The 125,645-nt window shown below is 43.9% G+C and overlaps 1 protein-coding gene across 1 annotated transcript; it reads left to right on the top strand.

Annotated features, from left to right (window-relative positions):
• The first annotated feature begins 38,637 nt into the window (after window positions 1-38,637).
• On the top strand, window positions 38,638-103,117 carry NCMAP (non-compact myelin associated protein). Its single transcript, XM_083173620.1, has 4 exons — window positions 38,638-38,993; window positions 92,422-92,511; window positions 98,544-98,628; window positions 100,553-103,117. The coding sequence occupies exons 2-4, from the start codon at window positions 92,427-92,429 to the stop codon at window positions 100,692-100,694; spliced, it is 312 nt and encodes a 103-aa protein (XP_083029746.1). The 5' UTR covers window positions 38,638-38,993; window positions 92,422-92,426; the 3' UTR covers window positions 100,695-103,117.
• Window positions 103,118-125,645: the final 22,528 nt, after the last annotated feature.

The raw sequence follows: 125,645 nt of genomic DNA, 5'->3' as shown, positions 1-125,645 counted from the left end.
TATTTCGGTGGAATGAATGGTGGGTGCTATGTTGCATTAGCAAGACTCCCAAAGCACCAATACAGTGGAACCCCCCCACAAGTCACCCCATTTTGCAAAGTACACCCCTCAGGGAATTCATCTAGGGGTATAGTGTACATTTCAAACCCCCAGGGGTTTCACCAATTTTGGTACAACTGGGATGTGAAAATGGAAAATTACATTTTTTTACACAAACATGCAGTTCTGGCTCAAAATTTTTCATTTTCACAAGGAATGAAGGAGACAATGCACCCCAAAATCTGTGCCCCAATTTCTCCAGAGTACGGCAATGCCTCACATGTGACCAAAAAATACCAGTTGGGTGCATGGCAGGACTCAGAAGGGAAGGAGTGATTTTTGGATTTTGCAGCACAGATTTTGGTGGAATGAATGGTGGGTGCTATGTTGCACCAATACAGTGGAACCCCCCCACAAGTCACCCCATTTTGCAAAGTACACCCCTCAGGGAATTCATCTAGGGGTATAGTGTACATTTCAAACCCCCAGGGGTTTCACCAATTTTGGTACAACTGGGATGTGAAAATGGAAAATTACATTTTTTTACACAAACATGCAGTTCTGGCTCAAAATTTTTCATTTTCACAAGGAATGAAGGAGACAAAGCACCCCAAAATCTGTGCCCCAATTTCTCCCGAGTACGGCAATGCCTCACATGTGACCAAAAAATACCAGTTGGGTGCATGGCAGGACTCAGAAGGGAAGGAGTGATTTTTGGATTTTGCAGCAAAGATTTTGGTGGAATGAATGGTGGGTGCTATGTTGCATTAGCAAGACTCCCAAAGCACCAATACAGTGGAACCCCCCCACAAGTCACCCCATTTTGCAAAGTACACCCCTCAGGGAATTCATCTAGGGGTATAGTGTACATTTCAAACCCCCAGGGGTTTCACCAATTTTGGTACAACTGGGATGTGAAAATGGAAAATTACATTTTTTTACACAAACATGCAGTTCTGGCTCAAAATTTTTCATTTTCACAAGGAATGAAGGAGACAATGCACCCCAAAATCTGTGCCCCAATTTCTCCAGAGTACGGCAATGCCTCACATGTGACCAAAAAATACCAGTTGGGTGCATGGCAGGACTTAGAAGGGAAGGAGTGATTTTTAGATTTTGCAGCTCAGATTCTGGTGGTTTTTTGGTGGGTGCTATGTCGCATTAGCAAGACCCCCCAAGCACCAATACAGTGGAACCCCCCCACAAGTCACCCCATTTTGCAAAGTACACCCCTCAGGGAATTCATCTAGGGGTATAGTGTACATTTCAAACCCCCAGGGGTTTCACCAATTTTGGTACAACTGGGATGTGAAAATGGAAAATTACATTTTTTTACACAAACATGCAGTTCTGGCTCAAAATTTTTCATTTTCACAAGGAATGAAGGAGACAATGCACCCCAAAATCTGTGCCCCAATTTCTCCCGAGTACGGCAATGCCTCACATGTGACCAAAAAATACCAGTTGGGTGCATGGCAGGACTTAGAAGGGAAGGAGTGATTTTTAGATTTTGCAGCTCAGATTCTGGTGTTTTTTTGGTGGGTGCTATGTCGCATTAGCAAGACCCCCCAAGCACCAATACAGTGGAACCCCCCCACAAGTGACCCCATTTTGCAAACTACACCCCTCAGGGAATTCATCTAGGGGTATAGTGTACATTTCAAACCCCCAGGGGTTTCACCAATTTTGGTACAACTGGGATGTGAAAATGGAAAATTACATTTTTTTACACAAACATGCAGTTCTGGCTCAAAATTTTTCATTTTCACAAGGAATGAAGGAGACAAAGCACCCCAAAATCTGTGCCCCAATTTCTCCCGAGTACGGCAATGCCTCACATGTGACCAAAAAATACCAGTTGGGTGCATGGCAGGACTTAGAAGGGAAGGAGTGATTTTTGGATTTTGCAGCTCAGATTCTGGTGGAATTTTGGTGGGTGCTATGTCGCATTAGCAAGACCCCCCAAGCACCAATACAGTGGAACCCCCCCACAAGTGACCCCATTTTGCAAACTACACCCCTCAGGGAATTCATCTAGGGGTATAGTGTACATTTCAAACCCCCAGGGGTTTCACCAATTTTGGTATAACTGGGATGTGAAAATGGAAAATTACATTTTTTTACACAAACATGCAGTTCTGGCTCAAAATTTATCATTTTCACAAGGAATGAAGGAGACAAAGCACCCCAAAATCTGTGCCCCAATTTCTCCCGAGTACGGCAATGCCTCACATGTGACCAAAAAATACCAGTTGGGTGCATGGCAGGACTCAGAAGGGAAGGAGTGATTTTTGGATTTTGGAGCACAGATTTTGGTGGAATGAATGGTGGGTGCTATGTTGCATTACCAATACAGTGGAACCCCCCCACAAGTCACCCCATTTTGCAAACTACACCCCTCAGGGAATTCATCTAGGGGTATAGTGTACATTTCAAACCCCCAGGGGTTTCATCAATTTTGGTACAACTGGGCAGTGAAAATGAAAAAAATACATTTTTTTACACAAAAATGTACTTCTGGCTCAAAATTTTTCATTTTCACAAGGAATGAAGGAGACAAAGCACCCCAAAATCTGTGCCCCCATTTCTCCAGAGTACGGCAATGCCTCACATGTGACCAAAAAATTCCAGTTGGGTGCATGGCAGGACTCAGAAGGGAAGGAGTGATTTTTGGATTTTGCAGCAAAGATTTTGGTGGAATGAATGGTGGGTGCTATGTTGCATTACCAATACAGTGGAACCCCCCCACAAGTCACCCCATTTTGCAAACTACACCCCTCAGGGAATTCATCTAGGGGTATAGTGTACATTTCAAACCCCCAGGGGTTTCATCAATTTTGGTACAACTGGGCAGTGAAAATGAAAAAAATACATTTTTTTACACAAAAATGTACTTCTGGCTCAAAATTTTTCATTTTCACAAGGAATGAAGGAGACAAAGCACCCCAAAATCTGTGCCCCCATTTCTCCAGAGTACGGCAATGCCTCACATGTGACCAAAAAATACCAGTTGGGTGCATGGCAGGACTCAGAAGGGAAGGAGTGATTTTTGGATTTTGCAGCTCAGATTCTGGTGGAATGAATGGTGGGTGCTATGTGGCATTAGCAAGACCCCCGAAGCACGGTGAAATGATGAACCTAATAATCCATAGATGTGTGGTATATTTTAAAGCACTCCTTTATACATAGGCCGGGTTTGTCGGGGCAAGTTTCACAGTGGAAAATAGTTTCCTTTCTTATTCCCTTTTTATAACAAACTTTGCACCTTTTTTGTGTCCTGCCCTTTCTTGCAGTGGAGGGGATTTCGTTGGGAAAATGCTGCCCTGGTACAATACGGGGGCCAGTACTAGAAGTACTGGGGCCCTCTGCCTGCTGATTCCCAAATGTTAGGCTCTTTATGACTTCCTCTTGAAAGTGCATAAATGTCCCCCTCTGGCCGGTAGAACGGAATAGCACGTAAGCGTTATACAGTGCCATCTGGATGATATACACGGCCAGCTTCTTGTACCAGATATTTGTTTTCCGCAGGGCACTGTACGGCTTTAGTACCTGATCTGAAAGATCCACTCCGCCCATGTACTTATTGTAATCTAGGATACAATTTGGTTTGGAGGTGTGGGTACTGGTACCTCGTACAGGGATGGAGGTGGTACTGTCTCCATGAATTGTTGTCAGTATAAGGACATCCCTCTTGTCCTTATATTTGACCAACAACATATTTTCGGTGCATATTCCCCTGCTTTCACCCCTTCTCATTACTTGGGCAATGTGCGTTTTGGGGAGGCCTCTTTGGTTCTTGCGCACAGTACCGCAAGCTGCTGTACCTCTTGAACCAAGGGCCTTAAACAGGGGGATGCTGGTGTAAAAGTTATCCACATAGAGGTGATAACCCTTATCCAGGAAGGGGTGCATTAAATCCCAGACAATTTTTCCACTAACACCTACGAGGGAGGGGGGGCATTCTGGTGGTTCAATTCTTGAATCCTTCCCTTCATATACCCTAAACTTGTGGGTGTACCCTGTGGTGCTTTCACACAGCTTATACATTTTTATGCCATACCTTGCCCTCTTACTGGGAAGGTACTGGCGGAATTTAACCCTTCCTTTAAAATGTATAAGGGACTCGTCGATACTAATACATTTATCAGGGATGTATAGCTCTGCAAATTTGGCACTGAAATGATCAATGACCGGCCTGACTTTGAATAGCCTGTCAAAGGTGGGATCATCTCTGGGTGGGCACTGTGCATTATCGGTGTAATGTATAAATTTATGGATTGCCTCAAAACGAGCCCGGGGCATGGCCATACGGTGAAATGGGGTGCTGTACAGAACATCTGTACTCCAATATTGCCTAATTTGTGGCTTTTTTACTATGCCCATATGTAACACCAGACCCCAAAACGTCATCATCTCTACTGCATCTACAGGGGTCCACCTAGCAAATGATGACGTGGGGTTTTGAGCAATAAACTGCTGGGCATATAAATTAGTTTGGTCCACCATTAAATTTATAAAATCATCAGAGAAAAATAATTTGAAAAAGTCAATTTCTCTGAGACCTGTTGAATCAAATTGGATTCCTGGGATGGCCAAAAACTCAGGAACCTGGGGCTCAAAATTGTCTGGTGGTGGGGTCCATACGAGATCAATTATTGGGGGGGGGGTCTCAGCTGCTCTACGGGGGCGTCTTTGAGGGGGTCCCTCATCATCAGAGGAGGAAGAGGAGCTTAAGACAAATCCTTCAAATTCCCCGCTTGCCTCACTGGCTGTGTCAGAGTCAGATGCAAGCATGGCATATGCCTCCTCCACCGAATACATTCTCCTGGATGACTGGGACGACATTTGGGATGACATTTGGGATGCCATTTATATTTTTGTGTTACTGGTAGTGAAATGTTTCAACACGTGTATAGTGTAGGGGGGGGTACAAACTTTATTTCAACCCAGGGGGTATGTAGTGTGTATTGTGTATGTAGTGCAGAAAAAAAAAATACAAAAAAAAAAAAATTGAAGGGTTCAAAAAAAAAAAAATGGAAGGGGTTAAAAAAAAAAAAAATGGAAGGGGTTAAAAAAAAAAAAAAAATGGAAGGGGTTAAAAAAAAAAAAAAAGGTCCTGCGCCAAAAATTGAGCACAGATGTTGGTCAGTAACGTCCGTCACTGAACAGCGCTCAAAGGCAACAGGAATTTGATCAAAAAAAAAAAAAAAATAGATCAACCCTGTGCCGAAAAAGCTGATCAGTGATGTACGTCACTGATCAGTGCACAGTGGCCACAGGACACACACAAAATCACAGTGTGTGTAAAAAAAAAATGTAAAAAAGACCCCACAGCACTCACAAAAAATAAAAAAAGGTGATCAGTGATGCGACACTGATTACCAGTGAGGGGCAGCAGGTGCACAACCTTTGGTGGTACTGACAGGTATATATAAAAAAAAAAAACCTCTGTACCCCCAAAAAGTTGCTGATCACCTCAGATATAGTGATCAGCACAAAAAGGCGGGGGCAGCCGACACAAAATTTAGCACTCTATCACTATCTCTCTCTATCTCTCACTATCTATCACTCTATGACACTGCAGCAGTTATATAAAAAATATATAGCACAATCTGTCACTATCTCTCTATCTCTCTCTCTCTATCTCTCTCTATCTATCTATAGCTCTATCACACTGCAGCAGCACAAAATATAGCACTAGGCCTCTCTATCTCTCTCTATCTCTCTCTATCTCTTTCAGTTATATAAAAAATATATAGCACAATCTGTCACTATCTCTCTCTCTATCTCTCTCTCTCTATCTCTCTCTATCACACTGCAGCAGCACAAAATATAGCACTAGGCCTCTCTATCTCTCTCTATCTCTCTCTATCTCTTTCAGTTATATAAAAAATATATAGCACAATCTGTCACTATCTCTCTCTCTATCTCTCTCTCTCTATCTCTCTCTATCTATAGCTCTATCACACTGCAGCAGCACAAAATATAGCACTAGGCCTCTCTATCTCTCTCTATCTCTCTCTATCTCTCTCTATCTCTCTCTCTCTAACTCTCTCTAACTCTCTATCTATCTAATAAATCGCAGCAGCACAAGATGCAGCACAAGATGCAGCACAGGATGTCACAAAATGTCACAATATCAATGATCAATGATCAGGTAAGGGTTCTGGTCAGTATAGGCGGCAGGTGGGGCACGGTGACCGCACTGCACGCTTTCCAGACCGGAATGGCGTCTGCAGTGCAGTCACCGTTAGTTTAAACCCCCCTCCACGGCTGTGATTGGTCCGTCGGTCCGACGGACCAATCACGGCCTTTGGGGGCGGGCGGGGTGAGGTGGGGTGACACCAGTGTCACCCTTACACCCCGCGGTGATTGGTGCTGTACTTTACAGCACCAATCACCTCCGATCCCGTGTCACCGGCGAACGTTATTCGCCGGTGACACAGGAAAACGCTGTGAATGGCTGTTCACACTGAACAGCCAATCACAGCGATCGGCGACGGGGGGGCGGCATCGCAGCCCCCCCTGGGCATGCAGGGACATGTCTGCTGTCAGGGACAGCAGACATCGTCCCTCTGTCACTGCGTCTCTAGACGCAGTGACAGTTTTAAGCCATGACGTATATATACGTCAACGGTCGGGAAGTACTTCCCGGCCATGACGTATATATACGTCAATTGTCGTGAAGGGGTTAATGGTGGACCAAACTAATTTATATGCCCAGCAGTTTATTGCTCAAAACCCCACGTCATCATTTGCTAGGTGGACCCCTGTAGATGCAGTAGAGATGATGACGTTTTGGGGTCTGGTGTTACATATGGGCATAGTAAAAAAGCCACAAATTAGGCAATATTGGAGTACAGATGTTCTGTACAGCACCCCATTTCACCGTATGGCCATGCCCCGGGCTCGTTTTGAGGCAATCCATAAATTTATACATTACACCGATAATGCACAGTGCCCACCCAGAGATGATCCCACCTTTGACAGGCTATTCAAAGTCAGGCCGGTCATTGATCATTTCAGTGCCAAATTTGCAGAGCTATACATCCCTGATAAATGTATTAGTATCGACGAGTCCCTTATACATTTTAAAGGAAGGGTTAAATTCCGCCAGTACCTTCCCAGTAAGAGGGCAAGGTATGGCATAAAAATGTATAAGCTGTGTGAAAGCACCACAGGGTACACCCACAAGTTTAGGGTATATGAAGGGAAGGATTCAAGAATTGAACCGCCAGAATGCCCCCCCTCCCTCGTAGGTGTTAGTGGAAAAATTGTCTGGGATTTAGTGCACCCCTTCCTGGATAAAGGTTATCACCTCTATGTGGATAACTTTTACACCAGCATCCCCCTGTTAAAGGCTCTTGGTTCAAGAGGTACAGCAGCTTGCGGTACTGTGCGCAAGAACCAAAGAGGCCTCCCCAAAACGCACATTGCCCAAGTACTAAGAAGGGGTGAAAGCAGGGGAATATGCACCGAAAATATGTTGTTGGTCAAATATAAGGACAAGAGGGATGTCCTTATACTGACAACAATTCATGGAGACAGTACCACCTCCATCCCTGTACGAGGTACCAGTACCCACACCTCAAAACCAAATTGTATCCTAGATTACAATAAGTACATGGGCGGAGTGGATCTTTCAGATCAGGTACTGAAGCCGTACAGTGCCCTGCGGAAAACAAATATCTGGTACAAGAAGCTGGCCGTGTATATCATCCAGATGGCACTGTATAACGCTTACGTGCTATTCCGTTCTACCGGCCAGAGGGGGACATTTATGCACTTTCAAGAGGAAGTCATAAAGGGCCTAGTATTTGGGAACCAGCAGGCAGAGGGCCCCAGTACTTCTAGTACTGGCCCCCGTATTGTACCAGGGCAGCATTTTCCCAACGAAATCCCCTCCACTGCAAGAAAGGGCAGGACACAAAAAAGGTGCAAAGTTTGCTATAAAAAGGGAATAAGAAAGGAAACTATTTTCCACTGTGAAACTTGCCCCGACAAACCCGGCCTATGTATGAAGGAGTGTTTCAAAATATACCACACATCTATGGATTATTAGGTTCATCATTTCACCGTGCTTCGGGGGTCTTGCTAATGCCATATAGCACCCACCATTCATTCCACCAGAATCTGAGCTGCAAAATCCAAAAATCACTCCTTCCCTTCTGAGTCCTGCCATGCACCCAACTGGTATTTTTTGGTCACATGTGAGGCATTGCCGTACTCGGGAGAAATTGGGGCACAGACTTTGGGGTGCTTTGTCTCCTTCATTCCTTGTGAAAATGAAAAATTTTGAGCCAGAACTGCATTTTTGTGTAAAAAAAATGTAATTTTTCATTTTCACAGCCCAGTTGTACCACAATTGGTGAAACCCCTGGGGGTTTGAAATGTACACTATACCCCTAGATAAATTCCCTGAGGGGTGTACTTTGCAAAATGGGGTGACTTGTGGGGGGGTTCCACTGTATTGGTAATGCAACATAGCACCCACCATTCATTCCACCAAAATCTGTGCTCCAAAATCCAAAAATCACTCCTTCCCTTCTGAGTCCTGCCATGCGCCCAACTGGTATTTTTTGGTCACATGTGAGGCATTGCCGTACTCGGGAGAAATTGGGGCACAGACTTTGGGGTGCTTTGTCTCCTTCATTCCTTGTGAAAATGAAAAATTTTGAGCCAGAACTGCATTTTTGTGTAAAAAAAATGTAATTTTTCATTTTCACAGCCCAGTTGTACCACAATTGGTGAAACCCCTGGGGGTTTGAAATGTACACTATACCCCTAGATGAATTCCCTGAGGGTTGTACTTTGCAAAATGGGGTGACTTGTGGGGGGGTTCCACTGTATTGGTAATGCAACATAGCACCCACCATTCATTCCACCAAAATCTGTGCTGCAAAATCCAAAAATCACTCCTTCCCTTCTGAGTCCTGCCATGCGCCCAACTGGTATTTTTTGGTCACATGTGAGGCATTGCCGTACTCGGGAGAAATTGGGGCACAGATTTTGGGGTGCTTTTTCTCCTTCATACCTTCTGAAAATGAAAAATTTTGAGCCAGAACTGCATTTTTGTGTAAAAAAATGTAATTTTTCATTTTCACTGCCCACTTGTATCAAAATTGGTGAAACCCCTGGGGGTTTGAAATGTACACTATACCCCTAGATGAATTCCTTGAGGGGTGTACTTTGCTAAATGGGGTGACTTGTGGGGGGGTTCCACTGTATTGGTGCTTGGGGGGTCTTGCTAATGCGACATAGCACCCACCAAAATTCCACCAGAATCTGAGCTGCAAAATCCAAAAATCACTCCTTCCCTTCTGAGTCCTGCCATGCGCCCAACTGGTATTTTTTGGTCACATGTGAGGCATTGCCATACTCGGGAGAAATTGGGGCACAGACTTTGGGGTGCTTTGTCTCCTTCATTCCTTGTGAAAATGAAAAATCTTGAGCCAGAAGTGCATGTTTGTGTAAAAAAATGTAATTTTTCATTTTCACAGCCCAGTTGTACCAAAATTGGTGAAACCCCTGGGGGTTTGAAATGTACACTATACCCCTAGATGAATTCCTTGAGGGGTGTACTTTGCTAAATGGGGTGACTTGTGGGGGGGTTCCACTGTATTGGTGCAACATAGCACCCACCATTCATTCCACCAAAATCTGTGCTGCAAAATCCAAAAAACACTCCTTCCCTTCTGAGTCCTGCCATGCACCCAACTGGTATTTTTTGGTCACATGTGAGGCATTGCCGTACTCGGGAGAAATTGGGGCACAGATTTTGGGGTGCTTTTTCTCCTTCATACCTTCTGAAAATGAAAAATTTTGAGCCAGAACTGCATTTTTGTGTAAAAAAATGTAATTTTCCATTTTCACATCCCAGTTGTACCAAAATTGGTGAAACCCCTGGGGGTTTGAAATGTACACTATACCCCTAGATGAATTCCCTGAGGGGTGTACTTTGCAAAATGGGGTGACTTGTGGGGGGGTTCCACTGTATTGGTGCTTGGGGGGTCTTGCTAATGCGACATAGCACCCACCAAAATTCCACCAGAATCTGAGCTGCAAAATCCAAAAATCACTCCTTCCCTTCTGAGTCCTGCCATGCACCCAACTGGTATTTTTTGGTCACATGTGAGGCATTGCCGTACTCGGGAGAAATTGGGGCACAGATTTTGGGGTGCTTTTTCTCCTTCATACCTTCTGAAAATGAAAAATTTTGAGCCAGAACTGCATTTTTGTGTAAAAAAATGTAATTTTTCATTTTCACATCCCAGTTGTACCAAAATTGGTGAAACCCCTGGGGGTTTGAAATGTACACTATACCCCTAGATGAATTCCCTGAGGGGTGTACTTTGCAAAATGGGGTGACTTGTGGGGGGGTTCCACTGTATTGGTGCTTGGGGGGTCTTGCTAATGCGACATAGCACCCACCAAAATTCCACCAGAATCTGAGCTGCAAAATCCAAAAATCACTCCTTCCCTTCTGAGTCCTGCCATGCACCCAACTGGTATTTTTTGGTCACATGTGAGGCATTGCCGTACTCCGGGAGAAATTGGGGCACAGATTTTGGGGTGCTTTTTCTCCTTCATACCTTCTGAAAATGAAAAATTTTGAGCCAGAACTGCATTTTTGTGTAAAAAAATGTAATTTTTCATTTTCACTGCCCACTTGTATCAAAATTGGTGAAACCCCTGGGGGTTTGAAATGTACACTATACCCCTAGATGAATTCCCTGAGGGGTGTACTTTGCAAAATGGGGTGACTTGTGGGGGGGTTCCACTGTATTGGTGCTTGGGGGGTCTTGCTAATGCGACATAGCACCCACCAAAATTCCACCAGAATCTGAGCTGCAAAATCCAAAAATCACTCCTTCCCTTCTGAGTCCTGCCATGCGCCCAACTGGTATTTTTTGGTCACATGTGAGGCATTGCTGTACTCGGGAGAAATTGGGGCACAGATTTTGGGGTGCTTTTTCTCCTTCATACCTTCTGAAAATGAAAAATTTTGAGCCAGAACTGCATTTTTGTGTAAAAAAATGTAATTTTTCATTTTCACTGCCCACTTGTATCAAAATTGGTGAAACCCCTGGGGGTTTGAAATGTACACTATACCCCTAGATGAATTCCCTGAGGGGTGTACTTTGCAAAATGGGGTGACTTGTGGGGGGGTTCCACTGTATTGGTGCTTGGGGGGTCTTGCTAATGCGACATAGCACCCACCAAAATTCCACCAGAATCTGAGCTGCAAAATCCAAAAATCACTCCTTCCCTTCTGAGTCCTGCCATGCGCCCAACTGGTATTTTTTGGTCACATGTGAGGCATTGCCATACTCGGGAGAAATTGGGGCACAGACTTTGGGGTGCTTTGTCTCCTTCATTCCTTGTGAAAATGAAAAATCTTGAGCCAGAAGTGCATGTTTGTGTAAAAAAATGTAATTTTTCATTTTCACAGCCCAGTTGTACCAAAATTGGTGAAACCCCTGGGGGTTTGAAATGTACACTATACCCCTAGATGAATTCCCTGAGGGGTGTACTTTGCTAAATGGGGTGACTTGTGGGGGGGTTCCACTGTATTGGTGCAACATAGCACCCACCATTCATTCCACCAAAATCTGTGCTGCAAAATCCAAAAAACACTCCTTCCCTTCTGAGTCCTGCCATGCACCCAACTGGTATTTTTTGGTCACATGTGAGGCATTGCCGTACTCGGGAGAAATTGGGGCACAGATTTTGGGGTGCTTTTTCTCCTTCATACCTTGTGAAAATGAAAAATTTTGAGCCAGAACTGCATGTTTGTGTAAAAAAATGTAATTTTCCATTTTCACATCCCAGTTGTACCAAAATTGGTGAAACCCCTGGGGGTTTGAAATGTACACTATACCCCTAGATGAATTCCCTGAGGGGTGTAGATTGCAAAATGGGGTGACTTGTGGGGGAGGTTCCTAACTTTTAGCACTTATGGTGCCTAGAAACCTACATGGTGCCTAAAAAAAAATCTCATAAAAAGGAGGCTCCAAAATCAAGTAGGTGCTCCTTCTATTATGAAGCCTGTGGTTTGGTCAACGTGCACACTAGGGCCACATATAGGATATTTTTGAAAACAAAAGAATTGGGGGAATCAATTTTTAGTCACATTTCTCTAGTAAAATCTACTGTATTCGTTAGAAAAATGTATTAAAATTGAAACTCTGCAAAAAAAAAGAAATTTTGAAATTTCACCTACACTTTGTTTTAATTCCTGTGAAACACCTAAAGGGTTAACAAACTTCCAAAATGCTGTTTTGAATACTGTGAGGGGTGCAGTTTTTGAAATGGCATCATTTATGGGGGTGTCTCACATACAAGTCCCTCAAAGTCACATCAGAACTGAACTGATCCCTAAAAAAATCAGTGTTTGAAATTTTCTTGAAAATTTGAGAATTTGCTATTCATATTGTAAGCCTCCTAGTGTCCAAAAAAATTAAAAGGAAGTTGAAATAATGATGGCAACATAAAGTAGACATATGGTCTATGTTAGTTATTAACTATTTTGAGTGGTATGATTATTTGTCTCACAAGCAGAAAATTTAACATTTTGCAAATTGCTAAATTTTCCATTTTTTCACGATATTTTGGTATTTTTCACAAAAAAACACAGACTGTATCGACCCAAATTTACCACTAACTTGAAGTACAATGTGTCACGAGAAAACAATCTCAAAATCACTGGGATAAGTAAAAGCAAAAAAAAGTTATCCCCACTTAAGTGAGACATGTCAGATTTGAAAAAAAGGGCTCTGTCATGAAGGCACAAACTGGCTCTGTCATGAAGGGGTTAAGATCGGAGTTCTATTGAAGATGGGATGTTGCTATGGGCAACCAATCAGATTCTACTTCTTATTTATTTAGCGCCTTCTAGATCAGACATGTCCAAACTAAGGCCCTCCAGCTGTTGTGAAACTACAAGTCCCATCATGCCTTGCCACCAGTGGCATAACTATAGAGGGTGCAGGGGATGCAGCTGATATGGGGCCCAACAGCTTGGGTGGTCCAAAAAGCATTCCCCTGCACCCTCTAAAAATATGTTTTTCTTAATTTTTTATTATAAATTAGTGATCTGTTACTGGTGCTACCCGCTCGGCAACTTCTGCAAAGAAGGGGACGCTCTCTCTGCTTTGCATAACATGCTGCCATGTGCCACTGCCAGCTACCGCTGATTGCACCTGCCACACTAAACGGCAGTGTCACACAGGCAGAAGCGGCGCCGGCAGCATGAAGAGCAGGACTGTCCCTCTAAGTAGGTGCCACCCCCCTCCCACAGCAGAGTGAGACCGACAGACCACCTGCCCCCCCCTGAATCCCATTCCTTTGTTGCGGCAGCCTCACCGCCAGCAGCTGTATAAATGTATGTATGGAGGTGGGATAAAATGGTACTTGTGTAGTTTCACGGTGGCAGTCTAAGCTACGTTTGAATCAGGGCCGGTGCTAGGGGGTTCGGCCCCCTTCTTCAAACTATAAATGTGCGCCCACCCAAGCTTTACAAAGGGACAGTTCACACGGAACAATAGTACTCCTACTCCAAATTACACCACACAGTAGCACAATGGCCCTTATTCTGCTTGGTGCGGCCAGATCCGAATATGCGGCCAGGACCATGCGTGCGAAACCCCGCCTTCCATACGGATCGCCCACTCCGTCCGTACGCGGTAAGAAGCTGGCCGAACGGACCGCACGTGTATTTTTCACGGAATACGCCTCCTCCATCTCAGGGAACCTCCCCCATCATTCGATGGTCGCAGACCATCGAATGCTGGACCGAGTGTTCCACCAGCTCCCGCAACCTCAGACCACACGGACATTTTTCCGTGCAAAAGCAGGGATCTGGGCGGGCAGCTGACATCCGGCGATGTCATATGTCCGCCCCCTACACGTGCGTCACGACTGCATTACCATACGTACGCCCAGCGTTTGCATGGGAACGCCCATGAAACGCGGGGCGTATGCATATGGTAATGAGCCCAAATAGCCCTTCACGCCCCTCTCCACCCCCTGTTCGTAGTGTCCACATTTCATGCGGGATTTGGCCGTATGCCCTGCTCGCACATGCGCAGAGACGCCTCTGCACATGCGCAGACACAAAACATCGGCGTCACGAACGCACGCGGATATTACCGCACCAAGCAGAATAAGGGCCAATATTATTCACCTTACACAGCTGTAACTAGCCATTTTGGTGCCTTGAGTTAAAAAACTGGGGGGGGGGGGTTCGCGCCGTAGGCGTGCGCAAAAATGTAGGAGTGTGGCTTCATGGGGGAAGGGGCATGGTCACATTACACCGTAATCCCCATAACACATTATGCTTCACACCTCAATGTCCATTACACATTATACCACACACAGTAATGCAAATGATACATTATGCCACACATCATGATGCCCCTTACACAATATGCAGCACACCATAATGCCCATTATACATTATGCCACACATTATAATTCCGCTTACAAAATATGCCATGCACCATATGCCATTGACACACATTAGGCTACACATAATGCCCCGAGTACTCCTGCATATGCCCACATTTGTAGCATTGCTTATTCATAATGCCCACACCAGTTGCCAAAAGTAGTTGGTCTTCTTATACGTAGTGCTCACACCAGTTGCTGACATTAGTAGCACTGTGTAACCATATGCCCACACCAGTTGCCGACAGCAGTAGCGATGCCTATACACTGCCCACACCAATTACAGATAGCAGTAGTGCTGCCTATACTCGTGCCTACATCAGTAGCCGTAAGCAGCAGCGCTGCCTATACACGTGCCCACACCAGTTGCCGACATTAGTAGTGCTGTCTATACACATACTCACACCGGTTGCCGACATTAGTAGCGCCTGCGTAACCATATGCCAACACCAGTTGCCGACATTAGTAGCACTGCCTATACAAATATGCCCACACCAGTTGCTAATATTAGTAGCGCTGCCTATACACATGCTCACACCAGTTGCCGACATTTGTAGCGCTGCCTACACACGTGCCCACACCCGTTCCTGACAGTAGTAGTATACAAGTGCCAACACTAGTTGCCGACATTAGTAGCACTGCCTATACAAATATGTCCACACCAGTTGCCAACAGAAGAAGCACTGCCTATACACATACCCACACCAGTTGCCAACATTAGTAGTGCTGCCTATACATGTGCCCACAGCAGTTGCTGACATTAGTAGTGCTGCCTATACACATGCCCACACCAGTTGCTGACAGTAGTATCTCTGTTTATACACATGCCCACATCATTTGCCGACATAGTACACTCACACTTTAGTCTTCTGGCAGCTCACCCTCTCCTGTGTCTTCAGTCTTGCTCCCTCATAGCTCCGCCCCTTCTGTTCAATGTAGCCCCGCCCCCTCTTCCTCCGTACTGCTGACCTGATGTTAAGGAGCCTGGAGGGAGCTCTTTGCCTCCGGCGCTGCTGCCTGTCATGCAGTGTGACAGACGCAGCAGCAGCCGGCAGCCACAGTGGACAGCAGGGGATGCAGAGCAGGGACAGCGCCTCTCCTGCCCAGCGCCTACCTGCTTAGCATCCTCTGCTGAGCAGGTAGTGCCGGCCCTGGTTTGAATCTACGTTGTCAGCGTAGAACAGCATAGCCTAACGTCTGCCTTACTTGTGTAGTTTCATGGCAGCATCCTAGTGTCAGTGTAGCCCAAAGGCTGCCTAGCGTAGTAAGCGTACTGTCTCCATGGCAACCCTGCGTAGTTAGTGTAGTCACCGTACCATCCCCGGGAGCTGCAGCTCTTTCCCTAGCGTCCCTGGCTAGCATAGTGAGCACCTCTCACACAGCGCTGGTAACCGCCAGATCCCCTGCGCTGGCAGACGCCGGCGGAGAGGGGATCGTGCGGGTACCTGCGGAGCGGCGCTCCACCTGTTTGAGACGCTTGTGTGTCTCAGATGCTTGTGCGTCTCAGTTCTTGTGCATCTCAGCTAGTATTGCGGCAGGGTACGGCAACCCTGCCGACAGGGTTAGGGGTTCGGTAGCACATGCATCTCCTGCACAAAGGGGGGGTGCGGTGTGCAAATGCATCTCATGCACAATAAAGGACACATTTCCCAGTGCTCCATGTTACATACTGGCAAATGCCTCCTTTTCAAAATCCCACTATCCACGCCAGCCCGAAGCATGGCGAGCGCAGCGAGCCCCACGAGGGGACGCATTATGTGTTCTACCGACCTTTTCATACCCCCATTATGCACTTCGGCGTGGAGTTGATTTTATAAAGTGTGGCGAGCGCAGCGAGCCCCGCGAGGGGATGCGGATTACTCTACTTGTAATCCACGTCCCCTAGCGGGGCTCGCTGCGTTCGCCACACTTTATAAATTCAACTCGATGCCGATGTGGATAGTGGGTGTATGAAAAGGTCGGGAGGACACGTAACGCCTCCCCTCGCGGTGCTCGCTATGTGCGCCACGCTTCGGGCTGGCGTGGATAGTGGGGGTGTTTCAGGAACACATTCCCACCTGCCATATCATACATCTGAGACAATAATGACAACATGTGTTAACTGATAACTGGATATTAGTTAATAATAAAGAAGAAGAAAGCAACCTAACAAAGTACAGGTGCAATAATATCGAAATTATCAAGAAGAAAGAAAAGATTAAAACAGTTATTTTTCTGATTCTGCATTGACAGAAACTGCAGCAGTAGTGGATGCTTCTGTGTCTGCATCTGTGTCGTCTGCTTTGTCAGCCCGTGGGAGCAGAGTTAAGGCATAACGAATACGCTGGAAAGTATTTTCTGCTCCAACAGTCTTTCGCCAAATTAACTCCTGTAGGTAGGAGTCCAGATTCTGGCGCGCAGTGCCCCTTTGCCTTTTGTTGTGCCATATACAGGATCCCCAAAGGCGTTCAATATTTTGGGTGTGAACCCCAGTGTCCAGATCAACAAATTTGTACCGGTGGTTCACCCGTGCATGGTGGTACCCTGCCTGCTCCAGGTGCTCCGTGTTATATGCACACCAGCAATCCGAGTATATAGTCGTCTCCGGTTCGATGTGTTTGTTGATGGCGGCCATCAGGGAGCTGGCATCACGTATTTCAACAGGTGTCTCAATGCACTCACTGGTGTCTCTGGAAATGCCTCCGAACAGCCACTGTTGAGGCAGCATGCGTCCCATCCACCTCAACTATTTTCCCGGGACTGCCAATCTGGCACTGGCGCTGCGACATTAGGTCCACAGTGCAGGCCTCCCGCGTAAGGTTGTTATACTGCACAGTGTTTTTTTTAGATATGGAGAGATGACGCTCACAAAACGTGATGCTGGTTAGCTCCTCCGCCCAACAACACACGAACAGTATAAGCGTCATGAACGTGATATGGCATCCACAAAACCACTGTGCGGCCCGGACGTTAACCTTTTTGGCGCAGCTTCTTATATGGCAGCGCCACATCCGCTCCTTCACATTGAGTCACATTGGATGGCCATTAGGACACGTCTTGGTCTCAGGGAGAAAGTGGTGAAGCTGCAAGAAATTCACTGACTCCTACTCCGTCTGTGGCAAGTTAAATATTGTTAACTTTTCGGCAGCCATAACTGACAGTGGGTATTAAGGTGGCGATACCCTGCCCGGCGATATCGGTGTGGCAGGGTAATAGTACATAGGAAAATGCAGTAAAACAGGGGTTGGTAGTACCAATGTGACTCCGCTAACTGCGTACCGCTGATTGACTGCGCTGACCGCAGAAATAGTACACTGGCTCTGACAGAGATGCTGGCTATGCTAAGTGGCCGCTTGAACACTACGCTGATTCTGACAGGGACACTCGCGGGAACACTACGCTACTGCTGACTGACTACGGTAACTACGCTGGCCATGGAAACACTACGCTGATTATGATAGGGACGCTACAATGACGACGTAACTGCCGCCGTGAAACTGCATAAGTACTGGTTAAATATACGGTATGTATATATGTAGGAAAGCAATGTATATATGTGTTAATTGGTAGTGATGGTCTATGTAGTATGTATAACAGCGGCAGTCTATGTATGAATAACTGAATGAGAACATCAGTGCATGTATGTATTTATGTATGTATGTATGTATGAATGGGAGCTGCTGTGTATGTATGTATGGTAGCGGAAGTGTAGGTATACTTTATATGTGTACAGTATGTTAGGGATAGTGTATGTATGTATCTATGTATGTATAGTGAGAGGCAGAATGTACAGATGTGTCCTCATATGGTGTTGCTGGAGCCCCGTGCCCATGCACCCACCTCCTAAAATGTTATTGCTATGGGGCCACAAAGTTGTAGTTACACCCTTGCCACAGTTTTGCTATTAGGGAATGCTTAAACGATGGCAAGGCATGCTGGGATGTGTAGTTTCACAACAGCTGGAAGGCCACCATTTGGACATACCTGTTCTAGAAGATAATAGATAGAATCTGATTGGTTGCCCATAGCAATATCCCATCTTCAATAGAACTCCCATCTTAGTAAATAAACCCCACACACAGCAAACTTTATAGACAAATCTACCACTACCGTGCATGTGCAGCAGCTCCATTCCACCGGGTATATTCTGCCTATAGTGGCTGCTGGCCATGGTGTAAGGAAGGTTTTTTGGGGGGGCAACTGGAACCCCTGTCCTTCCTGCTTTTGCCTGTGCTGGTATTACAGTCCTGTAGTGGTATCATAACATTTCCTGTGTCTATGTTAACGGAATAGTCATGACGTATCAGAAAAGAGGCATCACATCAGCCGGTGACTCGTGTGTGTGCATATATATACACTATATAGACAAAAGTATTGGCCATACCTGTTAATTATTCAAATCAGACCCGTTGCCACAGATGTATAAAATCAAGCACCTGGCCATGCAGTCTCCATTTACAAACAACAACAATGGATTGTTCTGAAGTGCTCAGTGACTTTGAGCGTGGTACTGGGATAGGATGCCACCTTTGCAATAAGATGGTTTGTGAAATATTATCCCTGCTGGATATTCCACGATCAACTAAAAGTGATATTATTAGAAAGCGGAAGCCATTAGGAACAGCAGCAACTCAGCCACAAAGCGGAATCCCATCAATTCAACGACTGCTAAGGTGCATGGTGCATAAAAGCTGATTCCACAGCTGAAGTTACAAAATTCCACTGATATTAATGTAAGCACAAAAACTGTGTGGCGGGAGCTTTTTTTTTTTTTTTTTTTTAATAACATTTTATTTAGTATTTTCACATATAAACATAGAATGAACATTTGCAGGTACTTGTTTCCTATCTGGGCGCCCGTCGCGGGCATCGCGGGTACATTTATGTATGGCCGCGACGCGACCGACGCGATGCCCGCGATTTCCCATTGAAACCAATGTTAAACTTGGAAATCGTGTCGGTCGCGTCGCGGCCGGCCATAAATGTACCCGCGATGCCCGCGACGCGATGCTCACGATTTCCCATAGGAATCAATGTTAAAAGCCGCGATGGACCCGATTTTACTGTTAAATGCCTCAATCCACCCGATTTGGCCATAGGAATCAATGTTAAATGGGCCACAGAGCCCATTAACCCTTAAATGTCCCCCCAAATTTTTGACGCCACCCCACGATCGACGCCAACCCGAAGCGTAGCGAGCGCAGCGAGCCCGCGAGGGGCGGCGGTACGCGTCCTCCGACCTTTTCATGCCCTACTATCCACTAGGGCGTGGTGTGAGAATATAATAGTGTGGCGAGCGCAGCGAGCCACCGAGCCCGAAGCGTGGCGAGCGCAGCGAGCCCCGCGAGGGGACGCGGATACCTGCACAATTATGCGCGTCCCCTCGCGGCCTTCACAGTGAAGGTATCCGCGTCCCCTCGCGGGGCTCGCTGCGCTCGCCACGCTTCGGGCTCGGTGGCTCGCTGCGCTCGCCACACTATTATATTCTCACACCACGCCCTAGTGGATAGTAGGGCATGAAAAGGTCGGAGGACGCGTACCGCCGCCCCTCGCGGGCTCGCTGCGCTCGCCACGCTTCGGGTTGGCGTCGATCGTGGGGTGGCGTCAAAAATTGGTGGGGACATTTAAGGGTTAATTGGGCCTAATTCAGGGTTAATATGGCCAAATCGGGTCAATTGAGCCATTTAACAGTGAAATCGCGGTCAATCAGCCTTTTTAACATTGTTCCCTATGGGAAAATCGCGGTGATCGCGGTCATCGCGGGCATCGCGACCATCCAATTTTGCCCGCGATGACCGCGATCACCGCGATTTTTACCCCCGATGACCGCGATTTTGATCGTGGGCGCCCAGATAGGAAACAAGTACCCATTTGCATTTTGTAATTTCATCTTAGTTCGTCATATTCAAATTTTCACTCATAATAACGCGTTATTCACATGCTTTGTTATTCCCATTTTCTCTAACTAAAAATTTCTATCTTTATGTTTTCTAAACAAACTCATACATATACATGTTTCAGTACCTAGCATTACTTCTGGGAACTACTTTTCTCATATTACATTAATCTCTTCATGAGGGGTATTTTGCCGATATTATTATCATATCGGCTAATAGATTTTACTCTTTCTTTTCCCTCTCACTTTTCCTATATACAGGTTTTCATAAGTTATAGTTTTCACTTAAAGAGTACTTTTTATTTCTTAATGCATTCTTTACATGGTTATTTTAAAAATAAATCTTTCTGTAAAAGGGGTGTGGGGTGGGGTAGAATGTACCTATATAAGTAATCTGTGTGTTTTCTGTGTTATTACCCTACTGTGTAGTGTCTGATATCTATATTGTGAAATGGTGGTGCTAACTAATAAAAATTTCCTACCTATCTAAAATATTGTGTGTGAATACCTTTTATTTTATTGTACCTCCTTCCTCTTTCCCTTTCCTTTCCTCCCCCTTCTTCCTTCCCTTCCCTCCTCTGTGATTTGCTGTGAAGGTAAAAAAAACAAAAACAAAAAAAACTTCCCAATTCCCATTTATATGTGTGCTTTCTAGGGAGGTACTTTTTATAATACCTCGTAATACATTGTGAACCCTTCTGTGTACTCTAATAAGGCAAAGCAATATTATAAAAATTACTTATATATCTCCTCCCTCCCCCCCCCTCCCCCTTACACCTGACTTATTTTCATATTATTTCATATTTCTACTTGGCTGCATTATATTTTTATCCCCCTTATTAGGAATGTTAGAAAGTAAATCTTCCCAGTTTATATTTGCCTTTGTTATCATCATGTTACCCTTTACATGCACTGTTTTGTTTGCATTATATCCCTTTATACTTCCTTCCTCTCACTCAAACTTTTGCAAATGTCCTTCCCCACAAAAACAAATTTACGTAAGGGTAAGGGGCAACTCACACACACAAAACAAAAAATAAAAAAACTCACTGTCAAAGAGACTTCCTACTTCTAAATTTACCTATAGATACTTCCATCTTATTTGCATGCTAGTTGCCTCGGATTGTTAGATTCCGCCTCATTACTGACCAAGTGGTGTTATCATAGAGCCTCATCACATTCTCTCTTACGTTTAGGGGTAGAGATTCGATGTATAATCCCCATTTTTTATAAAATTTAAAGATGCCTGTTTCTATGTCCGGAAGAGTGGCTTTCCTTTCCATGTAGATAATTTTTAGAATCATAGCTTCTAATTCCATTATGGTCGGTGCCGATCGTTTAATCCAATGGTATAGTATTAACTTATTCGCTACACCGAGTATCACTATTATCATTGGTATGATGTTCCTATTTCTTGGGCCTAGGTCCCATCCTTGCACATAAAATAGAATACATGCCTGGGGGTTCTTAACAAGTTTTAACGAGAACACCCTATTTATGAGATTGATCACTTTGTTCCAAAACAATGCTACTTTCCCACAACTCCAAAAATTATGGAAAAATGTAGCTTTAACTTTACTACATTTGATGCATCTATCTGATTCACCCAGTATCATATGTGCTCTCTGGTCCGGCGAGATGTAGGCCCTATTTATAATCTTAAAATATACTTCCTGTAGCAATGCCGAATGAAGATATTTATAAGTGTGTATACAATTTTTTAGCACCAATTCCCACTCAGGGACCTCTGGTATATCGCTCTGCCATCTATGGATCACACTCTTCCATTTCTTAATAAAATTTGTATTTTGTAATACCTCATAGTACAACGATAAATGATATTTGCTTGAACCTGTTATGGTCATAAATTTTTTCATGGGGTCAATAGTATCCGCCTCTCTCATTGGTGGTTTCTGTGTCTGTATATAATGCCTAACTTGCAGGTACATATAGAAGTGATTTTTCTCTAGTTTAAATTTCTCTTTAATCTCCGCGAATGTCAATATCCCCCCCCCTGGATCAAAAACGTCCCTGATTGAGGCTATGCCTTTATCCCTCCATCTCAAGAAATTACTGTCTTCTAACCCAGGCTTAAATTGTGGGTTACCCCAAATCGTATTGAATTGTGATACTGTGAACTCTCTTTTCATTTGTTTATTTGTTTTCACCCATGTTTCATATGTATCTTTAAATAGTATTGAAGTAGCCGTATCTCTCGGTATCATATTTTTAGGAGAATGGATTAATGCTGTGGCTGTGAACGGGTAAAAAAATTCTGCTTCCAACTCAAAATTGGTGAAAACTGATCTCTTCCAAAACCAATCTATAATGTATCTAAAACATATTGCCTTACTGTATGCCTCCACATTAGGTATATTTAATCCTCCTTCTCTTCTAGGCAGCTGCAACTTATTATAAGCCACTCTAGCTTTACCTCCCGCCCATAAAAAAGAGGAAAACATTTTATTGACCGCTTTATTGTCTGCTTTACTCAGTCTTATGGGTAACATTTGTAAAATATACGCTATTTTTGGGAAGGCTATGCTCTTTAATACTGCCGCTCTTCCCATCAGGGAGAGTGGGAGTGTCGTCCAATTTCCCAATAGTTTTTTTATAGCTCTTATCGCTGGTGTGACATTCTGCGTGTAGATATTGACCACTTTTGGGGGCACACATATTCCTAAATATTTTAAGTAATTATTTACTATCGGGAATTGGTTGGTGAGCGGATTTGCCTTTAACTCTGCGGCGTCTCCTGATAAAATCATTACTTCAGATTTTTTATAATTTACTCTATAGCCTGCAAAGGACCCAAATAGTTCAATCAACTCCACTATGCATGGGATTGATTCAGAGGGGCTGGAGGCGAAGAGCAACATGTCGTCCGCAAACAGTGCCAACTTCGCCTCCAGCCTCCCCACCTCCACCCCCCTATATCTTTCTGTGGTCCTCAATGCGATTGCCAATGGCTCGAGTGCCAGGGCAAACAAGAGGGGCGACAATGGGCACCCCTGTCTTGTGCCCCTTTCGATATTAAAAGACTGAGACATGTACCCATTGATCATGACCTGTGTACTAGGGGTCTCATATAATCTTATTATTAGAGCCACAAAGCTTTCTGGTATCCCAAATCTCCTTAGTGTATCTGCCAAATGTTCCCATGTCACCATATCGAAAGCTTTCTCTGCATCCAGAGAAAGCACTACCTTTGTATCGGTTCCCATATGTGTTCGTACCCATTCCATCACTGTTAACAGTTTCCTTATGTTTACCACCGATTGTCGCCCCCAAATAAATCCCGATTGATCTTGATGTATTATAGTCGGCACTATTATCTTCAATCTATCTGACAAGATTTTTGTTAGGATTTTATAATCTGAGTTTAACAGAGATATGGGTCTATATGAATTCGTTTGTTCTAGGTCTCTGCCCATTTTGGGCAGGACTTTGATTGTAGCTGCATTAAAATATAAGGGTAACTTTTTACCTGTTAAAATAAGATTATAGATTTTTGTTAATTGATTAGTAATTTTGGGCCCCAACATTTTATAGTACTCATTCGAGTACCCATCTGGGCCTGGTGATTTTCCTACTTTCAATAGGCCTTTATTTTTCTTTACTTCTTCTTCTGAGATTGGGAGCATTAATGCTGTAGCTTGGGCTTCTGTAATCTGCGGCGTCCGTATTTGTGCCCAAAATTCATCTCTAGCTTTGCTATTTACTTCTGACTTAGAATACAGTTGGGAATAATATTCTCTAAATACCTGTGCTAAGGCTGCATTATTTTTAATCAAGGTTTTCTCCTTGGTTCTGATGGCCGTAATACAGGTCCTCGGTTGCCTGCCTTTTAATAAATTGGACAATAATTTGCTCGCCTTATTGCCATATCTGTATATCCCGCACTCCCTTTGGAATGTATATTTTGATTCCAAGGATGTTAATATATTGTCAAATGCTGTTTTCCTTACTAAGTATGTTGTCCTATTCTCTCTATTTGGGTTTTGTTTGTACTCTTGATAGGAATGAGTCAGTGCTGTCTGAGCCTCTAGATACGTTGATTCAGTGGTTCTCTCCCTCACTTTGCAGTATGATAATATTTGGCCTCTTATTACCGATTTAGATGCCTGCCAAAATATCATTGGGTCATCTTTTGCCATTTCTCCATTTTCTTGCATGTATTCTTCCCACATTTTTTCCAATTCTTGTCTGAATTGTACTGAATTTGCCAAATATGAAGGAAAGAACCACTGGCGTATCGGTCCCTTATCGACTCTCTGAGCTATTTTCATCCAGCATAATGCATGGTCTGATATGGATATTGATTCAATGTTAGAGTCAGTTATTCTGGAAAACAGCTGTTTTGAGACTAGCAGATAGTCCAATCTGGACAATGTTCCGTGGGCTGCTGAGAGGCATGTATACTCTCGCCCTATAGGATAACACGCCCTCCATACGTCTATCATTTGTAATTTTTGCTCTATCAGTCCTATAGTACTTTTCCCCTCTTTATTTTTCTTTTTTGACTTTAGGTTCCTATCCAGCGTAGGAGAGGCCACTAGATTAAAATCCCCGCCCATTATTACTGAGTCCATGGGGTATGAATATATTTTGTTCATCAGTATGGTAAAAAATTCTTTCGATTTTGAATTTGGGGCATAGATATTACACCAAGTGTATCGTGTGCCTCCTACCGTAGCTTCTACGATAACATACCGACCTTGTGGGTCTGTGGTTACTGAGTGTACTGTAATTCCTAGGGATTGTCTTACCAGGATAACCACTCCCCTGGCTTTGGAAGTATAATGTGCTGACGCTATAACTTTCCACCTAAGCATGTTAAGCTTAAGGATCTCTGGTGGTAAAAGGTGTGTTTCCTGCATAAACACCACATCCAATCGGAGTTTATTCAAGTATATCAGTATCTTTTTCCGCTTAGATGGGGTGTTTACGCCTCCCACATTTAGAGTTCCTATTTTTACACTAATCTCCATGTCTTAGGTGGCTCTTTTTTTTTTTTTTTCCCCCTTGCTGCTTCCCGCTACATCTCTCCATAAACCAGTCACCCTCGGGAATCCCATATTGAAGTGATCTTTTTTGGTTCCATAGCAGCAATTGGAGGTATATATTTTATACCAAATAAGGAAAAATTGTTTACACTAGCATCTTCATCCATCTGATATTAGTTTTCTCTGGAATTGTTTTATCCCTCTGATAATGAGATTTACATAAAACATCGAACAGGACACAATAGGAATACACATTACTATACAATACAATGAAAAACAAACACCCATATTTCCCAGATATGGGTACAAAAAAGACATTCGTCTGCTGGGGATCCACCTTTCCCCAGTAAGACATTGTTAACAACCTTAGGCTTCCTTGTAATTTTTGCTCAATATTACTATTAAGCTATGTCTATTATCTAATATGTCTGTATCGCCCCTAACATGCACCAGCTCCTCCCTTGCTTTTAAACACAGATGTCTTCTTTCCAAACCAACCCTTCTCTTCAAACAGAGAAGAAAAAAGGAAAGGAAAAGGAAGAAAGGAAATACAAAAAAAAAAAAAAAAAAAAGGAAACCACGTACACATATATATTTCTCTGCTATTTTATCTTATATATGCTTTCATTTCCCCTCTTAAAGGGGCTACTCCTCTAATTACTTATATTGACTGGTTGATGAATATACTCCTGCATACCTACTGCAGTTATGTATTCTTTCCCCTTTCTTTTATATTTACATATATATATATCCTTTTTTTACTTTTTTTCCCTTCTTCCCCTCCCCCCCCCCTCTCTCCCTCCCTCTTCTCCCTGTTGCAATTTTTCTTTCTTTTTCTCCCCTCCTCCTTTTCTCCCCCTTTCCTTTCCCCCCTTTCCCCACCCCCGAGAAACTATTTCCTTCACCTACTTAGAGGCAATGTCTCATATCTTATCATTATTTCAATGTTCAAATTTGTCCTCTCTTTCTTATCCCCTTTTCAGGGGTCCCTTGGGCCAAGGCATCTGGAACTCTGTCCCTCTATTACTAATTGTATTTCTTATTTAGGCCTGGGATTTCATCCTAGTAGCATTTTAGGTGTCTTCCTTTTCAGGACTGGGAGGTTGTTTTTCGAGTAAGGTCGGGTTCTCCTTTATAAACTTCTCTACCTCTCCAACCGTAGCAAATTCCTTAATCGACTCTCCCAAAAACAACCTCAGTCTTGATGGGTATATGAGGGCGAACCTCACATTGGCCTTGAAAAACTTAGTGCAGAAAGGGGCGAACTCCTTACGTGCCCTTGTAACTTCCGCCGAAAAGTCTTGAAAAATAACAATTTTTATTCCATTCCAGGTTAGTTCTCTCGTTTTTCTTATGGCTGACCATATAGCCTCCTTATGCACGTAGCTTAAACATCTGAAGATAACCGCTCTTGGTCTCCCATTTGCTGCCTTATGTGGGGGTCCTAATCGATGGGCCCTCTCAATTGTCATGTCTTTGCATTGAGCCGTTATCTGTAACATTTCTGGTAATGTCTGTTGAATAAAATGCATTAATTCGGGGCCTTTTATACTCTCATCCAGGCCTACTATACGAAGATTTTTTCTTCTTGCCCTATTTTCCATATTGTCGATTTTAGACTGTAGCTGACTTATAGTATCTTGCATTGTAGATGTAGTTTGTTTCATACTGGATACATCTGAGAATAGCTCTCCCATTCTCCCATCAGTTTCTCTTTGTCCAATTGCTATTTGTTGTATCTGTTCCTTTAGTTCTTGTATGGCTGTAGAGAATTTGGTGGCCTGCATTTCCATTAGTGGCCCCATCGTCTCCTGGATGGCTTTAACTACTTCCCCATATGTTACTGGGGGATCCTCTAGTACCCGAACCCCTGGAGCCGGGGACATTATTTGCGCCTGGTGCTGTGAGCCTGCTGTCTCTCTTGCATCCCCTGTTTTGGAGCCCACACCTTTTTTTTCTCTGCTATTTCTCGGCATCTGTGGGGACAAGTATCTGTCCATATGATACTGCCGATTTAAAGATATATTCACTTAGGATTATCGATGTCTCTTATAGTTTTCTTGTAGGGAGACCAATCAATTGCTAGTTCCTTCAGAGGGATTTTACCTCAGGTGAACATGTCCCCCTTAAAAAGCTCTTTTAAATTGAACTCTGCTTCTTAGAAATACTCCTCTGGGTTTCTCTTTTTTTTTTTTTTTTTTCAGGGATGTAACCCCAAAGATACACTGATTCCCAGTCCTAAATCAGTAGTCCCCTTAATGATATATCTTTAGTAAACAGTTCCCTTTTAGTTTGTCACACACTCACATGTGCTTTAGGCAGTTCAGCTTAATCTAACATATAGAATGGAAATCAGGCTTACTGGTATGTGTGCTGTTTCCAGGTCTTGGGCTTTTCCTCCCAAAGCAGCGGCTTATAGGTTTGCACTGATAGCTGGGAGCCAGCAGCGGGCCAGGGTCTCCCTCCAGCAGCCTCCAGTCCTGTCACTTCCGTTCCAAGATACGGCGTCTTCCTCCTCTCTGCCCGGTGTCCTTCAGCCGGATCTTCCCCCAGTCCGTTACCACGGAAGCAAACGGCTATGGGGAGCCCAGCTGACCCCACCGAGATATCGCGAGGTGTTCACGCCTCCCGCCCGGCACCACCAGACTCCTGTCCTCCGCTCCGGGAGATACCCCAGCCTCAACCCGCAGAGCTGCAGAAGGCAGCCCCCGGCTCCGAGGTCTCGGGTTCCCTGACAAGTGGGCGCCGCATGTAGCTGGCTAAAGTCCCAGGCGAGTCCTTGCTATTTTCGGCGTTGTGTAGTAGCCGTTGGGAATTTTATTTGTTCCTCCCCTCCAGGGGTGTCCGCATGTTGGGGGTTATTTTTTCGTTTTTCTGGCTGGCTTAGAGCATGTTGGAGCTGGTGCTGTAACGGAGCTCTGCTTCACCTGCCCCCTCACATGGGAGGCGGGACCGGAACCAACCGTGTGGCGGGAGCTTAATGGAATGGCTTTCCATGGTCGAGTAGCTGCATGCAAGCCTCACATCACGAAGTCCAATGCCAAGTGTTGGATGGAGTGGTGTACAGCATGCCGACACTGGACTGTGGAGCAGTGAAGGGCAATCTTAATGCTCTGGCATATACCAAGACATTTTGGCCAATGCTATGCTTGATACTTTGTGGCAATGGCAATAGTTTGAGGAAGGCCCTTTTATATTCCAGCATGACTGTGGCCATTATTCTGGTTCACTCGCAAAGGCAATTTCCTTCTCAAATGGACAAAACCATGTGCACTGCAGGTGGGGCAGATGTACCATGTGCAGAAAGAGTTAGATTTAGGTGAGTTATTCTGTTTCTGTGCAGGGAACATAGTGGCTGCTTTTTTTTACACTGCAATATACTCACTTTGAAGTAAAACCCCACCCAAATCTAATTCTCTCTGCACAAGTTACATCTGCACCCCCCCCCCCCCCCCCCCACTAAAGTGCACATGGTTTTGTCCATTTGAGAAGGAATTTGCCTTTGCGAGTAGACCAGACTAAGGGCCCAAGTGCCAGTGCACAAAGCAACGAACATGAAGATATGGTTTGATGAGTTTGGTGTGAAAAGACTTGTCTGACTGAGCACCTGTAGGATTAACTGTGTAATGTGGGGGATCTTTGGATTGAAGGAAATATTTAATGAAGAGCAACCAAGTGACTGATTATTTATGACAAACCGTTTATTATACAATCAACAATCATATAACAGTAATACTCAACTTTTTTCTATATAATCACAAAACACAGATGCATCATCTGTTCCAAGTCCGAGGAGACCCATAATTCTTCATCAAATGCTTGGGTAATACTTACACAACAGGCACCATGCTGATTGCAGTTCTATGGTCCTGATAGAAGCGTCAGTTTTTGTCTCAGACTTCCAATATATACCCTAAACTGGGTGTTGGCTGACAGATGTTGACCTATAATCCTTTGTCTTGTTTGACCCTATTTTCTGGTGTTTGGACCTGTGCTCATTTTCCTCACTCTGTGTTACAGCATTACACTGTAGCTCACTGCTTATCTCACAAGTGTATATACAAACTGCTTCTCAGGGTCTCATTCTGGGCCACAGTAAACAGCCAGGCATATAGAAGGTCTATTTGTCATTGTTTTAAACATGGGCTGTGTACACAGATGTAATAACTATACAATGGGCCTAACACAATAAACTGCCAGCCATAGATGTGATCCTAAAACCTCCAAATCAAATAATAAACCCCGCTGAAATGGAAATTGTGAGTCAGGCCTTCTCGTACAACATCAGTGCTTGACCTCAGAAATGCTTTACAGAATGAATTGGCACAAATTCTCACTGTGGGGTAGATTTATTTAGCTCGGTGAAGTGATAAAGGGGGAGATTTACTAAGAAAAATTAGTGTAAAAAAACGTATTTTCATGGTGTATATGTATTTTTGGCAATTGCTATGCCAAAAATATGAATTTTCGTATTGATGGGATTCATATTTACAAATACGAATGAATACACCATCGATACAATACGACTGAAATCACCATTCAAAAGAATGGTGGTTCCTAATTTCAATACGGCCGCTAATTAGCGTAAAACGGCCGTGAATGGCCGGCCAAATACGGCAGGAAAATACACTTTTTTTGGCAGAAGCTTCAGTGTTTAAAAAATAGAAAAATAAATTAATTAATTAAATAAAACAGCGTGGGGTCCCCCCCACAGCCGTAACAAGCACCAGGCTGAAAGAGCCGGGGCTGGTAAAAAAAAGAATCTGGGAACCCGGCAAATATGGGTTCCCCGATTTTTTAAAACCAAACCCAGGCTCCAGGTCCGGGACTGGTTCCCAAAATACGGGGACAAAATGAATAGGGTTCCTCGTATTTTAAGAACCAGCCCCAGGCCAAACCAGCCAGCAGGGTAATGCCACAGCCGGGGGACACTTATTATATAAGGTCCCGCAGCCAAAGAATTAACCCTACCAACCAGTCAGCCTGGCCAGGGGCCCTGGGGGAGTGGGGATCCCCCCAATAAAGCCCCCCCCCCCCTCCAGGACTTACCTGACCAGGCTGAGGCCTGGTGCTGTCCTTGATGCCCCTGGGCAGTGGGCATCAAACTGATTCAGTGTAAAAGAAAGATTTAACTATTGTTTAATACTGTGGAACTATGAGTCCCAGCAAGCCTCCCCGCAAGCTGGGACTTAGAGAACCACAAGTTCAGCATGCGGGGCATTAAAGGGCCCGCTGGCACTTGTAGTTCCACAGTATGAAAAATTGTAAAATATACACACACAACATCCAAAGCCCACACATACTGATACTTACCTATCTTGAGCCCGTCGGTAGGTTCCGGGGTCCGGCGCTCCTGGGTCCGGGCCTCCATGGTCCAAGTCCGGGGGTCCAGTGCTCCAGGGTCCGGGGTCCTTGGCTCCAGGGTCTGGGGTCCAGGGCTCTGGGGTCCAGGGTCCGTGCCTTGGTTCCTGGGCTGGTCCGGGATCCGGGGCTCCAGGGCTGAAGAGTCCAGGGTCCTGGATCCGAAGAAATCCATAGGGGGACCTGTGGAAGGAAATCCAACTTACCAAGGTCCTCCAGCAAAGATCACGTCCTCTTCTGTCCGCCGTAGTCCAGGTCTTCTGAAAATAAGAAACACCGGCGATTCCTGCAGTACCCGACACGGACTGAGGAGAGGCGCAGAGATGTTTCATCTTCCGCGCCTCTCCTCCGAACGATTCTATTGGCCACCTAGCGGCCAATCAGAAGCCGAGATTTCTTTGGATCCAGGACCCCGGACTCTTCAGCCCCGGACCCAGGAACCAAGGCACCAGACCCTGGACCCTGGAGCCCTGGACCCCAGAACCTGGAGCACCGGACCCCCAGACCTGGACCATGGAGGCCCAGACCCAGGAGCACCGGACCCCGGACCCAGGGATCTACCGACGGGCTCAAGATAGGTAAGTATCAGTATGTTTGGGTTTTGGATGTACTAAAGTTTTATTTTTCATGTGTCAGTGTGTGTGTTTATTTTACTATTTTTCATACTGTGTAACTACAAGTGCCAGCGGGCCCTTTAATGCCCCGCATGCTGGGACTTGTGGTTCTCCAAGTCCCAGCTTGCGGGGGAGGCTTGCTGGGACTCATAGTTCCACAGTATTAAACAATAGTTAAATCTTTCTTTTACACGGAATCAGCTCAATGTCCACCGCCCAGGGGCATCGAGGACAGCACCAGGCTTCAGCATGGTCAGGTAAGTCCTGGAGGGGGGGACCCCTTTATTGGGGGGGGGTTTCCCACTCCCCCAGGGCCCCTGTCCAGGCTGACTGGTCGGTAGGGTTAATGCTTTGGCCGCGGGACCTTATACAATAAGTGTCCTCCGGCTGTGGCATTACCCTGCTGGCTGGTTTGGCCTGGGGCTGGTTCATAAAATACGGGGGACCCCTACTCATTTTGTCCCCCATATTTTTGGGAACCAGCCCCAGACCTGGAGCCTGGGGCTGGTTTAAAAAAATCGGGGAACCCCTATTTGCCGGGTTCCTTGATTTTTTATTACCAGCCCCGGCTCTTTCAGCCTGGTGCTGGTTACGGCTGTGTGTGGGGGGGGACCCCACGCCGTTTTTCTTTTTCTTTTTTCTATTTTTTTTTTACACTCTGCAGCCTGCACGGATCTGACTGATCCGTGCAGACTGCCTGCATATATACGGCCGCTAATACCAATCATTACACCATCTGAGGGTTACAAAGCAGTCGTATTTGACTGCTTTGTTAATTCCCCTCCGGAACACGACTTTGCATACGGCTGAAACAGCCGTATGCAGTCATATTGATTCGTATTAAGAATACGAATATAATTTTTTGTATCACCGGCCAATCAGCTCCTACCTGTCATTTTTCAAACCAAGCCTGTAACTTCACAGTTGGAGCTGATTCGCTGGTGATAAAAACCAGACACTTTATCACTTCACTGAGCTTAATAAATCTGCCCCAGAAACACTACTCCAAAAGCTTATGGAAGCTGTTTAAAGGCCCATACACACTGGGCGATTTTGAGCTGAAAGCCGCTCAAACGTGTTTTGAGTGGCTTTCAGCTCAAAGCCGCCCACTAGTAGTAGTAGTAGTGTCCACAGCGCCGTACATAGCAAACAAAAAACAAATTACAAGGTAACGTACAGGGTGTGTTGAAAAATACAGTATGAATAGGGGTATAGCTGGTAGAACTAAAATCAGCATCAGTTCAGAAGTAGGTGTCAAAATTGTCGAGGAGACTGAAGATGAAGTAGAGGAAGGGAAGAACAGGACAGGAGCACAGGTGAGGTAAAGAGGTAGGGTGAGTACGTGAGGAAGGAGGACCCTACTCATAAGAGTTAACATACTAAAAATAGGTGGGTGGACGAACGAAAAACAATAGGATAAGTAGGAACGGAGGGGAACGGAGGCAGGATAGGAGGATCAAAAGAGGTTAGGAGGAGGGATAGGCTAGTCGAAAAAAAAGGGGTTTTGAGGGAGCGCTTGAAGGAGGTAAGGGAATCAGAAAGCCTGATGGGTGGTGGGAGGTTGTTCCAGTGCAGGGGGGCAGCGCGAGAGAAGTCTTGGACACGGGAGTGGGAGGAGGTGATTAGGTGAGAGGTCAGTCGGCGGTCAGCAATGGAGCGAAGAGGACGGGAGGGAGTGTGGATAGAGATCAGTGAAGAGAGGTAAGGAGCGGTGGAGGAGGAGAGAGCCTTGTAGGTGGTGGTGAGGAGTTTAAAGAGAACTCGGAAAGGAATGGGGAGCTAGTGAAGAGATAGACAGAGGGGGAGGCGGAGGTAGAGCGGCGGGAGAGAAAGATGAGCCTAGCAGCAGCGTTAAGAATGGATTGGAGAGGTGCGAGGCGGGTGAGAGGTAGCCCAGAGAGAAGGATGTTGCAGTAGTCAAGGTGGGAGATGACAAGAGAATGAATGAGAATTTTGGTCGCGTCAGTGGAGAGGAATGGTCTGATGTGTGAGATGTTGCGTAGGTGAAAGCGGCAAGACTGTGAGAGAGCACGAATGTGGGGGTGAAAGAGAGGGAGGAGTCAATGATGACACCGAGGCAGCGTGTTTGGTCGGTGGAGGTGATCTCGGTTTCACCAATGCTGATGGAGATAGTGGGAGAAGAGGGGATGTTCGGGGGATGGAAGATTAGAAGTTCAGTTTTAGCCATGTTTAGTGTCAGGAAGCGTTGGGTCAGTGTGTACAGCCTGGCGATGAGCGGTGATGCACGCTCCAGCATCATCGCTGAGAAAGCCGTTTATCTGCTTGTATTACCAGCAGAAGAGTGGCTTTATGGACGGCTTTCCATAGCGCTGCGCTATGCAAAGTCGTTGCCCCCCTCTTGTGCATAGGCACAAGGGGTGATCCAGGGGTTTTAGACCCGGCTGCTAACATTGGGGCACTCGATGGCAGCAGCGGCTATGCTCATATTTTTGAGCGCTGAGCCACCTGCACCCACTGCGCTGGCCGGACAGGGACATTTTTAAAGGGGGATGAGCCGTGCAACTGCACAGGCCACGGCGGCCACACGGCTCGTCCTGCTGTTACTACAGAATACTGCTGCTGGAAGACTGTCCTTCTCCTCCAGTGAGTCATCTGCTGGCTGCCTTCCGCGCCTGTGCTGCTGTGCCTTCCGCGCCTGTGCTGCTGCCTGCTGCTGTGCAGCTGACTGAAATAAGCTGGGTCGCGGCGCCGCAGCAGAGCCAGCGTAAGCCGATTGGCAGGCGGATGGGGGTAAAGCTGACGTCACAATCTCTCATGACACCTGATGCAATCTCTACCACACAGGTAAATTGCTGTAGTTAAGCAGGTTTGTTTTATCAGCCGTTATTGATTTTAAATGTACACAATGGAAAATATGCACACAATATTGATAAAAATATCGATATCATCCATATCCAAAGAGCACAAAATACAAAGATGTGCAAGATGAAATTGTCCTTGGGCCATCCTACCCACCATTTTGTTGTATACAGGGCATGCACAGTTTAACAAACCAATCGTTTCAGCGGCAGGGTCTTTAGCGACAGGGACTGTCACATGTGGTTGAAATGGTTGGTTTGTTTGGGGCCCCGAAAACAAGCTGGCAATGGGCAGTGCACAAACTGGCTTTACAAGATGTCATCCTCAGCATCCAATTCCTCACCCATATCCTCTTCTTCACACACAATTAATTTCTCTTCGCTGGAATCAACCAATACAGGACTGGGTGTATTAGGAGGACGTAACTTCAACCCCCTTGCAAAGGCTTGTTTTACAGTCAGCTGCTTGGTTAACTGATCAGGACTACCCTTCCTGGTACCCTTTCTGGCAGCAGCAGCAGCAGCAGCAGCAACAGGCGTAGCGCTTAAGGATGCTTCTGAGGAATCCAGGATAGGAGAGGATACAGTCAGGCTCATGTCATTGGGTGCAGGACTACTTACCAATCCGATCATCGCTGAGGATGTGGCTTAAGCAGGTGTTTGAGGAGAGTGAGGACCCTTGGATCTAACAGAGACAGGTGGGCAGGACGGTGATGCTGAGCAGGCTGTTACATTTTTGCACACAGTTTCTTTTGACAAAAACTTCTGATGGATGCGCTGCAAGTGACATAACAGTGAGGAGGTCCCAAGGTTCTGCACGTCCCTACCTCTACTAACGATAGCTTTCCAAACGCTACACACAGCTTGACAGTTGTTGTCCAGATTCGGATAGAAATATTTCCATAAATACGAGGTGGATTTTTTGGCCATTTGACCTGGCATGAGAATGGGCTTTTTCATTCCCCGGACAACAACTGTCTCCGTCGGTGCCTTTACACAAACAACATCATCCTCAATATCGTCATCATCCACATCCTTCTGTGTGCCAGCTACACCAACAGAACTCACATCCTCATCCAATTCCTCATAAGCATCCTCAATAACCAGGTCAGCATCTGCTCTTCCACACACTTGCAGAGGGCACGCAAATGGTGGAATGAACCTCCTCTTCATATACAGTATTTGAAAGGTCCGGCTCACATATGGCATCCGCGGACACACTTTGACTCTCCTCTGGGATTTGTGACATTTGTGAACTTGTCTTTGTCTTCTTAACATGTTTCCTTTTTTGATTGTACTACCAGAAGGGCTACAATCATTCTGAGATGCTGTACCATCAGTCATAAAAAAAGGCCAAGGCCTTAGCCTTTCCTTGCCACTGTGTGTGGTGAATGGCATTTTGCCAATTTTATGTTTCTCCGCAGGTATATTTACTTGTTTGTTTGTTTTTAATGGACCATTGTAAAAATAAATTTCTGCTTTGATTTTACATGGCCTCTAGGCCTTTGACCATCGGCCTTGTCATGACTGGTGGTAGCAGCTTCAGCACTTCTATCTGGTTGCTGATCTCCCTTTTTCCTCCTCCATCATCCTCCAAAAATTTGGTTTTATTTTATTTATTACTTTTATTTTGTTTTTTAGACAGTCACTTAACACTGTAATACAGATTGGACACTTGATACAGCAGCCCCTATTACACTGGCCACTGCACACTGTACACAGGACACAGCCCCTGTACACTGGACACAGCCAGGGCCGGCGCTACCCACTCAGCAGCTCCTGCAAAGCAGGGAGGCGCCATGCTGAAAAGGCGCTGTCTCCCTCCCTGCTCTGCTAAAGCTGCCTCAGCCCTCACTGTCACTGCCTCCTGCACGCCACCCGCAGCGCCTGTCTGACAGCGGGTGGCAGTATGGAGAGGCTGAGCAGCTCCCTGCACCACGCACACACTGTCCTCATCCTGTGACCTGCCCCCTCTTCCTCAAGGACACTTGCGCTGAGGCATGTAGCGCTGTCTGTGAATGCCTGGATGACATGTCATGTCCGGATCCGCCCCCTACCCAATGCTCACTGCGCCTGTCAGCTGTCAATCAAATGACAAACAGGCAGCAGCGCCGCCTCCCCTTCCTTCCCTCTTCTCAGTGTGCTGTGCCAGTGATGCTGCCAGTCCTCAACACTCCGCCCCCTCTATCTCCTCCTTCTCTCCCCTCCTTTCCCCCTCAGTCATCAGGACTGCACATACTTTTTGTACTGCTTTCGGATCGCATCGCACACACATTGCATACATGCCGTGCGATGCGATCTAGCCCATAACTTTTGCGATTCTCGCAGTGTGTATGGGCACCTTTAGTGCCTGCAACATTTTGCGGACACAGCACTGAGATGGTGTATGCATACATGTACATGCACCCGAGATCTTTCATAGGATCGCATGTTGCATACACTCCCACAATCGGGCTGCATCTTGTTGCAATGGCAATGTGAAAGGGCGCAAAATGTATGGTTTGCAGGAGGGAGCTGGACACCCTAGCACCGGCCCTGGACACAGCCCCTGTTACACTGGCTAATGCACCCTGTACACTGGACACAGCCTCTCTACACTGGACACAGCATGTTACACTGCCCAATGCACAGTGTTACACTGGCCACTGCACCCTGTAATACCACTTTTACACGTAAACTGCTGGGTCGCACCCAGGTTTTTGGACCCGGGTGCGAACTGGCAGTTGTTCCCTTTTACACCGGTGTCCCCCGGCTTTATGCCGGGTGGGCGATGCCAGTGAAGTCGGGCCCTGAGCCATCACTTGGAGATTACATCATCTCCAAGTAGCAGGAAACCCGCCAGCTGGTACCCCCACAACGCTGCTGGGCTGCCCCAGCCTTCATGCGCCCATGGCCACCATCCATGAGGTGAATGGATGCTGCACACAGGCATCCATTCACCTCCTCCCAGTCTCCGCTGCTGTCTGCATAGTACCGCAGACAGCAGCGGAGGCTGTACGCGGCCCCCGCTCAACCTCTGGACTGACCGCAGGATGCTGCGGTCCGGAGGTTGGGGCTCCCCTATTGGTGGTCACAACCCCTGTACACTGGACACAGCCCCTATCACACTGGACACAGGCCCTGTCACACTGGTAACAGCCCCTATCACACTGGACACAGGCCATGGTACACAGCCCCCTGTACACTGGCCACTGCAGCACCTGTAAACTGGACTTGTGCAGGGCCGGTGCAAGGCACCGGAGCGCCCCAGGTGAGTCGGAGGGGGGGGTCCCGTGCCCGGGGGAGGTGGTACCTGTATTATTACACTGGCTGCGTCTGCGTCTCTGCAGTGCTGGAGCGGGCAGGGGTGTCCGTGCCGCGGGGGTACCTGCGGCGCTGTCACTGTGTATAAAGCTGCTGTCTGCGGGGTCCCTGTAGTGAATAGAGAATAACTAGCGCTATGCGGCGGCGCGAGAAGCGCTTCTGATTTTGAAAACACTTGCCGCACGCTAATTGGCTGAATCTCAGCCAATCAGCATGCGGCAAGTGTTTTCAAAACCAGAAGCGCTTCCCGCGCCGCCGCATAGTGCTAGTTATTCTCTATTCACTGCAGGGACCCCGCCGCCAGCAGCAGCTTTATACACAGTGACAGTGGCGGCACGGACACCCCTGCCCGCTCCAGCACTGCAGGGACGCCGATGCCGCCAGCTATATGCAGATGCTCGGGGTGAGGGGCAAACTGCCGCCCTCCAGGTGCCGGCGCCCTAGGCAAATGCCTAGAGCTGCCTAGTGGTGGCGCCGGCCCTGGACTTGTGTAGTGCAGCAGCTACAGCCCTAATCGACACAGCAGTACCAAACAAATAACAAAATAAATATATTAGTAATAGCAGCACAACCACCCTCTTCCCTCTCCTATGCTGGAGTGAAGATGGCAGTGCGCTCGTGTGTTTTATATAGAATCCAAATCCCACAAGAATCCGACAGCGCAATAATGATGTTTGGCCTCGTTTTGGATCAAGTATTAGGTGGGAACTCTCGAGTCAGCTCGGATCCCGCCTCAGTTCACGATGTTCAGGCGGGTTCGGATCTCAGAGGGACGGACCCTCTCATCCCTATTTTTTTTTAAATCTCATCTTAACCAAGCTGCCTTATAAATGTGATTCCAATAAGCACAGTCCTATTTTTAATTCAGAAACAGTAGAAGCACTTGTTCAACCACAAGCCTGGAATTCTGAAAAAAAAAATGCCACAAAAATCACAGTTTTATAAAGAAGCATATTTATCATCTCACCTATTATAGGAACTAAGATCGTTCGTGGTGAAATATGTAAACTCCTGTCTGCACAGAGGAGCAAGTAAACAGAACACATTTTAGTGGCATTCATGTCAGTTTAGCAATGATAGATTTCTGCATATGGGGTGGGTCTGTGTGGTTGATGGCAATTACCCAGAGGGAGGTGGGAGTAGAATCAGCAGTCTGTCTGCAGCTACTGATTTACAGAGTACACACTGGACAGGAGAGGAGAAGGAGGAGGAGAGAGAGAGATTATTAAAGAACAAAAAAAGTCATAGTACACCTGAACAAGGAGTGGCTGAGCCTGAAAAACAGGATCAACTTATAGTTTCAATATGGCGTTCTAATATACTGTGGTAGTAAAACTATGATCCATGGTCTTGTACAGATATTCAGGGACGACTGCTATCAGAGCCTCCACTTAAGGGCTGAGCACTGGGGATCATCATGTTGAAAAGGAAGAAGTGTTGAGTGGAAGCGAAAATAATCTTTCCTTATATACAGTGAGTATATAGAGAGAGTTGGGGAAATCAATACGTCTACCAGCTGTAAGTGGAGGTAAGTTATATTCTATATTTTCTTCTGTGCTATTTGTATAGTTACAGTATGCTGGATGTAGCCTGCAGTAATTCTAATACTGTAGCTACAGTATAGAGAAACTCATTTTCCTGAGATCACGGTGCCTTCCTTTTAAAATGTCTTTACATCAAAGCTTTCTACTTATAGAAATTCATTTTCTTGAGACACGTCCAAACTTTAATCACTGTCTCATTACTATAAAGTTATTTATAGGACGACAGAAAACTGATATAGCATCATCTTTCTTGTGTTATGGCCAAAGTCTACACAGTGGTCATTGATAAATGCAAATATTAGATTTTAGTAAATCACAGCATGTATTGTAAACAAAAAGATGATATTTGTATAATTACCATATTATTTAATTTTCCGTATTTAAAAATCAAAAACTTAAAAATGATTTGCTATGGCTGCATGATACTGTATACAGTATGTTTTAAATAACAGCAATCTGTCAGGCGTGAGACAACAGTGCTGAATAATTGTGATATCTGCACCTGTTCCATCCTCAAAATTGTTGGCTAAGCTAATATAAAGCTCATTGTGAAAAGAGGTGGAGGGGAGAGGGAGGTTCCATAGAGGAACAGAAGCTACATTTATGGCTTTGTGTGATATAATATCTATTATTATTTTTAATATACGGTAACGAATTCACATCTACTCTTGACTCCTAACTGGGCATATTATTATTATTGTTATTAATTATTATTATTATTAATAATAATAATAATAAGTAAATAATTGATTTTTTTATATAATTGTAAAAGTGTAGTAACTCATAGCAATCAATTCAATACAGTATTTGATTTTTAGACTAACTTGAGGCTAATGGGGCATACACACTGGGCGACTTCAGCCCCGCGGTAAGCGATGTAGGTTAGCACAGATCGCTCAGCACACTTCACTGGCACACATGCGATGCACCAGCGATTTATACTGCATGTCGTATAAACCTAATCAGGCGATTCACCGTCGCTAGGGGGTATTCAAACAGAGCGATTGGTGCTAAATTTATATGCAATGTATCAGATTGCTTACAAATAGGGAAAAATTTACCCATGTGTGTGTATGCCCCATAACTTGCCCTTGAAATAAAATACTCAGGTAAAAATGTTGATTGGCTGCTAAGAGGTAATCTATACTGGCACTGTTACAAATAACTCACTTTATAAAGAGTAAATATCACTAGCAGCCACTATAAATAATGTGATTATAAATGGCTGAATAGCGTTGTGCATTGTTTTATGTTGCTGCCAATGTCTATTAGCTATTAGGCATATTGCACCAGATGTATTAAGCCTGGTGAAGAGATATACTGGAAATAAAGTGGAAGAAGATAACGCACCAGCCAATCAGTTGGGAGTTGATTGGCTGGTGCGTTATCTCCTTCCACTTTATCTCTGGATTATCTCTTCGCCAGGCTTAATACATCTGCCCCAGTGTACCTTTTGTGTGAAAGGTGCTGACTTTTATGCATGTACAATTGAATTCTCTGCATGATGGACAGATCACATCCATAAGGATTTAGGTGGCTAATTATTAATAATAATTTTTTACAGAAATGTTCCTCTTATTTACCAACAATACCTTACAGGGATATTGATTGCGCTTAGTGCTTGCACGCACAGTGACAGATTCGGGAGGACAGATTCCAGGCGGAACCCTCTCCTACAACTATTCCTACATAGGCATAAAGCAGATTATGCCATTTCAGGATGGTGTAAACAAAAGGGACCAAACTCAAAAAAACTTTACTTTTAGGTGTGTGGTACATAGGGTCAGACTGCATAAAGCATACAGAAGCATAAACCTGACTGCTCTGCCTGCTTCGCACACATAGGATTTTCCATTGCAGTGAAGTAAACACAATCGCATACCTCCCAACTGTCCCGCTTAACGTCCCGATATTTTGAGACATTCCCGCGTCCCTCCCGCCACCGCGCGCGGGGGGGCAGTTGGGAGTCCCCCCCTGTAGTCCGTGAATAGATGCTGGGTATTCTTGCAGGCAGAGGGGCTGGCCAGCAACTCACAGAGCGTTCAGGATCAGACTGGCCCAGCAGTGAACCGAGGGAATCACTGGTAGGCCCCAGCATAGGTGCCGATTCTGTGGGTTCTCAAGGGCCCGAGCATCCACGGAAATTAATGAGCACCCACAGGCCTGAGTCCGGCTGCTGGGCCGCCATATTAACTTGCTAATTTGCAGCTGCAGCACCCACATCGCCGGACCCGCCACCTGGGAAACAGTATGCCGGGAAGAGTGTATTCTGTCCGCGGAGTACCTGCTCTGTGGGGGCATTTGTGTACCTGCACTGTGGGGGCATTTCTGTATGTGGAACTCTGTTGCCGTAATTTGAATATTGGAGACAACTGTGCTCATAAAATAAATTTGTATTATTTTGTGGCCACACCCCTTCCCCATGAAGCCACTCCTCTATATTTATATGGCTTGAGCACCCGCCAGAAAAAACATAAATCGGCACCTATGGGCCCCAGTGATATCTGACCCTGCCCACTTCTTCAAGGGGCCGGGGCCTGATGAATCCCTAGTATTAATGCTGCCGGCCCTGGCAGTCAGTAACAAATGACTGACCAGGCGGCTGCAAGGTTATTTTCTTTACTGTGGCAGGGCAGTCACCAGCTATTGACTGACCTGGTAGTGGCTACAGGCTGCAGGCTGGGAGGCTTTCTTCATCAGAAGTAGCTCTGGGTTCACAGAGAATTTGTGCTGGCGTGCGTCTCGTCAAGTAATGTTTTCCACTGAAGCATGACATTGGACGCTGGACCTGCCCACACTGAATGGTGTATGCAGTTAAGGAGGTGCAGGCCAGGGGGTGGAGTGTCCCAGACAATATCCAGCCCCAGCAACCCAGGAGCAGAGCTGCAGGCAGACCCACGTTTAAGTAAAAATGTATATTATTTTGGTTATATTACTACTGTTAGTGACTGTATGTGCTAATTTGGCAATTCTGTCATGCCCATTTACCTATCCTACCCCTTGTCTGTACCACCATCCAGGGCCGGATTAAGCCTTTGGGGGGTCCGGGTACTTTAGACAGGGGGACCCCTCCCACTTGTCATGAACTGGCCGCAAACTGCATGGGAGATTATTACACTGTCAAAACACAGAGTAATGGCAGTATAAACTTTGTCAATGGGTAACTGCAGGGGGGGGGCTCTGCACTGGCTCTGATTAAAACCCTCTCATGACGAGGCCGCTGCTGCTGTTCTTCATGGACCTCAGAAGCATATGATGAGCTCCACCAAGCAGAGCTCAGCACAAGCCTCTCAGACTCCTTGTGCAGTCTCATGGGTCTCATGGTCAACTCCCAGTAATGCACTGCACACTTGTGCAGTCAGTGTGCCTTGGCTCCCAATGCTCAGCACCATTAACATTGTCAAATTGGCAGATAGGTGAAGCTGCAGCACTACCCCATTCCCATGCAAAAAACCTTTAGTTAAAAAAACATACATGCCAACCACAGGGGCCCCTATATAGAGGGGGGCCCAGGAGTACTGACCCCCCGTGCCGCCCCCCCTCCCCATTATTCCGGCCCTGCCACCAGCATTACACCACCATAAATACACTGTATATATGGTGAGGTGGGTGTAATTCTGGTTGTACAGATGCATCCACTGGGAGGTAGTTGGACAAGGGGCAGGCTGGGTGTATACATATTATATAAACAATGGAATACACCTATTGGTGGATAACCACACATGTGCCAAGCTAGTAGGGTGAGGTGAGAGGTGCAGCATGCTGAAATATTGTGTTTGCATGGGCTGCAAGTACACATCCGTTCCCATGCTGCCACCTAAAGGAAAAATCATTTGATTTTTCACTCTCCATTGAACGACTTTTCCTCTGGTCCCTGGTCTTCACAGCCACAACGTAGCCAAGGACTCACTCGGTGGCTGCAAGTAAAATGGCGTCTTCCGGGCGGATGACATCGGTACCTGCCCCATCAGGCATAAACACGCCTGCGTTTTCCCAGACACTCCCAGCAAGAAGTGTTCTAGAAGTTCCTAAAGCAGGTGTCTCCAAACTTAACGATTGACATTATCGTTAGCAATATCATTCATATCACGTAGTGGGTATGCACTATATCATTAACGATGCACGCTCCTGTGGGTCGATAATAATGCTCTCCGATGTCTAAACATGCAGTCACATTTTGACTATATTCTCAACAACTGTATGTACTACTGAGGGGGGGGGGGGGGGCGATGTCATTCTGTGTGTATGCCCTATATCGTTCTCCAGGAAGTTCCTTGAAAATGACTAACAATATCACTCATGGAGCATATCGTATAGTGTGCACAGGGATTTTCAGTTTTCACAAAATATATATTTTTTTGCCCTGGAGCTCAAGGGAAGTCATTAGCTATGTCATTCATGGAGCATATTGTTTAATGTGTACCCAGCTTTAGGGCCAGTTATGTGCTGGAAACAGTTGATCTTCTGATTGGCAACATGTTTTATGATTGGCAGCCAATAGCGCTGGTTTTTGCATATGTAGACACAATAGCACTAAAAGATGCAAACATTTTCATTGTGACATCTGTTTTTAAATAACCTTGTATATTTTAGCTATTGTGATATTGAGGTATTGATTCCTTATACTCCTTGTAGTTGATAAAGGAGGTTAGCCTCTCTCTTCGTTTATGAGTTCCATAGATTTGTGGAGGTTTTTCTTTGTGTAGAGAAAATTGGTTTCCAGGAACAATTTTGTCTTCAAAAGTCAATAAATAATCTTTTAGAACATAGCTTCACATTTCACAAAGAGTTTTTATATGCGGGATGTGGTTTTCAAGAGTATCACACAGTTCACTTTATATCCCTTGCCATACAAGCTGTTTACCCACATTTGACTCTTGCTCCCCCCATCCCCCTCAATCGGTGCTACTTAATGAAAAACATGTTGTCTTCTAAAGATCTTCAGATTCATTGAGAGGCTTCTATAGGTTAAGGAGAAATGGTTTGGACATAATCAAAATCATTGCCAGCTGACTGAATTCTGGTCCATAAATGCCATTTTTAAAAGATTTTTTTATTTTAATAGAAAATGAACGCATTCTAACTCTAGAACCCAGTAGTATAGAGATTTTGACAACTAATGTAAATTATATTACTTTCATAAATGTAGGTGTTAGTGCGTTTGTGTAAACGGAAGTTTTATTCCCTGGTTTATGAGCCCAAGATGAAACAAAAGTTTGGAGACAAAATGGAGGCGTATTGTAGGTCAGGAATTACACATTTTATAGAATCTGTGATTGTGTTAGTGATGTGTATGGATTTTAACTTGATTCAAAAGAAAGATGAAGAAAATGCAACAAAGTGTGATGTACTGTAGTTGTGTAGAATACTTTGGACTCAAATCTCCCTGTTCCATGTTATTCTGAAATGTTTCCAGATCAGTGGATTATTGCTTTTATAAAGTCCCCTCTAATTCCCAAATTGATCTGTTTAACTTCCTCATTTATAGTGGCAATGATCACGTATAATACTAGGTTGATTTGTACTCTTACAGTAATATATTACACTTTCTAACATTTCAGTATGGACATGTAACCTTGCACAAAACGCAACCATGATTTGTTTTGATGTAGCAATTTAGCTTAATATATACCCCTACATAAAGTACCATCAAAACTGCTAAGTGCATACAAGTATGCAGTCACTTTTGGGATACACAGCTTAAAATAATGTAGCCCATACACTTGTGAGATATAGCGTACAATCATGTGATTTTGATAAATCATAGCGACAAATAGCATGGATCGCATTTGTCACCCGACGTGGTGTGCGGGCACGCTGGTCGAATCTGTGTTGCACATAATATTTATCACATCCGCATGTGGTTTTTAAATACAGTACATGCGATTTATCACAATTTGATGTGCAATCTGTCAGTTTATATACCCCAGATAGCCCAGCCCTCATTACATCGCCTGATTTCAGGTCGCAAGGGGCATGCAATTTATCGCATGATTGTATGCAAATCAAATGCAAAAAACAAAAGCATTTGAGATGCGATTTATCGCACAGACAGCTTAAATGGAAATCGCAGTGCGATAACGCATCTAATACCATCACACAAGTATATGGGCACCATTACAGTTAAATAAAGAATAAAGTGTTTGGGAATTACTAGAAATTTATTTATAGTGCACATATTTCTCAGCATTTTGCAGAGAATACTTAAGGAGAAATGCATCAAACATTTGACAGATAAAAGTAGTTGCTATAGTCCGCTTGTTCACTATCTCTTAAAGGTTTGATAGGTCTCTCCCTTAATTATTCCCTTCAGTCCCTGCTCCAGTGAAGCTTGCAATCTAAATTCTCTTCCACAGACACACAAGCACATGCAAACTCCACACAGATGGGAGAAGAAATTGCGCTCTTGCCTCAGGGTTGTAAAGCCGTAATGATAACCATTATGCCACTGTACTGTCTTCATCTTGTTTAAAGATTACATCCATCCCAGCATTGGAGAACTGATCGGAAATGTCTACAATGACAGAATTTCGACATTCAACGTATTGACAATGACAGGATGTTGACTTTGACAATGTAAACAGTCAAGTTGATGGTTAGAGTTAGGGTTGGGCTGTAAATTAAAATGAATAGAGAAAACTGTAGGTTCAAAATGCCAAGTGCCGACATTAGGATTGTCAACAGTTGCATGTCACCCTCCCATTCATGTCAACCTTCTGAATGTAAACATTTTGTACCACACCCAACAGCATGACACAGCCCTTAAGCAAGCAGTCACTGTCCTTTTGGACATAGCAATATTTTTTTGTAAACAGTTGAGTTGTACTGATCTATGATCGACTAGGGGTAGATCCAATTAGCCACGGGACGTACTGTAATGCACAACTAAATCTCTGCCTTGAGCTATTCAAATAATGCTGCTACCCCACACAGTATGCATTTAATACAAATGTTTCCTGCAGCCTCAGGAGCTGCAAAAAAAATTCCACAGTAACAACACCCCATTGGGGTTAATGCGTGGGGTAACTCCATTTCTCCAGGTACTAAACCCAGAATCTATGGGGAAACATGTGTCAGCTACTGTAGCTAGGAATTGACTATCTCTGGGCATTAAATACAGAACTACAGTCTACTATGCGCTGTATGTCCCACAGCTAATTAAATCTGCCCCCTGGTCATGAATTAGGTGCCATATTGTTCTTTCATTTAACTGTCTGCTGATCAGGTAATCATCCATGCGTGCGATCTACTTAGACATTGAGCCACTTGCTTAAGTTGATCCCATATATGTATCTGTGTATTTAAGAGGAATTATAATGTTAAACTTTTAAACGTTTGCATGAAATGTACATACAAGCATTTGTGTATTCTTACAACCAAAGAGCAAACTAATTACAGTGCATGTTGATCTTATCCAAATGATCTCTTTCTCTAATCAATCATGCTATATATTCACAAATCATTTGGTCAAAATCTAATTATATATATATTGTGCTTTTTATATTTTTGTTTAATGGAATTAAGCATATGCTATTTAATGTATCATTTGACACCATCACTTGCTGTTATTTACTGTATATACTCTGGGCGTTGCAAAGTTTCTAAAACTTTGTACCCTGATGCTAGATCTAAGGAGGTTATTCTGATCGGAGCGGCCAAACGTGCGTACGTTCACTATTAGCGTACGCTCTCTGTACGCGGCCGTTGGGGTTAAGTCCACCCACAACTCAGCCGCATACGTACGGCCAGAAACAACGTCGAAGGGGAGTGGCGTACAATTGAGCGTACGCCAACGTACACGGACGGACCAGCCCTTACACTCCGACAACTGGCGTACAACAGAGCGTACGCCACCGTTTACGGACGTCTCTCGTCCGTCTTCCCACCGACTTCTTGCGGCTATCTGAGCGTACGCCAGCTTGCACGGACGGGTCCCTATTGTTTTCAATAGAAAACTCAGCTTATGTCACCGCTCGTGAGAGTGAGCGTACGTCCGTGTACGCTGGCATACCCTTCACATATATGGACCTGCAAATCTTGCCTTTCAACTATAATTATGAAAATTAATTAATTGATTGAATTAATTAATGTGCATAATAGTGGGCATGGGCTTAAAACATTGCTGAAACATCCTTTGTAGATGTTAGATGTGGTTTATGTTATTGTATCATAAATACAAAACCTATGTTTGTATTAGAGTGAACACGTTGACACATGTCGACTTGTGTAGATTGAGTGTGCTACTGTGTAAAGTCTATGAAAGCACGTAGTGAATGTGTATAACTGTTTAACAAATACCTACCTTAGCATATATAAGCAGGTCTTAAAAAGATTCTTACCTTAAATTAAACAAACCTTTAAATGTCGAGAAGTATAGAAAGATAAGCTTCCAATGTGTTTAAGTGCTGTGTGTGGCTTGCAGGTAGTGAAATCATGGTTTGGACTTAATAGACTGCAGCATTGCTTATTACATTCAGGTGTATGTGTTTGAGTAGTAATCAGCGTAAATTAGCAAACCCAGGCGCACGCTGGCATGCGGTATCTGTAGGGGTGGTCTGAGGTGGCGGTTGGCGGCCGCCTGTTTTGTGTCCGAAATGAACGGTGCTTTAGGCGATCGTGCGGTAGTAGCACCGTTCATTTTTGGTGCACACCCCCGTGTACGCCCATATTTACGCCCATTTTCCCTCATTATTTCGGCCGCTCCCCTCAACACGCCCCTATGCCGCCCCCAATGCCCGTACTCTCGCGTACAGGTTTTTTCGCACGGAGAGACCCGTCCGTAAGCGTTGTGGAGTGTTCGCGCCTGCGCATTGGCGATTGTACGCATGCGCAGATCATGAAAAACCCCGGAACGTACGCGTACGGCCCGGCCGCACCAACCAGTATAAGGCCCTAAGTGTCTATATAGAAAGTCAGTAGGTTGACACCGGTATGGGTCAAACCTGGTCAAAAGATTGACACAAGAAAAAGTCGACGTTGATAGGGCCGACATGAAAAAGGTTGACATGATATTTGAACATTTTTGTTGTCTATATCGACATGGACACCATTTAAGTGTACCGTGCCCACTCGCCATGCTTCGTGCACGGTTCCTCATTGCACTTCGCACACTATTATATTCCCCCTCCGTGTCCACTGTACGTTTCCCCCTGTTGATGGTGACCTATTACCAAACATACATGATTTGATTAAACAAAAAAAAAAAATTAAAAGGGCTGACACAAGTTATTCTTTTTATTTGTAGACCTTTGGTAACTGTCAGCCATTTAGTGTTGACCTATTCACTGTCTATCTAGACACTGCAAATCTTGTATACCCCAGCTATGTACACTATGGGGACTACTCTGAATGATCTGTGTAAGATTATCACAGTGTGCTGAACTATTTACACCAGTAAACCAGTCTAAAAAGTTAGATATAAATGCCTGTGAATACACCCTGGTATATGATATTATGAGGAGATGATAGTAAAGTTTAACAACAGTAAGGACAAAGATTGCTCGCCGTTAAGCTGGCCATACACTATGGGGGTTATTCTAGTTCATTCTTTCTGACAAGTTCCTTCTTATACCCCTTTCACATTGCAGCTGTAACACGGTATATTGCCGTTTTTTTAGTGCTTTAAAACGGTTCCAGCTGCAATGTGAAAGCTACATTGTCAATTTACCGGTTACAGAAAACCGGTATTTTGACACGTGTTAAAAGCAGGATCCTACACGTTTCTGAGCCGTTTTCCCTGCAGTCTGAACAGCTCAGAAACGGTATTTGCTACAAATGATAACCACACTTGATCCCCGCCCACAAGCAGGAAAAAAACATTTAAAATGACATTGTATGGCTTTCTATGGGTGAAACGGGTTGAATCTGAAAGGTACAAAACGGTATTTAAACTGCAATATACCTTTACATCATGCAATATGAAAGGGGTTTAACTGGCTTTTGACCAGTTTTAAGACACGTTTAGAAAATCGGGTTGAAAGCAGGTTTTTGCAATGTGAAAGCAGTATTAGATGGACAAAACAATATGCACTGCAGATGGGGCAGATGTTACTTGTGCAGAGATAATTAGATTTGGGTGGGGTTTTTCTTCAAAGTGAGATCTATATTGCAGTGTAAAAATAAAGCAGCCATTATTTACCCTGCACAGAAAAATAATAACTCACCCAAATCTAATTCTCTCTGCACATGTTACATCTGCCCCACCTGCAGTGCACATGGTTTTGTCCATCTAAGAAGGATTTTGTCAGAAAGAATGAACTAGAATAAGGCCCATGTGACTTCCCGGAGGAGGAAGCTACATACGAATTCCTTTGAGGATCACATGCCATATATCGCATGCGATCCCAGCCAAGGCTCTGGCCCGATATATCGATAGTGCAGAACTATCGATCTAGGGTCTCCAATCCAATGCGCACGGACCGCACATCGGATCGGAGTTTAAACACATCCGATTTGCTATTTTTAATTAAATCGGACAAGAGGATGGCCAGCTTTAGTGTGCCTTGTTTGTAGGACATAATTGTGCTATTATCAGCAAATCCTTGTTGGAGCTCTCCTGTGTTTGTTTTTTGGAGATAGTCACTAGATATCACTCTTACCAGTGGTGTAAACTAAAAACACCTGGCCCGTAGAAAAATGGTTGAAAGGTCCAGCGCTGTATGTTCATTTCCTGAACACATGCAAGACTGAACACAGTAGGGTGACCAACTTTCCAAAGGGTCAACCCGGGACAGGGGGTCGCGGGCTCGACAACCCCCCCCCCCCATACTGTATAATGGGATTTCCATTCCCAATCCCAGCCAGGCCTAGCCAGCAGCCCTATTCTAAGGGCCTTAGTGACTAAGGCCCTTAGTATAGGGCTACTGGCTAGGCCTGGCTGGGATTGGGAATCCCATTATATAGTATATAATGGGATTTCCATTCCCAATCCCAGGCCTTGCCCTATACTAATGGTCAGACTCCAGACGGTCCAGTGCAAAAACTTTCAGCATAGCCTATTAGCCCTTAGTCAGTATAATAGGGGGAAGGCCTGGCCGGGAATGGGAGGGATAGATGACAAAAAATATAGAACAGAACTTTTAATGATTTATCTCGACTCTCACAGAGTCAGAGTGACTCACCCGGCCGCACACAGGCAGGGGCAGGGTGGCACACTCAGCAGCTCGCACACCGTCCGTCGCAGACGCAGAGCAGAGACTGACTGACAGTCTCAGCAGAGCCTCGCAGGCTCCAGCCTCCAGCAGCCGTCGGGTCACCGCCTTCAGTCACGCCAGGCCAGGGGCTCACCAGCAAAGGCAGCAGCAGGTCAGTAACTCGGCGCCGTGCTCCCAGTAATGCTGCCTGATGGTGACCGGCCGCACTCGCCCTGGCTGGCAGTCAGTGGCTGCACAGCATTACTGGGAGAGTGGGATGGGAAGCGGTCACGCGGCGGCCGAACTAACCAATAATGGGGAGGCAGGGGCGCACACCGCGTAACAGCTTCCCCTCCCACACTCCTCCAAGTCTAATGCTGTGCGGCCAGATAGAGCAGTGAGCTGCCCGGCACGTCACTAAGTAACAACACCAGCCATTTTATTTTGTTAAAACTGGACTTTCCGCGTCCCGGGATGGGTGTGCCCGGGACGCGGGATTTATGAGGTTAAAATCAAGACTGTCCCGGGCAAACCGGGACGGTTGGTCACTCTAGAACACAGACAAGTTGTGTTTATAGTGTCTTTATTATTGAAATTGTAATTGTATCAGATGGTGACATTGAGGGGTTTATTTACTAAAGATTTCCACACACGATTATCGCCTGCAATTTAAACTTTTTAGTTCAAATAGCATCACCTCTAGTTCAAATCGCACCATGTTTATTATGCCATGCCATGCCATGCATGCCCCCGTGTAATCCATATTGCAAGGCAAGGAAGTATGTGCAGGCAGGTATTTGTGAACTAGATTGCAGGAACCCTGTAATTGACTATTGTAGTGTAGTCCAAAATCTTATGTAGTTCAAATTGCACCGTGTCCAGTTCAAATGGGTGCCGGACGGGTTCCCGACAGTCGTCATCCCGACAGTCGTCATCCCGACAGTCGTCATCCCGACAGTCGTTTACCTGACGTCGGGATCCCGACTGTCAAAACGCAGACAGCCGGGTGCCCGACGGCCATCCGCTATTTTCCCTCGTGGGTGTCCACGACCCCCATAGAGGGAAAATAGAATAGCAGCGTGGCGAGCGCACCGAGCCCGCAAGGGGCTTTTTTGCGCTCGCCATGCTGTCTGACTCCGGCCAGTCAGGATCCCGACGTCGGGATAATGACTGTCGGGATCCCGACTGTCGGAGTCCCGTACCACACCCGTTCAAATGGTATAGTACAAATTGTATGGCTTATTTTGCGTCTAGCAGACATCTCACAGTGTGTGGGCACCATAAGTGTAGGCAGTACTATTTTTCTGGAAATATAGGTCCAGGAACTCCAGGTCTGGGGTCGGATCAATTAAATTAAAAAAATATATATATAATAGAGAGAGGGAGAGAGAGATAGATGTACTGTATATATTGCACATAGAAACAAAGGCACTTTAAAATAAAACTTATTTTATGGAAAGTTAATTTTTCAGTTCATGATGATGTCATATTTAATTAGAGGTTCAGGAACTGAGTTCCTGCTGGTTCCTGCTGAAAAATAGCACTGAGTGTAGGGTTCTAATACCCAATCATCTAAATTCTGCTTATACCTGAAATTGAAATACTTTATAGTAGCTTTTTTTTTTGTGTCCTTTTACCATTTTAAATTGCATCCTCCGTCCCACTGGTGAGATGCTTCTGCTGGTGTAGGATTCCAATTGGTTTCCTCTCCCTATATCTGCAGTACAGATGCGGGTGGTAGGAGAGTGAGGAGATGGTGTTAGTTCTGGAGCCAGTGTAAGGCTTCCTGAGAATGCCACTGCTCTTTTACTCACCCCTTTCACACAAGCATCAGGGCACTGGGTAATCTGGTGTGTCTGGACAGAGCTGTAGAGAATCGAGGAGATTAGTGTAACTTCCCATGGCAGTGTAGACACTGTGGTGAAATGGGAGAGTAGGTATGTATACTAGAAACACCAAAACTTAAGGTGTGTACACAAGGGCCGATCCGATGGCTGGAAGGGAGTGAGGGACGGCACAGTCTTAGTAAGTTTAACCCACAGAAGGAGATGTCAATGTGAGATACGGTTAAGCAATAGGCTTGCACAGTACCAAATCAGTACTCTGGACGATAATCCAAAACCAAGGTCAGGGAAGACCAACAAGCCAATGTTACCACATCAAAGTATAGACTTTCCACCATAAGCACATCATGCAGTCCCTCATAGTCTGTGATGCAGGTGCTCCAGACAGGCTAGATTCTCTAAGCTTCAAAAGTGATAAAATGGAGAGTGATAAACAGTCAGCCAATCAGTTCCTACCTGCCATGTCACGGACTGTGTTTGAAAAATGTCAGGCAGGGGATGATTGGCCGGTTGTTTCTCAGTCTCCATTTTATCACTTTTGAAGCTAAGAGAATCTGGCCCATAATTCCTAATACATTGAGCACCTCCAGTGAGGTGACCTGACAAGTCCATAGCCACACATCTGAATGTAATTTACACTTTTTGTTTAACATGTAGCATTTTGGGAGAAATATAGCACTGAATGTTGTACTGTATGAACCTTGTGCTATATTTTGGCTTGCACAATGCTTCATTTTCATACACATTTTTCCCACTTCCTTCTGTAAGTGAGAATTTATGTAGTTACCCAAGATTTGTTGTAACAAATGAGTCAGTGATTGTTGGCAGAGGTTCTGTGTGATAACAATCACAGTGGCTTAAGGTCTTATGAAATAAAATAATCAGAACTTGTTAGAGTTCCATTGTTTACTTCGGTTAGCTCATTTCTGGTGGGTCCCTAATACTAAGAATCTGGGGCGCGGAACCCCAAAAAGGCCAGCATAAGCCAGTCACCCCAGGGCAGCACACAAGTGAAAAACTAAGCTATAAATGTGTGTTAATAAGAAAGAAGCAGGAGCTAGAGGTTAAAAAGTGTAGTGCTAGGAAGTATAATATTAGTGAAAATAAATAGTGCTAAATAAATGTTAGGGTGTGCCACCCTGAAAGCAACTCGGTTACACCAACCCAAGGGGAGCCGCGCCCCAAATCCATCTCCAAGACTAGCAATTAGTGTAAATTTTTAGGTCTTACCTTCATTGTGCCCTCATACCACTTTCACATCGCCGACACGTTTTAAAAACCGGTATTTTAAAACGGTAATTAAAACGGGTCAGAGCCTTAACATTGCCGCAGATTACCGTTTTAAATACCGGTTCAGTCTCATTCAACATAGCAGTGAAACCGTTTCAACCCGAACACGTTTCAAGCCAGAGTGTCAACATTGCCTGTCATTTTAAAAGGGAGCTTGTGTTGTTTGCCTGAAATACCGTTTCAGACACATTGTACACATTCACATTGCACAAAAACGGCAAGGAACCGTGTAGGACTCTGCTTTTTACACGGTTCGAAATGCCAGTTAACTTTAAACGGTAAATCGGCTGTGGTGCATTCACAGTGCAGGCTTAAACGTTTTAAAAAGGGAAAAAAACGGCAATTTACCGTTTTAAAAGTGCGATGTGAAAGGGGTATCAGTTTGCAGTCTGTGGCTACCAGGGACCAAACTGGTGAACTAATGTTCAGATCAGGTGGGCGGGGTGCTACTCTAAGTTGAAGGAGTCCCAACCTTCAGGTGTACAGGTGTACACAATGTTAGCTTATGGGGGGGGGGGATCTTAGAATGCACACCCTATTTACATGAGGTGCTATCATGCTGGGACTTGTAGTACTGCAAAGAAAGACATGTGGTGCAGATGCACACTCCATATTATTAATCAAAATCAATCTGACTATATAGTGTAGATTGAATGTAGATAGTATGAATTGTATGTAAATAGCATGAGTTAGCAAAGATTGCATAGCAATCAAATCTAGTAGAATAGCAAGGGAATCTCAACATGTGTACACACCACAAGTGAATCGCCCTCATAGATTATTAGCTGTTGTATGTCTTCATCTAAAGACACTCATATCTAAGGTGCAGTGTAAACATGCTCTGGATCAGGTTGGTACTTGGCTTGAAATCCTGGGTTGGACCCAAATTTAACAGAAAAGGGGTATAAGTGAAAGGTCTACCAGGTCCAAATTGCTGGGGCCTCGACCCAGATCATTCATTGGTGGGACCGACCTGTTAACTTGCAGTATAAATGGTGTAACCCGAGTTTTTCAACCTGCTGATTGGCTGTGTATCTGGTGGCCCGCATCAAGGGAGTGTCTACAGCAGGTATGTCCAACGTTGGCCCTCCAGATGTTTTGAAACTACACATCCCAGCATGCTTTGCCACAGTTTTGCTATTACAGAATGCTAAAACTATTGCAAAGCATGCTGGGATGTGTCGCTTCAAGACATCTGGAGGGCCAACGTTGGACATGCCTGGTCTACAATGACATGAAAGGCAGATACGGGTTCAGTGTGAAAGTGGTAGACCCATGAATAACCCAGAAACAAGGTGCAGCATGAAAGGTTTATAGCAGGTCCAACCATTCTCAATAACCTGGAAAAGCAGGGTCACAGCCCTGGCTTTGGTGCGAAGGTTGCATAAGTCTGGCATTGGCTTTAGTAGTTGCTTATAAATTGAATTAAACATTGCTTATCATAGATTTTATTGAATTTGCAATCTAGATACATTTTCAGAAAACATTGTGGGAAGTTAATCTACAAGCTGCATATCTGTGCATATCTCATAGGAGCCATTACCACGGTGTACAGCAAATTAGAGCTGATTGTTGTGACTCATTAACCTGGATGGATTTTGTACAAAGTCTAAACAGCAAACAGAAATGATGGTATCACAAATGCATAGTGTATGATTTTAAGGTGGATTATGCACCACAGAAGGTTTAGAAAGTTCACTACATGTAATTATATATTTATATCAAACATAGGAGGTTATTCTGGTTGGTGCGTAAATTTCCGAATTCTTTCGGAGCGGCCCACACGCCACGCTGTGCGGACATCATCCGAAGAAACACCCACCGGACCTCCGCATACGGACAGACTCCCACTAGAACACCAGGGCGTGTTTACGGACGACATCCAAACCTTGCGTGTGCGGTGGACACACACATATTCTGCACGGTCTTACAGCGTTTGCACGGTCTTACCGCATCAGAACGGATGGTAACCTGCCCGTACGCACCGATGCGGTGTATTTTCGCAAAACTCACCACTATTATCTGTACTCCGAAATCTGTAACATGACCCACTTATGCAATTAGGCAACCTCATTAAAAAGTGTTTGTTTGGAATTGGAATCAATTAAATCCTAATAGATACTTAAACACATTACTACCACATTCATTACAGACATTAACCCTTACATCATGTGAAGTGCTATATATTCATTGTCACCCCTTTATCTAGGTTTTATGTATGCATATTATATCATAAGCTGCAGTGGTTCCAATTGAAGCAATGACAAGAGTGTAATTAATGAGTAATGAGTAAAGGAGTGGATTGTATTGTGTTCAGCTGACATTGGTTCAGGTGCGCCCGTACTGATTGGGTGTTCCGAATGCCTAGCGCATGACCGAGTGGTGTCCGCAAAGCAATACTTGCTTATGAAGACCGCATATTTCCTGCCTTTTTGTTCGTGTGCAGTCGGTGTGCTGTCCGAATGCACGCCTACCAGAATTAGTGCACTCCCTCGTGTACGCCCATGTTTACGCCCAGTTTAGCCCACTTTGAAACTACGCCCCTGTGTAGTTCCGAATGACGCCCATATTACGCCCATATTTCCCGAGTGAATGCGGTGCACATTTCTGTACGGTATTAGTGAGAACGAGTACGGAGACCTTGCGTGGCACATGCGCATAGCGTTGCACACGCATGCGCAGACGGCTAAAAAACGCCATCCGTAAGAATTACGCATCGACCAGAATAAGGCCCATACTATCAGAGCTTGTGCAAAGAGCAGCCAATACAGCTCAAACTGGCATAACCCCATAAAAGCCTATGTTTCTTTGGATGACCCCCTCCACCCCCTCACTTTATATAAATTTATTTCAGAATGTGGTACAAATTATAAGCAAAATGCAAATATATTTACTAACAAAAGTGGAAGTTATTAGCTTACGTTTCCACACAGATATCTTTGTATTTCAAGTGTTAGATCACTTTAGGGGAAAAATCAATAATCCTCGCTGAACTGAGGCTTTAATTACCATCAGAAAGTATCGATTGAACGGGGGTGATTTTTTTTTCTTTTTGATGCATATATTGCTAGATTGCCAACATTACTTTTTAACTAGCTTCAGTGGCTATAGTTCTGATATGCACAGAAAACAAAATGATCACCATAGGAATATGTTTCGTATAATTTGGCTATTGATGAATTTTAAAGGTCTAAAAATTACAGTACTGTACATATCATATATTCAAGAGATACAGTGCTGTACATATCATATATTCAAGAGATACAGTACTGTACATATCATATATTCAAGATATATAGTGCTGTACATATCATATATTCAAGAGATACAGTACTGTACATATCATATATTCAAGAGGTACAGTCCTGCACCATAGTTGCCTACCCTCCTGCATTCTGCAGTAGACTCCTTGAAATAACAGCAATCTCCCTCTCTCCCTCATTAGTCTAGCAATCTCCCACATTTCACCTAGCCCACACTACTCTGTTACATTTTTTTGGGAAAAAAGCAATGTGAGACAGATACAGTTACATTGAACCATCAGCACCATTTCCCAGCACTTTACCAAGTATAGTAGCTCTTACTAACTGCTTTGGGGCTCATCTACATTTGGAAATAAATCATTTTAAAAGATTCCTCTCAGATGTAGCAGTACACACCCACGCTTCTAGGTGCCACGTTCACAATCTCTCCATATATGGAACTAGACACGCCCTTTGGTTGGAGCATGACACGCCCCCTCAATGGGGTGCTGTACAAAATTATATTACCAACTATAATCTCCCTGAAACTAGTTTTCAAAAGTAAACAAGTATGTCCTGCACATATCATATGCTGCTAATGAATTCCTAGAGACCCCCACGTCTGATCTCTGGCTAGCACACACTTTAACCCCTGATTTGTTCCCAACATATATATAAATATAAAATATATTAATGCTGCATTGCAATTTTAGTCTATGGCATACTTTCAGGACAATAGATTGTATGGGTAAAATAAGCAGTCTTAAATAGAACATGAATAATATGGTAAAAATAGATGTATTGTTTTTCATGTGCTTCACTCATCTTCCTAATGCATACATGTGAACTTGCCCTGTAAGAGATGACAGCAAGCATAAGCTGCAAGGAGTAGTTTCCTACACTTCACTCCTACTGTTAACTTCCATATATACTTCCTTATACAGAATAATTCCCATTTTGTATTATATATGGCTTTTCTGCTGCATTCGGCAAGCAATTTACCTCCTAACCACCTAACAACGGAGTGAGCTTTTGAACTATGGACTGCAACCTGGCTAATGTTTATATATTGTCTTTTGTCATAAGGGTGAATCTGCAGGCCAAGATAAAGTGCTCATTCATTTCCACACACTGCTACTCAAGATTTATACTCTCAAAATGATAACACATAAAACATAAAGGTGCAACACTGCATACACACTGGCACTGGGCATTTATGCACAGTGATGATGGGGAAACTAGCTGGGCTGAAAACCCTGTCTAAATGATTTTCCTAGGGGTCGACGGCTTTCCATAGAAGGACGCTATGGAAAGCCGCCCACACCGTTGCTCATCTGCTGGCAATACCAGCAGAATGAGTAGCTGCGGCCAGACATGATGCTGGAGCGGACATTAGACATCACTATGGCTGGCCACATACACTGGGTGGCTTTTGAGCTGAAGGCAGGAAAGAGATAAAATGATGATATAGAAAGTACTGACCAACCAGCCCCAACTGTCATTTTTCAAACACAGCCAGTAAAGGCAAAAACTGATTCGTTTGTATTCTATCTCTCACAATTTTATCTCTCTCCAAGCTTTGATAAATACCCTTCCTAATGTGAATTTCTCATTTTATTGTATCAATTTGTTTTATTTTTGCATTGACATTAAGCAGGTGATGTAGATCACAATTCCATGATTTTATGTATAAATATAGAACAAATCTGGTACCTTTCTAAAGAGAAGCCTCTATTTTCTGTCAAAATATTACAGGGAGGCGATTCTTTGCCAAATCAGAGAGAGTATTCATTATTTAAACAGTACTCCACAGCTAAATTCAATTGCTGGGTGTCTTTCACAACCCACTTGTAAAAAAATTCAGGAAATTTGATACAAACATAATACAAAAATGTTTTCCTGCCCTGCAAACAAACTTGTGCGTTCTTGATTCAGTAGCAAATCTTTTACTTCCTCGGTTAAGCATAACAGTGCCCTATTCACAAGCTTAAGTTATTTTATATATAAAAGAAGTATTCTAACCTTGTATACTGATGTGAGATAAGAGCAACACTTGGGATTTTCAGTTATATAAGCGCATTTTTCTGTATTGAATGCTGATTTAGTTCCATATCTATTAGCACTCTTGGAAGGTGGTTTCTTTATACTAATTTTTTTTTCATTTAATTTAATTAAAATATTTTAACATATTACTAAAGTCACAAATGCTATTTTGCACTAAGGCAAAGTACCAACCAGGTAAAATTAAATAATGCTGGGTTACTTGCATTGAAATGTGCACCTGGATGTAATACTGTATGTAATAGTTATACCACTCTTGGATGTGGGCCATGCTCAGAAATGTGTATACCTGTCAGTGAAGTAGGGGTGTGCTGTGGTCAGTGTGGCAGGAATGTGCTACGGGTACTGAAGCTGCTTTCAGTAAGGCGGGGATGTGGCCGCTGTCAGTGAGGTGGGTATGGGGCCGCTGTCAGTGAGGTGGGTATGGGGCCGCTGTCAGTGAGGTGGGGATGTGGCCGCTGTCAGTGAGGTAGGGATGTGGCCGCTGTCAGTGAGGTGGGGATGTGGCGCTGTCAGTGAGGTGGGGATGTGGCCGCTGTCAGCGAGGCGGGTATGTGGCCGCTGTCAGCGAGGCGGGTATGTGGCCGCTGTCAGCGAGGCGGGTATGTGGCCGCTGTCAGCGAGGTGGGGATGTGGCCGCTGTCAGTGAGGTGGGGATGTGGCCACTGTCAGTGAGGTGGGGATGTGGCCGCTGTCAGTGAGGCGGGTATGTGGCCGCTGTCAGCGAGGTGGGGATGTGGCCGCTGTCAGTGAGGTGGGGATGTGGCCGCTGTCAGTGAGGCGGGTATGTGGCCGCTGTCAGCGAGGTGGGGATGTGGCCGCTGTCAGTGAGGTGGGGATGTGGCCGCAGTCAGCGAGGCGGGTATGTGGCCGCTGTCAGCGAGGTGGGGATGTGGCCGCTGTCAGCGAGGTGGGGATGTAGCTGCGGTCAGCGAGGTGGGGATGTGGCCGCTGTCAGTGAGGTGGGGATGTGGCCGCTGTCAGTGAGGCGGGTATGTGGCCGCTGTCAGCGAGGTGGGGATGTGGCCACTGTCAGTGAGGTGGGGATGTGGCCGCAGTCAGCGAGGCGGGTATGTGGCCGCTGTCAGCGAGGTGGGGATGTAGCTGCGGTCAGCGAGGTGGGGATGTGGCCGCTGTCAGTGAGGCGGAGATGTGGCCGCTGTCAGTGAGGTAGGGATGTGGCCGCTGTCAGTGAGGTGGGGATGTGGCTGCTGTCAGTGAGGTGGAGATTTGGCTGCTGTCAGTGAGCCAGAGATATTTTGAGGTCAGTGAGGCACGGATGCGCCGATGTCAGTGAGGCGGGGATATGCTGCTATTTTGTGAACATTGGGCCTAATTCAGATCTGTTAGCAAGGCTGCAATTTTTGCAGATGGACAAAACTATTTTGAAATGCATGTGGGGTATATGTAACATGTGCAGAGAGAGTTCGTTTTGGGTGAGGTGTGTTCAAACTGAAATCTAAATTGCAGTATAAGAATAAAGCAGACAATATTTACCATGCACAGAAACAAAATGTAACTCCCGCAAATCTGTCTCTCTGCATGTTACATTTGCCCCACCTGCAGTGCAGCATGGTTTTGTCCATTTTCAACAATTAAAGCCTTGCTAAACAGGTGTGAATCAGACCCATTATCTCTGTGAGTGATGCTATTGTTTACACTTGTGAAGTGTTAGTGGTTTTTGGTGACAGTTGGAAGTAGTTCAAGTGTGTGGTTACTGAGTGGTCATTGGGAAATAATGCATGTCATGTGATGTAGTGTGTCTAATCATGTTGGTGGGATTTCTTCTAACAAGCCATTTGTATTGTAACAATATTTTCATATATAGGGGGAAATTTACTAAAGGAAATTCGTAAACAAATAGATGTATTTGTATCCAGAAATACACTTAGACATTTACTATCCCGAAAATACGACAATTCGTATTCGTATTGATGTGCTATCAATACGAATACAAATTGCCGTATTTTTGGGATAGTAAATGTCAAAAATAAGTGTATTTCTGGATACAAATACACCTATTTTGTACAAATTTCCTTTAGTAAATTTCCCCCATAATGGCAAAGATTTAAGAACTTGCAGGAGGGTTACTATGCATTCAAGGTTTATTTTTTATTTAAGCATTTTATAGGGGATACAGTCACTAGGTCTAAAAGCATTAGGTCAACACCACTAGGTCAACATGGTGTTAGGGCGACATGGTCATTAGGGCGACACAAGCAATAGGTGGACACTGGGAAGGTCGACAGTCAAAAGGTTGACATGGGGTCTTTCACTTCTTTTGAGCCGACATGTGCCGACAGGCGGTATTTCATGCCCTACCATTCAATAGTCCATGGTGGGAGAATAAAATAGTGTGCCGAGCATAGCGAGCCACTGTGCCCGAAGCATGACGAATGCAGCGAGCCATGCAAGGGAATGCGGTGCACTTTTTTAGTGTCCATGTCAACTGTGTCAACATTTGGGTGAAAATCCTCATGTCAACCTTTTGACTTTCGACCTAATGCTTGTGTCGACATAATGATCCTGTCAACCTAACCCCATGTTGACCTTCAGTCATGTTGACCTTCATGCATGTCGACCTAGTGGTGTCAACCTAATGCTTGTCGACCTAGTTGTTGTCTACCCAATGATCCATACCCTTTTATAGCTCTAGTTACAGATTGTACATATTCAGAGATCAGTTTTAATGATAATGAGGACACCTTTCATGGATCCTGGTCTCTGGGATCACGGATATCTATCGAAATGCATATGCACACAGTTGTGAGTTCTGTAGCTTGGCATTTCAGTCCTATGGTAAAAGTTGCTAGAGCAAATTAATTAGGCTAGAGCAGCGGTTCTCAAACTGTGGGTCCTGACCTCAAAGTGGGTCCCCACCTGCTTAGCATGGGGTCATGACTCCATGTTACTGATCATCAGACTGATGACTTTTCTAATCTTAGTCAGTGATTCAAGGAGTCTGAACAATCTGTTGCATTGTCTGTAATATTAGACTTCCATACCGCCCAACTGTCCCGCTAAACGCGGGAACGTCCCGATTTTTGGGGACGTTCCCGCGGCCGACAGTGTCCCGCTGCGGGGGGGGGGGGGGGGAGGCACAATATGTGTACTGATATACATAAATACACATATTGATATTTTTGCCTCACTTATTCCCTCTTCTGTTTTCTTTTTTTCCCCCTCTCTCTTTCTTTTTTCTTCTCTTACTTTTTCTTCTTCTTTCTTCTTCTGTCTCTTTCTTTTTCTTTTTCTTATCCAGTTTCTTTTTTTAAATTATTATTTTGCTTGGTTAGTGCACTGCATTTTAATGCATTATCAATAAAAATATATTTTAAACTAGTAAAAAGTAGTGACCCAACAAAGAGAGTAATCTATTTTCTCTTTTTTTTTCCACTTATGACCATTCATAACTCTAGGGAGCTCCACCAACCATTACATTGCTGATATTAAATCTGTATGCAACCATATGTTGGTCACATATACGAAATCCACAATTTCTAGTCTGTGCAAGTCGTTTCTTCTTCTCTTTGAACTACTTCTAAGCATAACATTCCCATCCCACGTTGTTATCACTGCCTGGGTGTCATTGTGAAGAAGCATATTTCTAATATGTTCCTGATTCTATGAGCTCTCTAAGCCAGGGGTGTCTAAACTTTTTGTGACGAGGGCCAGATTTGGTGAGGTGAAAATGTGTGGGGGCCGACCATTCAGCCTGACATTCTTTATATTCTTAATCACATCAAAATGGTCCCCCACGCTGCCCCCATTCACTTTATGTCCCCCAGCATGCCCCTTCACTGTATATTCCCCTGCCTGCCCCCATTCGCTGTATGTCCTCCACTCTGCCCCTTTCACATTTTATTCCCCTGCCTGACCATCCTTCTCTGTATGGCCCCCAGCCTGCCCCTCCTTCACTGTATGCCCCCATTCACTGTATGTTCCCCACTTTGCACCCATTCACTCTGTCCCGTAGTTTGCCCCCCCCCCCCTTCTCTGAATGCCTGGGGTTGGACGCACAATCAACCGGAAGCCGCCAAACACATCTCACTGTGGTGGCCGGCACCTCCTCACTGCTGCAGACAGCAAGGTAAAGGCACGCTCACCGGGACCCCACCTTTAGTGTCCTGTTCTGTGCATCCTGCATCTGATGCTCCACCCGCTTCTGGCTGGAGGCTGTGGGCCACTTGAAATGATGGCACGGGCTGCAATTGGCCCCCGGGCCTGACTTTGGACATGCCTGCTCTAAGCAGTAACCATTCTAGTTCACATTGATCATAGTCATATAACAGATCCCGATTGGCTGCTGGCCCATGAGCTCCGATAGGCTAATAGCCGTCCCTGAATGAGTTTAAATTACTGCTACCACTGTCTCTGTCTCTCTGTCCACAGCTGTCTACTGGTGGTCCCAATTAATGCTTAATGCTGCCATTAAGGTCCTGTCCATCCGTGTTGTCTTTCTACCCCCCCCCCCCCCATGATGGATGGTCTGGGTGGCACGTAGGGGACCTTACAAACTTTTGCCATGGTGCCAAGAATATATATAATAACGGTATAGGGGCCACTTCAAAATGTTGTTATTGGGCCCACAAAGTAATGGGTAAGCCGCTGCATGTGAGTTCTGTAGTAACTAAAAGAAGCAGTACTAATAATCACGCTAGGAAATTGCATTATCATGCAGGACACATGATTGCCCATAGCGTAAAAAAGTATGAGAAGCTGTCTGCCTACTCAATCCAATACTGCTTTGTTCTCATTGTGAACTATGTTTGCTTAAAAAAAAAAAAGAAAGAATGCAGCAGTAAGACGTCAGCGGAAAAAATACCTGGCCACCTACTGTATGTGCATTCCAGCTTAAGGAAACAAAATATCGAGTGAGACCACAAATAATACTTATGTTTTCATTGTGTGTCAAGTAAATTACTGTTCAGAAGCTTTAGGCCTGTGTGTACAAAATGCTGCAAAATAATTTATAATAGTTTTATTTCATAAATTAATCCGCAAAGTGAATCCAAGAGAAATTCAAATCAAATCAATATTTGGTGTGACCACCCTTTACCTTCAAAACAGCATGAATTCTTCTACATACATTTGCATATACTGCTACAGACTAAATGTTGAGTTAAGCTGTGTACACACTGGGGCGATAGGGTCTATAATCGCTGGGAATATGGTCGCAGGCGACCATATTGCCAGTGATGGAAGTTTGCCCCAGCGATAAATCGCCGGGTGCGTGTTCCCGTTTTCCGCCCCATTGGCACCGCCGGCAGAGGTTCCCTTTCATCAGCGACCATCTCTGGTCGCTGATGAAAAGGAGACACTGGGCAATATATTGCTGAGCAATATATCTACCCCGTGTTTACGGGGCTTTAATCAGTTAATCAGACCCCTCCCTGATGGTATTGCATGAAGGATAAGCACCATATCTCTCATCATTGAGGACACTATTAATCCTGACCAAATCGCCAACTTAATTTGCTGAAAAGCAGCCCCAAACTTGCAAGGAACCTTCACCATGCCTTACTGTTGCCTGCAGACACTCATTATTACACCACTTTCCAGCTCTTCAGTGAACAAACTGTCTTCTGTTACAGCCAAATATCTAACATTTTGACTCCTCAGTCCAGAGCACTTACAGCCATTTTTCTGAACCCCATTTCCTATGTTTTCATGCATAGTTGAGTCGTTTGGCCTTGTTTCCACATTGTAGGTATGACTTTTTGGTTCCAATTTTTTCCTTGAAGACCACTACCAGCTAGAGTTCTCCAAAAAGTAGATGATGTACCCGGGTCCCACTGGTTTTTGCCAGATCTGAGCTGATGGCACTGCTGGACATCTTCCGATTTCAAAGGGAAGTAAGCACGATCTATTATCTGTTTCCTTGGCCAACCATTGCATCTAAGCTCTTTCATTTTGCATTTTTTTGTACTTCTTTAAAAGAGCTTGAACAGTACATCTTGAAACCTCATTCTGCATTGAAATCTTTGCCTGAGACCGTGCTGACATTGCATAACAACCTTGTGTCATATTGCTGTGCTCAGTCTTGCCATTTATCTATTTATTTATTTATTTACAGTTTCTTATATAGCGCAGCATATTTTGTTGCACTTTACAATTGGAAACAACGGTGATAAAACAAACTGGGTAAAAACAAACCAACATAGAGGGAGGAGGACCCTGCTCGCAAGCTTTCAATTTCCATGGTGTATGACCTGTGACATGAAGCTGTGTTCCACGGGTTGGGATCATTGGGTCAGCCACAGGAAGATCGACATTTATTAGGTCGACCACTGAAGGTTGATAGCCCTTAGTAGGTCAACATTTCTTTAGGTAGACAGGGTCAAAAGGTCAACACAAGCATTAGGTCAACATGGGGAAGGTCGACAGTGTCCGACTGCCAATTTTATTTTAATAGCACAATTAGTGTCCCTTTTTGTGACTCCGAAACACTATGTCATCTCTTTCTCTCTCAAACATACACAAACACAGAGGCAATCACAAGGTAACAGACTACCTTTCAAAGTATTTGCTTCGAGCGGGCTTACTAGTATATACTGTATATAGATGTTTAAAAAGGCAAATTTGCTGTAACAGCCTTACAAAACTGGGACTCTCAAACCCAATTCACTGTCTTGACTTTTTATTTTTTTTCAGTGTTCTGAACAGACATTGCTGATTAGGCTGTGAGTTCACAAATCTCCCAGAAACATCAGATACATTTGCCAAAGAATAGGGGTATCTCTGCATGGCGCATTTGCTCAGACTGCATACAGCATGGGCTATCTGTCTGACCAGAATGTAATAAAGTAGTAGTAGTAGTAGTAGTAGTAGTAGTACGTTTATTTATAAGCGTACTAATAAAGAGGCACATTAAACATTTATTCACTTTTCACTAGTTAATATTTATTTAAGGGGCCAAAACCATTAAGAAATATCTTTATGGGGCATAGTTATTTAATTTATAAATGAGGGAAATTAATCATAATCATCTGAATTACGTAGCCATATTAATAATGAAGGTATATGTATGCTGCCACTTGTAGTGCCACATGTGTACAATACACTTGGTAATTCCATAATTATTTTACACCCCCCCTGTTAACATAAAAATATTATTGGCGCAGATATTTAATGCATAATTAGTTTTGGCTCTGGGCTGGTGCTCGGAGTACACACGACTTGGCTGGGACACAAACACACCATTTACAGCTCTCCGTTGACCCTTTCACAGGTCACTGTAACAGCCCAAATAAAATAATAATAGGGATGGTATTACAAGCTGGACTTTGGTATTACACGCTGGACGCAAAGGATAATTCTGGAAAGGAATTTAATATCCCTGGGTATGGGATTAGAGAGGGATCTGTAAATGGGAATGATAAAAGCTCTTTTATGTGCTTGGCAGGAGCACACAGGACTTTTTGCCAGAGTTCCACTGTAATGCTGGCATCATTTTACATATAAATGGTTTCAGTAGCAACGGAGTTCCTAAAAACAAAGGTATCAGACGAGAGATAAATTCATTTAACCTCAGTATGTACGCAATCCTAGCACTAGAGAGTTCGGACTCTGATGTCCTTTTCATCTCGGCAAAGACCTGGTACCTAGCCATGAATAGGGATAAGTGACCGTTTCAGAACTGCTCTGCAGAATATTCCAATTTGTATGTGTGTTGTTTTTATTATTATTAACTCTTTGAGTGCCAACATTACTGTGAGCCATCCTCAAAATATCCGCTAAAAATGCCAGCATCGCTCAGAGCGACTGTTCTTTTAGTATAAATACAAATACAGCCAAGTTAATTAATTGGAATTTAATTAAATATTGCACCCAAAAAAAGAACAGTCGCTTTCACAGCAACATTGGCAATAAATGGATTAATAAAAAGGGTTTGCTTGGCAGGTTTCACACCTATTTTGACAAATTATCTTGGCATTCAAAGAGTTAATCACCTTACAGAGCTCTTGTATAGATATGATTCTTACAGTACATATATGTGCAAATTCTTAAGTCTATGGCCGATATTCAATTCCAGTCAAAATCGGGAGTATTTTCCCAATGTTTCACTGTTTTGTTTTGTTTTTTCAACTGGGCAATCCAATTTGGATGGATGAAAAAAATATTTAACCCAAAAACACACGGTTCCGATGAAACATTTTGTGTTTTCACTCAACACCCCCCCCCCCCAAATTTGTCTTCAGCTGTTTCTGGGGACATTGCTATGCCTGCCAAAGGCAGATGGAAGAAATCCCTAGGGTCGACTTATCGTGGCTAAAAGAAATGTCCACTGATCTGGGGTAATTGAATTTCAGCGCAGCACGGATGGTGTAATGGTTTAGTGCATTTTAAATAAGGCTTTCTTCAAAGACCGAGGAGACAGAAAAGCTGCTGCTACCATTTAGCGGTCCTTGGTGGTCATATTGCGAGCCTCTAGTTCGAGTTTGACTGGAATACCGTATAAATGTTTTGCATGCAAACACTGTATTTATGCAGTTGATCAACTATAAGATGACTATACATGTGTCACGGCCATACTACCTTTGCAACAAGATACTTTTGCAATGCTTTGAGGCTTTATTCTTGGAGGCATGGTCAGTTATTTGGGGGAGGTAACAATCAGTGGCGGCAAAAACACAGGAGTGCCCTGACCTTTTCTGTGCACGCAGAAAATATGGTACCAGAACTCACAGCAATAGGCTCACCTGGGGACGATGTTCCTCACATTTACACTGATGCTACCAATAAGCTGGTGTGATTTTACGATGACACAGGTTGCCTTTTCTAGTCACATTTGGGCGACTGTTTCACTTGTGTTGTTTCTCAAATCTGTAGAATAAAAAATTACAGCTGCTTAGGCTTTTGCGTAACAAATCAGAATCAGTTCCTTTATGTGCATTAGTGAGCTGGAGCATTGGACTGGAATATCTACGAAACAGAAGATACCACCTGTACATTCCAACTGCTACGGTAGAATGAAGCTGAGATGATATTGCCACCCCCGGGGAGAAGGGGCTCATTCTAGGGCTTGCCCAGCGCTTTCACTGGTGCTGGAATAAAGTAAAACATTGTGTCATTCTAGTATCCAGTAAATAATACAATTCAGTGGGACCTCAAGGTAGAACATTAACATTTTGCTCAGTTATATAGTGTTCATTCTAGCCTGGGGTGTCGCTGTCTGCTGTGGTGTTTCTAGCACTGGTCTGATTTGCATATCAGTGCTGATATACAGTCCACACTGTGCTAGAAGCACTATAGCAGAAGGCGACACCCCGGGCAGGGAAGAGGAACTGCATGGGTTTTCAAAGATGGCGAGTGCTAGAATGAACACTAGTTATATTCATGGGTTCGCATCCACCTAGTGGAGTCAGTACACCAAATCTTAAACGCCATTTCTGTTTTTTTTTTTTTTTTTTTTTCCACTGTGTACAGCCAGAAAGCAAATCCCCCCCTCAGCATCATCAGCAGCACACCTATAGCATGTGCTGTGCTGACAGCAGGCTCAGCATGGGCTCTCACGCTGTCAGCATAGCACATGCTGTAGGTGTGTGCTGCTGCTGCCCAGGAGGGATGGAGGGGGAAGGGAGGGTGGGTGGTCGGACCAGGGCCCCTTCCAGGCACCTCCAGCAAGCTCGGGCCCAGGTAATTATTAACCGCCCCCCTCCACCCCCTCTCAGCGGCCCTGACTATAACTATAGCAACCAATAAGCAGTTTGCTTTTATTTCATGTAAATTAGACAATGAAAAAAATCCCCAATGGGTTGCCCTAGTTATTCTAAAATCCTTCACAAAGAGCATGGACTGAATTCAGGGCTTTCTGACAAGGTCCACAAAGAGCATGGACTGAATTCAGGGCTTTCTGACAAGGTCCTCATTAACACATGTCCAGTTACTCTTATCTTAAGGCTTACAACAGCTAAAAGACAGGAGCCAGGTCACTGAAAAGGGGAATAACACTGGTAAGTTGTAGGGTCACAGGACCCAGAAATATCAAACTGGGTAGACTCTTTCAGACATAAGCTGGCCAGGCTCAGGCCGAAGTGCGTTCTGAGCAGTATTATGTTAATAGTTAACAACTATGTCTTGATGACTTTGTATGTCTAATGTATATATGCTGTTCTCCCATAAAGTATTGCATTATACTTTAGCATGAGTCCCTACTAAAAAAATATTGCTGCTTTGGTTATTGAATGGAAAAAATGTACATGTAGACATGGTCAATAATACGTAAATCAGTTACTGGGAGCCTAGAGCAGACTTTAGTTGATATCAATATTGTGTTTCCATTGTGCTGCAGCTGAAACCAACTTGCGTGAAATGACAAACAGATATATGGTATTAGCAGAACTGCAGAGTGAAACGGCCGGATGTTTAATCAAATGTTTGCATCCTCAGAGTAATTGAGCAAGGCAGAAAGAAAATGAACCCTTTTCTTGACTTGCATGCCGTGGACTGGTAGGAATAGCGAGGAATGTAAAACAACTAAATACAAAATTCTAAAAATTATTTCTAGAGCATCATAATTAAAAATGCGTCCAAACCCGCGAAAATGCAGTTGTCACAGGTTTGGTTGCTTTCTGCATACACAAAAAATGCTGGAATGCTTTTTCTCTAATTAGCAATCAATGCTAAAAAATAAGGCCCTTATTCAGATCTGATCGCAGTACAAATTTGTTCTCAAAATGGGCAAAACCATGTGCACTGCAGGTGGGGCAGATGTAACATGTGCATAGAGAGTTTGGTTTGTGCGAGTTAATTTGTTTCTGTGCAGGGGAAAAACTAGCTGCATTATTTTTACACTGCAATTTAGATTTCAGTTTCAACACACCCATCCCAAATTTAACTCACTCTGCACATGTTAAATCTGCCCCACCTGCAGTGCACATGGTTTTGACCATTTATTATGAGAACAAACCTATTCTAGTAGTTGTGTGGCTTATTTTTTTATTTATTTATTTACAGTTTCTTATATAACGCACCAGATTCCGTTGCGCTTTACAATAGTAGACAGTGGGTAACACAAACTGGCAGTGGCGGATTCAGGGGGGGGGCACCCGGGCACGTGCCCCCCCTGTCATTCATTTTGTAGATGAGGACCAGAGCTTTCCAAGGAGCCCAGCCCCATGTCTCTAGCCCCCCGGGAACCGGAGATATCGCCTGGCAAAGCTGTAACATTTTTTCCCCATAGGATAATATGGGACCCGTCAATTCCGACCCCCACCTGGTTCCGACGGCTGCCAGTTCCCCCCCTGGCATCACAGGAGCTTGTGGTTGATGTCATTCAATTCCAAATCGCTGGGCCTTCAATATGATCCCAAGATAGTCCATATCGGTCAATCGGTTCCAGAGATATAGCGTGTAAATCAATTGTTTATTTTTGAAATGTAATTTCATGGCTGTTCATGTTCTTTGAGGGCAGATTACTCTGGAACCAAACGTTCCAGTTTCACATGTAAATGAGTCAGTTAGTTCCGAAGATATAGCCGGTTAAATGAGATAACTGGTTAAAGGGGGAGGGGTGGTTTTCTCTCCCCCTCACACCAGAAAATGCAGGGACTAGGCTGGTGTAAAAGGGGCCAACCTGGGAATGCATTTTCTGGTGTGAAATGGGTATTATTTCAAATAGCTGGGACCTGCAGTGCTCGGAATACAGCGAGGCTCTGCCACTGTCAGTTGGTTATCACTTCTGCCTGGCGGCGGCTGTCCCCCATTTACCACGAGCATGTAATCCCACATGGCAACGAGCATGGAACCTCTGGCAATGAGCATGGAACCCTTGGCAATGAGCATGTAGATAAGCAGCACTTACTGTATGTAGCATAATTTTTAATAGGCATTATGGTGTTTGGCATAATACATAATGGACATCATGCTGTGTAACTTAACGTGTAATGGACATTATGGTGTAAATGTTTAATGCGCTCCTTTGGTGGACAATGTCCCTGTTTATGAAGCGTATTGTGAATTTTGTCTTAATCTGTGTGGCATTATGTGAATTTTATCTCAATCCGTGTGGCATTATGTGAATTTTGGCTCAATCCGTGTGGCATTATGTGAATTTTGGCTCAATCCATGTGGCATTATGTGAATTTTGGCTCAATCCATATGGCATCTTATGAATTTGGCTCAATCCGTGTGGCATTATGTGAATTTTGGCTCAATCCATGTGGCATTATGTGCATTTTGGCTCAATCCGTGTGTTATTATGTGAATTTTGTCTTAATCCTTGTGGCATCTTATGAATTTGGCTCAATCCGTATGGCATTATGTGAATTTTGGCTCAATCCATTTGGCATTATGTGAATTTTAGCTCAATCCGTGTGTCATTATGTGAATTTTGGCTCAATCCGTGTGGCATTATGTGAATTTTGACACAATCCATGTGGCATTGTTTCAATTTTGGCTCATTCCATTTGGCATCATGTGTAAGGGGCAAGTATAATGGGGTCTAGTATTTTGTTGCATAATGTGTAGAAGTTGTATATGGTGTTGTACACTAAAAACAAACAATTAATATACACTTCAGCGCTACTTCATAGGTGTTAACCATGTATGTAGGTTCACTTTCGAATTTTCTTGGTGTTCTCTGTATTTTTGTGTAACATCTAGAGGGCACCTACTGACCTTAAAATAGGTCCCTATGTGCCCGTAGAGGTTTCTTTATCTTTGCCAGGTAAATGGTACTCCCAACTCGCAACAAACAAATTGATTACTGACCTTATAAAAAGGCCCTATGTTCACATAAAGGTATCTCTGTCCTATTGGTCCCACAAAAGGTCTGTATCAGCTTCCCGACAAATATAATCACTGGGCAACACACTCACCTCAGGATGAGGCCCTATATTCATGGAAAGGTATCTTTTGTACGTCCACATCCGATCATCCCCGTGTAATAACGCTCAGATGCCACCGTAGCAGTGAAAGAAATTTATTCCAGGACGTATACAATAAAACATACAATAAAAGATCCAATTAAAAATACACACAGTCTCAGGTGAGCCCAAAAATACTCTCTCCCTGTATCCGGATACCAGGAGGAGCAAAACCAGATGGAAAAATGGTAAAGGGTCTCACCTATGCTGTGGGTTCAGTCCTCTCACCAACGCATTTCAGGCTTAAGATCAGCCCTTTTTCAAGGTGTTGTACACTACACTGAAGGACATGCCCCCTGTTGAGTGGCCACACCCCCTTTTCCAGAGCGCGCCTTCGGCGCGCGCACAACTACATCCTTCACTTTTGTCACCATGATGGGCCTGCGTACTTTAAATGCCAGGGCCTATTTTTAATCCCATTGCCACCCTCTCTCTGCCGCTCTCTTAGCATGTACATTGGCACCACTAACACTGGCCCTCCCCCACCTAAACCCTCTTTTATCATGGTGCCCCCCCTGTCATTTTATCCTGGATCCGCCCCTGCAAACTGGGTAACAGTGGTCGCTGATGAAAAAGAAACTGCCGGGGCAGCCCGGCAGTGGAAATCAGCTGGTCGCAGGAGCATGTTCCTGCGACCAGCGATCACTACTGTGATTTATCGCCGGTGCACACTCCCATCGCTGGCAATATGGTCGCTCAGCGACCATATTGCCTGCGATATTTGCTATAATCGCCCCCGTGTGTACGCACCATTAGCCTTCGCAGCCTGAACCCAACCTCCCCTTTTAGTGCCTAACCCCACACCTTTTAGTGCCTAACCCTATATCCACCAGTCAACAACCCTAGAAATGTCAGGATTCTGGTGTTGGCATTGTGGCTGCCGGTTGGGGATTCCAAAAGTTAGGATTTGATCTGCCGGCATCCCGACCGCCGACATGCTGCATACCGTTCTAAACATATTCTTTATACACCCAAAATCCAAGCTGGTAGCTCATCTACAATTGGAGCTTGTAATAATCAGCCTGTAATCGGAGCTCAAGGTTGATTCAAAGCTAATTGGCAAATAAATTGGCAAATAAATTTATAAACTTAAATAGTTCCATTTTGCAGAATTGTTCCAAAAAATTACCTTTTGTATAGGTGGGGGACAAATGCACATTAAATGCAAACCTAACATGCGAGCAGTTGGACAAATCGGCTATCCATGACCTAAATAGACAAAGAAGTAATAATTATTTTGTGATCAGCAGTGAAATATAGGCTCACAAGCATGTAAAACCTTTGTGCAGTATATAAAGAATAGCATCCCATTTCTTCTCAGGGTTTGGGTGGAGGCTACAAAAAAAAACAATCCTAGCATGGGTTATTCTGGGAGGTATGCCATGACCGTATATTTGAAGCACTGCTTTTGTCCACTGTATGCTCTATTGCATGGGTCTTCAAACTGCGGCCCTCCAGATGTTGTGAAACTACAAATCCCAGCATGCCTTGCCATAGTTTTGCTATAAGGGAGTGTTAAAACTGTGGCAAGGCATGCTGGGATTTGTAGTTTCACAACATCTGGAGGGCCACAGTTTGAAGACCCATGCTAGTCTATTGGGATCATAGGTTTCAGAGACTTTCCCTCCCCTCCCAAAACACTCCTCTGCAAGGTTTTGTTATCAATGCATATCATCATATATGATCATAGTTGGCATGCTGTGTCACTAAGATGTTTAATGTGATGCCAGTTGGTAACCTGCCCTTGGCTAGTCTCATACAGACACCTTTTGAGTACAGCATTTCCTCAAGCCACGAAATATGCTGTGTTCTGAAGAGTTCAGTCTCTCCTATTTTTATAGAAAACATTCAGTGATAAATATTGGTTTCAGGAGAAAATATGGATGAACAAAATGTTTGTTTGTAATAGTATATAAAACTACAGGTTTTGTACACAATTTTATCTGGATTAAGATACAAGAAATTCACATTAACTTTAGTGGTAACAGTTTTGATCATAAAAAAACATGTGGCTTTCGGATTTATGGTGTACTGTACTATTACCGTGTGTAGATTGTAGAAAAAAAAAAATTAGACTTCAGAAATATAATGCACATTACAAGAGGGTATCAAATTAGTTGAAATGAAAAACTAGATTTTTTTCTGCAATATATATTTGTTTGCTCTGATGTTTCACTGATATTTTTTTACCGGGTATCCAATGCTGATTTTTTTTTTACAGGGTATCCAATTAGATCTGTACAAAAAGAAAAAAAAAGTAATGTGAAAACGCATATTCAGTGAAACCTGTGTGTTTTTGCCACCGCAGACCAAAAAAGCTGATGCTTATTGGAGATTTTGTTTTGCATGTGTCAAATAAACTGCAGAGATCACCCTAGCAGTGTCCCACGCCCGCCGCAGCTAGGGACAGTAGCAAGGGTGACCTGGAGCCAGCATTCCACTATGTGACCCATATTTACCCCTCTTCCCTACTGCACGTGACCCAACCATGTGATAGCACGGGGAGGCCAGAGCTGTGGGGGAAGCCTAGTGGATAAAGGATAGTCCTGGGTGATACCACGGTAATTGAATATCCCCCTACAGTATATATGTAAAAACAAATGCATAAAATGACATATAAGTAACAGAATGTTCAGCAGAAGAATGTTAAGCATTTGTATATTACAGTACATAACTACATCAAAACATTGGCCCGTCAGTTTCTGCCTTAGGGCAATTTATTTTCTTGTTGGATGTACAGTGTATATATTATAAGTCAACCAATGCATGTTCATTGACATTTAGAAGTAGTGCCGATAGGGATGGACTGGGCTTTGAAGCAGCCCTGGCACAACACTATGCATGCACTAGCGAGTCAGGGGCCATAGCTCATGGGTACATGCTACGAATCAGGGGACTGTGGACGAGCATAGGCACAGAATGCGTCACTGATAGGCCAGCCATACTCTATGTCTGTCCAGATCAGCCAGTCCGGCCACTGGCCCTTCTGGCATGTACCAGATGGCCAGTCTGGTAGTCACCTCCAGTTAGTCTCCTGGTCTACAAATTTGCAGCTTGAATGGAGGAGTCTAGGGATACATGTTCCAGGCAAGAGTGCCAAGATATACCAGTGATGCTGGTAAAAATCTTCTTGTCCCTGGAACAAAAAGGTGGTGGTAGTAGTTACCATTAGCACAAAACATATAGATCATAAACAGGGAAAGTGATAGTGCCTGATATAGCAACAAATTGCATTTCTTCTAAGGACTTCATCAGGGGCATGGCAAAAACGGATCTTAAAATTAGATCAGGACACCAGAGAATAATCTTTATCGTACAAATAGTGACACATTTCATAAAATCATCTTTAATCTGTTTAGGCCTTTCTGTTTCAAGGGGTATGTTGCACCTTTAGCCTTCAACAAATTGCCCCTTGGATAGAAAATCAGGTGACACCCTGTGCTGACTTGGTGTACCATAAACTCAATGCATACAGCTGCCATTTAGCCAAAAGGTTGGGCTAGGTAGCATTGCTAGTTGTTTCTAATCCTTATATTAAGTGCAGCTATAAAGCTAATTTCATAAATCTTGAGCAATTTCTGGAGAATTTAAAAATGTTGTATATTTCTACAAGTTGTAGGGACTTTCTGTAAACTAACTCCCTTCCTCCTCCTCCTCCAATATTATTAAAAGCCAGGATTTCACTTGCCATGGTTCAGTCTGACTAAATGTTATGAGTCTTGTGGTCTTCGGTCATTTCATAATTCAGCAAAATCTGCATCCTTAATACTCACCTGATGAATCTTAAATGTGCAAAGGCAAACAGATGTTGCATAGCATAGCCTTGAGATTTGCCCTAAAGTCACACACTGGGTATAGTGTGTACTCCGCAGAAACAATGGCTCACTTCATCATGGGGAGAAATATGTATCCTGATATACAGCCAGAGTTTAGGGTGCTACAGTTTTGTTTTTTGTTTGAAAATGAAAAGTATTTATAATAAAATATGAAAATTATATAAAATATTAAACTTTAGTGCATAATCTGCACTGGTTATAAGGCATAATAATTACTATTGCCATATGAATTTTCATATAAGGTTTCTTGTCACCACTTATATGGAACCACATGTAAGTAGAACACAATACATAATAAATTTTGAACTGTATTAATATGTTTTCGCCACAAGTAGATCTTACTGGCAACAATGCACAGATGCAGCAGTACTCGTCCACTTTAACTCATAGGTGCTGATTTTATCATCTCACAGTACTGTAGCTTCTGTGCAGAATAAAGGGTTCATATAAAAAACAAAACAAAACAAGGCTGATTCAGAGGTGGTCGCAATCAGTGGAGGTGCGACATTAAACCAGTTATGCCCTCTTCTGGCTTCTCTGATCCACTGAATGTGTCTGAAGAGCAGCATTGGATCAATATCATGATCATCTGTCACTGCATCGAATGTCCAGCAAAACTATTTTGCTAGGGACTAGTGAAACTGCGTCTAAGAATACAGCCACTGGCTTCTCCTTAACCAGAAAACAGTGCCAACATGCCCAATTTTCTGGAATGCTTCCTGTTGCTATCCCAAAATGGACTGGCTGAGGATAACCTTGCACATTGCAAAAATAACCCACGTCGACACGGGACTCAACCCAGCATTCTGACCCGGGTTAATCCCAGGTCAAACCCGGGTTGCTGTGCAGTTTGATTAGATAATCCGAGTTGAGCAAACCGGGTTCCGTTCACACTATGGAGGCAGCAGCACCTGGATACAGTGTCCGCTCCAAGTGCTGCCTCCTCCCCCACCCCGATCTGATTTCAGCGACCTGGCAAATACTGGGTTGCTGAACCTCACAAATGCCGGGTCGCTCCCAAAACTGAACCCAGGTGCGTCCTGGCGTTTGCGACATGAAAGGGGTAAAAGTGTTGTGGCCACAGCACCATTCAATGACATATGGGGTGACATTTAATAGAATGCGACTTTTAGTCATTTTCAAATTCGCCCATTATCGCACTTTATAAAAATAATTGCCGCAAATTCACATATTTAATGAGGTGCGTATTCTGGGCAAAAAAGTGCGTTTAAGTGCAATAATGTGCAAATTTTAGTCATGAAAATGTGCAATTTTTAGGCATGAAAATGTGCAAAATTTGAGGAAATGTCGTGGGGTCCCCTCTCCTGAGCAAAACCAGCCCCGGGCTCATTGAGCCGGACCTGGTTCCAAAAATACAGAGGGCAAAAAGCGTAGGGGTCCCTGTATTTATGAAACCAGCTCCGGACTCTTGGACCGGTGCTGGTTCCAAAAATACGGGGGACAAAAAACTATGTGGGTCCCCCGTATTTTGAAACCAGCACTGTGCTCCAACAGCCCGCAGTGTCATGCCACAGCCGGGGGACACTTTTTAGATAAGGTCCCCCGGCCGAAATATGAGCACCGTGGCTGATCAGCCTTGGACAGGGTACCTGGAGGAGTGGAGACCCCCCAATAAAGGGGTCCCCCCCCAGGCTTCACCCGCCCAGGGCTGAAGCCCAGGGCTGTCACCGACGTCCCAGGAAATTGGACGCCAGCCTGGTGAAATCAGACATTCCTAACATTGCTTTATACAGGTGAACTACAAGTGCCGCATGCTGGGACTTGGAGAACCACAAGTCCCAGCATGCGGGGCATTAATGGGCCCGCTAGAACTTGTAGCCCACCTGTAAAAAGAATGTTAAAATAAAAGACACACACACACAGAAAAGTATAACTTTATTACACACAAACACACACCTCACTTTTACACCAACATACTTACCAATCCAGGGTCCAGCGCTGGGCTCCCTCCTGCAGAGCCAGCTCACCCCACACTGACAGCGGGGTGAAACGGCTTTCTCCTGCACAGATAACAGCCTCTGTAGCTTGTCCCAGCGCTACAGAGGCTGCTACCGTCTTTGGGCGATGCGTCTCCAGGACGGAGCCCAGCGCTGGACCCTGGATTGGTAAGTATGTTGGTGTAAAAGTGAGGTGTGTGTCCAAATTGCTGGCGTTAATTGAGCTTTGTGTAAGTCGTTAGCAGTGAGCGCATTTTGTGTGCGACTTTTTGTGTCACAGTTAATTTTATTCACAAAATGTGCATGCAGCTTTTGCTGATTAAAATATGTGGTATGCCTATATTCTGTGTGACCATGGCTGTATTTGCTTTTGCTGCAGCAATTTCTAGTAAAACTCTAACCTAGTATTTTCTATGCAGACACAGTGGTAGTCACACACAGAATATAGGCATGCAGCATATCATTGTAATCAGGAGAAGCACGTATTTGTGAATAAGAGTGTAACGGAAAAAGATGATCAGCGCTACCGAATCACACCATGGCATTGGTGACTAGAAGGACTGTTTATAGCGCAAAGAGGCTAGATGTATGTGGACACATTTGTACTGGAAATGCAGCCAAAAGCCGCATTTTACCTTTAGTACATCCCGTCCACAATCTGTATTCAGTAGTAAAAGCAAGTGCTCTATTACTTTCTAAAACTGTAGCACTTTGTTTTTTTGTTTGTATTTCTAGCAGACTTTTATAGCTGGTTGTCCAAGTTCAGTTTGTAAGTTCAAAAAGTCCTTGACTATAAAGTGAAGAAAAAAGCTCTTTGTGCATACAAATGTGAACCAGTTCACTTATAAATAGTCCCTGTTTCCTCTGTGGGTCTGAGCATAATTCCCAACATTGAAAGAAGAAGTTCTAGAGTCAGCTTTATGGTGTGTAGTCAAGAGCATTGGATATACAGTACATGGAAGACAGTGAGGGAAGAAAACACTGACAATGGGCAAGATGTAGCAAGCATCGCAAAAAACTTGCGTTGTTTGCCACCAGCCTCCGCAAGCATACCAGCGTTTAAGAATGGCATATGCATGAAGAATTCTGCAAAGGGTGGCTGTTGCAGTAAGAGTCGTCCTTTGCGCTGATAGGACTTCCGTGTTCAATTTTCGAATGACTGAACATGTTTGCGGATCATAGGACGCATGTGTGAGGCCAAACAAATTGACTGACAGGAAGTCGCCGTTTGGGGTGGTAACTGACCATTTTCTGGGAGTGCCAAGTAAAGCGTATTCAGGTGTTTTCGAGGAGGGTGTATGGCGTGAGCTCTGGCCTCGGTCAGCCTGTCTCTCGCAGAGTTGTAAGGGTCAGAGTTATGCGCACTTGAGTAGATTGGTAAAATCATTCGATGGTGAGTAGCAAATGGAGCTGGCTGGCGATCAGCGACCCAGTCGCAAGTCATTCACAGACTTGCACAGGGCGGGATTTCAAAGTCTGGGCGGCGGCTATCTGATTGCAGTCTTCTGCAATTTCGCACAGCAGCAATCGGTCTGAACCAGGCCCATTGTTTCCCATAGTTATCAGATTGTTAAGTAAAAATCCAATTTCATGAAGAAAATCCAATTTCATTAAGAAAATCCAATTTCATTAAGAAAATAATTTCTATATGCAGTTATACTTTTAATCTAGTAAACCCATATAATATGGATAATTACTTATCCATACATACTATCCGTACTGCACTATAAATGAGGTTAGTGGTAATGCAGAGCAAGCTATATTATGTGTCACCTTTTAATAGAACAGTGATCATAATTGCTAGGTGTAATCTGTCAGTCATATTTTCAAGAACAATATCAAATCACAATAGCAATGGGATCCAGATGGCTCACAGACATGTCTAGATAGACAGTCAATAGGTTGACACACAAAGTTTGACTTACAAAAGATCAACACATGAAAAAGTTGACGAGTTTTTGAATTTTTTTTTTAGACTTTTTAATGCTTTATCATCCACGTGGACTCCGAATTGTAATTTTTAAAGATGTCTGAACTATACAAGGGTACACACTACACTAATAGGTTGTCCAGGTGTTAAGATGTCAACATTGACAACAAAAAACATGAAAAACTCTTGTCCACCTTTTCATATTTGACTTTTTGATTGTGTAGAACTTTTGTCAATGTCAACCTATTGATAAACTATTGGTGTCACCCTTTTGACTGTCTAACTAGACATTGTCTATGAGCTGCACCACACCCCTGCTGAGAATGTACAGCTGGATGGATCACACTTAGCCTCACTTGATTCTATCCAAGCCAGCTTCCTCTTATTGCATCTGAAACTCGTTGGGTCCAATCCAGTTTTGAGCAAGTTTGCAAAAGAGGGTGTGAGTCACGAAACACTCATCACATCATTTGTGCACACCTTATAAATGCAAGATATAATCAGAAATGGCAAATCGCGGTAGTCACTGCAAGGTTGTGCAGCTTTTGTACATAATGAGCCATGGAAAAAGTGCATAGAAAATGTGAGAGAACCATACTGGGCCCCAAAAAAATGATAACTGGGATAGCAAAATGCTGTTTAGTGGCCATAAACAATATATTTGAGCCAAATGGTTAATTTTTCAGCTTGTATTAATGGCCAGAAAATTTTCATCATATTAAAGTGTTTGCGACATTTTGGTGTACAGGAAAATGTCTACAAAATTTGCATAATGAGATTGAAAAATTCCTTTATGTTTTTACCTTTTATTTGCAAGTATAAAAACCACTCTCCAATCAATACTCTCTGCACAAGTTACATCTGCCCTACCTGCAGTGCACATGGTTTTGTCCATCTAAAAAGGAATTTGTCAGAAAGAGTGAACCAAAATAACCCCCTATGTGCCAATATTATTACCCTTATTGCCCTACCTTTTCACCAGCTCAGTCAGAATTGGGCACACAGATACACACAAATATCATCTAGAACAGGGGTTCTCAAACTTGGGCCTCAGGACCCCACACAGTTCACCCGGCAGGTGCGCAGGTGCACTCATTAATCATTGACACATTTTAAAAGATCCACAGGTGGAGCTCTGTGGGGTCCTGAGGACCAACTTTGAGAACCTGTGATCTAGAAAATCAGCGCAAGTTTGGAATTGGATTGTAATCTGCATTGCAATGTTTGGTGTGAATATGGTTTGCAGCACTCAACTCACACTTTACTGGATTAACAATTTTAGATTATACACTTCACTGTGTCGCACCCCCAGATTTTCTTTACATTTATTGACACCTATAACCTGGCATGAGGTCAGGGAGGGAGTGTCCCGCTCTTTGATTTCTATGCTCATAATGGGAACTGCTTCCAAAATATACTATATATATTGTAATATAATATAATATACCGTATATACTATTGCTGATACTAGACCCCAAATAAGCTTTTATACACACTGAACAATATGCACCTAGTCATAATGACATAGGCAAAATTGGACTGCATGTACAGATGAGAAAGAAGGACCCACGGGAGTGTACATCTTTATCATTCAAACACACTGAACGATAACGTCAATAACGATATCATCATTGTGCACATCGGCTGCCTTTATCGCATAGTATGTATGGGGCTTTGCTGTCATTTTAAAGGTTTAGCTCGAAAAATTACAGAGGCTAATTGGTTGCTTTGAGCAACTTCTCCACTTTATCAATCTCCAAGATAAATCTCCCCACTCTCTCTGTATGCTGCTACAAGTAAAATGCTTATCTACAGCTGGCCCTCACCCTAGCAAAGCTCAGTAATATGCCTATTAGTAACAGTCATATCCAGCTAATAGAATTAATGGAGATACTCCTCAGTTATAACTGTTCTAGTGATAATACACAGGGGTGCCAAGAGTAATGTAGGGTACACACCAGGACAACCCGCTCACGATGCATATCGTGAGCGGGTCGTCAGTGTCTCGTCCGACCCGCTCACGGTGACGCGGGGGGGCACGACCCGCTCACGATGTGCACCGTGAGCGGGTCCGATCCGATGGCGACCCGCACCCGGCTGTATGGTCGTCATTCAGATCCTACTTGCAGCAGGTAGGATCTCAATAACGACCGACCCGCGGGACCGCGCATCGGATCGGTATCGGTCCACACCAGGTCAGAAAAGGGCCCAATCAGCACACAATCTACATCCAATTGATCGGAATTGGATCTAGATTGTGGGGATCGGGCCCTAGTCGTCCTGGTGTGTACCCAGCATTAGGGGCTCTGCGATTACAATTTGCCCCCAGGCACTGCACTTCTGTAGGGTTGGGTATGGGGACCCTCAATAATAATATTTAGGGCTTAAAGTTGTCTTTGCACCAATGTTCCCTTAATTCACACTTAAATTATCTGAAACACCCATAAAAATACTAGGAAGAGAAGAAAAAAGACTCTCTCTTTGTTGGGGCACTCTTGGATTATTAAGATTTTAACAGAGATAAGGTTATCAGTATATGGAAATAGGGAAGAACCCACAGACCACTTGCCTCGGTGTGGTCCGGAAAAATGAAAAAAGTAACAGAATGAGAAGAAATATATTTTTTCTAGATAACAAAGCTCAGGAAACCGGAGCTGAGTCCCTATGGACGGGGCTGTCTCCGAGTCCTGTTAGTGAAAATATTACTAATATTAAAATGTAGCTTTTAATGTAAATCCTTTAAAATATGCTAGACAAACACATAGATAAAACAAAAAACATATATGTGAATACACAAGCGTGTGCAGCAGGTTAATACAATGCCACACAGTATGGAACCGTTATTGATAACCATGCACAATAGGGCTCAAATGTTGCAAGTTAATACAAGGGTAATTGCAACAAAATTGCTTTATATCCTGCCGGTTTGGTGGGTGAAGAATACACCCGTCACATTTACACACAGGAATTGTTCCTTTTCCTAAGTGTGAGGTTGGTGCCAGGAGGCCTATTGTTACACGCTAAAGATTCAGGTATCAATTATTTGGACATATTGGGCATCAATTATTTAAACACTGTCGACATAGATGTACAGGTCAATATATTGATTTCAACATGAGCTAAAGCAAAGCACAATCTTGTTGCCAACACATGAGTGTTTCTCATGCACTGCAGCCAGGTGATAAGTAGATACTTCAGCTGACACATATGATATTACCAAAATATTAGCACAGTCTGCCCTCCACTGTGTCGGCAGTTATACAGATGTTGACTTTTTAGGAATGAATCTATGTAGTGGTTGACACAGGTGTACAGACAAATATATCAGCCTACTTATGGTTAAACTAGGCCGACCGTTCTCGTGTCGACAGGACAGTTTATGCAATGCTGTCTATTCTCATGCCCTACAGTCAGGTAATGTTTAGATACCTAACCAGCGCATACAGTGTGACCAAGGTATTATCACAAACTGCCCTGCATTGTGTCAGCAGTTACACCACTGTTGGCATTTAAGATTTGATATATGGTGGTGGTTAGCACAAATATACAGAGCCAATTATGCTATATATCTTAGGGAGTATGTCTTAAACCGTCCAGCCACAATATGCATAATATCAGATAGCTCTTTCAGATAACACTTTTTGACAGTGATAGTAATATCAGTGGAATCACCAAGCAGCTCGAATGCTGTATTAATAATCAATTATTTGAGTCACACATCGTTTGGAAATGATATAGACGTTCCCGCTAAGTGATTGGATAGGGATTGGGAATATTGGGGTGGAAGATAGGGAGGGAGGTTGGGTACACACAGGGAAAGGGGGAGAAGAGGGTAACATCCAGGAAAGAGTGGTAAGTAGAAAAAAATGAGAGTAGAGACCAGATAAAGCTAAAGATCTGACTGTATCCACCGGGTATGAGTGATCCCACCAACTTTATATACCCTTGACACAGGTGGGGTAGTCTGGTTGAAGGATTGGAAAGTCTCCTTTTCCCCTCTGGCAGGCTACCCACGTCCAGATGTCAGCTGCCACCTAATAGTTGTGGGCTTTTATGAGTATTGTGGGGGAAGAACTCTGCCGTAAGTGGAGTCAGGAGAGTAAAGATAGGTGCTACCCTTATGGTGTGAAAGCGGCTGCTGCCCACCTAATATACCTGTCGCTAGGGGTGGAATACTGTAATAACTTGGAGAGGTCTCCCTTCTCCTGTTATACCTTCATACGCCCCCAGTAAGCTGCCATCTATGATTAGATGGGCTTTTTTTAGGTATGGTGGGTGAGCGGGCTAGTGGTAACACTAGGGGATTTATTGCACCTAATGGAAAAGGGTTAGTAAAAAGAGAATTGGAGAGGAGACAAAAAGGTAGCGGATAGAGGGTGAAGGGAAGAACCGGGAGGGAAAGGAGGTTATAGGAACGCGGGTGAACGAATACCTGTGAGCGCACACCCTGCGCTGCGCTGGACAGCTGTAGCTGTCAGACGGCTGTCTCCACGGAAATCTCGTGGAGAGGACTGCAGGAGCTGGGGCTTGTATAGAATTGCTGTGACGATATGTCGGCTGCTGTTTATGGCAGGTGAAGCAGGACTGTGCTGTCAGTGTCCAAAGCGCTGGGATAGCGCTGAGTCGGTCCACAGTGCGGCAGCTTCCCCTGTGGTGAGATCAGTAGTGGAAGCGCTGTGCTGGCGCCGAGGCCAGTCTGTGGTGCGGTAGCTGCTGCTATTGCTGGTAAAGCAGAGCTGGGCTGTTAGTGTCCAAAGCGCTGGAATAGCGCTGAGTCAGTCCACAGTGCGGCAGCTTCCACTGTGATGAGGTCAGTAGTGGAAGCGCTGTGCTGGCACCGAGGCCAGTCTGTGGTGAGGTAGCTGCTGCTATTGCTAGTAAAGCAGAGCTGGGCTGTAAATGTCCAAAGCGCTGGAGTAGCGCTAAATCGGTCAGCAGCGCGGCTGCTGCTGCTGCGGCTTGTTGAATCAATGTTCAGGAGGCGCTCAATGACTGCGTCACTCCCACTAGAAACCAACGATCGTTTCACCTGAGGTCAGGCTTCTTCTGGGTCAGAAGAAGCCTGACCTCAGGTGAAACGATCGTTGGTTTCTAGTGGGAGTGACGCAGTCATTGAGCGCCTCCTGAACATTGATTCAACAAGCCGCAGCAGCAGCAGCCGCGCTGCTGACCGATTTAGCGCTACTCCAGCGCTTTGGACATTTACAGCCCAGCTTTGCTTTACTAGCAATAGCAGCAGCTACCTCACCACAGACTGGCCTCGGTGCCAGCACAGCGCTTCCACTACTGACCTCATCACAGTGGAAGCTGCCGCACTGTGGACTGACTCAGCGCTATTCCAGCGCTTTGGACACTAACAGCCCAGCTCTGCTTTACCAGCAATAGCAGCAGCTACCGCACCACAGACTGGCCTCGGCGCCAGCACAGCGCTTCCACTACTGATCTCACCACAGGGGAAGCTGCCGCACTGTGGACCGACTCAGCGCTATCCCAGCGCTTTGGACACTGACAGCACAGTCCTGCTTCACCTGCCATAAACAGCAGCCGACATATCGTCACAGCAATTCTATACAAGCCCCAGCTCCTGCAGTCCTCTCCACGAGATTTCCGTGGAGACAGCCGTCTGACAGCTACAGCTGTCCAGCGCAGCGCAGGGTGTGCGCTCACAGGTATTCGTTCACCCGCGTTCCTATAACCTCCTTTCCCTCCCGGTTCTTCCCTTCACCCTCTATCCGCTACCTTTTTGTCTCCTCTCCAATTCTCTTTTTACTAACCCTTTTCCATTAGGTGCAATAAATCCCCTAGTGTTACCACTAGCCCGCTCACCCACCATACCTAAAAAAAGCCCATCTAATCATAGATGGCAGCTTACTGGGGGCGTATGAAGGTATAACAGGAGAAGGGAGACCTCTCCAAGTTATTACAGTATTCCACCCCTAGCGACAGGTATATTAGGTGGGCAGCAGCCGCTTTCACACCATAAGGGTAGCACCTATCTTTACTCTCCTGACTCCACTTACGGCAGAGTTCTTCCCCCACAATACTCATAAAAGCCCACAACTATTAGGTGGCAGCTGACATCTGGACGTGGGTAGCCTGCCAGAGGGGAAAAGGAGACTTTCCAATCCTTCAACCAGACTACCCCACCTGTGTCAAGGGTATATAAAGTTGGTGGGATCACTCATACCCGGTGGATACAGTCAGATCTTTAGCTTTATCTGGTCTCTACTCTCATTTTTTTCTACTTACCACTCTTTCCTGGATGTTACCCTCTTCTCCCCCTTTCCCTGTGTGTACCCAACCTCCCTCCCTATCTTCCACCCCAATATTCCCAATCCCTATCCAATCACTTAGCGGGAACGTCTATATCATTTCCAAACGATGTGTGACTCAAATAATTGATTATTAATACAGCATTCGAGCTGCTTGGTGATTCCACTGATATTACTATCACTGTCAAAAAGTGTTATCTGAAAGAGCTATCTGATATTATGCATATTGTGGCTGGACGGTTTAAGACATACTCCCTAAGATATATAGCATAATTGGCTCTGTATATTTGTGCTAACCACCACCATATATCAAATCTTAAATGCCAACAGTGGTGTAACTGCTGACACAATGCAGGGCAGTTTGTGATAATACCTTGGTCACACTGTATGCGCTGGTTAGGTATCTAAACATTACCTGACTGTAGGGCATGAGAATAGACAGCATTGCATAAACTGTCCTGTCGACACGAGAACGGTCGGCCTAGTTTAACCATAAGTAGGCTGATATATTTGTCTGTACACCTGTGTCAACCACTACATAGATTCATTCCTAAAAAGTCAACATCTGTATAACTGCCGACACAGTGGAGGGCAGACTGTGCTAATATTTTGGTAATATCATATGTGTCAGCTGAAGTATCTACTTATCACCTGGCTGCAGTGCATGAGAAACACTCATGTGTTGGCAACAAGATTGTGCTTTGCTTTAGCTCATGTTGAAATCAATATATTGACCTGTACATCTATGTCGACAGTGTTTAAATAATTGATGCCCAATATGTCCAAATAATTGATACCTGAATCTTTAGCGTGTAACAATAGGCCTCCTGGCACCAACCTCACACTTAGGAAAAGGAACAATTCCTGTGTGTAAATGTGACGGGTGTATTCTTCACCCACCAAACCGGCAGGATATAAAGCAATTTTGTTGCAATTACCCTTGTATTAACTTGCAACATTTGAGCCCTATTGTGCATGGTTATCAATAACGGTTCCATACTGTGTGGCATTGTATTAACCTGCTGCACACGCTTGTGTATTCACATATATGTTTTTTGTTTTATCTATGTGTTTGTCTAGCATATTTTAAAGGATTTACATTAAAAGCTACATTTTAATATTAGTAATATTTTCACTAACAGGACTCGGAGACAGCCCCGTCCATAGGGACTCAGCTCCGGTTTCCTGAGCTTTGTTATCTAGAAAAAATATATTTCTTCTCATTCTGTTACTTTTTTCATTTTTCCGGACCACACCGAGGCAAGTGGTCTGTGGGTTCTTCCCTATTTCCATATACTGATAACCTTATCTCTGTTAAAATCTTAATAATCCAAGAGTGCCCCAACAAAGAGAGAGTCTTTTTTCTTCTCTTCCTAGTAACCCATTCACTCTCCAGGGCGCACCTCCACTTTAATAATTGTTAAAAATAGGGAGACTAGCTATCCCTTTTAATTCATCGATTGTGGACCTTCTTATCTTCTTTCATAAATAAATAAACTAATTGTTATTTCTTGTGCACCGGTCACCATCCCCTTCCCTTTCCCTCGCCAGTACACCCATAAAAATGTCTTCCATGCTATTGATGGAAATGATACAATTCAAGAAAATTTAATGGAGGAAATTCACTAAGATCGAATGGGTACTAATAAACGTGAATTATGAATGTAGATGATTGTTTTGCTAATTTTCAAACAGTACAATCCGTATGATTCGCCGTTTTTACAGACGGTTGTTCGTTTTACCGAATGAAGACACCATCGAAAGAACATGGACATAGTTCTCCATACACTTCAATAGGGGAATCCAAATGTACTAATAATTTGTACTTTGAAATGCGTATGTATTTATGTAGGTCATAAAGGATACCTGATAGTCTGTCAGCAGCACAGAAGTAAACTGAACATGTATTGAGAAGAAAGAAAAAAGTACTCTCTCTTTTTGGGGGCACAACTTTTACAAAATGTTTAAAACTTAACTTTTAATTATACAGCAATGAAGCATAAAATGTTTTATTCTTCATTATTGTATAATTAAAAAGTAAAGTTTTATACATTTTTTAAAAGTTGTGCCCCCTAAAAGAGAGAGTAAATTTTTCTTTCTTCACAATACTGTCCATATCTTACTCTCTAGGGAGCACCTCCACTAGCCATAAATACTTACCTAGACACCCCATCTAAGTATTGTGGAATTTATATCTATTGCTCCTATATTCAGTGCAATACTTGTGCGCACTACTGGGTTGAAATTTCAGGTCTCTCCACCCGACTTATTTCAACTGTTTGCTTTCACACGGCACAATATCCAGGATTGCTGCACGTTTACGTAAAATAACCCAGATTATATCTGGCAGGGTGCAAGTGGTATACATTAACAAGTTTGGAGGATACCAGCACACATTCTCTGGAGGTACTTAAAGGAGAGAAAGCGACCCACCTCTACTGTCACTGTGAACCTATTTCTAGTATTTATTTACGAACCACTTGGTTGGGGATGACTGGGTTAACCTTTAAGTATCCCATGGTTATTACTGTACTTCATGACCAACTCTGGTATGACATCACACATCACCTGTGTGCAACTAGGCTTCAGTTCACAGAAGAATTATCATCTTCACTACACAATCATATGATAATCTCTTTTATTTCCAAAAGAGTGTGTAAAATAGTGTGCATATAGATATATACTATGCAGAGGCAGGAACTCTGGGAGACAATGGAGTCATCTGCCGCCGGGCTCCTGCACCTCAAGGGGACACCTCTCCTCCCCTGCAAGTTTAAATCCATTAATTAAAAGCCAACAATATTGCTTCCGTGGCAGAGTTCTGAAATATATGTGTTTTCTCTCTCTACATAGATACATCTTATAAAAGGTTGTGTTTGTGATCGTACGTGTGTGTGTGTGGGGGGGAGGCACCAATATACATCTTGCCTCCAGGCAACTGGGATGAACTTACGCCACTGATACTATGTATACATACACATCTAAGTATAGTTAGGTATGGGCTGAGATCAGACTATTGCCTTAAAATACTGCTAGTTTTCTTTTACACTGTGTTTTGGGAACATTGTCCATCTCTACTATAAAGCACCATCCAATCAACTAAACCTGAGCAGACACTATATCCCTTTAAACATCAGAATTCATTTGGTTGCTTCGGTGACATCATCAAAACTATTGACCCAGTAACAATAGAAGCAAAATATGCCCATGCCATCACACTGGCTTCCACCATGTGTTTGAGAGATGATGCATTCATGTGCCATTCCAAGCCTTTACTACATTTTTTTTTTACCTTTTTACACATCCCAGCATGCTCTAACAGTTTTGCTATTTGGCCATGCTAAAAATGATGTAGGGCATGCTGGGATGTGTAGTTCAACAACAGCTGGAGTGTCAAGGTTAGCCATCACTGACCTAGGCACTGCAGATCTAAAGCCTGAATACCATACAGAAGATGCATCTATCTCCACTAACAAACAAAACAGAAATGTATGTATATATGCTGTAGTCTACTGCAGTAGAAAAAGTGCAGATTGTTCAAGGTTTTTTAGAATTTTTATTTTGAAGTTTATCTTTCACACTATGTAAGCATACATGTAAGCATCATTGTATGTATGCACGAGTGAGATGACCCTTAATCACCCCCTGGACTTCTGGGAAACTCTGGGAGCACTTTTTCCATAGAATCCTTACACAGAGGAAAAATAGGATTTTTTATTGTTGCAATATCACACTATTGTGTATTATTTTGCTTTCTCCACATATTATTACATCTGGATTGGAGAGGAAGGTGAAAACCTTGTGGACCAATCATACATTGGGACAATACTCTTAGCGCAAGTGAGACTATTCCTGTGTGTGCCATTGTGTTTGTTTGTGGTCCGGTGACCACACGTATAGTCTTCTGCAGCTTGAGTATTTGTAGCGGCATAGGTGAAGTTATTTTTTTGTATAACAAGAATAGACACTGTGCACATGCGCACATCGTCTATTCACGGATGACAGGGGGGGGGGGGGGGACTCCCAACTGCCGGACGTGTGAGGGATGCGGGAACGTCCCCCAAAAAAAGGAAGTTCCCACGATAAGTTGGAAGGTATGGAATACACTGAATGAGGCATCTGGTCAGTGTGGTGCATGCTGGGTCTGCGACAGAAACATGACAAACAAGTGGAAAACTCAGGTGAAGACAGGAGTGTGCCAGAAACTAGTGTTCTGTGTTCACATTCTAGATGCAAATCCTTCTTATACAGTAGCCCTATATTGTTACACAAGATATTGGAGCTCAATAGATTTGTATAGGTTTTTTTTCCATTGTACAATTTGGTCATATCTTAAAAATGACTAACCACTCCCTTTTGTAAGGCACATACTATAGCTGTAAAACATTGCAATTACCTGTAATTTAATGGATCGCCAAAGTTGAAGTTTTCAGAGATGAATCATTGAGGCAAAATTATGTTGTTCATGATCTCTCTGATTCATCTGTGACCGGTTGTTTGAGTAAAAAAATTGAAAAAAATTTCAGGACTCCTCATAGCGCTGGATTTTAGGATTTAAAGTGAACCAGATGCTATAAATGTCCAATTCTTCTTTTACTCTGCCATAAACCAAACGGAAAGTCACTCCTTCATGAAAAATTGTCAAAATTTTATTGCATCCAAGAAATAAACAGCAATAATAATACAAAACATTGATGATAAAAAGTACACTTCTTCAAAAAATACTCCAACATACAGCCAGACAAAGGTTTCTTGATGGAGTACACTGGACCTTTAAGAAGTACTCAAGTTCTGTTTAGGGTTTTAGATGTTAGTCCCGGGACCCCTATAGCAGTTAACTTTAGTACTTTAAGGGTCTAGGATGTGAGGGAAAAGATTATAAATGGAGACACTCTCACCCAGCTAGAAGTTAAATTCTTATCTCAAGCCGACCTCTGGAGACCATCTGTGGGGAATGTTCTTAAACGCTGGATGCTATACTGCCACTATAGCTCTCCATGCTACCCTGTCAGACGTTGATTTTTGGAGACGGAAAGGTGTTTCTGGCAGTCGCACTGCCACTGCTGCTGCCGCTTATCTCCAATGAACTCAGGGTCAGTTTGAGGGCACTGTAATTATCCCCAGGCTTCAGCGTGTTCCTCTAGATCTCTGTAGGAGAGGGACAGTCGAGCGGTGCCAGGAGACTGATGATAGATAGCTCCGGCAGGGTGCGCGATCCTTAGCAGCTTGTTACAGGGGGTGGGTGGAAACGTGGCATGGTTTGGGTGGATCATGAGAGAAGTATATATTTTTCCCGCCTTTTTCTAATGTTGGGAGATATTAGAGAGTATACAAGATATGTCATCCCTTTAGTTTGAATATGTATATGGAGTTCTACAATTCAGCGGTTACTGCTGTTTTCGAAGCAAAGTTCTGTTGTGCTACGTACACAGACCAAGTATCACGCAGATTTACTTGTGTCGCATATCAAATTAATCAACCACTCTCCTGGTGTGTTCTAGTGGTAAAAGGTGACAATGCAATGTTGGGAAAAAGGTGCTCAGCACTACCAGAGCTGCACAGGACCTGGCGGCTCACTCAAGCCAGTCGTCTTGTGTCACGTGGTGTATTGAGGCTAAGTTGTATGTAGACATTTCTGTACAGTATGTAGGGTACTTCCTCAACTTACATACTGTACGGTGAGCCGCTAGGGTTATTTTCCTCAAGGATCAACAAAAATAAGCAATTACAGTGTGTTAATTGGCACCTCAGTTTGTGTTAAATTAAATAAAGTAGGCCTCTTTTACCTCAAAAAATGCCTCTAGATCAGATTTGTAACCGTTCCCTCGACGAACATCCTTATGTAGCGGTTTAGTAGCATCTAACGTAACTGAATTATCGGTGGCCGCAAAGAAGAGGAAGTACCATATATAGCAAATGCTTAGCGATATATTCCTTGAATTGCGTTTGGAAATGTAAATCCTAAAACAAAAGACTAATTTAAGTCTAATAATGAGGAGAATTATATTTGAGTCACATAATAGGATTATCCTTAGGACAAGGCAGTATCGGAGACCATGCAGGTGAAGAGGCTATGCTTAGTAATTCTAGCATCATTAGAATAGTACAGTGGTTCCCAAACTCTTTTGAATCACGGCACTCCTGATTATCATAATTTTTTCACAGCACCCTTAGGGAAAAATTTTCTCATTGATGAAAACAGAAAAAAATATTAAATTAAGTCAATTTTGTTTACATCTCATCCTCAGTGTCAGTTATGTGATAATGGACAGAATTCACTTCTGTTTGACGACATTTTGCCAATTATATTGGTCATAAATAATTTTTCCATGGACATGGACAACCAATCCAGGGCACCCCTACAAGTCCCCCAAGGCACCCCAGGGTGCCAAGGCACACAGTTTGGAAACCACTGGAATAGTAGAATTACATTTTTTTCTTTGCGTTATACTTTGTTTGGTACTTCTTTACTTTCACGGCGCCAGCATGGCGCCGCGCTACTTCCGGGTTACGCTCGCCACAAACTATGTAAAATAAACGAAGTTAACGCCATGCCAACATGGATAGTTCATACCTCCACTATCCATGTTGGCATGGAGTTGATTTTAAATAGCGTGGCGAGCGTAGCGAGCCACCGAGCCCGCAGCGTGGGCGAGCGAAGCGAGCCCCGCAAGGGGACTCTGACGCGCGGCGCCATGAAAGTAAAGAAGTACCCTTTGTTTAAAGTTAAAGATGGACATTTGACTGTTGATAGATTTATGGTATGGTATATTGTATAAGCTGCTAATTACAACTCGTGCAGATATTACATTTTGTTTAGTAGAAGTTTTATTCAGACCTTTATGTTCCTAAATACATTAACTTAATTAGATAATAATTAACTGAATGATCTCGTTCTCAGAATGAAGAAGTGTGTTATTTACCATAGCCTACAGAATACATTATTTCAAGGTTATCTCTACTTTCTTCCCTACACAGTTGTCATGGCAACGACACCTCTATTTCTGAATACAACACTATCGCCAGTAAACACAACGACACAGTCACAGGAACAGATTCTTTATCAGAGTGAGTATAATTATTAATTGTGAATTTGGCACCAACTTTCGTTTGTTATCAAAGAGACTTTCAGTTCTGTGAATCAACATAGGCAGAAATACAAACAAAAAAAACTTAGTCTGATGTGAAATACTTCCCTTCCAATTTGTAATAATAAACCCGTTTTTTTTTGTGAGACTGCTAAAAAATCAGTGTGCGTTGTTTTGGTAAACTTTAAAAAACGGTGTTGGGGCCTCCACGAGCATAACCAGCCCTAGGCTCTTTGAGCTGGGCATGGTTTCCCAACTATGGGGTCCCCCCTGTATTTAAGAAACCAGCACAGGGCGCTTTCTTAAAAGAGTAGGGGTCCCCCCTATTATGGAACCAGGATTGGTCTCTAACAGCTAGCAGGGTGATGTCAGAGCTGGGGGAGACTTTTTATATAAGCTGCCCCAGCCAAAAAAAACATCAGCCCCTGGCTAGTTAGCCCTGGAGGGGGTCCCTGGGGGAGAGCCACCCCCCAGGCTTCACCCACTCAGGGCTAAAAAAAAGTGGGGTGTGCAAGTGCTGGCTGAATAAATACAAGACGGTTCAAATAAAATCAATATATTTAATAAAAAAACTATTAATAAGTGAAAAACTATATATATGTGTCACAATGATTATTAGGACATATGACTAAAAGGTATGAGCTCTGATTGCTGCATAAAAATAAAGTCACACCGATCCAACTGTAAATTTGATTGGAATATAGCTGCCACTCCATAGTGATAGGCAGTTGTTAGGGTCTGGAATTGCTTTCAGAGTTGTAAAGTTCCCATAGAACCCTTGGGTTGCTCAGTAATTGCAGAGATCCACTGTGTCATCTGGTTAATTAGGGGCAATGGCTTGATTTCCCAAATGTAGTGTCCAGGTTGTACCACAGGATGGAGTCACAGCTGTTATGCCAATGGAAAGTGGTGCAATCAGTTGGAGGCGTGGGTAATTGAAAAATAATCAATGTGACACATATATAGTTTTTCATTTATTAATTGTTTTTTATTAAATATATTGATTGTATTTGAACCGTCTTGTATTTATTCAGCCCGCGCTGGCAAACCCCACCCTTTTCTTCTGTATAATATCACAAGGGGAGTGACTACCCCAGTGCCAGCTGCTGTTGTTTGCGCAACACACATTCAGGGCTGAAGCCTGGGCTGTCCCCAGCACCACTTAGCTGTGGGTGCCGGGATGATTGTTTTTGCGTAGAAAGAAAATAATCAAAGCAAGCGTCACCTGCATGCAGGAAACTTGGAGAACCACAAGTTGGCTTGTAGAAAATTAAGCAGATGTAAAATAACAAAGACATGATATGTATCTTGGACTAATGAGGCTAAGCTGAATCTCCAGGACTGCTTCCACTGCACGGACTGGTGGGTCTTTCCGGACTACAGCAAAGATCATTGTGTCGGACCTTCTCTGTCCAGGTCTTGTACCTGTCCAGAGCAAAAAAGCAGGCAAAGAAGATGCTAAAGGACCAGCTAAATCCTGGCCATGGCATGTTCAACCTGCTGTCATCAGGCAGACGATACAGGGCCATTCCCACCATGTTTACCAGAAGCCTCAAATGTTTCTTTCCTCAAGCACTCTACCTGCTGAACACCTGAACATTTTAATGACTAGACGTACTAATCCACTGCGTGTAATTTACACTGTGTCCCATCTATCTGTATGACTGTACTTGTTCTACTTGTTACCTACCTGGCTGTTGCATTGCAAACCAAAAACAAATTCCTAGTATACTGTAGGTAAGTATACCTGGCCTATAAAGCGTATTCTGATTCTGAAATCAAAAATCAAAAGGGTTTGAGAAAACAATATGGTTTAAAATGGGGAAGACTAGAGAGTTTTTTCAAGCGCTCCTTGTATTTACACCTCCAGATGTCACTCCGTCCTAGATGCCTCTGATGATAGCTCATATGACATAGAAGGAAAGAAACCATACATGGGGCCTTATTCTGATCGGTGCGGCCGGATCCGAATATGCGGCCAGGACCGTGCGTGCGAAACCCCGCCTTCCATACGGATCGCCAACTCCATCCGTACGTGGTAAGAAGCTGGCCGAATGGACCGCACGTGTATTTTTCACGGATATACGCCTCCTCCATCTCAGGGAACCTCCCCCAACATTCGATGGTTGCAGACCATCGACTGCAGGACCGAGTGCTCCACCAGCTCCCGCAACCTCAGACCACACCGACATTTCTCCGTGCAAAAGCAGGGATCTGGGCGGGCAGCTGACATCCGGTGATGTCATATGTCCGCCCCCTACACGTGCGTCACGGCCACATTACCATACGTACGCCCAGCGTTTGCATGGGAACGCCCATGAAACGCGGGGCGTATGCATATGGTAATGAGCCCAAATAGCCCTTCACGCCCCACTCCACACCCCCTGTTCGGAGTGTTCACATTTCATGCAGGATTTGGCCGTACGCCCCGCTCGCACATGCGCAGAGACGCCTCTGCACATGCGCAGACACAAAACATCGGCGGGACGAACGCACGCGGATATTACCGCACCAGCCAGAATAAGGGCCATGGTGTGATACCTTCAAGTGTAATTTCTAACACTTATGGACTTTATATGATATAAACAGTACCCTGTGCAGTGGTCCACTAAATGAATGGTGGACAATTCACGCTCCTGTTTTGAGGGAGTGATATAACTCCAAGGGATACTCCAATATTCTCCAAGTTATTCCACATAGAAGAACCAGAGAAATAGGTGTCCAAATGGTGAAATAACGTTTTAATGGGTTAAAAAAGCAATGAAATACAAATTGGATGTAAACAATGGACTCTCACCGGATGAAATGGTCTACTGTGCAAGAGCAGACAGACAGAGCATGAGATGACAAAACCACAGGCGTCCCCGGATGCTTTCTGTAGATGTTTAAGTCCTGGTGTGTTGTCCAATGTTCACAAGTCCCCTCCGCCAACGCGTTTCAGACCATGTGTCCTTTATCAAGGCATTTTTTAACCCATTAAAACGTTATTCTTTCTATGTCATATGAGCTATCATCAGAGGCATCTAGGACGGAGTGACATCTGGAGGTGTGAATAGAAGGAGCCCTTGAAAAAACTGTCGGTATTCTTTTTCCATTGTTGCACTTGTTGTTGCACTCACCCTATAGGTTCAAGCTTGCTCCGAAGCGCAGTGATTTATCCTAAATTTTTTCTTGTACATTAGATGGGCCAAATGGTTGTTATCTGCCGTCACATTCTATATTAAGCCCTTGGGTGGTATGTCCGAAACATTTTTCGGGCTCATCTGCGCAGCAGGCTGTCCCGAACATACCACTATTATGCAATAGGTTCGCGCCAGTGGTGTCCAGGTGTGTACCACTGGCACACAATCTCTAGAGCCCCCCCATCCCCTCTGCTCCAACGATCATACACCGGAGCTCCCCTGACCCCTGTTGCTTCCCCAGCCGCCATTCACTTTACAGCAGCGACGTAGGTGGCAGGCTCGGGATGTTCGGGGCTGCTCAGGGGGACTTGGGAGCGCTCAGGAGTTCAGGAGCCCGAGTCCTCCCAAGCCACTGCGAACATCCCCGAGCCCAGGGCCGAAACTAGAGTTTCTGGTGCCCGGGGCAAGACATACATTTAGTGCCCTCCCCCCCCAATTTTTTTATATATATATATATATATATATATATTTTTTTTTTTTTCAGAAGCAGGCACACGTTTTGCACAGAAACAAAAACATTAATCAGAAGCCATTTATGTGCTTACAGACAGCAGAAGGGTAAGGGTGACATTAAACAGGGACAGTGCAAATTTAGGGCATTTTTTTTTTGGGGGGGGGAGTGGTGTGGTCACATAGTAGTATCAATTCACATTATAGAACACACCGTAATGCCCAGTACACATTCCAGCACACACCGTAATGCCCAGAGCACATTACACCACAAACCGTAATGCCCAGAACACATTACACCACAAACCGTAATGCCCAGTACACATTATAGCACACACCATAATGCCCATTGCACATTATAGCACACACCATAATGCCCAGTACACAATATAGCACACACCGTTATGCCCAGTACACATTATAACACACCGTAATGCCCAGTACACATTATAACACACACCGCAATGCCCAGTACACATTATAACACACACCGGAATTCCCCTTTACACATTATAGCACACACCATAATGCCCAGTACACATTATAGCACACACCATAATGCCCAGTACACATTATACCAAACACTGTGATGCCCATTATACATAATGACACACACCGTAATGCTCATTACATATGCCACACACGCTAATGCCCATTACGCATAATATTACACACTGCAATGCCCCTTACACATAATATTACATGCTGTAATGCCCATTACACATAATGCCACTGACCGTAATGCCCACTACACATAATATCACATGCCGTAATGCCCATTACAATTTATACCACACACCGTAATGCCCATTACACATTTTTATTTGGGTAAAAGGTGTCACATACACACATAAGGGGAAGAGGGGATCAGACACCAGGGAAATTGGGGCAGATAGGGTCACAGACACAGAGGAAGGGGGTAACAGGGGACAAGGTGTCACACATGGGGGAAGGGGGTACAGGGGGGTCAATCCCTGGGCACTCACCAATTTGTGGGGGAAGCTGCAGGGTGTCCAGGTAGCCAGTGGATCCAGGGACAGGGCGAAGGGGGTGCCTGCTGCAGGAGGAATCCAGACTGTGCAACCGAGAGGCTCTGGCTGAGCAGCGCGCAAGAGGATGTGGAGGAAGAGATCTGCAGTTCCTCCACGGCGCTGCTGCAGGGGGAGAGGGATGTAGTTTCCCCCATGGTTCCATTGAGGAGACAGGCAGGGCAGGTCCAGCCCCAGCGCGTATCGCTGGGCGCACTGTGTTCATCACAGACACTAGAGGTCAAGCGCACCTCTAGTGTCTATCTTCTTCGTGGCGGCAGCCATCTTTGAAGTGGCCGCTGCGCCGCAGCCATAGTTCTATGTCTGCGGCCCTAGCTCCCCACTGCTGCCGCTGCTCACACTAGCGCCCCCCGCCTCCAGCGCCCGGTGCGCGTGACCCCCTAGCTCCCCCCTTAGTTACGGCCCCGCCGAGCCTGCCGCCTGTGGTCAGGGTGCCGGACGGGTTCCCGACAGTCGGGATCCCGACAGTCATTTACCCGACGTCGGGATCCTGACTGTCAAAACGCCAACAGCCGGGTTCCCGACGGCCACCCGCTATTTTCCTAGTGGGGGTCCACGACCCCCATAGAGGGAGAATAGAATAGGTGGCTCGTGTAGCGAGTCACCGTGCCCGCAAGGGGATTTTTTGCGCTCGCCATGCTGTCTGACTCCGGGCAGTCGGGATCCCGGCGTCGGGATAATAACTGCCGGGATCCCGACTGTCGGAGTCACATACCACACCCCTGTGGTCACTGCTGTAAAGTGAACGGTGGTTGGGGCAGCCTGGTAGATTTGTCCTGCCCCAGAAAAACCCACCACTCAGGGGGTTAATATAAGTGGAGGGGGTTTACCCAAAGCCTGCACATGTTCCCCCCCCTTCTCTGTTAAAATGCCCCTGTCTTGTTTAAAGTTTGTAGTATGAAGAGCCTTACAGGAAATGTGTACTGATGCACTACTATATATAAGAAAGACCATCTGTGAAATGTAATAGGGTCCGAGATTGCCACAGGTGTGGGCAGTCGGCCAATCATGTATGTTTTTTTTAAAGCAGCAATCATGTACAGGGAAAAAGCATGCCTTTTAAATGATTGCCACTTTAAAAACTTCTGAGATTGGCCGACTGCCCACACCTCCATTAATCTCTGACTCTATTACATTTACCTTCGCATAAACCAAGTTTGCTTTTAATTCTGCCCATCTTGTCAATACCACCTGCAGATCAGCTTTTTATTAAGGCTAATCTAAGGCCAAAAGTACAAAATCCTTTTCACTAAGCAATCTTTTTAAAGTACAGTTAATTTAAGATTATTTTAGTCAATTTCTCACTTGCTTTACTTTCAATTATTTTTCAGGTGCTGGTGCAATAGTTGCTGCTATTGTGGTTGGCATAATTATCATATTTTCACTGGTGCTTATTGGCCTCAAGATGTACAACAGGTAATTCATTTTTAGATAAGTGAGGTCCACGTATTTACATGCAGAGACCCACAGTGATGATACAAGCATGTTCCAGTGAATATTGTGGATAAAATTGCAATGGCAATGAACAATTACCACTTACTACTGTTACTAGAACAATTTGTTGCTTACCATACAGTACATAACAATATCAAGAAAACAGCTCGCAAAAGTGCAAAAGGCACAACAGTGTTCTTCAGTGTATTAGGAAAGTAGTTAATGTTACATTAAGGTGTCTCTCAAGTGAATGGCTTGACCAAAGTGTTTTCCTTAGAGAAAATGTAATGTATTTAATGAAAAAAAAAAAAAACATTTTCCTAAATGTTCAATGCTAAGATCTAGCTTAAGGGGTTGATGTATTAAGCTGTGGAACTAGATAACTTCTTCACTGGTACCCCCTTTCCACTTTCTTCACTGCTTGGTACAGATATGTCCTTATACATATTGCCTTAATAAAGAAGATGCCTAAACTGACAGGTCCCATGCAACTCTGCTATTGTCAGACATCTTTTTGTCCAAAATGTGTTTAATCCAACTGGCTATGTGAATAAGATACACATGCAGATTTTGCGGACTAAAATTATATGTGGCATGCCTATATTCTGAAGTGACCATGGATCTACCTGCATACATAATACTACACTACATAGCATTTTGTATGCAGATACAGCAGCATTCACACACAAAATATAGGCATGCTGCATATTTTAATCAGGATAAGCAGCTTTGCGAATAATATACATTTTAGTGTAAAAAGTTGCATGCAAAAACACTCTGCTACTATGGCACACCAAGGCATGACTAGAAGGGTGGTTTAATGTGTGAGGAGACTAGATGTGAGCGGATATATCTGTACACCACCCGTACGACCTATTTCTGAACCTTGAACCTTACTAAACCAGTCTTAAATTGAGTACATAACATATCACCTACTGTACATCACTCAGGATTTGTGTGCTCCTGCAGTCACTTGCAACAGACTCTTAAAGTGCTGCACATCAAACCAAGCGACAGCGGCGTAACTATAGCACCGCAGCCGCCACCGCGGGGGGGGGGGGGGGGGGGGGCGCTGTGCATGTGGGGGCGCCGGGGGCTGCGGTGCTATAGTTACACCCCCCCCCCAATCCCCCGCAGACTTACCTATCTCGCTGGTCCCGGCGGCTCCGTTCTTCTGCTGAGGACCACCAAAAAATGGCCGCCCCCATATAGCACACAGTTCTCTGAAACTGTCTGCTGAATGGGGGCGGCCATTTTGTGGTGGTCCTCAGCAGAAGAACGGAGCCGCCAGGACCAGCGAGATAGGTAAGGCTGCGGGTGATTGGGGGGGGGGGGGGGTTGCATGGGTGGCGGGGGGGTGCATGGCAGGGTGGCGGCGGGGGGGGGGGGGGTGCTTGGCGGGGGGGTGCTTGGCGGGGGGCGCCCAAAACGTAGCTACGCCACTGCCAAGCGATATCACTAGTGTGCTAAAGAAGGACAGAACATGATCTTTCCATCCTTCATTAACATTGTGCAAATGAGTACACACAAATCTGCTGACAGGCATTTGTTCCAATGTATGAACGAATGCCTGTCGCTTCAGTGCTAAAATGAGCCAAAGTGTCAATCTCAAAGAAGGTTCTAGCCATTAACCTAGCTGGAAGTGTTAAACATAATGACTTTAAATCCTAGAAATATAAATACTTTGCTTTCTTAAGAGATGCAATGGACATCTTATTATTGGGTGTAGGTATTATCTGGAAGCCATTATTTCACAACTGAATTTTCTTGGTACCTTGCTTAATGGATCATTCAGTATAGAATATTAAAACAATTAGCCTTCAGTATTTCTGCTGAACTGCTTGACCAGTGATTTATTATTGTAATAAATATATTTTGATGAATATGTTATTCTATAATGTAACAGGCGCACACGGACGGAGAGGGAACTGGGAATGAAGAGCACCAAAGCCACAAATCAACCAAGCACACGAGCACACAACAGTTCCATCAGTCAGCCCACGTCTTTAACATCTGTACCACCTGACATCCATGTTGAGAATCGATGACCAATGATATTCCGTGCTTCGGGAAAATGAAGTTGAGCCTTTATTTGGATGGCAAAGTTAGATTATGACATTGTGACTTATCTTTCCAAGAACTTTGTTTAAAACACAGATTCAGAATGTAAGAAAATGGCTCAGATTGACAATTCCTGTATTAACAGCGCCATCCTGGAATCAGAAAATTTGTATTTTCTATGATCAGTGACATTACGATCAGTACATATTATGGAAATGGATGCCTCATTGCACCAAAATATTCTTTTTACTTTTCCTCTATGTTAAATGTCTCGCTTTTATGCAAATCAAGGAGATGTAGCAAGTGTACCTGTTGGACTGTAAGAACGGGGCACATTTTTCTGAACATGGCTGACTTCCATGATGGATTATACATATATTTATATTTATATATAGATTTTTTTTTTTTGTAGATTGTTGGATATTTTCTTTGTTTTAATTTGTTATATCACTCTACAACCTGTAGTCACTCCTGAGAATAGATGAGTTTTGAATAGAAAAACAAGTGAAGCAATATCACAAATAGAAATATATTACCTGCCAATGTGAGCAGCATTTCATGGATGTGAGGGAATAACATACCACAAAGTGACACAACCACATACTGTATTAGCCTTTTACCAGTGTAGTGTGTTTGCCATGGATGCTGTTATTCTGTAACACTGTAGTTTTCTGAGGAAAAAGTTGAAGTTTTATAACTAATAAGGCCTTTGCATACCTCCCAATTGACTTAATTTATGCAGGTCCCCCAGGTCACACCAGCCACCGTGCCTATTCTACTTGCGTGCAGCTAAGGCATAGTGAACAATACTGCACAATTAAAGCTATGCTGGCTATACTAGCACTGGTAGACATTGTACACTACACCACAACATGTAGAGACCATGAACCCAACTTGGCCTGACCACACTCCTTTATCCTCTTGATTATCTTCTTAATAATGTTAGTGACCGGTATACAGATGTACACACCTGCCTACACCTTTTGTAGGGTGGGGGCGTAAATTAATTTACAGTAATGTTTTATATTGTATGCATTTCACTAATGTGACTGATATGATTATTATAACATTATTCTGACAGACATCAAGTAGGGATTGTACAACCCACAGCATTCCAACTATTGCCTTACTAAATAACCCATGATGCTTAGCAAACCTTACTAAAGATATTTTGAGATAAAACTAACATCATCCAGCCATAGTCCATCTTTGTTTCTGAGTAATATTGTTTATAGCAAATTTGGAAATCATAGAGTTGTTCCCCCGCTCAGTGTAACAAGATACAGACTGTACCCAGGGCCCCCATTTGCCCCCCCCCCCCCCAGCTGAAATGCACTGACATCACTAGCTGTCCCTCTTATGCAGCAGCAGGACCATGCAGTCATAATGCAAACAAGCGGCCAGAGATACAGGTTTCATGAGCTGTAACTGGAATGGGTCATGTCGGGAGATGTGCATAATCTAATATTCAGTACACCACCTCAGGGCCGGATTAAGGTTTGTGGGGGCCCTGGACAACACAAGGTTTGAGGGCCCCCTCCCCGGCCAGTTGGTTGGTCAGAGGCACAGTCCACCCACAAACAGCCACCCCCCCCCCCCCAGATGGTACCTTGTGGGGATCGGTGCTGCGCTGGGTCCCTGCGACGGATGGGAGGTCAGCAGCAGGGTCCTTGCAGCAGATTGGAACTACTAGTTCCCATCCACCGCAGAGACCCCACAGCGGACCTCACATAACCGCAGGGACACGCTGCCTGCCACGCTGCCTTGCACCCACACTGCCTGCCCCGCTGCCTGGCACCCACCTGCCACTGCCGCAGCAGTGGGGTAGCGGGTGTGGGGGCCCTAGACTGTGTGGGAGCCCCGGGGCGACTGCCCCTTTCGCCCCATGGGTAATCCGCCACTGCACCACCTCGACCACCACCACCCCCAAGGATTAATCCAGCCCTGGATTCAGATGTCATAAAGAGTCACAGCATTTACCTAAAGACACAACAGCATATCACAGCACTTTGATTATTCATAAACTCAAAAATTAAGAATGTAGCCTTGTACTGGTAAAATGGCAAGAGTCATTAACAATCACCTGGAAAACATTGATGTGTACTATAACAGGGTAGGCTGGAGCAAATAGTTCCATTAGCCAAAGTGAGTTTTGTAAACTGAGTAACACATTCATTGCTTGACCATTTAAATGTCTTGAAAAGCAACTCTAGCATCGAATGGGTAAAACTCAGGGACTTTCTGCATAGCCCAAAATTGTTTGATTTTCCCTTGTTAGGCTTTCAGTTTATTATTAGATAACAATGCTGCTTTCATTCTTTTTGTATACTGATGTAAAATGCTGTATATTACAACACATGCTCAGTGGTTGTAATAAAGTTCTCAGCTTCCTGAGTATCAAGTAAATGTTTAAAAATGTGTTTCCTAATGAGAGAAAGCAGTACACAAATGTATAGTAGTAACGAAACAAAATTACAAGTTGTATTTTTACAAGACGTCTGTGGAATGAGTCAAAATAGTGATGGAATCGGTGTTGAAAGAGGTAAAGATTGTAAAAAAAAACAGCAGTTAAATACATTTCTGCACTCAAAACAAAAGATCAAAAATACCTGCAAAATCCAGGTGGGGAAGACAGACAGGATTAATGAACTGCTAATGCAAAACAATAGTCAGGGGTGGCGACAGCTTTAGAGGGTTTAACTGCTTTAGGGAACGATCAATAGAAATATTAATGGGAGGTGGTAATGTGAACAATGTCTTGGATAGCAAGTGGGAAGATTACACCAGCATGAGACTAGAGGTAACAAGCTATTAAGCCTCCTTCACACTCTTCCACCTTCAGGATTCTTATGAACATTGCCTTCATTATTCAACTAAGTTCTCACCTCTATCCTATCAGGGTCCCAGTTCTTTGCTAATATCACAAGTTAGGGAATGGAGTGACAGACTACGATCCTAGAGTTAGGTGAGGTAGGACGATGCGCATGCACGAGATGTTCTCAAGCCCCGTTCCGTGTGAGCCCTCCGCCACCTCCAGTCGGCTCCCCGCACCCCCCTCCCCCTGCCCATCTCCCTGAAGCGAAAATGGGAAGGGAAAGCACTCCCCGCCACCATGCGTGTGAGATGGAGCGCTTCTCAGCCAGCTCAGGGAATCGGGCGCTACATCTGTACAGTTACCGATCACATGCAGACAGGTACAGTACTTGCTGAACAGCCTAAACCAGTGGTTCCCAAACTGTGCACCTAGGCTCCTTGGGGTGCCTCAGAGCACTTGCAGGGGTGCCTCAGGCTGGTGGTCCAGAACCAATTCAAATGATTTATGGCCAATGTAATAGGCAAAATCAGTGCTTGTGGCATCCAATTATATGTGGGTAAACAGAAGTGAATCATGTTCCTCACCACATAACTGGACCTAAGGATAAAAATTTATTGCAACTTATTTAATTACATTTTTTTTTCTGAAAGTCTCAGTAAGAAACTTTTGACCTAGGGGTGCCGTGAAAAATATTCTGATACTGTAGGGTGCCGTGATTCAAAAAGTTTGGGAAGCACTGCCCTAGACTTTCTTGGGTAAGGCTAAGTATAACCACTTAACAAGGGCAGGATGTATCACATATCACAACCAGATTGAGATACACCTAGCCCCTCTTTGCAGGCATACTGGCCACAGATGTTGCCTACTGTGCTTGAGCACTGTAAAGTTATGCTTCCAGAACTTGGTTCAAAACCCAGATTCTTTGGGGCTTGCTTTTTCCGCAGGATCCCAGATATCTGCTGCTGGCCTTTTTAATACAGCAGGGATCCATGTGTATTACATTTAACCTCTGATAACTGCGTTTTTATAGGTTTTACCATATTTTGTTGCAATACTGTATGTTATTTCTAAAGTTTCCTTCAATGGTGCCAGGCTTCCGAACAAGCCAAGCATTTGATAGCACTGTGGTAGCCAGATACACATCCAAGAATGACAAAAAAAATTAAATTGAATGTTACATTTTTCTTTTCCTGCAGACAGCTCGGAAGCAGTAACTTCATTGCTCTAAATGATACAAGCCTTTCTTTGTGGACTTTTTGCAAAATAGACCCCAAATTGGTCCATTTTATAAATGTAACGCTTGTCCATTCTAATCATGATTTCGATGCACTCATCTCAGTATGTCCAGCTGCCAAATTTAGTTTCTCTGGCCCTCACGGCCTAGTCCTATCCCTGACATCCGGGAAAAAATATTAGCAGTTTCAAGCCCAGTGGTAGATGTATCAAGCCGTGGAGAGATATAAAGTGGTGAGCAACCAATTAGCTTTTATCTGTCCTTTATATAGCACAGTCTGTGAAATGACAGGGGCTAATTGAATGTGTTGACCAACTACAGTATTCATCTGTATCATAGGCATGTGCTGAGTGTGCACAGGCACACCCTAATGTCTGGCTCCCAAGTCATGCTCTCCTTCCCTGGAGTTCATCCTCAGCGAAGCAAGGGTACTCATGAGCCCACTGCTGGCCACCTGCACGTCCGCTTGGTTGATCTTAAAGGCTGGGCTTTTCAGTGGGTGCTGCGGCTCCGATGGCTACAATGCCCCTGCTTCAGGCAAGTTCCCGCCTCTACACTCACCCGGATTTCTGCCAGTTCTTCCAATGCCAATGAGGAGGCAGCGTTCAATAGGAGTAGCAGAAAGATAATCTCCCTGGGCAACGTGCACGTATGCCACCCCCTTCCCCCCCGGCCAATGAGCATGTAACTTCCTCATGTCAACAAGCATGTAATCCCCCATAGCAACTATCATGTAACCCCCCTCCCCCGGGAAAACAAGAAAGCAAGTGACTTCCATGTGGAAACTAGCATGTAAACCCTCCATGGCAACAAGCATGTAACCCTTTGGCAACAAGCATGAAACCCCTGGCAATGAGCATGTAACCCCTGGCATCGAGCAACAATCCCCTGGCAATGAGCATGTAGGTAAGGTGCACTTATGTGGCATAATATGTAAAAGGCATGAGGTGTGTGGTATAATATGTAATTGGCATTATGGTGTGTGGTATGAGTTATGAGCATTATAGTGAGTGGTATAATATATAATGGACATTACAGTGTGTGTTTTAAAATATGAAATGAGCATTACGGTGTGTGGTATGTGTAATCATTATGGTGTGTGGCATAATATGTAATGGGCATTATGATGTGGTAAAATATGTAATGGACATTACGGTGTGTGGTATAGCATAATGTGTGATAGACATTACAGTGTGTAGAATAATGTTTAATGGGCATTATGGTGTGCGTAATTCTGGCACAGTGTGTCCAAGGGGCTCTATCTGGCGCAGTGTGTATAAATGGCACCATTGTGTGGTGAAATGTGAATAATGGACCCTACTGTGTGGTATAATGTGAGATGGTACTTTTATGTGGCCATGCCCCTTCCCCACAAAGCCACACCCTAAATTTTGGGTGCGTGCATTTGGCGCTCACTGTCCCTGTTTTTTCAGCCCCAGGTTGTTTTGCCATTCACAGACAGACACTTCCCTATTCACACAGAAAAGCAAACTATAAGTTCAAGCATTTTTTGGGGGTTTAATTATAATTAGAAGTAGATTGAAGATTAAGATGATGCTAGAATCACAATCTGACTGGATCTAAACACCCCCTCGCACAGCTAGGAACTGTTTTCTGGAGGTGCAAAACCTAATGTAATGAGCTGCGCACGCCTATGCTCTAAGGGGGTTATTCTAGTTCACTCTTTCTGACAATATCCTTCTTAGATAGACAAAACCATGTGCACTGCAGGTAGGGCTGATGTTACTTGTGCAGAGAGAATTAGATTTGGGTGGGGTTTTACTTCAAAGTGAGATCTATATTGCAGTGTAAAAACAAAGCAGCCAGTATTTACCCTGCACAGAAACAAAATAACTCACCCAAATCTAATTCTCTCTGCACATGTTACATCTGCCTCCCTGCAGGGCACATGGTTTTGTCCATCTAAGAAGGATTTTGTCAGAAAGAGTGAACTAGAATAAGTCCCTAAGTCTTGATGCATCTCCACTCAAATACAGGTTGAGTATCCCGTATCCAAAATGCTCGGGACCAGGAGAATTTTGGATAGTGGATTATTCCGTATTTCGGAATATTTTAATATTTAAATGATGTATTTTAAAGTATCTTGCATTTATGCTGTATAAACACATAAAATACACACATATATATTTTATTACCACATAAAATACACACAAATATATTTTATTTGTTCAAAAAACAAGGTTTCAAAACATGAAACAAAATTTGTGTACTATCTCAGATATTGAATTTGAATGCCAAGCAATCATTTTCTTGTACATATATAGTGCCAGTTACATATCATGTCCTCAGTAGGGCTGTTACAAATGTCCCCAGTGAGTTTTTAGCAAAAAAACATTTATTTTTTCACTTTCTGGAATGTATGGTTTTCGGAATAATTCGGATAACGGATATTCGGATACGGGATACTCAACCTGTAATGGTGGTTTGGGGCAAAACATGCAGTTTGCAGCCAGTCTCGTGGAGTTGTATCTATGCTCTAATTGAGTATATACACATCAACAAGTAAAAAAAAGAAAATATTGCGAATACTGGTAATATGGAAACAGAGCTTTCTGTCCATGCAAAGTTTTGCCTGCATTGGTCAGTGCTTTATTAACGTACACAAAACAGACTGTAATCCAGAAAGCTTGTTTGGCTGAAAACAGAAAGACAGACATCCGCTAAGCATCCATTGAAAACTTTTCCAGCCAGACTGGTGGAGCCATCACGAGATGTGACTTGAGCATCCGACTCCAACTTGGGCTCAGTGTTCTTAGCCAGTTGCTTCCCAAGTTCAGCCTCTGCTGATAACTGTCAACTCTGATAGAAAATGCAGCTATTTCTTTATAATTTATATTTCCCTTTTGTTGTATTCTTCTACAAAATCAGCACATTTCAGCAGCGCACGGTAAACATTATGTTCTGTACAATGAAGCAGTTTTGTTTTGCTAATCCAGGGTCAGGGTTGGATTGGCCCACTGGAAACCCCTGATAGGCCCTACTACCTGAGGGACCCGTCCTCCTTCTTTAGGGATCAGGTTTCAGATTGCGCACTTATGTTGGAAACTGTAGTGCTCTTCACTGGAACTCCTGTGTACACTAGACTGCACTGCGCATGCTCTAGTGTGTCCTCAAGTGTTCAGTCAATGCAGGAAGGAACCTGATGACTCAGTTCCTTCCTTTTCTGTCTGAGAGCCTGGTTCATACTCTTACAGCTTATACCGGACGTGCAGTCAACAGTCTCTACAGTGTGAGTCACTATCTATATACCCTTACTTGTCTACTTTAAGTGTCTCCCCTAGGAGAGAAGGCCATAGATGCATCTTTTCTGGGAGGTGGGGCTTGTCATCATTAAGCTCTGCCCCTTTCTGGTAAATGCAGTGATTCGCAGCTCTTCATGGAGGGGTGATACTAAATTACACGCTTTGCATGATTTTAGCCCCGCCCCTCCCCAAAAAGCCGCAAATTAGGGGGATGGAGAATTTAAGCTACGAGGAAAGATTAAGCAATCTGGGACAATTTACACTAGAGAAGAGACGTTTAAGGGGGGGCATGCTCAATATGTACTGTATAAATACATTAGGGGCCAATATAAGGAACTGTCAAACACCCTTTTTTCTGCTAGACAGGAATCTAGGCGAGAGGGCATGAGTTATATTAGAAGAAAAAAGATTTTGTTCATCTAGAAGAAAAAATTTCTTTACAGTCAGAACAGTCAAACTTTGGAACTCTCTTCCTGAAGAAGTGGTGTCGGCATACACTATTGGTTAAAAACATTTATTGGTTAAAAACATCCACGGGTACGAATAAGTAACAACCTGGGCGAAATGTAATAGGATGCGGGGGTTTTTTTTTGTGGGTTTTTTTCCGCGAAAACTGACGTTTTCGGCCATTTTCCGAAAATCGCATGTTTTATAGGTTGCGATTCTCATTTTTTGCCACGAAATCGCACATTTTAAAGTGGCGATTTTTAGTCACACTTCAATTCACATCCAGATGTTTTCCCATTGGAAAGCATCTAACTCGCACATGTAAAAGGGTGCGATTTTTGGTAAAGGTTACCAAAAATCGCCAAAAAATTAGACCAGGTTCTGGCTGGCGAATTTGACAGAACCATGCACAGATCATTGTGATCTGTGCATGGTTCTGTCCAAAAAAAGGGTAAAAAAAAAACGGGGAAAAAAAAGGCGTGAGGTCCCCCCTCCTGAGCATAACCAACCCCGGGCTGAAAGAGCCGATCCTGGTTTCAGAAAATCACAGGAACAAACATATAGGGGTTCCCTGGAATTTATAAAACCAGCACCAGGCTCAAGGGCCGGTCTTGGTACCCAAAATACAGGGGACAAAATGACTAGGGGTCCCCCGTATTTCAAGAACCAGCACCGGGCCCAACCAGCCAGCAGGGTAATGCCACAGCTGGGGGGGAGACTTTTTATACAAGTCCCCCCGGCCAAAGCATTCATCCCCCTGACCGGTCAGGGGGTCCCATGTTCTTAACTGGAATTAGAAGCCCCATTTACCACAACATCAGAATGGCACTCTGCATGCGCTTCCAGATCTCAAGCCACACAGTGAAGCCCATGCCCTTAATGCAGCCTCCGTGCTGTGCCTACTGCTGCCCAGTGTGCATAGGAAAACTGTACCCAGCGCTGTATGCAGCCTCCTCCATGCTCTCTACAAATGTAGTGTTCTGTGACATTATCCCTATGTCATTGTGATACAAGGGTAGATGTATTATACCAGCAGGTATCATGTATGAACGGCGCTTGTTCCTGCTTCCTTACTGAGGTGAAGCAGGAAGCAGTAGCACAAAGATGTACATGGACTCGTGGAGCCATGCTCATCTTTTTTGCCAGCACGCCAAAGTGAGGATTGTGGAGCGCCACTTTTATAGCGCACTTGACTCATTGAGACATGCCATACAATATGAATGAATACACATCTCCACCGCTGAGTGAATAATGCTGATGCAGCATACAGCAAGCATAACTGATGGCATGGGATCATTCTAGCATAGACTCAAGAGCACAGGCAGTGTAGCATAATGAGGAGCACACACAGCAGTGCCCTTACACAAGTGTAACCTATGCTGTTACTAGCTCCATAGATGTGGGCTCCCATGGAGCCCTGGCTGACATCCGGTATCCATTTTGTTAACCCCCCTCAGTGCTGGAGCCTGGCCTGCTCGTACTGTATGACACTGTAGCACAGGGGTTCCCATACTGTGTGCCGTGGCACCCTAGGGTGCCTTGAGACCCTTACAGGGGTGCCTTGGGTTGGTGGTCCAGGACCAATTAAAATTAATTACAATCAACGTAATAGGCAAATCCAATGCTTGTGGCTGCCAGTCATAAAATATATTTACAGAATAGAAACAAATCTTGTCCCCCACTACATAATTAAACCTTAAGATGATATATACACACAATTTATTTAATTTTTCATCATCAAACTTTTGGCTTAAGGGTGCCGTGGATAAAATTCTGAAACTATAGGGCGCTGGTATTCTAAAAAGTTTGGGAACCCCTGCTGTAGCATAAATCTGTGTTTAAGCATTGTAGCATAATTAAACACAGGTACAGCAGTGCCCTTAAACAAGTGTTACCTACAGTACAGTACAGATGGAGCCTTTGCGCTGCAGCGACCCCTATCAGTGTGCCATTTGCAGAGAACAGGATGCATGCGCGTCTCACAAGCATGCTCGTCCTATTCAATACAAATGTACTGTATACTTGGGCACTTATCCCCATAGCCCGTTATAAGTAGCGTAATGAGATGCATTTTTTGATCATACTGAACTGTACGATGTTGTCCAGTAAAGTAGTTCTTGTGCTATAGTATAGTGTATTTCAATAGACACATCACGCATGCGCAATGTGGATTATGTCTCTATAGTTTTGCATTAGATATCTGACACATGCGCAGTGGTGATTTTAGAAAGCGACATCGGGTGGATGATCAGTGGTGTTGCACCGGTAATGTGAAATGCCATGCTGCGCGACTTATTGCGCTGCCGTGCGACTAGGTGTGCCCCGCAAGTTGGCAGGACAAACGCCATAGGCAGGTTAGAGGACGGTTGCTCCATCTATATTGACATCTGAAATGCAAAAGTGTGTGTGTGGGGGGACTGCACCTAGGGCCCCACAGCTCATCAGCCCAGTACAGCCCAATTTTCTCCCATAGTTTACACTGTTGTTATACAGTATTTTCAACAGACTCGTCAATGCTTTAAAGCAGGTGTGGTATGATATATTGACATTTATCAAGTAAACATTGATTAAAAACAACCTAACAAGGACCCTCCAGCCCACAGCTTAACCCTAATGTCAGCATTTTAACAATGATGACGTAACTGTGAATGTAATTGTTGATATTTGACTACATCCCCTTAAAGCTTCCTTTACAAAAAAAAATTTTGATCTAAAATTAACTTCACTTAACCTGTTCCATATTTCTCTTCAGACATTCTTTGGATTTAAATCGAGTCACTACAGACCGATTGCCTGCAATTATGATTAATTTATAACAAGATTTTATAACAATAGATATATAGAGTAAACATTTCTTACACTTCACTAGAAGAAAAAACAAAGGCCAATTGAACAATCAGTTTTAAACCTAAAGAAATGTTATTACAGTTATACAATGCAATCTGGTGGCACAAAATTACTATAGAACAGAAGGCAAATACTATACAATGCACTAGTTGTACTTGGAACGCCTTAATAAAATATGTAAGACCTGTTAGAAGAAATTAATTATATTAGTAGGGCTAATGGAGCATTTACATCATAAATAATTTGCAGGCACTTAGAAACTTGTATTTCCTTTATACTTACCAATGGAATAGTAGACCAAAAACCAGAGGATCACAATAAATGAATAGCCACAAATATTAAGTATCACCTAGATGTAATAATGAAGGATCACAGCAGATATCTCTGATACTTGCTGCAATCCCTCCATTCCCGCCAGCAGCCACATCCTCCATAGTTTTCTATGAGGGATGCTATGCTGACATATTTACCAATATATGGAAGAGAAGCAGTCCCGATATTTGCCCCATAGCCAGTGGTGTAACTATGGAGGGTTCAGGGGATGCAACTGCTATGGGGCCCGACTGCATGGGAGGCCCTAAGGCCCAAGCAGGCAATCTACTGCATCCTTTCATTTTTTGGGGGACAAGCTTGGAAGATATGGAAGGTGGGATAGCCATTATCGATGGCATAGATCAGGGGTGGGGAACCTTTTTTGTGCCAAGGGCCGTTTGTATGGGGAAAAAATCCTTCGGGGGCCATATGTAAAAATTTCTCTTACAAATTGTCCTGCTGCAGCCGTCCCACGCTCCAGCAGCTGCCGCTGAATATGACTGACAGTGTCCGGCTGCTGTTGATTAAGAGGAATCTCGCGAGAACTACCCTCTTGCGAGAAATCCCCTATACTTGACTCCTGGCAAAGCTGTCGGGCGGGTGGGAGGGCCACTCAGACCTGCCATAGGTGATGGAGCGGTGAGTTGCCATCGATAGTCTCCATCTATGTTATGAGAGACCATCTAATGGTGCGTACACACGGAGCAATATGATCACTGGCAATATATTGCAATCATATTGCTCAGTGTCCCGTTTTCATTAGTGACCAGAGAAGAGGCAGGGGAAGTCGCTGGTCAGAGGAGCAAGCTCCTCCGATCAGTGACCATTAGGGGCTGAAAACGGGAGCCCCCGCCCAGCAATTTATCACCGGTGCACACTTCAATCGCTGAGCGACCATATTGCCAGCGATATATGCTGAAATCACCCCCGTGTGTACACAGCTTTACCCATCAATGGTTATCATTGTTCTTTCAGTGAATGGCCTTTAGGCCAATCACACCATAGGGGTAGGGCTTCAATGGTGTTAAGGCGGAACTATGCTCCGTGTGCCGCAACCTTGCTCACAAAAGATTGTTTATTCTATGCCATCGATGGAGGGAATAGATCTAGTTCTTTACCACTGATGGCAAAAACTTCAACATCAGTTATAATCCATCCATGATTGTGAATCATCAATGAACGATTGCCATCCCTACATGGAAGCCCCGAATCTGTGACTCCTGTCCCCGCCTGTTGTGCAACACCCCAGAGAGAGGACAGGATTAGTGCTCCCACACTGCAAGCTGTGGATACCTCGGTTGTGAGGCGATAAGGAGAGACTTTGCAATATGTGGCCAGAAGAAGCATGGAGTTAAAGAGCAAGGTGAAGCTGTCTCTGTTTGCCAGCATACTAATTGGCAGCTGCTACAGCAGTACACAGACTGTGAGGGTCTGGGAAGCCATTTTGTGGGTTACATACACAGCAGCAGCAGACCCATCACTATTGTTTCCTGTGTGGATGTGCACACCACCATGTAAAGTATCTATAAGTGCTAGAGGAACCCTGAGTCTTGTAATGATCTGCTTCCTTAAGGCCACCAGGAAGGAACTGTCACTGCTTGGCCAGTACCATGCCCCTTCTGTTGGACCAGCCAACACGGTCTGCCAGCTTCAAGATTTGCAACTGGAGAGCAAACTGGAAAAGACTGGCTCACTGCATCTGCGTATAGGCCAGAATGCAGTCTTGAAAATTGACAAAATGGAGAGATAAAGTACCAAACAACCAGCTTCTGTCATTTTTCAAACACAGCCTGTACCATGGTAGCGAGGAGCTGATTGGCTGGTACCATATCTTTCTCCACTTTATTACTCTCCAAAGCTTGACACAGTCCCCTCTTTCAGCCTCCACCACCAGTGCACCCCCGTGGCTCTTTGTATGGCGTTGGGCCATCCATCCAGCGTCGCTAGCAACTGCTGGTGGAGGGTGTGTGATCGATTTTGAATAGAAGTGGGGGTCAAGCGTGTTGGGGTCTGGGGTAGTTGCGTGTTTGGAGGGATGTAAAGTGGAGGGGGCCTAGAAAAATCACTGGCAATCAAATGGCATAGACTTTACTGTACTTTACTGTGGTCATAATGGCCCAATGTGTTTTATTTATGTGTTCTATGGGGGTCAGTTTGAATGATTTTTTTTATTGATTTTTTATTTTTTATGTGGGCACTAATGTGATTTTTTTGTTCATGTGGGGGCCAATGAGTTTTTTCCTGCAGTGGTCAGTGTCTGTGGGGACTGATGATGTAGTAACTTGGCAATTTTAAAATCTTGTTTGGTGTGCTGAAAGTTACAAATCACTGATCTAAAGGGTCTATTTACTAAGCTGTAGAGAAAGTTAAAGTACCAACCAATCTTCTCCTGCCATGATACAGGCTGCTTTTAAAAATGTCAAGAGTTGATTGGTTGGTAATTTATCCCTCACAATTTTAAAACATAGGTCCCACATGAATAGGAGGGCAGCTAGCTGTTTTGTTTTACCTTTATCTTGAAATTGGAAACATTTTCATTATATAGGGAACCAAGTATTTTGTGTTCAAGTCTACGGTTCCAAGTAGTGGTTTGCGTATGTTATTAGTGCATTTATATAGCACTGCTGGGTACAGTGGGGGAGATTCTCTAAGCTAAAAATGCGGTAAAAACCCCGTTATCTGGGTTTTTACCGCATTTTGGGATGCTGTAAGCATCCCTCGCCGGGTTACCGCGGCGGGGGGCATCGCCAGAAAAATCTGGCGATGCCCCATAGAAGCCAATGGGCTTCTACCGCAACCCTCCGCCGCCCCGCACGGACCTCCGCCGCCCCGCCCCCTCACCTGTGTCCGGGCAGCACAGCGCAGTGCTGCCCGGACCTGTGACCTCCTCCCTGCACTGATCCTCTTCCGGGTGCAGGGAGGAGGAGAGCCCGGCGCAGCAGCAGCGCCGGGTGTGTGAGAGAGGGGGGAGCCTCCGGGACCCGGCGACTCTCACCGCAAAGGACAGCTCTTAACGCAAGAGCTGTCCTTTGCTATAATTATCGCATATGTTACAACATATGCAATAATTATAAATGCGATGGGCGGCGAAGGGGGCGGAGATTCTTAGAGAATCTCCCCCAGTATGAGGTGCTTAAATGACTTTCAAGAATACAGTATATGGATAATAGATACAAAGTGCACTGACAGGCATAGTAGGAATAGGGCGTGGTTTAATTAGTGCTATTTAATGTGCTATGTGAGCATATAAGTGTAGCTGATTAGATAAAGAACTTATGAGGTTGCTTTTCTTTACAGATTCAAGCTAGAAGCACAACAACCCTTTCTTTCCCTTATAAAATAGAAAACAACTACAAGAAGTAGGACACCGGATAGACTTTATTGTAGACACACATTGCAACAAAAGGAACAATGAACATGAACTATTGTGTAACATTTTTATTGGAATGACAAAAAATGTTGGATATACAAAATGTTGGCATTTCTGAAAGTTTGACACTTTACAAAAAGCATATTGGTGCACTAGTGATGAATAGTATTAAAACCTTGCATTGGAAATTACTGTAAAGGCCCCATACACTAGTCAGACTTATCTGAAGGGCAAGACGGACACTATTTCCCTTGAACACCCCCAGCAGCTACCTGGAAGGGCTTCCAATATGACATAATGTGCCATTTTTTCCCCCATGTAAAGGATTCCTGGGGAGCTGCCAGGGGAGCGTTGTACCACGGATGGGTTTCATTAATTTTATGTTCTGCACATACGACCTCCAACTCTGCTCTGATTCACAGGAAAGTGTATTGTATCTGGCCACTTTTTTTGCACCTAATTTTTCAGATTGATCCGTCAGATTTAGATAAACAGGCCAAATCGCACTAGTGTATGGGGGGCCTTAACAAAAAGGAATTCAGCTTGGGGAGGGAGGCGAGAATAAATGCCTTCTGTTATTCCTATAATACCTGGTCATTCCACCTGGCTACTTTATTGTCATTTGGATGTTTAAAACATTATAAAATATAGTTTTGGTACGAATTGTGGTGCAAATATAGAGCAGATGAAAACTACAAAATTTTGGAGACATGAATATTCAAAACCCACAAAGTTTCTATAAACAAACTTTAAAGTGCAAAAAGGATTTGTAAAATCTATATTTATACTACAATATATGTTACTGTCGGTGGGGGGAATATGTTTTGGTCTCAAAACCAATACTGTAATGAAAAGGCATAGGCTTTGAGGCAATGGAAAAACCTCAGGGTAAATCACAGAAATATCTTGTCACTTTTGGAAGTGGGAACCGCACACACACCACACACACAACCCCCCCCCCCCAAATAAAATAATAATAGTAATAATAACCTTAGTACTTCGTTATCAGTCGGGTACATATCAACGCCATTGACTTGACCAATCTATTTGATATAACAATAATGATTAATGGTAAATCTGGCTTGTTTAGCACTAATTACTATTACGTTTTAAAATTCATTGGTTAAAGCTGCCAATAATCAGAAGATAGTGACTGTACCCCTTAAGTTTTTGCGACATTGCATATACTGTTTTCGCACAGATCTTCTGCCAATATGGTAGTATCTGTAGGGGTGCAAATGTCTGCCCTGACTAATGACAGCAGTTGTGTGGACCCAATTCTCTCCTGACCTATTTATTTAAAAAATTAACCTAACTTTGCAGTGAAAAAACAAGAAGGATGAGATCAGTTAAATGAGCTGACAGTGGTATTGTTGGCATATACAGACAGGTGCGCAAGGCCTGGAGTCAACCTTTTCACTATAATGAAGTTAAAACACATTTTGCAGCACAGCAGTTCTAGATGCACTTCAGTGTTATACAAATCAGAAAACCGACAAAAGTGTCCCAAGTAATAAAGTTAGATCTTGCTCATAGTTACTGTAACTTACTATATATCAAGCAGTACATTAAGAGAAAACACAACCTTTACTTTGTAGTCACATTCATACTGTGCTATATACATTGTCCAGAGGTTTCTAGCTCCTGTCAGATGTATGAGCAGGCCGATTTTAGGAGTTTCTAAAGACCAAGAAGTAGGGTTAGTGGTGATGGGAGCTAGCGTAGTGTAACGAATCCCAGTAACATATGGTACCAGTGTTAATTCCCAATGAACTTGGACAAGCCATTGTTGATAATTTGAAGGAACCATAGATTACATGGGGAAGATTAGATTAGTTATGTGGTTTACCACTAAATGTCAAACCTGAGCTATTAAATCAGGTGTCCCTCCCCACATGTAAAGCACCAGTTGGTGCACTTAATGCAGGGGTTTACGGTGTTGCTTAACCCAGGGCCAGATTAAGCCATTGAGGGGCCCAGGGAATCAAAGAACCCCCCCCCCCCAAGGCTGTTGCATTCACCGCAAAGCAGCACGTAGCGACAGCTCAGCCAGCCATGGTGGGGGGGGGGGGCGCACACAGCAGGGAGGAGAGAAGACCCCCAGCCGCCAGGTAGGAGGGTAGGCCATGTGCAGGGTGGAAGGCAGAAAACTCCATGCCAGTTGTGCTTTAGCCACCTCCGTCCCCCTCCACTGGGACATCAAGCAATCCCCAGCCTCCGCTCTGCTGCTGCCGATGGCGGAGGCTGACGAAAGGTGACTTCAACTCCAGACAGGGGACCATTTAAGATGTTATACGGTCAATATTAAGGTAGACATACATTTGATCCACCACTGAAGGTCAACATGCCTTTGGTCGACACATGACAAAGGTCAACATGGTCAACACAAGCATTAGGGTGACATGTGCCGACAGGCAGTATTTCATGCTCTACCATCCACTACCGCATGGTTGGAGAATAGAATAGCGAACCATGCGAGGAGACGCGATGCACTGATACGGTGTCCATGTCGACATTTGGGACAAAAAAAATGTGAAAAACCCATGGTGATCGACCTTTTGACCATGTTGACATTAGGCATGTCAACCTAAGGCCTGTCGACCTTCAGTGGTCGACCCAATGTGTGTTGCCCTTAATTGTGTGGACCCTATGACGCATACCACTTAAAACAGGGCCCCCCTTAAACTGGCTCTAGGGTAACACATAGATTCTAGGGGGATGCGGTTAATTTCCCGGCGGTCGGGATCCCGGCGGTCGGAATCCCGACACTGGAATCCCGACCGCCGAAATCCCGAAACGTTCTCCCTCCGTGGGTGTCCACGACACCCATAGAGGGAGAATATAATAGCGTGCCGAGCGTAGCGAGGCACCGGGCCCGCTGCGTGGCGAGCGCAGCGAGCCCGCAAGGGGGGGCGATCCATGTCCCCCCCTTGTCGGGATTTCGGCGGTCGGGATTCCAGTGTCGGGATTCCGACCGCCGGGATCCCGACCGCCGGGATATCATATCGGATCCATTCTAGGCACTCAACCAGGTCTATGGGTTAATGTAAGATAGCAGTGTGACAAAGAAATTTTTCAGCAAAAAAAAAAAAACTAGCAGAATGACATCTCATGCCGCATGGTGTATGTACGAGAACATTTTGAAAATATAAAGCAGGACGGTTTCTCCAACCTTTGGTTCTTCCCTAGGACACTCCATGTTACCAGTGTAACACTACATTCAGGGATTTTCTATTAGCAGTGGTCATTTTGATAATCGGTATGCTGAGAGTTATCCCACTAGCCATGATGCTAGCCCTCTTATCACCAGATGCCGGCTATAATTGGGGGATAATCCCGGATAAGCAACCCTTTAGAGCTGTGAAAGGTTATGGGAACTTATCCCTGATCTCCCCCCAAATGGGAATTTTTCATAAGTAAAACAACTGGCTTTAATAGGATAGCTCGACAATCACCACCGGGCTAACATTGAGAAAAAAGAAAACATTAGTTTCTGGATGAAAAATTATAGGCGCTAATAGGACACCCCATTGTCTCCTCCTCTTCAGTAACTGCCACCAAAACTTATGTTAGCTTCAGCAAATGTCCTACCCTTACCACTGTTATAAGTCCTACTCATCAGTGCAAAATTTAGGTTTGGTACGTATGACATGGCATGCTATTGTATTTTGTACTTCTGCTCTGATACCATGTTTCTGTGAAATGTTTACTAGGCTTAATATGTGGCACCTTATAGATAAAAGTCAATTATACTCTAAATTGCATAATACTTTTAACAGCCATTCAACACTGAACACTGACTAAGCATGTGTCCATAATAAATACTTAACGTATATATATTGGGGGAAATTTACTAAAGGAAATTTGTAAAAAAAATAGGTGTATTTGTATCAAGAAATACACTTATTTTTGGCATTTACTATCCCGAAAATACGGCAATTCGTATTGATGTGCTATCAATACGAATACGAATTGCCGTATTTTCGGGATAGTAAATGTCAAAATAAATAAGTGTATTTCTGGATACAAATACACCTATTTTTTACAAATTTCCTTTAGTATATTCCCCCCATTGTGTCTGACATAATCCAAAAGGTAAAATTGGTGATCACTATGGGAGCACTTAAGTTGATCAATCTTATGTTCCAAACTGGGCCATTATCTATTTTTTTTTTATATTGGGAAAATATATTTTATGTATTACAGGGGAAATAAGTGTACTGGCACAGTTGTGTAAATATAAGTGATAGCATGGACACACAGGTACTTTGTTCTTATAACCCCAGCATGTATAAACACTTATGTACTCCACATGTATGCTCACTCTAGTAATGCCAGAAGCACTAGCATTAAATTATAACTGCTTTGCCCTAACAATTATTGGTGAGGGCTATCAGGAGGGAAACCATTAAGTTGGGACGGTGGGCTTTACCCTAAAGGACAAGGCCTTGTGGTGAGATTGCAATGGAATATAAGTCTACTGAACTATTTAGACTTGAAAACGGAATACATTTGTGTACAGAAGATGCCGATCCTCAGTCTCCTGATAATGCATGTCCAAAATTGTCATACTTCTTTCAGTTGTTTGTGTCTACTCAGATGACTTAAAAGAAACTTCAAAAGTATAAAGTGTAAAAAATAATAAAAAAAAAGTGATTACTGTATTTTAGTTAACTAAATTGTATTAATATGCGGGGAAGAATTTGTGAATATATATCATCAAAATAAAAATCAGTTTCATAGCATATCTAACATACACCACTTTATTAAGCAGCCATGTGTTATGATAAACAATTGTCTGTTTTTTGGTCAACTTACAAACCAAGAGATTTATCAGATGGAAATTTTATAGCCAGTGGGGGAGATTCTCTAAGCTAAAAATGCGGTAAAAACCCCGTTATCGGGGTTTTTACCGCATTTTGGGATGCTGTAAGCATCCCTCGCCGGGTTACCGCGGCGGGGGGCATCGCCAGAAAAATCTGGCGATGCCCCATAGAAGCCAATGGGCTTCTACCGCAACCCTCCGCCGCCCCGCACGGACCTCCGCCGCCCCGCCCCCTCACCTGTGTCCGGGCAGCACAGCGCAGTGCTGCCCGGACCTGTGACCTCCTCCCTGCACTGATCCTCTTCCGGGTGCAGGGAGGAGGAGAGCCCGGCGCAGCAGCAGCGCCGGGTGTGTGAGAGAGGGGGGAGCCTCCGGGACCCGGCGACTCTCACCGCAAAGGACAGCTCTTAACGCAAGAGCTGTCCTTTGCTATAATTATCGCATATGTTACAACATATGCAATAATTATAAATGCGATGGGCGGCGAAGGGGGCGGAGATTCTTAGAGAATCTCCCCCAGTATGAGGTGCTTTCAAGAATACAGTATATGGATAATAGATACAAAGTGCACTGACAGGCATAGTAGGAATAGGGCGTGGTTTAATTAGTGCTATTTAATGTGCTATGTGAGCATATAAGTGTAGCTGATTAGATAAAGAACTTATGAGGTTGCTTTTCTTTACAGATTCAAGCTAGAAGCACAACAACCCTTTCTTTCCCTTATAAAATAGAAAACAACTACAAGAAGTAGGACACCGGATAGACTTTATTGTAGACACACATTGCAACAAAAGGAACAATGAACATGAACTATTGTGTAACATTTTTATTGGAATGACAAAAAATGTTGGATATACAAAATGTTGGCATTTCTGAAAGTTTGACACTTTACAAAAAGCATATTGGTGCACTAGTGATGAATAGTATTAAAACCTTGCATTGGAAATTACTGTAAAGGCCCCATACACTAGTCAGACTTATCTGAAGGGCAAGACGGACACTATTTCCCTTGAACACCCCCAGCAGCTACCTGGAAGGGCTTCCAATATGACATAATGTGCCATTTTTTCCCCCATGTAAAAGGATTCCTGGGGAGCTGCCAGGGGAGCGTTGTACCACGGATGGGTTTCATTAATTTTATGTTTTGCACATACGACCTCCAACTCTGCTCTGATTCACAGGAAAGTGTATTGTATCTGGCCACTTTTTTTGCACCTAATTTTTCAGATTGATCCGTCAGATTTAGATAAACAGGCCAAATCGCACTAGTGTATGGGGGGCCTTAACAAAAAGGAATTCAGCTTGGGGAGGGAGGCGAGAATAAATGCCTTCTGTTATTCCTATAATACCTGGTCATTCCACCTGGCTACTTTATTGTCATTTGGATGTTTAAAACATTATAAAATATAGTTTTGGTACGAATTGTGGTGCAAATATAGAGCAGATGAAAACTACAAAATTTTGGAGACATGAATATTCAAAACCCACAAAGTTTCTATAAACAAACTTTAAAGTGCAAAAAGGATTTGTAAAATCTATATTTATACTACAATATATGTTACTGTCGGTGGGGGGAATATGTTTTGGTCTCAAAACCAATACTGTAATGAAAAGGCATAGGCTTTGAGGCAATGGAAAAACCTCAGGGTAAATCACAGAAATATCTTGTCACTTTTGGAAGTGGGAACCGCACACACACCACACACACAACCCCCCCCCCCCCAAATAAAATAATAATAGTAATAATAACCTTAGTACTTCGTTATCAGTCGGGTACATATCAACGCCATTGACTTGACCAATCTATTTGATATAACAATAATGATTAATGGTAAATCTGGCTTGTTTAGCACTAATTACTATTACGTTTTAAAATTCATTGGTTAAAGCTGCCAATAATCAGAAGATAGTGACTGTACCCCTTAAGTTTTTGCGACATTGCATATACTGTTTTCGCACAGATCTTCTGCCAATATGGTAGTATCTGTAGGGGTGCAAATGTCTGCCCTGACTAATGACAGCAGTTGTGTGGACCCAATTCTCTCCTGACCTATTTATTTAAAAAATTAACCTAACTTTGCAGTGAAAAAACAAGAAGGATGAGATCAGTTAAATGAGCTGACAGTGGTATTGTTGGCATATACAGACAGGTGCGCAAGGCCTGGAGTCAACCTTTTCACTATAATGAAGTTAAAACACATTTTGCAGCACAGCAGTTCTAGATGCACTTCAGTGTTATACAAATCAGAAAACCGACAAAAGTGTCCCAAGTAATAAAGTTAGATCTTGCTCATAGTTACTGTAACTTACTATATATCAAGCAGTACATTAAGAGAAAACACAACCTTTACTTTGTAGTCACATTCATACTGTGCTATATACATTGTCCAGAGGTTTCTAGCTCCTGTCAGATGTATGAGCAGGCCGATTTTAGGAGTTTCTAAAGACCAAGAAGTAGGGTTAGTGGTGATGGGAGCTAGCGTAGTGTAACGAATCCCAGTAACATATGGTACCAGTGTTAATTCCCAATGAACTTGGACAAGCCATTGTTGATAATTTGAAGGAACCATAGATTACATGGGGAAGATTAGATTAGTTATGTGGTTTACCACTAAATGTCAAACCTGAGCTATTAAATCAGGTGTCCCTCCCCACATGTAAAGCACCAGTTGGTGCACTTAATGCAGGGGTTTACGGTGTTGCTTAACCCAGGGCCAGATTAAGCCATTGAGGGGCCCAGGGAATCAAAGAACCCCCCCCCCCCCCCCCAAGGCTGTTGCATTCACCGCAAAGCAGCACGTAGCGACAGCTCAGCCAGCCATGGTGGGGGGGGGGGCGCACACAGCAGGGAGGAGAGAAGACCCCCAGCCGCCAGGTAGGAGGGTAGGCCATGTGCAGGGTGGAAGGCAGAAAACTCCATGCCAGTTGTGCTTTAGCCACCTCCGTCCCCCTCCACTGGGACATCAAGCAATCCCCAGCCTCCGCTCTGCTGCTGCCGATGGCGGAGGCTGACGAAAGGTGACTTCAACTCCAGACAGGGGACCATTTAAGATGTTATACGGTCAATATTAAGGTAGACATACATTTGATCCACCACTGAAGGTCAACATGCCTTTGGTCGACACATGACAAAGGTCAACATGGTCAACACAAGCATTAGGGTGACATGTGCCGACAGGCAGTATTTCATGCTCTACCATCCACTACCGCATGGTTGGAGAATAGAATAGCGAACCATGCGAGGAGACGCGATGCACTGATACGGTGTCCATGTCGACATTTGGGACAAAAAAAATGTGAAAAACCCATGGTGATCGACCTTTTGACCATGTTGACATTAGGCATGTCAACCTAAGGCCTGTCGACCTTCAGTGGTCGACCCAATGTGTGTTGCCCTTAATTGTGTGGACCCTATGACGCATACCACTTAAAACAGGGCCCCCCTTAAACTGGCTCTAGGGTAACACATAGATTCTAGGGGGATGCGGTTAATTTCCCGGCGGTCGGGATCCCGGCGGTCGGAATCCCGACACTGGAATCCCGACCGCCGAAATCCCGAAACTTTCTCCCTCCGTGGGTGTCCACGACACCCATAGAGGGAGAATATAATAGCGTGCCGAGCGTAGCGAGGCACCGGGCCCGCTGCGTGGCGAGCGCAGCGAGCCCGCAAGGGGGGGCGATCCATGTCCCCCCCTTGTCGGGATTTCGGCGGTCGGGATTCCAGTGTCGGGATTCCGACCGCCGGGATCCCGACCGCCGGGATATCATATCGGATCCATTCTAGGCACTCAACCAGGTCTATGGGTTAATGTAAGATAGCAGTGTGACAAAGAAATTTTTCAGCAAAAAAAAAAAAACTAGCAGAATGACATCTCATGCCGCATGGTGTATGTACGAGAACATTTTGAAAATATAAAGCAGGACGGTTTCTCCAACCTTTGGTTCTTCCCTAGGACACTCCATGTTACCAGTGTAACACTACATTCAGGGATTTTCTATTAGCAGTGGTCATTTTGATAATCGGTATGCTGAGAGTTATCCCACTAGCCATGATGCTAGCCCTCTTATCACCAGATGCCGGCTATAATTGGGGGATAATCCCGGATAAGCAACCCTTTAGAGCTGTGAAAGGTTATGGGAACTTATCCCTGATCTCCCCCCAAATGGGAATTTTTCATAAGTAAAACAACTGGCTTTAATAGGATAGCTCGACAATCACCACCGGGCTAACATTGAGAAAAAAGAAAACATTAGTTTCTGGATGAAAAATTATAGGCGCTAATAGGACACCCCATTGTCTCCTCCTCTTCAGTAACTGCCACCAAAACTTATGTTAGCTTCAGCAAATGTCCTACCCTTACCACTGTTATAAGTCCTACTCATCAGTGCAAAATTTAGGTTTGGTACGTATGACATGGCATGCTATTGTATTTTGTACTTCTGCTCTGATACCATGTTTCTGTGAAATGTTTACTAGGCTTAATATGTGGCACCTTATAGATAAAAGTCAATTATACTCTAAATTGCATAATACTTTTAACAGCCATTCAACACTGAACACTGACTAAGCATGTGTCCATAATAAATACTTAACGTATATATATTGGGGGAAATTTACTAAAGGAAATTTGTAAAAAAAAATAGGTGTATTTGTATCAAGAAATACACTTATTTTTGACATTTACTATCCCGAAAATACGGCAATTCGTATTGATGTACTATCAATACGAATACGAATTGCCGTATTTTCTGGATAGTAAATGTCAAAATAAATAAGTGTATTTCTGGATACAAATACACCTATTTTTTACAAATTTCCTTTAGTATATTCCCCCCATTGTGTCTGACATAATCCAAAAGGTAAAATTGGTGATCACTATGGGAGCACTTAAGTTGATCAATCTTATGTTCCAAACTGGGCCATTATCTATTTTTTTTTTATATTGGGAAAATATATTTTATGTATTACAGGGGAAATAAGTGTACTGGCACAGTTGTGTAAATATAAGTGATAGCATGGACACACAGGTACTTTGTTCTTATAACCCCAGCATGTATAAACACTTATGTACTCCACATGTATGCTCACTCTAGTAATGCCAGAAGCACTAGCATTAAATTATAACTGCTTTGCCCTAACAATTATTGGTGAGGGCTATCAGGAGGGAAACCATTAAGTTGGGACGGTGGGCTTTACCCTAAAGGACAAGGCCTTGTGGTGAGATTGCAATGGAATATAAGTCTACTGAACTATTTAGACTTGAAAACGGAATACATTTGTGTACAGAAGATGCCGATCCTCAGTCTCCTGATAATGCATGTCCAAAATTGTCATACTTCTTTCAGTTGTTTGTGTCTACTCAGATGACTTAAAAGAAACTTCAAAAGTATAAAGTGTAAAAAATAATAAAAAAAAAGTGATTACTGTATTTTAGTTAACTAAATTGTATTAATATGCGGGGAAGAATTTGTGAATATATATCATCAAAATAAAAATCAGTTTCATAGCATATCTAACATACACCACTTTATTAAGCAGCCATGTGTTATGATAAACAATTGTCTGTTTTTTGGTCAACTTACAAACCAAGAGATTTATCAGATGGAAATTTTATAGCCACCGCTTTGAAGCTCAACTTGCTGCAAAAATCGGTACTTGTGACTTATCTGGGCGCCCGATGTTGAAATTGTATGCCAGTACCCTAAGCATGCGATTTGATGCGATTTCCCTTGAAGAGAAAATCGCGTTGCATTGTATGCTATTGTATTGCATGCGATGCGATTTTAATATGTACAGGCACCCAGATGCCTGTTTCATATGTGAA

This window comes from Crinia signifera, chromosome 2 (genome assembly GCF_055691185.1).
Source record: "Crinia signifera chromosome 2, ASM5569118v1, whole genome shotgun sequence".
NCBI lineage: Eukaryota > Metazoa > Chordata > Amphibia > Anura > Myobatrachidae > Crinia > Crinia signifera.
This window is presented reverse-complemented; position numbering and strand designations above follow the sequence as displayed.

Bases quoted from the DNA above. Each gene is read 5' to 3' on its own strand.
- NCMAP (XM_083173620.1), top strand. From the start codon at position 92,427: ATGGCAACGACACCTCTATTTCTGAATACAACACTATCGCCAGTAAAC. The intron at 92,512-98,543 runs GTGAGTATAATT...ATTATTTTTCAG, and splicing joins GGAACAGATTCTTTATCAGA to GTGCTGGTGCAATAGTTGCT. The intron at 98,629-100,552 runs GTAATTCATTTT...ATAATGTAACAG, and splicing joins GGCCTCAAGATGTACAACAG to GCGCACACGGACGGAGAGGG.